This window comes from Micropterus salmoides, unplaced genomic scaffold, assembly GCF_014851395.1.
Source record: "Micropterus salmoides isolate LMB-PRFRI ecotype aquatic unplaced genomic scaffold, ASM1485139v1 Ms_hic_scaffold_23, whole genome shotgun sequence".
Classification (NCBI taxonomy): Eukaryota; Metazoa; Chordata; class Actinopteri; order Centrarchiformes; family Centrarchidae; genus Micropterus; species Micropterus salmoides.
In genome coordinates, this window is record NW_024041484.1 from 6,293,517 (window position 1) to 6,437,062 (window position 143,546).

General features: G+C 40.1%; 3 protein-coding genes and 2 long non-coding RNA genes across 7 annotated transcripts; 2 read left to right on the forward strand and 3 right to left on the reverse strand.

The window, feature by feature from the left end:
* Positions 1–3,160: 3,160 nt before the first annotated feature.
* On the reverse strand, positions 3,161–37,959 carry LOC119918292 (NXPE family member 3-like). Of its 2 annotated transcripts, none has more exons than XM_038738938.1 (7): positions 37,736–37,959; positions 15,702–15,862; positions 11,374–11,826; positions 10,143–10,438; positions 7,415–7,485; positions 5,965–6,171; positions 3,161–5,883 (listed from the first exon to the last, which is right to left on the reverse strand). In XM_038738938.1, exons 1-7 carry the CDS (start codon positions 37,824–37,826, stop codon positions 5,330–5,332), a joined length of 1,833 nt encoding a protein of 610 aa, XP_038594866.1. In that variant the 5' UTR covers positions 37,827–37,959; the 3' UTR covers positions 3,161–5,329. The 2 variants fall into 2 exon arrangements, with proteins under 2 accessions (XP_038594866.1, XP_038594867.1); XM_038738939.1 differs by lacking the exon at positions 37,736–37,959 and adding an exon at positions 20,376–20,531.
* Positions 23,975–92,791, forward strand: LOC119918291 (anoctamin-4-like). Its single transcript, XM_038738937.1, has 30 exons — positions 23,975–25,248; positions 32,228–32,703; positions 34,842–34,916; positions 46,808–47,032; positions 54,576–54,776; positions 55,293–55,441; positions 55,660–55,809; positions 57,845–57,945; positions 58,218–58,262; positions 58,350–58,481; positions 58,637–58,743; positions 60,207–60,262; positions 60,425–60,546; positions 60,836–60,970; positions 61,598–61,694; positions 61,984–62,044; positions 77,234–77,316; positions 79,157–79,297; positions 79,511–79,675; positions 79,791–79,827; positions 79,920–80,031; positions 83,060–83,117; positions 84,244–84,341; positions 86,517–86,659; positions 87,457–87,609; positions 87,696–87,843; positions 87,985–88,104; positions 88,670–88,775; positions 90,646–90,849; positions 92,289–92,791. Exons 2-29 carry the CDS (start codon positions 32,487–32,489, stop codon positions 90,835–90,837), a joined length of 3,429 nt encoding a protein of 1,142 aa, XP_038594865.1. The 5' UTR covers positions 23,975–25,248; positions 32,228–32,486; the 3' UTR covers positions 90,838–90,849; positions 92,289–92,791.
* Positions 61,398–67,068, reverse strand: LOC119918293. The gene is made up of 4 exons (XR_005447416.1): positions 66,635–67,068; positions 65,388–65,515; positions 64,538–64,678; positions 61,398–63,739 (listed from the first exon to the last, which is right to left on the reverse strand). It is a non-coding gene; the product is annotated as an uncharacterized LOC119918293 (long non-coding RNA).
* Positions 92,792–106,277: 13,486 nt separating the features above from the next.
* LOC119918455 (amphoterin-induced protein 2-like) lies at positions 106,278–129,195 on the reverse strand. Of its 2 annotated transcripts, XM_038739207.1 has the most exons (3): positions 128,681–129,195; positions 114,188–114,265; positions 106,278–110,763 (listed from the first exon to the last, which is right to left on the reverse strand). In XM_038739207.1, the coding sequence occupies exon 3, from the start codon at positions 110,666–110,668 to the stop codon at positions 109,151–109,153; it is 1,518 nt and encodes a 505-aa protein (XP_038595135.1). In that variant the 5' UTR covers positions 110,669–110,763; positions 114,188–114,265; positions 128,681–129,195; the 3' UTR covers positions 106,278–109,150. The 2 variants fall into 2 exon arrangements, with proteins under 2 accessions (XP_038595135.1, XP_038595136.1); XM_038739208.1 differs by lacking the exons at positions 114,188–114,265; positions 128,681–129,195 and adding an exon at positions 112,074–112,328.
* LOC119918456 lies at positions 115,288–122,764 on the forward strand. Its single transcript, XR_005447448.1, has 2 exons — positions 115,288–115,776; positions 122,353–122,764. It is a non-coding gene; the product is annotated as an uncharacterized LOC119918456 (long non-coding RNA).
* Positions 129,196–143,546: the final 14,351 nt, after the last annotated feature.

Consider the following 143,546-nt stretch of genomic DNA (forward strand, 5'->3'; position numbering starts at 1 on the left):
CCAAGAACCGCTGCTCATAATTACTAGCAGGAAAAAATAAAGAAATTCAGCAAAAGAATGCAAGCAGAGGCAAGAGCAAGCAGCAAAGCGTCTGCACAGTAAGAAAACATATGTACAGGTAAAGTTTATTATTACAGTAATTTGAGATCGCCAAAACTTTTTAAACACCCACATCACTGCTGTTAGAAATGACAGGGTTAGATGTGTAGTCTGGGATGACTTGAAGCTAAACACCAAAGATGACACGCTGTTTGAATAGCAGGCAGCAGATTAGACTTTGCTCAGTCTGCTCTACACTGTATTTGTAAACGTGGAACAGTATAAAGGATCTCTGCAGCGTGGTGGCAGAAAATGATCTGTCTTATATTCATGCTGATAAATATATATCTACCATTGTGTACTTATAGTCACCTTCTCTGGTGTTATACTGTCCACTTGGATATGCTGGGGTTAGTGTGTAGGTATGAACATCTGTGAAATTGTTATGTTTCATGCCTCTCTTTTCCCATTGGAAGTAGAGCTTTCAAGGCCACTGTGTGAGGGAGCAGTCTCCCTGCTTCATATGTCATGGTTGTCCTCTGCTTCGTGTAATTTATTTGGGTTAGTAATAGTCAGATGTAGACATGTCTAGTCAGACGTGATCTCATGATAGACTGAACTAACGTGAATAAATGAAATAATGTCTTGCAGCCTTGTGCTGCATAATGACTAATAAACAACCTTGTATATTACCATTAGCTAGTCATACGTCAGAGAAAATAATTGCATTCATTGTATGGAATAATTCACTCCTAAAGAGGAAAGTCATTATTATTAATTCCTTTTCCTGTAACAGGGCCATTAAATCTTTAAGTAAGAAGCATGCACTTCACTTCATGGTGATTATATGATTATTCCAGGCAGCAGCCTTTAATCCAAGAAGAGGTCTCAAACACAAAAGTAGTTAGGTGTAAACTTTTACACATGTAACTATCATAAAAGTCCCTATTTTTCTCCCACAGGTTAATCTACGAGACATTATAGATAGTAATTATTACTGGCAACTCATTCCCACACCCAAAGTTGGAGTATGAATATGTTATGACTAAGAGTGGTGATGTTTTTCAAGATGAATCTAGCTGCCAGTGTGTCTGATAGTAGTAGACGTCTGACCCAGCTGCAGCTTTGTTTTATGTACTTCCTTGTTTTTCTCCTTTAATAAATCAACCAAAAGACAATGGTTTGTTGTAATCCATTCACTTGTTCAATTCTGCACCGGGAAATAATTTTATACTGTACTATTTCCATGACAGCTGAGTTATTACTCAACAGATCTGGGCTATTTCCCTTGAGCCAAAGGGCCTTCTTCAAAGACTTCTCAGTAGTTGACTGCCAAGGCTGGATGCCAGAGATCATACACTGTCTTTCAAATCAGCATTGAAAAGTTAAATGCTGATTCGAAAGACAGTTGACACTTGCTTTTTCAGATTGTGCACTTGCAATGTTTTGTGCCTTTGATGATATACATTGCGGTAAGAAATCAGTAAATCAACTGATGCAGCAACTTCAACTGGTAAAGAACTGTTGTATGTGTGATTTTACAAACTCATTTGTTGTCCTGGAAGGAGAGGTGGATGTAGTGTTGTTCTCATGTGGACGACGTCTCGGGCATTGTGCACTCTGCTCCACGTTGAGCTCGGCTCACCTCAAGGGTACAGGCATCAGGCCTCTATTTTTAGATGTGTGTGTGAACTGTGCCACTGTGAGTGAAATAGAGTTTTGTAACTCCCTTCTGGTACATAGCAGGCAACATATATTAATACAGAATAAATTGGTAATAAAAATAGCAAACAGAAATAAACTATAATCAATGCAGCAGTGCCGATGATGAATTTGAATAAGGCTACATTAACACATGGACACCAACAGTGACTGAAATAGGAAAATAACAGAGTAATACAAAACTTTAAGTGTTAAAAATAGCACAATTATGTTGTTGAATTTATTGATGAAGTGATTGGAAGTACCTTATGCCAGATGAGAATGTATATTTATGTCATGCACCAGGACTTTGCCCACCCTTGATTTCCACCAGTCACATTAAGGCTAGTCTATATTTGAGACCTGGCCTTTATTTTAACACTGGCTTATTTGAGAAATTGATAATTATTATTCCATTCTGCTAATTGCTGCTGATACTGTCACTGATTACTGTAAAGTGATTTCATGTTCATTGCATTGTGCTAATTGCTAAATTTTCATTGCATCCATTGTTATATCATTCAAGCTGGTTCCTGCTTATTGCTGACATTATCAAGTCAGTTAGTCATGTTCATTGCTGACCTCATTCAAGCAAGATCCGTGACATTTGATTAGTGCCAGAAAAAAATAGATGTAATCAGATTACAGGTACATTTTGTAAAATCGGAGATTACTCATAGGGATTACTTTAATAATAAGTTTTCCATGAAACAGAAAATGCAGTTCTATTTGCTTCTGTATATGTTTTTTTATATACAGTTTATGTACGTGTTTCTGTAAAAATACAAAGCTAGCGAGGGACGTGACGCAGACATTGATCAGCGTTTACAGACGCTAATCTGTCCGCCAGGTTGCTCCGAGCTCCCAGTACGGGGAGAGCTAATCTGAGCAGTGGCTGCACAGCCAACTGAGCTAGTTAGTTGTTAACTAACTTCAGCAACAAGTAAAGCTGTGTACCCATCAGGAAACTCTGAATCACAGAATTGAGGCAGATCTGCTGGGGGACATGAGAGAAAAGTAGAATATATTTTCTCCATATATCTAATATTTCTCCATCAAATATGATCCAGTTTCACCAAAATCAGTGAAGAAAATGTGTTTTTGTACAGTAATCAGTGGGGCCCAGTCCCAGAAACACTATACTTCAGCAACATTATATTGAGAAATCTTTTCATTAAGTACAGAATGAGAACATTTTAAAATTCTCTTTCCAAATGACAAACTCTTAAATATCATCAAGAATACCAAAACACATTTTTTTGTCATTGATGGGCCAGAAACTGCCATGGTGTTGGCATAGTGCAAAGCATATCATATAAAAACATTTAAGCATGGATTTTGATTTCATGGGAATGGAAGATTTTGTATATTTCTCTAAAAATACACTGAGCAGACAACGCATCAAGTAATCCGAAAGTAATCATGTTACATTACTTTTATTGGTACTTGGATTACATTATTTATTACATTTTAACAATTCGTAATTGTTCCGGATTACATTTTTAAAGAATCCTCCCAACCCTGAGTACAGTATAAAATACACATTTATTAATTTTTTACACAACCAGTTTTATCAATAGCCATAAATTTGTTAACAGTATTATGTTACATGTAATTTAATTATGTTGCATTAATATTCTGATAACCATTTAATGTTGACTTGTAAATATATGTTACATCATGAAACTTAAAGGCAAACCTAGCACTCTGAGCATGAGTACTACACTCTGCAACTGGATATATGGCTTCCTCACAAACAAACTACATACAGTTTGGACTGACGGTCACTTTTCCATCACTCTAGTACTCAGCCCCCATCTGTACACTGACCCCTGACTGCAACACCCGACATTGAGAGAACTCTGTTGTGAAGTTAGCGGACAACACCACCATTATCGGCAGGAATTTAAACCAATGACGAGACTTCATATTGGGAGGAAATAAACAATCTTGTAGAGTTTTGCACAGAGAACAGCTTACTGCTTAACATCAGCAAAACCAAGGAGCAGATGATTTAGGAAAAAGGAGGTGAAGACAAACGCCCCTGTCGACATCAGTGGAACTGAGGTGGACATGGTTCACGGTTTCAGATTCCTGGGAATCAGCCCCCTGATGACTGTATTTCCTATAGAAATGTAAGAAGAGCATAGCAAAATTCTTGTGGCTTCTTGTTAACTTTTACAGAGGAACAACTGAAAGCATCCTGACTGGAAACATCACAAATTGACATGGAATCTGCACAGCCCAGGACAGCTCTGCAGAGGGTGATAAAAACCACCAGAACCAATGATTTCTGGGCAGTTTGCAGAGCATCAGTGAATTCAGTGAGGTGCCCGACTACTAAAAGATAGTATAGACTATAGAATGTAAGAAACGCCCATCCTGTGGGATAACAATAGTATCTGGTGCATACACCATCCCAGCAATCATTTTGAGACAGATTTTCATGGTCCTAGATCACGTAAAATATTTACCAGTGATTGATGACCACCAAATACCATTTAAATACATAGTCAAGTGTCATTTTACAACTTAATGAATTGCTAAGGATCACCTAAAAATCTCTGTTAAACAGCTGCATGGTACATAGGGGATTGTGGGATAGCACATAGGGCTGCAAATGGTACATCATACTCCAGAATCTGCAGGATCTAGACCCTGAATTGAGGCACAGCCTGTTTTTCAAGTTTCTGGAGATTTTACCTTTTTACCAGCCAAAGTTAGGGGAGGAACATAAATGTTGAGTTTTAAAGAGTTATAAACTTTAACTGAACTATTATTTTTAATACATTTATTCAATTAGAATTGTGTAAACATAATTAATGGTTGTTGTATCATAATCCACAATTTCTTCATCAAGTCTTAAATTATACATTTTGATTCACAATCATCTGGTCATCCGTTTGTATTAATTTATTCTTGTGTTTTTCTTTGTTAAATCTGCAGTCAGGAAAGGTTTAGAGGTGCCGGTAGATTCTGTTTCCTTCTAACAGAGCCATGCTAGCAGTTTCCCCTGTCTTTATGCTAAGCTAAGCTAACTGGTTAAAACTTCTTATTGAATGGACAAATATGAGAGTGGCATCAATCTTCTCATCTGGCGCATTGCCAAGTGTCAAACTATTTAAAGTAGTCTGTTGGTACTTTTCTCCCAAAGTAAATAGTTCAAGTTCATTAAACTATCAAACTATTCAAACTATGGTGAACATTGACCACATTTTACCTTGGAGTCAAAGTAGCAGAGCACAGGTTCTGTCTTAAAGGTAGATCGTTAGCTGCTGGATGAAATCCCAGCATAGATAGGATAACTATCTACAGGGCTTCTGTATGTGTGTTTATGGCAACAGTATATTTTCTAATGTAAGAGACATTTTTTAACACAAAAAGAGAAAAATGTTACAGTTTAATGTTTTTGTTTATCTTGGTGATCTTGTTTTAGCTGTATGTGCTGTATGTCTATTTTTGTGTAAGTACATTGAGAGAGGAACAAAAACAGTCAAATTCCTTGTATGTGTACAAATACCTGGCCAATAAATCTGAATGTGATTTTTAGTCTGCTTCATTTGATTCTGCTACAGTTAGTGAGCAACATCTAACCGCCCTTTTGAGGGCATATGTAGGACAAGAGAACATTAATCATATTCTTAATAATGGGAGAAGGTGGGTGGACGTCGTGCGGCAGGTGGTGGGCGAGGCACATCTCCCAGGCATCCACCAGATGAACATTCAGACCTTTGAACACAGCTCTGAGCACTTTGTCACCGTTCACCGCATACCAGTCGCTGTAGCCTAGTGCTATAGTAGAAGTCAAAGCTCTGGGGTTCCCGGTCCGGATGACGACCAGTGTGCCTGGAGCCCTGTCCAGTAGCCGCACCACCGCCCTGCGGATGCTCTGCAGCCGCCGGATGTAGACCTCGATGGGGAAAGGGGTGAAATGAGCCCAGATGCTGAGAGCTACGACAGTGTCGATGCCTCCAGTTAAGCCATCTAGTTCATTGGCAACGTAACGCAGCTCGGCGGTTGGAACAATGGTATAACTGAGAGGAGGACCGTGGCAGCGATATGTCACCAAGATGTTGTTCGCATAGTCCAAGGCCATGAAAGGTCCAACTTGCATCGGGCCGCGCAGGTTAAACTCCTTAAGATCTAAAAGTATTAAAGAGAACAGATGAAGCTGCAGTGTGAACAAAATCAAACTGTTGGCAGAAATCCCTGTGGATCACTTACCTGGCAGTGCTGCTTTGAAGTACTGAAACCACTGCCTGATGGTGGAGTCTCCGTACAGGTGGACCTTCTTGCCTTTCAGACACTGACTGATGTCAGAGGAGGTGCTGAATTGTTGAACACTGGTACCAATTATTGCTTGCCATGCACCCTGGTAGTAATAGCCAGAAGGTCCAGACTTCACAATGCTGCTCTTCACCTCCGGTTGACCTGCAAAGAAGTTAAAGGATAAGGATGGGCGTATTTTATACTGTCAAAATATCCCATAAAACAAAAAAAAGAAAAGAAACAATGTCTCTCCCCAACCTGTTTGTGGAACTCCAGTCAATTTGTTACTACTGAAGACATAAATCCTTGGAAATATGTCACAACTTTATTTTATTTATTTTTATATATATATTTTTTTTTAAAGGTTCAGTTCATTATTCAACGTATGCATTTGTTGGACTATTTTCAGCAGTGTATAAATACGTATTTGGTGCACTACTGTTCAGCAGGACAGTGGGTTTGGAACTGTATTGACACAAACTACAGTGCCCACATTCATTGCGATAAAAGAATGTCACTTGCAACAGTGTGGTCTGTTGTGTGGCCCCGTTTTGTCCAGACCTTAAAGTCTGGACAAAACGGGGCTCAAGTTGTCCAAGCAATGGAAGTCAGAGACCGTTGTGCCCACATCTTTACAGAGACCTGCCCCATCAACATCCCAGATCAAGCACTCGTCATGCAGACCTTGTTTGGCAAGATGAGAGGAAGTGGACTCTTCTGTGATTCTTGGCGCTTAAACGCAATTGAGATGGTCAGACTTTTATATGAAGATGAAAACCATATTACCATCTTGTTGCTGTGGTTTACATTCACCCCAGATGCAAATTCCAAATAATGCACTGCGGAATGTTGGGTGGGTGTATACGCCCATGTTGCCTCTTTAGCCCAGTGTTTATTTTATTTAGTTAAAATATTACCATGTTTTAATACACATTTAATCATCTGTTAAGTTCTGTGTGTGTAGCATGAAGGGTGAAAAATAAACAACCTTGTACTTTGAAAATTAGCCATTCACAGTCTTGTGAAATGTTTTGAGGCTCAAATTCACTATCTAGAGATGTAAATGGTCTAATTATTTTGTAGTTTACTGGGATTACAATCTTATTGGACTTCATATACCTCACAAGAAGTATGAATGTACAAAACTGGTCTTCAAAACTGGAAGAAACTATGTTGATGCCAACGAGAACAAACAGGCATCTGTTTTAACTTCTAAAAGTGGCTAATGTACCTGCTAGCTGCTAATAAAATCAACTAAAGCTAATATGGGGGATGGTAAGTGATTAGTTGTTTACAAATGTCATCTTTTCTACCCGTTTCATTGTTTGAAGCATATTTTGTTTTGAACAAGAGTAATTGTATTATTATTATTATTCAGTAATGGTGGCAGTAAAAAATGCTTTACCTTTCTTTTTTGGCATCACAGTGACACTGGCAGCTCCCGAAGCCCGAACAGAGACTTTCATGTTGACACCACTGAAGAAGAGCACATATTATAGAATATTTCTTACACATACACACCACAACATAAATACAAGAAACGAGGACATGAATGAGAAATAAAAACCTTTTAATTAAAGTTAAAACAAAAACACAAAAATGGGAAACAACTGCTTGAAAATTTCCTTCAACATTACATTTATTCATTTAGCTGACGCTTTTATCCAAAGCGACTTACAATTGCTATACATGTCAGATGTCGCACGCAACTAGGGGTTAAGTGTCTTGCTCAGGGACACAACGGTGGATGTCTTACAGTGGGAATCGCACATTATATAAAGTTAGATAAAGTTGCACTACTTAATATTTTCATATAAACAATGGGTCAGATGACTGTGTATACTGCGCAAGGCGTTGCTTGCAGTGACAAACCCAATATTGTGGTTTCCTTCAGCTCTACAGATTGTAGTAACATCTTACAGCTTGTTTTATAGCCTGCCATTCTGGTTGAGTCGAGACATAGAAGGCAGTGTTTTCATCAAAGATGTAAACTGTACTGGATGTAAACTGTAGATTAAAGCCTGCCATTCGCTGTGTATTACACACAGTATACCCCTTTTCAAAATTCCTTTAGCTACTTGAAACAGCAACAACCTCAGTGTTATGATCTGGCTGTGCATACCTCCTAGTTCCTAGTGTTTCTTGCATATTTGCCTCCCAGTGTTACTGTCTGCTGTCTGTCTCCTGTTCGCGTGTGTGTGTGCGCGTGCGCGTGCGCCATATGACAAATCTATGCATTTTCTTGGTACTTTTGACCATTTGATAAACATGTCTATCATCCTTGAATAAAACCGTTAAAAAAATAGACACATTGAAAGGGAGAAGGGGAGTGAGTTTGAGGGAATGGGGAATTCATTTGAAACTTACATCATAGTAGGGCTGGTTATCGTTTAAGGTTACTGGTTTTGATACACGTCTCATACATTTTTAAAGTGATTCCGACACCAACAGAGCACTTCATTCAATACCTTGCATAAAATGCCACCTGTTGAAGCCAAAATGTTAAATAGTTAGTGACCACTGTGAGTTGTGGAAAAGGAATATAAGTTAGTTTTTGATATGTTTGAGAATCATTTTGTTTACTTTGGATCACTAAATCTTGAAGAACTGAGTTGGAAGATCTCCACAAGTAATTCTCTTTAGTGTTGAGTTGCACACCTCCAATGCGACAATAAGAAGCAGAAAATGAGTAAGGAGTCAGCTTAAACAAGTCACTAAACTACACTAAAGACTGAAGAAGCAAGCAAAGGAAAAGAAAGCCTGCGCATCCAGCCGATCACACAGATTATCGTTTTGTGCTTGCTTAAATCTTTTTGGGGGGCACCAAAAATTCCTCTATGCAGGAAAAACCCTGGGCACACTTCTCTGCAGGCACCAATCTGTAAGATCACCTGGAGCTTCCTGGCGCACCTTAAGTTTTCACAATCAACCTCTGCAGACTTAAACTCCAGCCCTTCACCTCAGAATTCACCTGATCACCGGCCAGTTTAGTGGCAATTCGCACGCTATGGCCTCTGCGTCTAGTCTCTCAGTCTAGTGTCTTTTTCCACTTGTCTTGTGCCTCGACAGTTTTTTTGTCTCAGCACATGGAAGCGCAGTCTTCTTTTTTGGAACTTGTATGGCTTCTCTCCGCCACTGCCCTACAGGATTTTAACGTTCACCGTCCTGTTTATTGTTCAAGAAATCTTCTATGTAAAATCTAACCCCTGCTACCGTGTCTGCTCTTGGATCTTTTGTGCTCAGTTTACCACTCAGGCAAGCAACCTACATTCTGAAAATAGTTACCCTAACCTGGTCGCTAACAGCTCAAACATAAACAAGCCAGTGGCTGTAACCTTTTCTTTTGCTGGGATATAGATTTAAACAACAAGTTGTGCAAATGAAACAAGCTCCTCCAGACACTATTTTGCAGGGGCATCGTCGCTGCATTCAGGGCTTAGCACCAAAGACGATTGTAATTGGTTTAAAAGATTTACAAACAAGCCAGAGCATTTTTCCCCTACTGTAGAATGATAATGGGTACAGCCAGACCTTTCTCCAGAGTTGACACAGCGCTGTGGAGATATGTCTAGCTATGTGAGATTACATCAAAGAAAGCTGTGATTAACCAAATTATTCACTACATCTCACTAAAAAGCAGACAAAGCTATCAACTATAGCTGGTTAACATAGCGGAGCCAGATATTTCCCTGGAGACAGAAGCTAAAACGCCTTACTTTTGCCATTAACACAACTCCAAATGAATGCTAATGTTGCTCCATGTCTACTGGATGGGTAAATAGGCCACTGTTTGCTAACACTTTAGCATTATCAACTTTATAAGGAGATAATATGTAGCATGTTTATACTTTGTTACACTGTCCCAAAGTAGAAAATATAAATGTAAGTGTGCAAGACTTATCTAAGATAAAATGTATAAATTTACAATAAAAACAAATGAATTACAGTAAATTCCTATCCAGTGTTCTTATTGTCTACTCATATTATTCTGATGGATTCATTTGATTTGGATTATCTTAGAGAGTAAATCTTCAGTCAGTGTTTATTGCCTGTAGTTGAACTTTGGGAAACTTCCCATCAAAGAAATACATGTTTATTAGAAGTCACACACACTTGTTTCTCTGCTTCCTCACCTTTGAAAGAGTTTCTCTTCCCCTGCCTTGAGGTTTTCTTTAAAAACTCCCCTGGAGTGGCTGATCCTGGTATCACAGCTCAGATTCTTTGGCTTGTAGCAGAACCAAGGCTCTCCTGTACGGAGGTCAGTGTAATTGCACAGCGGCTGCTGGGTTGGACGTAGGCAGACGTTACAGGTAGTGGTTTCAGAAAGAGAGCCAGAACGGAAGAGGCTGTGGAAATAAACCCTGTCTGGCTGTTCACTGTTCAGCCTGCGCAGCACTGTGACAGCCTCACTAGGGTGAACCAGCGTCACCTGATGGGACAGAGAACCAGAATTTTCACTGTCCAGTCCTGGTCAGTCATGTCAATAAAGACAAATCAAGTACTAGTGTTTTAAGCTGCACACCTTGTCTCAGGTGTAGTTACCTGGAACTCCAGTTCTATGAATACATGAATAGCCCTCGGGCTTCGCTATTGGTTTACCCTAACAAGGTTCTGCCTCAGCACCTGAGACAGAAGTTTTGCACTGGCTGATGGGGGTAGCACCCTTCCCCTATTATGGATTTATTGCTCGTCTCCCTTTGAAACTCAACAACAACCACCACAACCACCTGGGCTTGTGGTTAGAGAGCTACGAACTGGGGGCTATTTCAACATCATCTTCCCCTTACTCACGTTATGAGTTAGGGCCCATGTCTCAGTGGGTTGCTTCTAGACAACGTGACATGTTTCTGAAACAGCCTGTGTTTCAGTGTAGCAATATGGAAGTGTTTAGATGTTCCACTGGCAAAATGAGGGATGGAAACCAGAGGTGTGGCGCTTCGCTTGTGACACAGCCTGAGCGGTACTAGCCCAGTTAGCAGAAGTGTGCTGTGGAAACAGAATTAAGGTTTATCACGTTGTGGCCATCCTTTTCCAGGAGATGAGCTTCCTTTATCAGTTGTGTTCATTAAGATGCAAAGTTTCCCAGAAGAATTTAGTGCTCTTCTTTTAAATCACACCATTTAACAGTAGAGCTGTGAGACAAATGTAATTTCCATTCTATGTAGAGACCACTGACTAGACATTGAAAAGCATACTTGAACCTTCTTGTGAGCTGAGTTTCACAATTACTAAGGAATTCAAGTGGTGCGAGAAGTGAAAGTTAACAGGGGTATCAACAGTAACTCAGGGGTGTGGGGCTTTTGTGAATGATCAATTGGACACCTACAGTACAACTAAAGTCAACATGATAGTGTTCAGGCTCACCTCAACCTGTGCGCCTCCTTCCCAGAGTAAAGAGAACACAGCAGAGTAGGAGCCATTGAGATGATCCACCACTTGTCCAGCCACACCTGCACCAAGCTTCAGGTTGTGCAGCCTGGAGAATAACAGATCTCCCCCAGACGTTTTTGGGCGACCCTTAAAGTCATACATTTGGATCATAACGTCCAGCTGGTCCCCTACGTGCCACTCTCCTCCTCCCCTCCCTGGTGGGAGAATGGTGAAGCTGCTGTGGGCAGGATCACTGGTCTGCTCCAGGGAAAGAGGATCTGGTAGAACTGAAGTTTCAGGCCAAGCAATGGAGTCTAGTAGGAGGCGTTCCTCCAGAGCGTACTTAGGGGACGGTGGCTGGAAGGTGCAGAAGCCGTCATGCATGTTACGGTGAGTGGAAACCTTTGGGTAGATGATGGTGAAGTTCCCTTTATGCTGAAACTGAAACTGGCATGGGGAGGGGGGGTGTAACAAAGATGCATCAACCAAGTGTACTAAAAGTAAATTAACTACATAAAATAAAAAGGGCCAATATGGAAGTTTTTCATGCCCCAAAGTCCAAAATGATGAATATTGATAAGGGGTTGAAGAGCAGTTCAGTTTTTAGCTGTGGGAAATTCTGCCACTCCCAATTTCCCCTGTGGCCTTCTCTGTGATCTTAAAACTGACCCATGGGGAAGATACTGAATCTGCTTTGCACAAGGCAAGAACCTTAAAAGATTTTGTTGGTGTGAACCACACTTAATGGACAAATAATAAGGGACTTCACTTAAGTTACAGCTATTATACCTACTGATTTCACCTAATGAACCTTTATAGATCATAGTGGAAATGACAGAGGTAAAGTGAAGTGTTGTGGAAACTGTATATTGCTGGTGAGGGATTAAGCAAATAATTGAGTGACAACCAACCGTTGTCTTTGAAGAATTTATTAATAAAAGAGAATAAACAGAGAAGTACTATAAGACATATACAGCTGGTCCAGAGATCTGTTGCCTAGGGCATCTTTGGGCGTCTGGCCCCAAGCAAAGGGATGCATAATCATACACACACACACACACGTCTAGGTTTCTATGTTTTGGGGAACAGAGATCCTCTCCCAGCCTTGAATGAACATTCAAGGAGAGGAGAGGAACAACAAGAGGGGGAAAACACTAAACAATCTCACAGCTCTGACCTAAACCCTAGTAAATGTGGACAGACTAACAAAAGGGTATAGAAGAAGGAAAGGTTAATGATAAAAACCATACTACCACAATGCGCATCTCTCTCTCTCTCTCATAATAGTAATACTAATAATAAAATATCATACATAAGATTAAATGTAAGAGGACACAATGTTCTGCCATAACATGAAGCAGGTGGTTAAGGAGGAATTTTAATGTGGGCATATGCTAATTTTCAGGTTCATAATTGTGTTTAGGGGTTGGACAAGAACAGATTTACATGGTTTAATTTTCTAAAGACGCTCTTTTTGTCATACAGCACATTGCTGCAGCACCTCTTTTCACCCTGTGTGTTGACTGCTCCGTTTAGCTACAGAGTGAAGCATCTCACTTCATGCGTAGTATCTAGTTAAGGACTAGTAACCCATCAGAAGCAGAATGAGCTGGACGGTAACCACGGCTTTGATTCAGCTGTACATGTTCCCAAAGCGGCTGTGCAACCTAGATTGGTTGTAAGTTATTAATCTGTAACAAATTTATCTTTCATCAACTGCACACTGTCTCTACATCACAGTAACTACTTTGTCCATTGACTGCCTAACGTTCCATAGGGAGAGCCGTCTTGTCACTGTGTGCTGTAGCTCAATGTGTTTCTCCGCTAGTGTTTTTGAGGGCCACATTAGATGCTAGGCGAGCGTGACCCAAATCCGATTCTGCGCTAGACAGAGCGACAGTGAAACGAAAAAGTTCCACAAAAGCCATTATTAAACACGTGGCTCTCTTCTTTACCTTGCTATCATCTGCTCACAAATTCCCTTTTTTTCCTACCCAACTGAGTTACGTGCGTGCTAGATGTCTGAGCGGAAACAGTAGAGAGCGCCAGAGAGTTGTGGGGCATGTGTGTTGTGCAGCACCAAAAACGGTAATAAATGTCATGGAAAGGACAGAAAGTTACTGTAGTGGATGAGTCTTCCTTTGTGTTGCTCTCCTTCTGTTTTGTTAAAGTATTGTATATTATTTGGGTCACCTAAGTTACAGTGACTGAGACGGTGGAGAAGAAGAAGACAATAAATCTAAATTGATCGTTACAAAGCAAACAGCGTCAGGTCCGAGCTAATGTAATTTTATCTGGCTGCCCTCCCTTACATCAGCTAGTATCAGAGGTGGAAAGAAACAAATTACAATAACTCACATTACTATAATTGAGTAGTTTGTGTAGTTGTACTTTTTAAAGTATTTTTACTCTGTAATTTTACTTTAGTATGTTTTGTTAAAAGTATTGTAGGCTACTTCGCTACATTTTCAATCCCATCTGTTACTGAGTAAAAAAAAAAAAAGTGTACTTTGGCTTCAAGTGCAAGAGAACAATAGCTTTATCTTGCAGTGTAAGTTGTGAAAAAAATGCTGGATTAAATTACTGCTAATGCCCATGCATTTCCTGCTGCTTATTTTGAAGTAGTAACACGAAATGCAATCTGTAAGTGAGATCAGCGATGACCGCTTTCAATTATCAAAAATTCGTCTACACAACAAGACAATCGTCATTTAACAGTTTTCTGACAGCAGACCAGTTTGAAATATTGCAGTGAGTAATGCAACAGTCAGGAGCAGACACAGTGAGCTGTTAGATAAAGAGCTGCAAGCGACAAGCTGCACAGCTCCACCTTCTCAGCTAGGTTACCAACTCTTAACTTTCGCTGTTTGCAGACTCATGACATAGGCTGTATTAAAGAAGTTGACATAGTTTAGCCAGACAGGGCCCCGCCATGTTGATTTTTTGCAACCAGGAAGTCCCCGGAAGTGACAATATTTGGACAAGACGGTGGAGCTAACGGCCGTGTGTGGAGCTAGTTAGCTCGCTTTGCTAGGCTATCTGTAATTCACCTTAACTGTCATTTTAACAGGGCAGACAACAGTCTTAAAACTAAATGTACTCATATATCATGCTAATCAGAGTTACATTTACAATTACAGATTTTAATCATCACTCCTCAGTAAACTCATCAGCAGGGGTCTGAGAGCATTTTATATTTAAGCAGGCCTCTGTAGTAGCCTATGTAGATTTATCATTATGGATTTAGGCCTATGATGTTTTTTTATTTTTAAGGAGTCTGTTCACATTGACGTAAGCTAATAAAAAGGTTCATTTTGCTGAAGTTGAAAATATTAAAACAGTAATATGGCATTTATTTTTTAGTCTGGCCCACACAGTGTCTGCTTAGAACAAATGTAGTTGAGGAGCCCTGATAGATGTAATTTAAGCCAGTAGCCTACTTCCATTTGTGGTTGAAAAAAAAAAAAAGGTTTTCATAGTTTGGCAAGATGCTTTGCTCCAAATAGCCAGAAAGACATCAGTGCTTGACAATGTTGTTTGGCATCAGCAACTTGCAGGTAACTAGTTATTTATTATATGCTTAGGATATCACCATTAAAATGACCACCTTTATTGTTGTTATTATCCTTACATGGAGTGTATGTCAAAGTCTGTGTTGTGCCGGGAGCCGCTTGTTTTGTTGTGTTAGTGGACTGCATTTCATTAGCTGCGGTGTTGTTGCTATAGTCGTAGAGAGGCTCAGGAGCGCACACAGGGCTACATCCGGACACAGTATCTTCACGTAAATAGCAAAATAGTGGCTGATGCAGGCAACAGAGAAAACAGGCATGTGAGGTTACAGCCTATTGACAAAAAGGATATACAATTAATAATAAAAACTACATATAGCCCCTTTAAGGCCTGCGTGCAAACATTGCCTATGACGCGTGGGCTGGACTACAAATTAGCTGTTTCAGGCAGTTCAGGAACAGTGTTTTCTGTGGGAGATGGAAACTCTTTGGGGTGGACTTTAGGCTTTTTCACTTGCAAACCTATTACCTGCACAAAAAAGGAAAGGGAAGAAGTCAAGTTGGAACACATCGATGGTTTTGGTCTCATCATGAGATGGAAAGTATAGAATAATGCCAGCTGTTTCCTCTAATTAGAAGAGTGGCTGCTGGAAATCAGCAAAAAAAATACCATTTAACTCAAATTGCATTTATTTGCAATGAAGAATTGTATTGGTATAATGAGACAACATTTTCCTGTTTTCTGACTAATATTACAAACATTTTGAACAAGGTCTATCCTTCAAGTGGTCCCAGTAAAACATAAGTTCTCACCTTCAGGAAGACCATGTTACGTAGCACAAAAATTAACCCAAACACAGCCGGAAAGAGGAAGATGATGCTGTACTTCGGAAGGCATATGCTGACCCCCCCTCTTGTAGAAGGTCTGACCTTCATGATCAGTGATGAGTCTTCATCTCTGCATAGCACTGTGACTGGATTAAAAAAAATAAAACAAAAAGGGAACACTTGTTATGCTAAAGAATATTTCTAGCTAAAATCCTCTCAATCATTAGTACTACACTTAATCTAGTCACCCAGGAAATTCCTTTGATTAACCAACCACAGAGAAACCTGTATCATTCTTGTGATTCCAGAGGTTCACTATTGTTCAAATGTATATTCTTTCAAGACTGCAAAAGAAGTGGATATAAGACAAATCAGACAATATGATCTATTGTACTCCAGAATAAAGTTGTGTTACATTTTCTGGAGACTCACAGCAAATACAAACATAAATTTGAAATTCATTTGATGAACTCTTGAGGGTTTACATTGAAATATCCAAATTAACTGTTACTACAGAAATGTGCCAGTAATAATCAAGGAACAAACTAACAGACTAAGCTCAGTTTTATTCATCTTTAGTTTGCAAGTAATGACGCTGCAGTGTTCACTTAGGGAATAAAGCTAAAGCTGAGAAACACAGGAATTTCTAAATGACTTATTGTTCAGTAACAAACTAAATATGAGGCAACATATACAGTATAGAGGTATGGTGTTTCAGGTGCAGAAGATTTACTGTGGACCACCATTCCCAAAAACTGAGCTTAAATGACCTGCTGGCAAACAGTTTGAAGGAAATATCAACTTGTATCAAGTAAAAGTATTAGCTACAAAACTAGTAAGAAGTAAGTATTGGCAGCAAAGTGTGCTTAACCTCACCTTCCACATTTTAAAACAGCCAGTGTTGAAAATAGTGTCCAGGTTTAAAAATACCGAAATCCTTTAACACTGTTACTTTAAACATTATTTCTCAACCCTGGAACTCAAACTATTTACTGATGCCCTAAAAATATATCTTTAAGTCATTTAATAATAAAATTTAATCATAAAAGTGCAACAACTAGTTGACTAATGACTTGAACCAACGACTAGTCAACTAGTGTGGTGTATAACATATGTGCATTTGACCATTACAGTTTAAAATAACACTCTAGCAGCTGGACAGAGGCTCAGTGAACTCTTAAGGGGGAGTAATGATTGATGGGTGTGTAAAGAGTGAACCCTCCTATGGAATTTGACCTCTGACCCAGTGATAGGGGGAGTAGTGATTAGTGTTTATGAAGGGACTGGACCCTTATATGGTATCTAACATACTTAAACATGTCCTATATAAGCTGTGTTTGACGTACAGAGAGACAGAGTGGCCATCGGGCTGGGTCACTCTCCAAGCTGCTGCAGAGCTTGTAATTGATGCTGAACTCCTTGATGTAATAAACTTTTATGATCAAAAACAGTGTCAAGCGGATTTCTTCTCAACACATCATCGCAGCATTATTGTTCGGACACCACACTAGCAAAATCTTTAGTTGGGGGTAGCCCTAAAGAGGTCATATTATGCTGATTTTATTTAGGGGTTGTACCAGAACAGGTTTACATTTTCAAAAGACACCATATTTTTGTCGTACTGCTCATTGCTGCAGCTCCTCTTTTCACCCTGTGTGTTAAATGCTTTGTTTTAGCTATGGATTGATACATCTTAACTCTACAAGATCTTTGTTGGGAGTTGGACATGCGCAGTTCCTAGTTAAGGACTAAGCCAATCAGAAGTAGAGAAGGGCGGGTCCTGAAGAGCCGGTAAACACAGCTTGGTTCAGCTGTGGAGCAAGAGTTTCAGTGTGGTGAGTTATTAATCTGTAACAAATGTATCTTTCATCCATGAAGTTTTAACAGAGCTCTGTCTCTACATCACAGTAACAACTTTATGTCCATTGACTGTCTGGAGGGTGGCTAATGTTTGGAAGGGAGAGGAGAGGCAGCAGGCGAACGTCTTGTCACTGTGTGCTGCAGCTCAGTGTGTTTTTCCACTGCAGTTTTTGAGGGCGTGTCGGACTAGCTGCTTGGCGAGCATTATGACGCGCATTTTGCTTTCATCCATGTGTTGTCAAAGGGATGAAAGGGAAACGGCTGGACTAAAAACGAGCTGTTTTCATGCAGTTCAGAGCAGAGTTTTCTGTGGGAAATGGGATCTCCCTTGGGCTTTTTCACTTTGCAAACCTATTACATGCACAAAAGGTATATAACTCAATAAAGAAGAGGGAAAAGGCCAAAACAGGACAGGGTGAGTGCCGATGTGGTGGCTAGTAGCTCCTTGTAACCTCGTTACATTTGACCTTTTGGATTACCTATGACAGAAATACACTTATCAGCATTGGAAAAGAACAGACAGGGATGGCAGACCTTGGAATGATCCCTGCCCACAGCAGCTTGACAACCCAGCCAGATTCCAGCTGAACCAAGTACTGACAGAACACGGGCCATTCAAGTGAGTTTTCATGCCCCGTTTCAGAAAGCAGGCTTAACAAACTCCCTTATCCCTGAGCTCTGGGTTGATTGAGCCTGAGGTGGGAAACCGTTTTTGGTTCCAGAACAGCTGATCAGAATTAGTTCAATCAACTCTGAGTATGTTGAGCCTGATAGAAGCCCATGCTTGGGGATGAATAAAAGCCATCATCAATGGAGCTCCAATACTACGATTCACCATGGCAACAGGTAAATAAAGGCAGATCCACAGGTGGAGCTATAAATATGAATGCTGCCAACACGGACCCTGATAGGCTCTAAAACGCAGGAGTGGAGGGAGGAGTCAGTACGCTAACATTAGCACTTTTTATACAGCGTTGCACAATCATTTACCAGACTGGACTTTCCTTAATAAATGATAAAGTGCTTGAATTCTCCCACATTACATTCATTTTAAATAGGAAGGCTATATTTAATAGGCTGCAACCTGCCAGGACTAGATGCCAGTGGCAATTTGCTACCTGATTATGAAAATAGGTATAGATCAGATATAAAACAGTTAACTCATGAAACTGTCAAAACACATTCAGAATATATGCAGCTAATAATAAAAACCTCACTTAAAACTACTGTGGGGTCTGAACAATAATGCTGCGATGATGTGTTGAGAGGAAACCCGCTTGATACTGTTCTTGATCATAAAATGTTTATTAAATCAAAGAGTTCAGCATCAATTACAAGCTCTGAAGCAGCTTGGAGAGTGACCCAGCCCGATGGCCACTCTGTCTCTCTGTACGTCAAACAAAGCTTATATAGGACATGTTTAGGTATCTGTTAGGTACCATAGCAGGGTTTGAGTCTGCAAAATAAAAGGTCAAACCCATAGAGGGGTACAGTACTATTGAGGTAACAAAACAAGGGGTTAGAGGTCAAGTTTTATAGAAGGGTTCAGTCCCTACATAACCACCAATCACTGCTCTTCCCGTAGAAGGTCACTGACCCTCTGTCTTGCTGCTACAGTGCCATTTGGAACTGTTATCAGTCAAATGCATAAGTATTGGATACTACACTACATTTAAGCCTATTTGTTTCAGCTGCACCACAGTCATCCTCACGCCAAAATATTCACGTTATCTCCAGTATGATAAGATAGGAATGTTCCAATCAGTGAGACTACAATGAAAGATTTGTTCATTGATCAGTTTTCTAGGTTACAGATTAGTTTAAACAGTGATTACTGCAGTAATGTTTTTAGCGCAACTGTCACAATGTTATACCTAAAGACGGACATAGATTTTATTCTGTGCTGAGGATAAATCCACGATGTGCAGAGATCTGTCCTTACATCGAGGAGAGATTGATCATAAAAGCTGTCATGTTTAAGTTTGGATGAAAAAACCAATAGGCTAGCCTTTCCAACCGGGATTTCAAAGTTTTTAAAGAGGTGCTTTGATATCGACAGCATGAATGAGGAAAGGAAATAGTGTGTCAGACAACAGCATCAGTTGCCAGAGTTACTGATCTAGAGTTTATCTGATCTCGCTCTCTGAAACAGAAAACCCAGAGTTTCCCTCTCATCTCAAGCTTAACATACTCAGAATTTGCACTAATGCCGCTTTCTGAAACGGGGCCCTGGTCCGTTTGTCTGCCCTGCAGCTCCTGTCAGTCCCAGGACTTCAGTGATAAGTGCATTTTTACAACTTCCCATGAAGTATCTCTATGTTGGACAATTCAAAATTAGGTTCAGGTGTATAGAGATGGGGCCCTTTGTCAAATATGTTGTGTTATGCTTTGGGTTGAAGGTGGCTCAGAGAGGTGAGCCTTACAGTTGTTAATCTGAAAGCATTAGGCTAGTGTATATGAGAAATACAGCATGGTAAGTCCACACTTACTTTCAACACTGTCTTTTTTATTACAGAAAGCTACTTTATTATTACTCAGCAAACAAGAAAAAAAAAAAAGGGGGGGGGGGGGGGGGGGGGGACATTTGTTCACCCTTAATATCAAAAGCTGCATCAGTTACTGCTTTGGAAACCCGTGTCATATAGTAAGCCTCTAACAATCAACATCAAATAAATACATCATTTCTTTTACATTTAGCTTCAAAGCTGACAGACAAAAAACATTGTATTTGCACCCACCCAGGCACAAACACCAGGCAGAGCAGATTTACAAAGTTTACCGACACATGGTTGAACTTACAACTGAGGTGAGGCAGGCAGTCTAAGATGAAGCAACATAAATCCAGAAACACAGGTGATAAATCAACAGAAACAGTCGAAATCCAAAAGACACTGGGGAACACAAGGAACAGTGCTGACCTCTAAACATAAACTGAGAAGCAGTATGAAACGGCACGGTGGGAGGGGAACAGACCACATAAACAGCTTAGAGAGGAGGAGACAATGAGGCGCAGGTGAACTTAATCAGACAATCAGGAAGCACACAGACAAGAAGCAAAACAAGACAGTGACACCAGGCGCAGAGCAACTAAAACAGGAAACACAGTAAACAAGAAACACAAACACCAATATCCCAGAACTGGGAAAATTTTGCTGTACTGCCGGTTCAAATTACAAAATGGAGCAGAAGTTATTTTGTAAAATTCAGTTTAATTCCTGTTAATCCATTTCATTATTTTTGTTTTGTCTCTTTCAGAACTGGATTAGAAACTACAAAAGGTCCTTTTAAGCCTCTGCTGAGCCCTCGGCCCTCTAAACTGAAACTTCACACATGAGAGCTGTCATCATACAATTTTCTATCCCGGTACTGTTAGGCAGAATTCCGGTATAAAATTTATATCGGTATTTTCTGCTAAGCGGGCTCGGGAGGAGGGGGGGGGGGGGGGCGTTTTAGCGGGCATGTTTTTACTATTTTTTCTAACTTAGTTTGTTTCTTATTTCACTGTTTTAATTATAGAGTCGAGGCGAGGTGAGCTGGTACCGTGCAGTGGAAAAGGGGCTTTACTGTCTCTCTCTCCCTGTATGTCCTATCAGTAGTAGGACTTTTTCTCCCGTGATTCCCTTCACAGCAGCAACTGAGCTGCTTGTTGAGGAGGCGTATTGATGACATAGCCTATCAAAACAAAACCAACGTGGTAGCTAACGAATAACATCTAACTGGTGTGTTCACTGTCGCTTTACCTTTTTCGCTCTTGTAAAATATCCAATTTGTTGCGACTTGTAACATAATCACCTTGTTTCTCTGATAAATGCTACAATGTGTCCCCTAATGTGGGCGGACTGCCGAAGTAAAGTGTATGTGTGGGAAATACTGAATGAACCGTTGCTTTTCTTTTTACAAGCCAGGTATCTTGTCCATCTTGTCAGAGACTTTGTGAGTAGACGGCTGCGTGCAGACGCAGAGGGAGGGGCTGGGCTGCACGGTGAGGGAGAGAGAGGAGCAAATGCCGGCAGGACTTTACGGAAACATTAATTAACTCAATATAATTCAATCAAACTATATCGGTATAAACGGTATTGTCTAATTTCATATGTCTTTTGAAATTATATTGGTATACTTCATATACCGATATACTGCCCAGCCCTAATTTGTATGTATGTATTAAGGGCAGGTGGTCCACATTAGGAGAAATACTTTTAAACAGGCAGGCAGAAGACCTCCTGAAATAAAGTGAAGTATCTGAAGCAGCTGAAGTTAGAGGTTTGGAAAGAAGCTTAATTTGCTAGGCTTTAATGGTACAGTCTAACTTTTTATTTAGAGGTTGAAAACAATTTACAGGTCTGGTGTCCAGAGATTAAAAGGATTTTACAGCTATTGCTGAGGTACTTGGTGCATCTCCTCTTCCCTCCACCTATGTTGAACTTATGATGCAGTATATAAAAATGACAGAGATGTAAAGATTATAATCAAATGGAATTGTAGACAACGCTGGATATTATTGCTCTCAGCCATGATGTTTCAATAGTCACAGCGTTCCTGTGTTTCAGAGTTCAGTTCTTTTATGGCACACAGAGAAAAAACTGTTAAGGACCTATAGCGTCTCCTAGAGGGCAGCAGAGTAAAAAGGTTACCTGGGTGGGATGAGTCCTTGATTATGTTTGTTTCCCAGCGGAGACATCAGGTTCTATATATGTCAGTGAGAGAGGGCAGTTGTGTGTTGGTGATGTTCTGAGCTGAGTTAATAACTCTCTGTAGTGCCTTTTTGTCTGCCTCAGTGCAGCTTGTCAACCACACTAGGATGTCATGAAAAAGGACACTTTTTACAATTACTTTCAAAATAACTCCTTAACGTTGCGATTCAACATCGCCATTTTGAAACACCACGTTGTTAAAGTTGTGAAACATTGCAATTTGGTTAGGTTTAGGCAACAAAAGTACTTGGTTAGGGTAAGATCATGGAAAAGATCATGTTTTGGGTTATAATAAGTTCGTACGTCAGTAAACACCACCTTACTCAGGCTTTTCTGTTAAATATCATATACCTACCTTTACCGTCCAGAAGTGATGCTACAGGGATTTACCCACTGTGTTGAATTATGATGCTACAGGGATCCCCAGTGAACTACAAACTGTTGCATCCTTGTGATGACTTGGGAGTGAGAACAGGTTGATCCTCCAGTCAATCAAACTAAAGTTGTCACTGTGAGTTAAAACGTTACGTATGAAAGATACATTTGTTAAAAATGAATAACTTACCATTCTGAAACTCTTGCTGCAGACTAGGTTGTAAAGCTGGTTTGGGAACATTTACAGCTGAACTGAAGCTGTGGTTACGGGCTTGTTAGGACCCGCCCTACTCGGTTTCTGATTGGCTAGTAGTTACGAGTAGTTACTCTGTATGCGCATCTCCCAACAAAGATCTTGTAGAAGTGAGATGCTTCACTCCGTAACTAAAATGGAGCATTCAACGCACAAGTTGAAAAGAGGAGCTGCAACAATGTGCAGTATAACTTCATTCATTTACTTTTTTCTATGTAACTTTTCGATTACACATTTTTGCAATAATTAAACTTTTCTAACTTTAAACTTGTTGCTGCATTTTGAACTTTAAATCTTACATTTATGTTCTTTTTTTAAAAATCTATCCCATTATATTAATTTTTTTGGTTTTTATTTATTTCAGTGGTTGTTGAAATGTAATGATGTTGTCAATAATATGTGGAGCTGTACAGATTTCACTCTAAACACGTAACAAAATGTCTTATTTTACTCATAATATGAATCCTACGCCTACAGAAGAATTTTGTCTCTCTGGATGGTTCAAAACTTTTTTTTTTATGACATGTTGTACTGTGTATTCAAGCTCAAATATTTAAAACTGACAATAAAACACATATTTTAGGAACAAATAGTGGAAAAACACTCAAAGTGGTATGTATAGCTGTAGTTACATGTATGCGAAAACCCAGTAATATTTTATCTTGAGCTAACTTCATATTGAATCGTCTCAGTTTTAACATTTCAACTTTCCAAATTAACGGATCACATATTTCTAGTTAAAACTGATATCTTTCCAGTACGTGAGTATAATACTTATTTATTTCATGTGAAAACCTGCAAGGCAGTCAAAAGTTGCCATTTCATGCAATATGCTCTTTTGCATTCTTATTCATGTATAGATATTTATTAAATGTCTGTTGTATTATAATATAATTCAATTCATCACATCTTTGAAAAAGTAGAATAGATAAACTAGCAGGTTACAGAAAAGTTGGTTATTGGTGTCTAAAAACTACATTTTACTCTAAATTTTAATTTATAAAGCATAAACACGTTAATCATACTTTACTGTACGTACTATTATATATATATATATATATATATATATATATTTTTTTTTTTTTTTTTTTTTTACCTCGATTGACCTAGAATAAAAGTTTAGACAGATATGCCTAATGCGTTTAGCACATGGCCATCACAATCGGCCATCATGGATTGCTGGAGTCATCAAGCAATGAATATTTGGAAAACAAGAGAGTAACCACTGTTACAATGCTGCTATCAATTAACTGACACCATAATCAAATGGCTTGGAGAACATAACCATGATACATTAACCCAAAATGGAGTTAAAATAACTGTCCACAAATGTGGACACCATGCATGAAAGGTTTTAATAAAGATAATATTTTACTGAGACAGAAATCAATCAAATGGTATTTAGTAACATTCAGAAACATATTATTCACACATGGTGACAGGGTTCATCTTAGCTGCAAGACGAAGTGAGTCCCCAATAATTGATGCCAGTCTTACACAGAAAGCAAAATGCATCAAAACTGAAGAAATCACTGTGTCTCATCTCATGATCATCCGACCCATTACTCATCTGCTGACCTTGGGTTTGCTCTGCACCTTCCACAGATGTTTACACATGTTGTTTACTTAAGTGGACTGTTAAACAAACCCCCTTCACATGAACTCTATGAAAACACTCAAACCGGCTGAATTGTAACACACTTGTTTTCACTTAACTCCCAAGCACATACTCTATATATGAAATGGAATATCATGGATATATTTATGCCACACATGTAAATATGGATTAATTCTATACATGTTGCCACCATAGTCATAATATTTCTCAGTCTGAGCTTGATGACACTCACCATACTCACCTCAGTTCCTGGATAAGGACGCCTTGACATCTTCTGACAATAACTTTGTTCTAAGCTGTTTTGTCTCCTGCCATTCACTGGTAAAATTTGTCAGTTCTTTGTTTCCATGAACTGTAATGCGCGCTCTCCAATTTTCTCATGGCCTGTTCATATTGATTAATCATTCTTTTTCTCTGGCTTCCACCATTTTCCTCCATACTTTTGGCAATAACCGCATCTCTGGCCTCACCAGAGATGCCAAGTCTGAAGTCTCTGAAACCTCTCTGTGATCTATATTAACCTTATATAATTTTATATACATAATCTGTATATCTGATTTATGTACTATATTATAACTGTTTTAACTACATTTTCTAAGCTGTCCTGTCCTATTTTTAGCACCTGGAGGTTGGTCTGGAGGCCGGAAACAAAGTTGGAACCCTTCAGAGGTCAGGCTGATTGTTGCAGCTCAGGAGGAACAGGCAGCATGGGAACAGCAGATTGCTGCAGTACAGGTACTTAGGTAATTAGATTAACAACCTTCTTGTGTTAACTGCGATAGCAATCAGAGGACACAGGACAATAAACCTCAAAGACAGCCAAAAATGGAACCCACTAAATGGAGAAACCATGGAACCAAGATTGTTTTACCATTTTAATCAAATTGTAAACTTGATAAGCCTTTGAATAGTCGCATGAAGGATGTATTCTTGATATTGCTAGTCCACTTACTCTTTAAAATGACTGATTTAGGAATTACAGTATCTCACAAAAGTGAGTACACCCCTCACATTTTTTAATATAATTTACTTTACTTTCCATGTGACGACACTGAAGAAATGACACTTTGCTACAATGTAAAGTAGTGAGTGGACAGCTTGTATAACAGTGTAAATTTGCTGCAAAAAGTTTGCTGAAGAGAAGTTGACTAAGGATGATGAGACCAAGATAAACTTATTTGGTTCAGATGGTGGTGGTCATGGTCTGGAGCTGCAGCTCTAGCTTGATGAGCTCATATGACCGCTTTTCTGGAATTTGGGCTGGTATATGTCAATTTTAGGTGTGTAAATATTAATTATCCCACATGTTACGTCACATGAGAGTTTGTTTCGTATTTGCCTGTTTTTTCCCAGGGGCCTTTTGCATGCACGTGATTTACACATGAAGAAGGTTAGGTCTGCAGGATAAGTTGAAGTTAAAACCGTCAGTTTCTCTCTGACTCCTCCCTTCCTGCAGAGCCTGAGCTCTCTGACACCACCGTTTCATTTCCTCATTCATGCTGTCGATATCAAAGCACATATCGGAACGCATTTACATCTTTAAAAACTGTCATCGATGTAAGGACAGATTTATCCTCAGACACTTGCCCATTCTGAGTCAACGAGCTAACGTTAGCTTGTTAGTACCACATCAGAGATGTTTTGTCAGAGCTTGTGCACAGCAAACAGTAAACAGTAACGTTACCTGTACTGCCGTATGACATCCAAGTCACACCAAGCAGATTAAATTGTACACACACAAAAAGTTTTTTTATTTAACCCTATGAAACGATTAAATAAATTCTGAAAGTTAATTAAATTAAAAGGCCTTTGTAAACGAAATGTAACACTTTTAAGGCCTTATTTTTAGGATATTAAATTTAAGACTTTAAGACTTTTTTTTTGTTTGTTTTTTTTAAAAACCTGTCCTGCAGCCTGGTATGGAGTATAATGATAACAAGAGAGTATTAAAATACTCCTTTGTCTGTTTTATTATTTATTTAATTATGTATTGATTTGTCACCGGGCCGGACAGGGGGGCAGACACGGAGATGGGGGGGCACAAACAGACAGCACAGAGAAAGGACAACACCTGTAAGAGAAGGGGGAAAGGGGGATGGAAGGTGGGGACAACAGGGAAAAGCTGTGGGAAACACCAATTGCAGAAAGCAACGAAACCTGCAATAGAACAGAGAGGGGGGAGGAGGAGAAAAACACAACAAACAAACACAAACAAAAACAAACAATAAAAATAATAATAATAGTAAAAGACAACCAGACAAACAGCAGCAATGAACAGCTGACATAGTAAGACAACTAAGAGAAAAATGAAAACAAGAAACAGTCACACACACTAAATAAGCAACACAGCACAGCCACGAGAGCTGGAATAATAATTAATTGAAATAAGTGACTGAAAGAAAAGCATCAGGAATAATTCTACCAGGGACAACCTAAATTTGTTTGTGTCTATGTGTGAGACTGATTGTGTCTGTGTGCGATGTGTGTGTGTGTACATGTGTGTGCGCATATGCCTGTTAAAGAATGTAGTTGTTAGTGAGAGTGGGGCGCCACGACTGTGCCACACCTACCCCAGCAACAGGCAGGCAAGAACCCTGGTCGCCAATAGGGTGGGAGAAAGAAAAAGAATAAATCAATCAAAAAAAAAAAACAAAGACTCCCAGATGCACCGCGATGAAAACGCAGAAGACCCCGACCCAAATGCCAGTTGACAACGTAATGCCGACGGAACGAAAAAAGCGTAACCCGCGGAAGAGCAGCGCCTGGACCGACACGACAGCGAAAGCCAGCGGAGAGAAACACCAGCAGCAAGTCCCAGCCCGGCAGCAAACGCGCCGCACAGGTCACCGTGCACCCGCCAATAAAAGTCCGCCGTCCCCCCAACCGCCGGAAAAAACTAAGGCCGCCGGCGCCAGCCAACATCCCCCATGCCCGGCCGCCGTGCAACACCAGCCAAACCAGCAATGAGGCAAAATCAACGAGCTCAGCTGCATGCCTCCAACAACCCACCCACCCGTCAAGGGCCGAGAACTCCAGGCACAAACCCAGAACAAACCGGAGCACAGCCCTGACCCACACTGCACATCCCGAAAACTAACTATATACCTCAGTATCCAGAGGGGTCCAACAACTGGCCGCAAAACAGGGACGCAAACAGGTCCCTTCAAGCCAATGAGGAAATGCCTCCCCCGGACTCCAATGCACAAACTAAACGCCCAGCAGCCATTCAGAGACCCTGCCCACCGCCCCACAATCCCACCGCAGCCCACCAAACCGCAATCGGATCAACCCGCGCAGAGACCCCCACCCCCAGAAGCCAGGGCACCCTGCGACCCCCCAAAAGCGCAAAGGACCCCAGACCGCATGTCCCGGGGGAAGCTGTACCCCGCCCCAAGGAAGAACAGCAGAAAGCCGTGCCGGGAAGCTCCCTGCCGCCAGGGAGCGATAACGCGGGAGAACCAGGCCAACACTCTCCCAGCCCAGCCAGAGGCATCCCTCCCTACAGTGAAGGCAGTGACAGCAGCCCCCGAGGCTGATCTCATCCCCGGACAGGGGCCCAACACCCCAGTCAAGCACCCCCAAGGAGGAGCACCAAAACCTTCCCCGACAACACCGGCCATGCGCCCCAGAGACTCCCGAATGCCCCAACTGTGAGAGAGCTGGCAGGGGGAAGCAGCGGGAGCCTCACCTCTGCCGAAGAGGGCCCAGGCGAGGAGACAACGGGCCCCCAGGCCCAGGGACACACCACCCGCCCAGAAATGAGCAAAGGCCACAAGCCCGAGTCCCCAGAACCCTAGGTCAAGGGCGGGCCCCCACGCCAGGGGAGCCCCGACCCTCCCCAGCCCACCGCAGATAAGGCAAGGCCGTCACCAACCCCACAGCACCCCTGACGCCCAGGGCTCCAGGGGTAGGACACGAGGCCAATGAGAATCTCCCCCCACTCCTTCAACCCCTCTGCCTGCCTCTGTAAATGTATTGTTTTGTGTTGGATGCATGTCATGGATTGTGAAGTGTTGTATGGTGGAGTAAAGATAAGGTGTGTGGTAACTAAGGTGCAACTAAAATTGGAGGGTAGTTGTCAGGTAGTGGAGCCTCCCATCGTGCCCCTCCCACCCCCCCAAGCCCTCTGTGTCTAATGTGTAATTTAAATTGAGGGGCGGGCAGTGGGGGAAGAAGAAGTGCGAGGCCGCAATAAAGCAGCCCCACCCCCCAAACGCCCTGCAGGCTGCCCGCCCCCCAGGGTCCTAAGGGTGTATGTTGTGAGACATGACCAAAGGGGGAAAGGTGAGGGAGGTCATAGGGAGGCTAGAAGACCAGATTCCTGATTGGCCCCATCATTCATTCAGTCCCATCCCCCACCCCCCTAAGCAGGAGGACGCCAGGTCCTTCCAGCCCAGGGCTTATAGCAAGAGCCCCTCTAGCACCGGCAGCACCCCAGAGTCCGGACAACCCCGCCCATCCCCAGGACAGGTCCAGGGGGGCCCAGCCCCCCCAGCGCGCAGACCCGCTCCAGACCCAGAGGCTCCAAAGCCCCGAACCTCAGACCCCCACACACCCCCGAGGCAGGTCAGTGCAGTCAGTGTAGGAGTCTATAATGAGAAGTGTCATTTCATTGTTTAAAAAAACATTTTCTCACCCTGTTTTGGTGACTGCTGAACTAGTAGCGTGTTTACTACCAAAATGTTGACTAGCAGGGGACAAACCTGGGCTCACAATGAAGTGAGACGCCTCCTGAAAATTTGGGTTGAAGAAAACTTTTCTTACTTACTAGCAAAGGTCATATTTAGTGATAAAGGCAATGGATTTCAGTGAACTCTAGAGCAATGTCGTGGGAAAGTGAAAAAACGGTGTCAACAGTACATCAGAGTACTGTAGTATGTAAATGTGGATGGATTTGCTGTTATTACCAATAATTGAACGCCATTTCAACCACAGGGCATTTGTTTTCAATTTATGGACCGTTTGAGTTTTTCCTTTGTGATCATGGACCAGCTGGAAATTTGACAATGTATCAACCCCTCAATGGTTTGATTCAGGAACCAAAAATTTAGGTGTTAACCCGCCCTTGGCCTGCAGTCAGAGCTGATGTATTGGATTGTACAGAATCTATAGGTAGTCTACAGTAATTTCTTCAATTATAGCCAGTACTGCTGTTGATGTAAAGACGGAAGACCTTGGCAAACCCTGTAAAAAAGAAGATGTAGCCATGGGAAAATTCACAGGTATCACATTAACTGAGTGTAACTCGTCTACCTCATGTAATGTCCGTATATCATGTAATGGGTTGGATACAATGTTCAGAAGATTTTAAATACATCTCTTCAAACAGGCATCATCCTAGATGCACAACAGCTGTTGTAAAACCCTTACTAGAGAAACATAAAACCTTCTCTCTCTCTCTCTCTCACACACACACACACACACACACACACACACACACACACACACACACACACACACACACACACACACACAATACCCCTACTGAAACACCCACATCCCGGCTGTTAGAGATGGCAAGGTTAGATGTACCTTCTCTGGGAACTCTGGGATTACTCAAAGCTTAATAAACTAAGGATGCCACACTGTTTGAATAACAGGTGGCTAATTAGATTTAGCTCAGTCTGGTCTACACCCTGCTTGTAAATATGGAACAGTAAAAAGGATCTCTGCAGTAGCTGAGTTATTACTCGACAGATCTGGGCTATTTCCCCCGAGCCAAAGGGCCTTCCTCAAATGAAATGGCTCGTGGAGTACTCAGTAGTGTACAGCCAAGACTGGAAGCCAGAGATTACACACCGTTTCTTCTAATCAGTATTTTAGCTTTTACGAGCTTTAATTTGGCTCAGATTTTGCACTTTGCAATGTTTCGTGCCTTTGACATTGCGGTAAGGAATCAGTAAATGTACTTGATACAGCAACTTCATCGGTTTGCAACTGGTAAAGAACTGTTGTATGTCTGATTTTACAAACTTGTAATAAAGTTTGATTTCATACTTCTCCTATACAGCTCCATTGCACTGTGCCATCTTTGTTTTGGTGGCTCCCTTGGCCCAGGCAGTGTGAGAAGGGTCTGTACAACCTAATCCATGCACGCCATTATTATTCCAGCAGAAAAACAGGAAACCTCAAATGCAGTTTTACCTCCCCAAACAGTTCAGCTAGCTATAATATATGTAGCTAGCTGAAAACTGGATTTGAACATTTGGGCTCTACTATGTAGCTATAACATTGATATTTCTTAATGAACTTACTTGCTAAAACATGTTTGTTTTCTAGCCAATTTATTATTTAGTAGTTATTTATTGTAGTAATTGGTTTATGTTGGCTGGGTTTTTGTCGAGCTAGTTCACGGTAACCTGGATAAAACATACGTACTTGTTTACTTGATTTTTATATTTTAGGTGTATTCTGAAAGTTTATGGCTGCCAATAATGAAATGTTGCATCTTTAGTCTATTTAATATATATGAAATGTTCCATTTGTGTGTGCATTAACTTTGATAATTGTTAAATATGTTGTTGGGAAATTCCTATATATGATAGTTTCCATGTTTAAAAATGGCACTTTTGCACATGATAGGTAGTCTAGATTGATAACTGGAGAAATCTTACCATATTAGTCCAAAGATAAGACAAGTTTTTTGCCCCTAGAAATATGTCTGAAAAAGTGGGGTCTAAACCAAATACACCCACAACAACAGACGGGATAACAGTGTATACCCTCCTGACTGAAGCAAGTCACTTTCCCTCTGACTGGCTCACACTGCAGGGGCCAAGTGTGTGGTCCCATGGACCCAATCTGCCTGACTGAACATGTATTTATTCTAGTTTAGGTGAATATGATGAGTATGGTTTATTTTTGTGTCGAATCCGAACCTGGGCCGCTTGCTGCATGTCATTCCCTCTCTCTCCTGCATTTCCTGTCTGTCTTCGGCTGTACTATCTAAAATAAAGACCAAAAAATTATTTAAAAGTTTCTGACAGCAACCCCACAGTAATAAGCCTAGAATCATTAGAGTATGTCCTGTGTCTACATCATTACTCTAAACAAGCATGACTAGAGGTCCTCACCCCCTCTGCATTGTGCCAACAGCTCCCGGCCTGCTTTGGGCACATGCTGCCTGTGTTTGTGTGTATTCATCACTGCCAGATAGATAGAAGTGCTAGTGCTTCCTCCCATATTATTTATATCATTAGAATTTGTCATGGCTTTGTTTGTTAAATTCCTCTACACTGTAGTTTTAGGGGCTTAAGCCTAAGGAGGTCAAACAAACCAGATGACACATAATATAAAACAGACCTTTAGCGCCTGCATGCCAGCAAAATGATATTGGATGTTTTTTATGGTCCATCTACCTTATTTCACTTGCAAGGGTGAATTCTTCTCTGCCTGACTTTTGTTTTTACAGTCTACTGGATGCGACTTGAAATACTGCTAAGTACAATAATTGAGATACAAAATCACACAGTTTAAAAATAAAAATACCCAAGTGCTAGTAATACTACATTAAGTACACAAAATCCGACTTTGTTACAGTTGCAAGAGTAAATGTGGTCCAGCGAAATTTTAGCGACTCAAAACTACCTTGAGGTATTTCATTAAATTTGTTTTACAGGCTCATAATCCTTTAGGGACAGCCATAGTCTCTGTGGAACCTAACAGAGACGTTACTTTATGACTTCCTTATCTTGGTGCCACTATATTTCTACAGGAATTTGACACTGCGACCTCACCAACCACGTGAAGCTGCCACGCCTGCAGCCGCTGTGCGTAAAGACCGCAACATCAGCCGTTACACGAGAGCAGAGAGAGGATGCAGGAACCGAGGTGAGCCTGTGCGGGGGAGCCGCTTTGACTAAACAGCCTAGAATCTAAGTAGAGTGGGTGGAGTTAATGATGCTGTAAGTACAGGAGAAGGTGTTGCCTTCACACACCAAAGCCATGCGTAAGAAGTGTGACCGGTGAGGAGGATGCTGGAGCATGAGGCAGGAGCAGACATGCGACTGGTCCGTCAGATCAATACAGGTATGAAGATCCAGGCCGGCAGCGAGCACATGGGCTGCAGCAAGGTCGGAGAAAATCAGGAGAACCAGGTCATCTGTTTGCAATGTCAAGACGAGGTGGTGCGGGTTTCTCCGGGAAGTCCGCGTCGCTCCATCGCGACGCGCCTCTCATCCGGATCCGCAGGTAAAGGCATCCTATGCAGCATGGAGAGCTGGTAAAAGTGGTCGGTGAATTACGTAACAGTTACATGCATTTTTATATATGTAATCACTTGTGTGGTTGATATCGTATCATCGGTTTATTTCAGCAGTCACCTTCCTTTCGCTGTTTGGTGCGGGCTGAAATGAGGATGTATTGCTCCAGTCTACAAATGCTTAGGACAACCAAAAAATTCTAATAAATAGAATTACACCAGATAAATAAACTCCTATATGGGTTTATGATCACCAAGGTTCTGGTTTAATGGGTGGAACCTCAATGTGTGTGGAATATTTCTTGTGAGTTGATGTGGGCAGATGTTACTTGATTGAAAATTATCCTTAATTATACATGCCAATCTCTAACTTCTTCAGTGTGTGGTCCCACCCCACACACACACACCCACACACCCATCACAACTGCCTATAGGCAAAAGATAATCTAGAGACACAGTTGCTGCATCAGAGTAGTCTTATCTGCTGCTCACCATAAAAGAGTGGTGTATTGTCATTTAAAGTTTTTCCCTCCTGGATGCTACAGAAAATGTTGCAGGTATAATCCATATATAATCCATAAAGCAGATTCTGTCCTAATTGTTAATAAAATGAGCAATTAAAGTAGCATCTGATAATACTTTAGCGATGTCAGTGGAAGCTGCTCAGAGACTGATGGGGTGTGCTAAGGCCACATGCTGACTTCCCATAACTTTGGTAACAAATAATAGCTGAAGCTTTATCTCCAAACTTGGAAGCGAATGCAAGTGCTTCTGATGAAAAGGCTCCCAGTCAGTGATGAATGTCTAAGCTGTGCTGCGGTTGCTCTTCTTTGATGCGGCTGTAGGTGTTAGATTAGAGAATAAGGAAATGAGAGATTTCTACAAGCATTCTCTAAATTGCTAAATGAGCAGAAGCGTTTGGATTCAGTTCTCAGTCTGATGCAACAATGTTAGGTGGTCGCTTCAAGTAGTGACTGCAGTGCCATCAAAAGTTACTTCCTCTGCTGGGACAGGGTAATGATTTAACCTCTATTTCCCTTGATAACTTGGAGTTCAGAATAAGCCACGGTTGTTTTATTAAATGACCATCGCACCTCTGTGATAGAAAGCAGTGTTTCTCATTAGTCATCCAAAAAATTCAGTACAGTTTTTTTGAGATGAGATTTTCCATGATGGCAATGAGCATGATACACAAGCCTGTTTATATGTAGCTTGGTTGACAGTACCACACTGACATAACAGCCATCAGAGTGTACTTGCTCTGAGATACAATTGTTTCATTATAGCCCATTAATTACAGGGTTCTGGGCCTTTACCTGCACTTCAAATTTGCAGACTAGGACAGTTCCAGATCAGTAAGCGACAAACAATCTCTTGCAGGGTTTGAGACATCATTCCCTAATCACTTTCAGGTTAGTGAAGGGTTTTCTTCCTGTATGTCTTCCAGGGTTATGGGTTCATTGTTATAACACTGCTAGTGATGATGATTTCATTCGCTTTCTGTATAAATTGATAGGCAAAGGCACTGAAGTTGCCAGACTCATGGATTTTATTCCCTAAACTCTGCCAAGGTCAAGGCTTTTTCCCCTTGTGTAGCTCGATGTGTAGAGCAGGGCACTAACATTGCAGGATTAGGGGTTTCATTCCTGTAACGCTGCAGGGTCATGGCTTTTCTCATGCCCCTAGGAACAGCACTAGGCTTAGAGTTTCTTTTGGTATGTGGTAATATTTCACCACTCTTACTACAAAAAAACACAACATATCATCAAAAAATACCCCCCCCCCCACTCCCCCCAATCAATGGTTGGGTGCTGAGAGATGTTTGCAATCCAAATGAATATGCTATGGCTAGTTTAGAATGAAAGACTGGCTTTTTCTCAAGTGTGATGAGTTGTGAAATTTTACCACAGACTTTGATGATAGATCCAAAGCGAACAACAAAAACTGTAGTGGACACATTTTGAACTGCAGGATACATGATACTCTGGCAATAGCTGCAAAAGTAACTAAAACTATAACGATCACCTGCTACAAATCAATGCCTTTGTTGCACTATAAATTGCTTTGGATAAAAGAGTCTACCTGATGCCATACTGTACCTCACCAGTTATCTCTCCACCTGTCATAGACCGTGAGCCCAGCAGTAGCAGCTATAATGTCTCTTCAGGAACCTTCTACAGCTGTGTCAGTCAGATCACCATCGGTAAGTGCACTTTGTTCAAGACTGACTGAGATGTTTTTCTAATGGAAGAAAAATGCTTTGCACGTTTAACTATTGTCTTATATGTGGACTGTATACTTTTGTACTTAATATAAAACTAAAGCCCTGTATGATGACATTATTTACATTCCTTATATCATATGGTGACAGTTTCATAATTATTGTAGCAAATAATTTATTATTATTACCATTGGAGTTCAACACAGGTGACACATAATATTTTCCACACTCTCCACACTGTTGGTGTGAAAACAGAATGTCTCAGAAGGTTATGCATGATTATGTCATTCAGCAGAGACAGCTATTTAATTTTCTAAACCAAAGTGGCCTTGCAGAAGTGGGCATGGCCTCTCATCGAAGGACATATCACTTTCAAACAGATTTACATAACATCATTGAACTTTGTGTGCCTGTCAGCACACAGAAAAAGAGAAAAGCACGCCATTATCAGGTCAAACAAGAGTGTTTGTTTCCAGTTCAGGCAGATGCAGAGATATAAGGCTGAATAATAAATACCTATACTGTTTTGATTTATGTATATATTTTTGTTGATTTGCAGCAACTTGCGACACCATTGCATTTGTCCAAATCAACAATGGTGTTAGAACAGTCAAATCTTATATTGCATGTCAGGTTCAGTCATAAAAATATGTTGGCACCACTGCTAGCGCTACAGAGCAATGTATTAATGAAAGGAACCCCATTTTGTTTTGCCTCAAGTGATGTCACTTCATGTTGGATTTGCTAAGCAGTAAGAAAATGAAAGATTTCCCCTGACATGTAATGTTCTATGTCAGAGGTTGCTGACAGGAGTTTTGTTGGCAAAGCTGTCTGACATAACTTTCCCGTCTGTCACAAAACTGCAATCTCCTGCCATTTGCGATATATTCAGATGTTGGCTTTTGACATTTTTTCGATGAATATTACAGCCTGGTTAGTGGAAGAAGTTGTAGATGAAGCTGGATGCTGTGACAGTTAAGACTTTGGGTTCAGCTCAGGCCGTGCTGCTGCTGCATGCAGCTGTTCCTCTCCTCTCAATGTGCTAAATAAAATTAAAAAAAAACTAATGAAGTGCTGAGGGAGTGCTTTGGACCGTTGAGGTTTTACAAAGGGAAAGATCTATAGTCTTGCCCCACACTCTGCCATCAAAAAGAGTTAGTGTCGCCTGTGATTTAAAAGCCCTGGCATTTGGTTGAGAGGAAAATACTAGTCAGCATCACTGTAGGTTCTTTAAACTTCTAATCGATTATAATCTTCCATTAATTCCACCCTCCTTCATTGTTGTAGGAATTTACTGCAGTTGTGCAGCTGATAGACAGCTAATCTTCACCCCGAGGCAGAGAGTCTATAAATACATACATACATAGAAAAAAATCAAATGCACTAAGATTGGGTAAAATTACCAACATAGCATAAGCCACTATATTCTGAACACACATTAACACACTACTCGGCCCAGCACAAGGCATGATAGGAAATGTCACTACAATACTCTGTACTGTCTGCAGCACATGTAGCTTAATCGTATATTTTCCTCTAAATGGAACCATAATTTACAAAATGACCATCATGCTTCATTAAAGAAGACTTGAAACTAACAATTGAGACCATAAACTCATTAGGAAAGTGTTTACTGAAGTAATAAATCAAGTGAGAGGTAGGGTCATTTTGCCATAGACTCCAATGCAATCAGATTTCTTTTTGTAACCAGTGGAGTTGCCCCATGCTGGTCGTTAGAAAGAATGCAGGTTTAAGGCACTTCTTCATTGGCTTCACTTTTCAGACCCGGAGGATGCCTCACGTATTGTGGAAAACTCATTCATGGACTCTCATTATGTAACACTCAGGAGCGGTTGAGTCACATGCAAGACCTAGTGGCAACATTTGCTATACCAGTCCAGTATTTGGCTTAATATCAAACTGGTTTGAAAAAATTATACATTGGCCCAACCCTAAATGTAACATGCTGAAAATTCTACAGCATTGACTGATCACTGCTATACACATTCACAGAACTGAGAACTCTATTTAGATCATTTTTTGTCTGTAATATAACTGAACTGAATATCGAAGGGATACGACACATGCCTTTGATGTGAGAGACCCGGGTTCAATCCCCCACTGTGACCCATCCACCATTCTGTCCCTGAGCAAGACACTTAACCCCTAATTGCTCCAGAGAAGTGCGACCTCTGACATGTACAGCAATTGTAAGTCGCTTTGGATAAAAGCTTTGGATATCAGTTCAGATTGCGTATAAAACAGAAGTTGATTGTCAGTTTTACTACCAGCTTAAGCATCTTGGTTTCCAAAGCATCTTGGCTAAACCATCTTTTTTCATTCTTCACACAACTGCTTCTGTCATTTTTCATGTGAACAAACAGTACAATGCCTTTAAGAAGAGACTGTCCAAATGTGTGATAAATGTCCTTTATCCCCATTTGTAAGATTGATCGTGTCTTATCCCTCTCTGTGACTAGACTGCTGGACTAATTTATATGACAAAGTTGGAGTGCATCAATATAATGAAGTATATCAGTGCAACTCAAATATTTAAATATGGCATTGTTTAAAGAACATTTATATATACTCATTGATAAGATTCACATTTTACTGCATGTATAAACACCGTGGAAATATTCAACACTCTAAAGTTCTTTCCCCACCACACCAGCACTTCATCAACCTAAAGGACTTCCACCACAAGTCTTTCTATGTTCACTGTAGACACTCATCTCAAACTGGTCTTTGCGTAGTGCAGCTTGTGGCCCAGATACCTGCACCTGCATTTGTTTTCTTACCTCTGAGGGTGTCAGGAAGTGGAAGTACATATCTGGGTCTCACTCTCCTCAGAGAGCCACGCGGGCACTTTTTTTCTGATGACTGCGACATAGATATTGCTTAGAACACACTATGTCCAAAAAGGCTTCGTGCACCGTGAGTTTTGGAGGTCGTTCGGATACATGCCAGGTGTGGATTACCACCTCCGCCCCTCCCTCCGTTTCAGGTGACTTTCATAGGATGTTGAGGATTGTTGGCTCAATGCAGTTCTTTCTGTTTAAAAAGCAAAAGCCACCGTTTTACTGGTTGTTTTGAAGTATGTTCCTAGACCATGTTCCTATACAAAACATCAGTAATTGAGTTCAAAAATCATTCTGGTATTGTTTAGTGTTGTATCTTAGTTCTGTTTGCCATTTCTGAAAGTTCTCAAAGTCTTTCTGGTGTTCACCACGACGCAAATCATTTGATTACTTTCATTCACAGGGGGGTGGTGATGGAACAGTGGATAAGACACATACCTTTGGTGTGAGAGACCCAGGTTCAACTCCCCACTATCACATGTCCACCAATGTGTCCCTGATCAAGACGCTTATCCCCTCATTGCTCCAGAGGGTGTGCGACCTCTGACAGATATAGCAATTGTTAGTCGCTTTGGATAAACTGTGTTTGGGCATTTATCCACCACTGAAGAAGAAATCTCTCCTCGTGGGCATTGTACAATAAATGAATTAGCTGTTATGGGATGTGTTTTTAATTTAATCAAATTTAATTAATTTGGAAAATGAATGAGCAAAGTCGCTGTGTCTGATACTTTAGTTCCCCTGGATCTTGTTCAAGAGAGTAAATTGAACAAAAAAAACATTCAGTTAGTTAAATTCAAACTGTGCTGTTTTTACTTATTTTAATGCACAGATGTTTAGGTAAATTAGTGGGACGCACAAAGTAGTACCTGCAATGAAAATGATACCTTAAAGTATGTTTTACTACTATAATGTACTGTACTTCTTGACTAGTTTTGATTGCAAACTTTCACACACTAAAGAATATCCCCATTTCCAAGCAGCAGTCAGATTTTTATAGGCAAAAGGTGTTGTACTAGAAACATTTCCCACTGGGAAAATAAATACATTCTCTGTACTGTATTTGTTGCAGGTGCTGACTTGAGCAAAAACATTATTTTCAGGGACGCCCAGCCTAACGCAGTCGCACTCCATCGTGTGAAAACCCCTTTATTCTTTTTAGAGAATCTGAGGCTGTAAAATAGCTGAGATGAGATGTATAGCTTAGATTTACCTTGTTCCTCCTCCTCACATTTTATCCTCCAGCTGAATGTGCTGTGTGAGGACCGAGCTGGGAGGCTCAGAGACTGCCAGGCATTCTACTACTCTGCTATTGATTGGGCTGTGTTTGTTCATTGCTGATGTACCTTGGAAATATGCTGGGCTTCGTGTTTCACAAGAAACCAAGAGGTGGGGGGTGAGTGTGTTCCCTTGTCCTACCTGCCACCAGTGTGTCACAAAACGGCAGTGTAGGGAAATCAGTTGAAGAATAATATCACAGTACACTGGGCTGTATTTCGGATAATGAATATCTCAAACAGGGGTAATGTAAGCAAATAAGACCTGTCCGTGTAAATCTCATTATTTGTACATACCGTATGATGTAAAACCACCTACAAAACTTAATTTTAACTTTACCACAAGATCCTGAAATGTTGACAGTTACCAAATAATGTATGTTAAGCTGAATTTCATTGAAAGGTGTATAAGAGATGTAGATTTCATATTCCATTTGAGGTTATGTGCAGTTAGAAAAAGTGTGGGACGTAATGCTTTAGTCTGAATAAGTATAATAATGCTTAAATTAATTAAAGAAACAGTTCAACAGTTTGGGAAATATGCTTTCTTGCCGAGAGTTACCGAGAAGGTTAATACCACTCTCATGTCTGTGTGTTAAGTATGGAGCTAGAACGAGAGGTGATTAGCTTAGCTTGGCATAAAGACTGGAAGCAGGGAAAAACTGCCTCAGTTTGTCCAAAGTTCTAAAATACACTGCTCAAAAAATTAATGGAACACTTAAATCACACATCAGATCTCAATGAAGGAAATAGTTAAAAATCTTTACTGTACATTGTAAAATTCATTGAGAACAAACCAACCAACCGATTGGGGGCTGGATTCAAAATCAAGTAAAAACGGTCTGACAGTGGCTCTGAAGATTTTATCACGTGTGTACCTAACGTTCACCACGGCGTCGCCAGACTCCTGTCACATGCGCTCTGTGTGAACCTGCTTTTTTCTGTGAAGAAAATGGGAAACCAGTGGCAGACCAATCAAGCTGCACGGTGCTGGGCTGTGAGCACAGATCCCACTAGAGGATGCCGAGCCCTCATGCACACCAGTAGCCCACTGGAGGTCATTTTGAAGGGCCTTTGCTGTGCTCCTCCTGTTTCTCCTTGCACAAAGGAGCAGATACCTGTCCTGCTGCTGGGTTGATGCTACGTCGACTAATCGTTGCAGCCCTAATTTATAATCACTTATGATTCCTAACTGGGCAGATTGATATCCCTGAAGTTTAATTGACTTGATTTTATACTGTGATGATTATATAATTTATTAAAATATAACAGAAATGTACAGTTTGTTGTCATTCATCCACATAAAGAGTGTACCAATGAACAAAATGCTGTTTCTTGCGGTCCAAGGCAAAGACAAAGTCACACTACTGTGTAAACATTGACAGAGTGGAAAAAGTATGTGAACCCCTTGGCTAATGACTTCTCCAAAAGCTAATTGGAGTCAGGAGTCAGCCAACCTGGAATCCAGTCAATGAGATGAGATTGCCCTGCCCTATAAAAAACACATCAATTTTAATTTTGCTATTCTCGTGAATAATTTCTATAATAAAATAAAATCTAGAATTGGAGTAAGTTCAGCACTGTTGCTTCTCTCCCTAGGAGAGGCCATCCTGCAAAGATGAATGCACGAGCACAGCGCAGAATGCTAAATGAATAATATAATATAAATAAAGAGGCATCAAAATGTCATCCCAACTGTGAAGTATAGTGGAGGGGGAATAATGGTTTGGGGCTGCTTAGCTGCCTCAGAGCCTTGAAGGACTGCTATCATCGAGAGACCAAAAGAAAATAGTTTGAGGTGAAAAATCCACAGTGCTACTTTAACCTGTGTTTGGAAGAAGAAACAGAAAATTTACAGTTGTGTTTGGCCCGTCAACCTGCCAGAGACACTGAGCTCAGACACCTGCCAGCCCATTGCTGAGCTGAGCTGGGTCACCAGTCTCAGAGGCCTTGTGAAACTGAGAGAGAAGCTTGAGAAGACAAAATCGAAGGCCGGAGGTGAGCCTAGCTGGTTCAGCAGTCTGCGGGTCCTCATGAAGCAGAGAGAGCTGCAGAGAGAAAGCTGCTCTTCTTCTTCAAGGCCTATCATCTTATAACTGCTCCCCATAATATCTGAGCACAACCACACCGTCCACCAAACCTCCACCTGAAACTGACTATTCATGAATCATTTTATTATAAATTCAATTTTATTTATTGGTTTATTTAACAGGGACAGTGCACATTAATACATATTGCTGTAAGTGTGCCAAATTTTGCCAAGAGGCTGTTTTTCAGCCGTAGTCGCTGTTACAAAGTCACTTTAAAAACAGAATATAAGCAGAACAATAATAAGAAAAGAGAATATTAATGTTAATGTAAAAACATAATTCAGGGCACCATTATGATACACCACCAGGTACCATTTAAAACAAGAGAAAATACAATACAGGCTTACAATACAAGACAGACAACACAATGAAACAAGTGACATTATAATAGAAAGATGGACTAAATAAGGCAGCAGTATGCTGCATTACCAGACACCAATTGAAACATTTTAGCCAGGTGTGGTTTTCACCTCTCATATAATCAAAAAAGACTTTTTCCATATAATATAATTCCATATGTTTTCTATAAGTACATCTGACATTGACTGAGTACAAGAAAAACATTTAGATAGATGTGTTTCACACGGAAATGCATGGTCTTCATATAAAGTACATGCATAATTTTAGATAAGATTTTCTTCTCTATTGTTAAAATACTGTTTACTATCACTATGCTCATTGATCCTAATTGATCATCACTGGAACATTTGCCAACTATACATGTATGTATTGTTGTTTCATTTGCCTGATATGTTCAGATACAAAACTTTAAAATCACTACCCTAAGGCGTGAGATTTTTTACTGCATATGACCTCAGTGGGATTCGTGAGCTTTGTTTGAGAGGTGTGGGGAAACGTGATGGAGGATAAGCCACAGACCAAGACAGCGGCAGCAACATCAAAGAGTGTCCAATTGTATCCGAGCGATAGTTGTAGACCATGTCAAAAATCATGGAATGACAATGACTGAGGCAGCTACTAGTGTTGTAGTACTAGACTGGTCTGGGTCTCGAGACCGGTCTTAAGACCATTTTTTGATGGTCTTTGTCTCGTCTCGGACTCGACCGCATTTGTACTCTCTTGATTCGGTATCAGACATGGAGGACTCGGGATTTTATTTCAAGACCAGTCAAGACCATAACTTTGGGAATATCAATAAATTGTTTTGCATTGTCTGATTTATTTGTTAACATTCTAACTTTGATTGGATGTAAAACATATTTCTTCAAATGCAGCCAATAACCCTAATTAAAAATGGGTTGTTATAGTTAACAACTCCCCCCTCCCCGTGATGGTAAGCATGGAAAAGGAGCTCTTAGTGTTTGTATGTGGGTGTTTTAATGGGAATGTGGATCTTTTAGATCAATTTGAGAAGTACCTATGATCTCGTTCCACATTTTATTGGGTGTCATATAATGTGGGAAACCGGTCTTGGTCTTGACTCGGTCTCGCCCTCCCTCGGCCTTGGTCTCGACTTGGTCACAGCCCCTAAAAGTCTTGGTCTTGTCTCTGTCTCGATAAACTCTGGTCTTGGTCTTGACTACAACACTAGCAACTACAATGATTCAGCCAAACCTCAGAAGATCGGCCGTGTCCTCAATCATCAGAGCCTTCCCCAGCAAGAACCGGTAGGTCTTCAGCATACACTAAACATTTGGCTACTCTCAATTGTCAAATCACAATTGCTTGCCGTTGTGTACCACAGAGTAGATGACAAAATGTATTCTTACCGTGATTTTCCTCTGCCATATGGGGGATGTAGAGGCAAAATTCTGACTGACCAACAAGAGTCAATTTAGTTCGGGCCAGAAATTATATATCGCCTTACAGACATTCAGCAGCACAACTTGGACAATGATGACATGTTCAACAATGTGGAAGCCAAAGGTTTGCAGACTATTGCACACATGCTGAAAAGGCACCAGGTGCCTCTAAAACAGCTATACCATGTGCTTTTTGAAAGCAATGCAAACAGAGTGGAGTAGAATTTCATTAGGAGGCAGGCAACCATCCAAGTACTGGACAACTTGGGGCCATCATCACAATGTGTGCTATATCAAAAGATGGTGTGGGGAGACGCAGACCATATGGATCATGTAATGCTGGTGTCTTTGTAACCATCCTTGATGAGGTAAATCAGGACTGTAGTGCTGATGGCGTGACCTGTGTCATTGTGTGGGATAATGTCAGGTTGCACCATGCTCAAATGGTGCAAGCAGTGTTTCAGGCCAGACCACACTTTACCAACCTGTACTCACCCCCAGTATCTTTTAATTGTGACCCGATTGAGGAATTTTTCTGCAAATGGAGGTGGAAGTCACCCTTCTTCAGGACATGGATGGTGGACGCAGTGACATCACGGCAGACCAGTGTCAGGCCTGGATTCCCCATGCCCGAAGATTCTTCCCAAGATGTTTGGCTAATGAAAACATTCATTGTGAAGTGAATGACAATGTGTTGCCAAATCTACAAGATAGGGTTAATGGAAATTGTATTTCTTTAATAAGTGTCACATTTTGTTCACTGTTCCACTGTGCCTGTACTATGTTCTCTACTAGTTCTTTTACAGTGACATATTTATATGTAGTAACAAAATTAAACATGTATGGTATATTTTGTTGTACAATATTTGCAGTTTTTTTCTGATTGCTTCAGCACATTTTTGAAACTATTGGCTACAACTCTACCACAAAACCTTACACCAAAAAAACAAAACATCATACATCTCTTGCAAAAGCAAACAATTCTTGCAAACCTCTTCAAACTCTTAAAAATTGTGTTTTTGCATCAATACAGTACACATAAACGTCTTTGGGTAAGCACATGAAGCAGCAACTACGCACTGATAGTAAAACTGAAAACCACTTGTGGCTTTTCCATTTTCTATGTGCAGGGCAGAGCAGTTTGCACTAAAGTTTTGTCATGCATGTAGTAAAGTAAAACTCACATACAAACAGGTGCCCAGATGTGTAAAGAATGGATGTGTGTTCCTCACTTGTTTTACATTAATTGAGTTTATTTTGAAAGGGACACTGTACAGCGGCTTCCCCCAATGCAGAGAGACTCTCTTGATGTTTTGGAATATTGTGCTATCTGCCAGTATGTAGTCTGAGTGTGATGTAGTTATTTGTAATGAGCATATTTACAATGTGGATCTCCGTCTCTGGCGTGAACAATCAAGCTGTTCCACCAGATACTAGTTTTCTTGCAATTCTATTTAACATTTGATTGGTTTTACAGCCATGACACATCCCTGTCATTGTGCATATTACTGAACCACTAACATTGCTGTACAGCACTTACTTACTGCTTCTCATTTCAATATAACCAGATGATACCTGCAACAGTATAGCGGCTAGGATTTGGTGGAATCTATTGCCCAGCCTCCGTCAAGTTCATCCCATGATGGACAACCACAGTCGCTCTGATTTCATCAGTTATGTTCTTGACTCCTGTTCCTCTTCCTCTTTCTGGTCCTCTCCTTCTCCCCCATTCTAGTTGATCCTGCCCTCTTCCTCCTCTAATTCTAAGCCTCCATTTCAATCCAAAGCAAATGTTTACCTGTGGCCTATTTACGTAAGTTTACGAAAGTGTTTTCGTGTCATGTGAAATGGCAAAATAGTGTAGCAAAATATAGTAATGTTTACATATTTGATACAAGTGTGTTAATGAATGGCAAAATAAGTGTAAGGAAGTGAGTTGTGTTGTGTAAAATTACAATCTGAGTGTGAAGCAGAGAATGAATGTTCCTATGGTTTTTCATGATAAATTACTTATTTGAACCAATGAGTCTGCAAGTGCAAGGTTTCTTTGAAGATATAAATGCACAATGCAGTGTTTTGAACACTGGACAGCCTGTGTTACAAGTAATGACTGTTTTTAGTTTTGTGTCTAGACGTTTGAAAAATGAAATCAAGGTTCTGAAATTAGTGCCAAAGTGATTTAAAAATAACCTGTAATCAGGGTTTCCCAACTGCATTACTTAGATACAGTAGTTGATACCCTACTATCCATGTTCAATCAATCATCAGATCATCCCCTGTAACTTAATGTTACTTGTTCATTCCATATTGGTTGAGGATCAAAGAAGTCTCAAACTACGGTGGAGGCCTTTTGGATCTGGAACTGCTGCTTCTAGAACTGCGGGGGCTCTAAGTAAACCACTGCATAGGGTTATCAAAATATTAACATTAAAACTCAAATTAACTGACTGTTAGGTAGAACTGAGGGGGGATAACCCTGTTGACATATATGAAAAATGTGCCCTTTTGTATTGTCATTTATGAAATCTTGATGGTATAATGCAGTTACTGCATGATGAGCAATGATAACCACCAATGAGATCCGCTGAGATAGGTTTATTCTTCCGCAATTATTTTTGGTTGAGCACAATGTATATCAGAATCACTGCATTGATTACCTCCACCAACAAACCCTAACCCTCTCTTTTCATGGCTGTGGGTATACATCAACAACAGTCACCAACTATCATTTAAACTAAATTTGCACGTCTAAAACTGTGGTTCTAGAACTCCTGCGTCTAGAACTGCGGGGGTTCTCCGGCTAGGCAGGGCGATTCTAAGCTTCCTTGAGAACCCTTAACGTTAACACATTCAATTGAAATCTAAGAAGGTGGCACACGGTGAACGAAGCTGCCTATTTTTACCTGCAGGGTTGCATAATTCTTTAATGTGGAATGTACATTGAGGACATGTGTAATGTTCACATGCACCTAAGCTTTTTTTTATGTGAAAAGTTATTGGGTTTTTTTCTCCTCCTGCACATGGTGCTCACTGCAAAATCACAGTTAGGGTGTAAGGACATGTCATTCAGTGGTTGTCTTACAAAAATTAAAAAAAAACACACCCGTCTGCTTTTTTTTTTTTATTGTAGGCTTCAACAAAAGAGGCAGTGTCTTATCGGGATCTTATACAATAGAGATTTAATAAAAACACAAATAATAATTTGTTGTCCTTTAAGCTACTGCCATGTGTTTATTATTGACTGGTTGTATGAAACATTATAAAGTATATTTAATTTTATAAATTGTACAGTTTCTTTCACTTATCAATGATATCAGACCTACTATTTCTGCACTTAGACTGTGGCAGTGAAGGTCCAGTTAGGAGTGCTTTTCCCCCTATCATTCTCTATATTTTGTCATGCAAAACATCGTTATTGTTAGTTAGTAGAAGTTGTAACATGAGTGACAGTTGCTGACTTGTTTCTCCTGTCTGCAAACACATTTGCTTGCAACTGCAAGTCTCAATAAGAGGCTGGGTAATGCCTGATGACGGTTTATGTTTGATGGTTTAATGATGTTGACAGCTTCTACCACTAGAGGGCAACATTGCTGAGGAGATTACTGTGACACTTTGGACTGTCAGCATTACAAAGAGCCAGTTAAGAGATCAGAGGTCACAGAGTCCTGACAACAACAAAATCCTCCATGATCATATATGATAGAAAAGAAAGAAAAAATTTCAATGACTTCTTTCATTGTGACACTTACAAGTCGTTGTATGGTGGGAGGTTGGAGTAAGTTTGTTGTGGCATAAAACAGTATAAACAAATCCATGTAAAAGTTTAATATACATTTCTGCTCATATCTCTTTGCTCTGATTGCGGTCTGACTCCTTTGGCAGGATTTGACCTCGGGGGTCAAGTGGCCATCGGGTTCTCCCACTGGAAGAGTCCTTTCCCAGCGAGCGGCCAGAATCTCCCCAGTCCAGACTGCGTTCACTCTGAGGCCTCCGCCGTCCCACCCATCAGCGAGCATCTCGAACCGGTGTCCTGCCCAGCGTCGCTGTCAATCACCCCACTGCCCACCTTCAGTGCCAGTCAGGAGACGCTCTGCGACAGTAGCACGAGTATGTAGAGTGTGGGACATGTCAGTGAAGCTGAAGTTAATATGAGGTCTGTGTTAGACAAATGAACTGTATTTCAAAGTTTGTGTTTTGCCACTGAATTTGTGTGTGACAGACTGCTGAAGCCTCATATCAGCTTTTGCTGAACTACAGAATGCATTTTTGGTAGATTTTGTACCTCATCACTAATATTGAAATTGATTTCTGGAGGAATCTCTTCTGGGCCAGTATGGACAGTATGGACAGAATAATTATAGTGACCAATAAATATTTTAAATTACATATTGGCATTTTAGAATTGGCTGGAAAAAAGGCAAACCTATGCTTTAATATGTGATTGTCAGTTGCAGTGGTGTGTGTCTGTGTGTGTGCCCTTGAGTGTCCATCAGCAGTAGACACTGACAGTGTCATCAGTGCCAACTATCATTGTTGTGGGCTACAGCAACACTGACACAACCAGCCCTTTTTTCTGATTGGCTGCTTCCCGAACAGCTTGACCTCTGATTGGCTGCCAGGGACAACTGATTAAGAATGCCGATGAGCGGCATGCACCTCCTCTCTCCCACTCTCTCTCTCTTTCTCTCACTGTAAACATCCTGCTCACGCTGGTGGGTTTTTTTTTTCTCCAGAGAAGATCTTTGACAGCTCCTGTGAGCTTTCCTGCTGCCTGGTCTTAGCATCTACATCATGACAGATCCGTCTGTGTGAGTGTGTGCGTGTGTGTGTGTTTACATGTAGAGTGATGTTGGATGACCCGTGATGAGGAGTAAGGAGTAAAAAGTGGGGATGCTGGTTTCCCTCGTGGGACGTCGTGTTGGTTCGTTTCCCTCAGCGAGGTCATTTGAACGCTGGGGCTGGGGAGGGAGGAGGGGTGATCGCTGTGTGTGTGCATGTGAGTGTGTGCATGGGGAAGAGTCTTCTGGCTGTGTTGGCGTCTGCTGCGGCTCGGCTGGGAAGCCCCCAGCCCCCCTCCTCTTCCCCTCTGAGGGGTGAAGCTGCCTCTCTACCTCTCTCCACCTTCACCCGGTGAGTGTTGTCAAGTTGTCTTGAAGCAAAGGCAGCTTGTGCTCCAGAGTGGATTTTTTTTTTTTTTTGCTGCAGTGCTCTCTCTCATGTGTTTCCTCTTTAGCTGCTTTATCTCTTTCATGCAGTTCCCTTTGACCATGCAAGCATTTGACCTTCACACACACTCACTCTCATTGTCTCTCCGAGCTGTCGACCCTTCTCTTGATTGTCATACATCTCTTCAACCTCCATATTGCATCAGTTGTAAGACACAGAAAGTGTGTGTGTGTGTGTGTGTGTGTGTGTGTGTCAGAAGCAGGTTGGCAGGTGCAAAATCCCTGTTGCTTGCTGTGAGGGAGAACATGCAAACCCCTGTCCACCCTAGGGCATGATGGGTGCATCCCATTCTTCTTCCCTTTGCCCCCAGCAATCTTATATTCTCTTCTCAGTGTGAGCTTTCATCTCCAGGCTGGCTTGTGTAATGCAAGTAACCACATTATAACTAAGAAGGTTGTTTTTTGGTCTCAATAACTACAAGGGTATAGATAACAATTCAGATAAGCAAATGATAAAATACAGACGCCTTGTGATGGACTGGCGACCTGTCCAGGGTGTACCCCGCCTTTCGCCCGATGTAAGATGGGATTGGCTCCAGACCCCCGCGACCCTGTACGCAGGATAAGCGGTTGACGATGGATGGATGGATGGATAAAATACAGACTTGAGTAGAGACCCACAAATATGTAGTTCTTCATAAAACCCACTTTGATGTGGCAGTGGTCTTACTTCAACTATAAATTTAACATGTCCTGCAGCTTATATTGTGGTATTGCGGGCTACTGCGGGTAAGAAGTTGATAGCCAAAGCAAATACATTCTAAAGGGATGCTCTTGTGATTGAGTTTTGCACAGGTCCTTGTTAGATTTTACAAAAATGGTCAAACAACAGAGGCTAAATCCCAACTTTAAGTCACTAGTATACTGTAGGTCAAGCTTTAATAACCCTGGATCCTACACTTCCCATGTTGCAACTCTGTCACGTCTTTTGTCAGATCAAGCAAGCAGCAATTCAGCCAAGGCAGTTTGAGCTTTATTGGAGGATTTGTCAACTGTGCATTTAGAAGGGAACAAGATCTCAGAAACTACATTTCTTTTTTTGGCATAACGGTGAGTGGTTTTTATACATGTAGGGTCTGATAGTACTGTATCACATTTAAACCCCCCCCCCCCACACACACACACACACACACACACACACATATTTGCAAGGAACAAAAGTTACCTAACACTACCTAACCCCACACTCAACAATGTAACTGAAATCTGTAATCACCTTTTGTTGAGTTTGAAGGCAGAAACACTCGCTAAAACCTGAATATGAGATGAGCAGCATAAGATATGAAATGCTGGTTAATTATGTATCTGACACACTGAAATAACAGGCATAGCCTACTTACGTCTGTGCACATGAATTTTCATTAGCTACTTGCTCCAAATACTGGAGGCCCTGATTCAAAACTATTGAGTTGATGAGTTAAAATTTCTGATACCATATACTGTACATTAAAAGAGAGGGTTAACCCCCCCAAAAAAGAGAAGAAATAAAAATCAAGTCATGCTGCTTTAATATGCATTTGTGCGTGTTTTCCCTTTTTGTTGTCAGTCCAGCCGTCTCCCCATATACTACAGTCCTTGTGCTGCTAAATCCCACTGTTGGTCTTGGGAAAGCATACTTATACATTTCTGATGTCAGGATTTCTAGTGAGTAGAGCTAGTCACAAAATTAAAAGGACAACGTCATATCAAATAACTAATGAAATGCTGCCAGAGCTTCAGTACCATGTGACCTCAGTTGTGGCTTGGGTTACAGACGTACCATAGGGCCATTAAAGATTGATAGATACAATGTTTGAGTGGCCACTGTCTCGGCACAGCAGCATGATTTAGGCTAAGATGTAGTGTTTCAGTCCTCTGAGAGCCAATATTTATAGTAAGCAATTCTCTTTCCCTTTAATGAGACCGGCATTGAAGTGCTGGGGTGCTGAGGAGGGGGTGTTAACAAGCTATTGCTGTTGATCCACATAGTCACTACATACATGTACGGGTAGGAAGTGCAAAATGAACACTCCGAATATAAGATTCAGAACATTTCTTGTCTCAAGTCTTTTAATTACCACTCTCTGTTACAGTAGTATACAGTACACTAATTGAACCATGAGGCTCTATTCAACTTTTGGAAAAAATATGTAATTCCACTGCAGTGTCATCAACTTCATTTCTCGATAAATTCCGATTCATGGGGATATTTTCTCAGCCCACCCTCTCTGGCCACTCTAGCTCCTGTTCTGGTAGATAAACTCCAGCGTAGCGAAAGTACCACTGAGCACTGATTTCTCGCTAGTATGAAATTTATGGCGTTTCTATTAGCTGCATCTATAGGCTCCAATGTTCCAAAGCATCAACCGCTGATTAAGAGCCGAGACGCTTCCCCAATCTCTATCTCCGTCCCCGGTACTGCAGCTCAGCAGAATTTTTTTTAGCTGAGTCACCTTTCATCTCACAAACAAAAATTCAGCAGCAGACCTCTAAGACAGGCACCCACCTCTCCTGAAGTCTGAAACTGAAAAGAGAGATACAAATTTATTTAAATAGAGTTTGTTTAAGCTGTTTTGAATAATTTCTCACTGCCTAAAGACACAGTCTGGATGACAAATAGACCCACTTAGATGTGTGTTCCCATGGAGAGTTTCCTAGTTTTCAAGGTTTTTTAAGGTTAAGCCTTATTAAGGAGATAAAAGTTCCTGAGCTGTCATTTTCTAATTCTTTCTTTATGTGTGGGTCTTCCCTCTTTGACTTTCTTTCACACATGATCTGTTATACTCTCTCTATGCCTGCTGGTACTTCTTCATTCCGCCTTTTCTAATTTTGCTTTTACAAGGCAAAAAGTTTGTGATAGGGTGATTGATTTGATTAGTTCTCTGAGCCTGTTTTGGCTTTTAATGCTAAAATAGACTTTGACCCTAGCTATCAAAGCGTCAGACTTCCACTGTCTAAGTTCATTGGTTGCACAAAGCTTTCTAGTTCTGTCCTGTCTTCAGTAGAATTAATTCAATATAGTAAAAGCTATGAAAAGCATTCATTTGTGGTGATGAATATTTACTCATTGTGAATATATTTAAGTGCTTTAATCAATATTTTTATATGAACAATTTTTCAAATAACAGTGGTATCAGGTCATATACAGGTATCACTCATAGTGTCGATCCAGTGGAGCATTTTAAAGTCTTTCAGCTCATTGTTTTGGTCTTTCGGATCTCAACTTTACTGTTTTGTATTTCCAGACACAGCAGGCAGCTATGACAATGCTATGTTAAACCCTCTGTCTACCTGTCCAGCAAGACAGCCACAGTTAGCGACTATCTAATTAACATATTAAAGCTTTAAGAGTGTCTACAACCTCCCATAAAACCTGCTCATGCTGACCCATGCGGGTACCCTGGTTGGCTAGAGCCTGGCAGAGATCTTCTGTGGTTTGTTGGAAGTTGTTGAATCTACTTGGTCCATATTAGCCAGATTGTTTTATTACGATTATCAGATTTTGGATCCAGAAGCAGACTACAGCAGGTTGTAAAGTGTAAAAAAAAAAGTTTATTAGGGAGCAGGGAATGGAGAGGGGATGAGCTGGTGATAGTGCTGGAGTGGTGTGGAGAGTGGCGGGCAATAGCTGGAGCGAACAGAGATAGCTGGTTCTGTGTTGTGGTTAACTGGTGTCAAAACTGCACCGCAGGGTTTCATTGAGGCAGGTGAGTGTGGTCTTGGTGTACAAGAGAGCAGGTGTTAGTCACAGGAAGCATCCAACAGGACAATGATGAGAGGTAGCGGTAGCTGACTGAACAATCTGACAATGAGTGACTGAAGAGACGGGGTATATATACTGCAGCTGGATGATCTTGATGAGGAGCAGGTTTGTGTGATCAGCAGGTGGCTAGGAGCCAGGAGAGAGAGGAACATTGCCATGTCCACATACACATATGAAATCCGACAGGCTGTATTCAGTACCAGTTACTATAATAGCAGTACATAGTGATTTTGAAAAAATCTCCAGTATGCATCAAACCAGTCTACCTCAAGGACTGTGTCCCATAATGCAACATAATGCATTGTTGAAATGGCGAAACATGGCGAAACAGAAACATGGCGAACAGGAGTGTAACGTCTCTGTCTCTGATAACATAAAATTATAACTTAGTGTTAGATTTAAGTTATGCATGTTGTGTTGTTTTTCTTATTGACAACTCACTAAGGTCAATGTGACATCAAATGTTAGCTTAGAAGGCTTCATTAGCTTTATGGCTTTGTTATGGGCAGCAGGACAAATGCAGCTAGCTATAACGTTACGTTCGTTAAGATAAGGCTAAGCTAAGTTGACCAGATTTCTGAAATGAAAACTGGGGACATTTTTGGTTTGGTGGTCAGTATGTCATTAAAAAATATAATGTTATTAAATCTGAAATAAAAAAGGGGAACAATTTCGGTGTTATAATCTGTCAAATATAACTCTTTGGAATAAAATCAAGTCATTTTGAGGCAGAAACTACCTTTCAGTCAGTCAGGCTGCAATCACTTTCTGGCAAGTACAAAATTGCATTTTATGTCTTTTATTGGCCATTTAAAAGTATTTTAACAGGTAAAAAGTACTGGATTGGTTGATACACAGCAAGTTAAATAATGCAGATTCATAATGATAATTGCAAAAGAGATCATGTCTTTATTTTATATATATAACTCAGCAGTAAGTCATGTTAATTATAAGCTTCATTCCGTGTTTCAGATATAAACAAGGATATTAGACATAGGCCTACCAAACACATAATCTACGGCAACAACAGGCTTCTATTATTGCCTATCACGTAAATGTCATGCCTGGTTATGCTATAAACTGTAAACACTTATTTGACCACAATTGTGATTATTCTGTTAAAAGAAACGTTAAAGTATCACAAAGACATACCTTTGCTATTACCACGGACATAAAGTGATGTTAATTTGCACGTTATGTCTGTATGACCCAGATAAAAGCAGCTGTAGACGTAAAGAGACTGGGCGATACAGCTTTGACATGCTGCGCGTGCTCCCATGGACGTCAATCAGTTTTCTGCTGATAATCAGTTTTTGGCACGACACCTTTCTGCTCTGCTGTCCAGTCTTTCTGGCATGTATGATTTCAGGTCTAACACCTTGAACAGTCTATGATTAACACACAGTTAAAAACGGGGACATTTCTGGGGACAGCTCCAGACAGGGACAGGCCACCAAAACCGGGGACTGTCCCCGGATAACAGGGACGTTTGGTCACCCTAGGCTAAGCCTGACCTAGCATACTACAAATTAAATTGATTTAATGATTTCACACTGTATACTACTATAAAACACAGTATGCAGCATGTACTACATAGTGCATACTGCATACTGCGTAGGAGGGTTCCAAATACAGCCACAGACCGGACAGACTAAAAGGAAACTGGGGAGTGGAAATACACAAAGAACACCCGAATGACAGCTGTGATCGTGATACCCAGGATATAATGCAGGTCTAACACAGACTTTGGTATTATATTTGTGGGTGAAATTTGGTCCTCTAAGTCAAAGATTCTGCTGTAGTCAAGTAGAATTTCTTATCTACTTTTAGATCGGACGTTATTGCTTTAAAGGTCCAGTGTGTAACAATTGTGGGGGATCTATTGACAGAATATGGCAGAAATGGAATATAATACCATATGTATGTTTTCATTAGTGTATAGTCACCTGAAAATAAGAATCAATGTGTTTTTGTTACCTTAGAATGTGCCATTCATATCTACAGAAAGAGCGGGTCCCCCTCCTAGGAGTCCGCCATGTTTCTACAGTAGCCCAGAATGGACAAACCAAACACTGGCTCTCGATAGGCCTTTCCGTGTTTTTCTCAGCTAGTTCAGGATGACACGAACGTTATTCAGTTGGTTGCAGTCGGCTGCCTCTCCTCTAGATGCCGCTAAATACTACACAATGGACCTTTAAAGAAGAAATCTTACGAGACAGTAGGTTGCCTAAAATATGGAACTACAGGTTTAGGAAAAAGTCTTGTGTGAATGGTGATAAAGTTGAACATACCCATGACCAATGATCTGCTTTGAGTAGCTGAGTAGTGTGTGTGTGTGTGTGTGTGTGTGTGTGTGTGTGAAAGGGGCTTGAAAATACATTTTTACTGCTCCACTTATACAACTATATGACCATAATATTTTAGCGGTAGTTGATAGGTTAGTTGATCAAGACTGACTCAGCCAATACATTGCTAGTTGCTGACGTTAGCTTTCAGATCTTACTCTGAGCTCCTTGTCACTCTGTCACCCTCAATAAGTCCTTATTTTTATAGTGTACTTTGCGTGTTTACAGTGAGCTCAAGAAACAGATCACAAAAGGTACCTGTGGGTTACTTAAGTTAGAATGGCTTCAAAACATGAAGTTACAAAGCGTACTAAAAAAAAGTGCTCTGTGTCCTGTAGGTGTGAGTTTATCTCTACATGGGTCTGAGCCCCAGCGGCAGAGCCCCCACCGACGCAGAGTCCCGCTGCGGCCCTCGGCCTCAGGCTACCAGGCAGCGGACAGGCCTCTCGCCTTCTCCTCCCGTGGGAAGGCAGACATCATGGAGGAATCCTCGGTTGAAGCCCTGGACTCCAGCACTCAAGACGATGTGCCCCCCCTGGGTGAGACCCAGCACCACTAGAGCTTTGACATTTCATATTCCTACATTTGTTCAAATTTAACAATGGCCTATAAGTGAGAGAAGTCAGTCATCTTCTTCTGGTGCTGAGGAGCTTACACTTGTGTGTGTAACAGGGCAGTGTGTAATGTGAATGCAGCACTAGTACACTCAAGCTCTAGAGCTGTGGATGCAGTAAGTCTGGCTGCAACACGTAGGTGGTTGGGTCAAATTACTTTGTGTAACGTGCAAGTCTGCTATTCCCCTCAGCTCATAATGAGAAAGAAAGCAAGTTAGCGACCTGTAATTTTTGTTTTATGGCTTCTTTGTTTTGGTCTGTAGACAGCGGATTAGCTGATGGAAAAAGTGGAGGTTAAGCAGTTAAAGAGACAGATATTTTTCTAAGAGGTTAGTTGAGGCCAAAAGAGCTAAAGCGAGAGTGAACATTGATGTTATATTCATCAGGTGGCCAAAATGATGCGAATGTTGCTTTTATACACTCTGCTCATCTTCCCTCCAGCTGTGAAGGGTGTTAATGTGCTGCTTGAGAGAGAACGGTCCGAAGGCATCAGCAGCCCGTCCAGAGATGACGACTCCACCATGCTGAACGCGGGAACCCACAGCAGCATCCTGGACGACAACACTAAGTCCGATTCTGGCCTCCCAGAGGTCAGTGGTGAAACTACATCTCTTGGCTCCCAGGACTCCTTTCATCCTGACATCCCGACTGAAGATATAAGCCAGTTTTGGACAGGAGTAGTTTATAGAGTGATGTGTGTAAAGGTTAACAGCGGCTTATTCGTGATGAGAAGTAATTTAAAACAACGTAACAGACTCTTCCCCCCAATGGCCAGATACTATACTTCTGATTCTCTGTGACTTCTCAGGGGAGGAGTAAGTCCAGCGGCCTTTGCTTCAGCGATGGAAAGTGCCGCATTGACTACATCCTGGTTTACAGGAAATCCAGCTCACAATCAGAGAAGAGGGAGATATTTGAGCGGAATATCCGTGCAGAGGGCTTACAGATGGAAAAGGAGGTAAAGAACATTTCAACTCTTGCTGCTTATTTCATTATGTTGACCAGGGTTCAGGTAAATGATCATGTCAGTTCTAGCCTGACATTAAAATACAGATAACATAGATACATAGCAGTTACGTGTCATCAAGAATTATACACATTACACAGACAAGTGTCAAGTAAGACCAGAAAATAAAGATAAACTGCAGAAACTGTTTAATTTCACTGCCATTCTTCATTCATCAGCTTTCAGAGCCCTTGTGTGGTTTTAGGAAATACCAGAGTTACAGGCTATCAACTTACTTTTGCAAATAATTTGATGTACCTTAACTCCACTTACACTTGCACTGATAAGTAACTAATGATTTAGTGTTATTTAATCTTCCAGTTAGTTTTGGATTGAACCATTATATTATTTAGTATTTAATATGTCAAAATTTAAGTCTCAAGAGCATAAAATTAAATCTTAAACCTGCAGTCATTGATTTTATGGCAGCACAACAACAAATTTTGTTTCGACCTGACTTCTTCTCTCCGTGAGATGGAAGAATTTAGAAAGTTGTGTGGCGCTGCAGAGAGCCCCCAGCTGCAGTAGTGCACGGATCACACGTAAAATTCATCCAGCCAGAGGAAACGATCAGAAACTGTTCACAGCACGCCGGTTTAATAGCGACACAATCCATTGTAGATATCGGAGAGGGAAGCATACAGGGCCAAGGACAGGAGATCGCGGAGCGACCGGGCACACTGTGGACAGCGATTGTTCCCTCTGGCTGGATGAAGCACGATCTGCTGGCATTTCCTTGCGTCTGCAGGAGGGGAAGGTACATACGATTTCCACATACTGGGGACGCATTGAATGAAACAAACCAAGGTGTTTACGCACATTTGTACTCTTTATTCAGGGTGTTAGTAAATCCAGCCCTAAGTGTCTTACTGAGCACCTCAGCAGGTCAGAGGCTCTAATCAGGGGGCTCCACCTGAAGAATGACCTTTCTAATCACCTCAGGTCTCCATCTCTGTGTTGACTAAAAACATTTTTGTTATCTCTGCTAAGTAAATTGATTTTTCACTTCCTGGCCAAGCAAAAATAGTCACTTTTTTCAAATAAACAAGAAGCGTGGTAGGTTCCTGTACTGATGGAGAATTAGCTTTGCTGTGATTACTTCAGCAAACCTGCAGCTGCACTCACAGCATGCAACATGAACAACATCAATACCAATTTCTGTGAAGAAGTAATTTAATGCTCAGTCCTATAATGCATGTAATCTCAATGGCCAGTTTGCTGAATTTTAAAATGTTCAGTGCCTTTGCGCCCAGTCTTACAAGGTCTGACAGCTGAGTGCTGGCGTTCATTGGTGAGCCTCCACTCATAGAGCAAAAACAAATGTGCTGATGGCAATTTTCTCCCCTGCTGCTCCTTATTTAGCAAAAGGATCACTTGAAAGAGTGGGAACTGTGGATGTTGTTATCTGTGTGTGTGTGTGTGTGTGTGTGTGTATTACTCATGTTGTGGGGACATAAATCTGTTTACACAATTGTGGGGACTCGCCTTCCTAATGGATACAAAACACAAGTTGTCATAACGTAAACTGTTACGTTTTTGTAGGTTGAAGACTTAGTTTATAGTTTATGGATCCTCTGAAGCGATGGAAACACAACTGTGTGTGTGTGTGTAGGTGCGTGTGTGTATCTTGTGTAACTTTTGCACTGCATCTGCAGTAGCATCAAGGTCATCATTATCTAGAACATGCAGGGGAAGAAAATGGTTCTAGTCTCCTTCAGCAGCCCACTTGTGTGTGTTTCTTGTGTGGAGTCATTTTGTTATTTTTAGGTCTCTTTCCAGTTAGCTCCTGATTCATGTACCTTTAGACTGACCTCTACTCTGTCAGGTGGTAAAAACAGATGAGGAAAAGAGCAGAACCTAGCAAACATATGGATGTGGATGCAGATGTTGCTGCCTGCACCGAGATGACACGTTGTAATCATCCCTATTTTAACTATCTTATCATCTTTGCTGAAATTACATTTATTTGTGTTTGGTTTCTTTACAGGCCTCTTTAACAAACAGTGACGTGATTTTTCTGAAGCTTCATGCACCATGGGATGTTCTCTGTCGCTATGCAGAGCTCATGAACATTCGCATGCCTTTTAGGTGAGACAACAGACACTCCTAAAATAGCCTTATAAAAAAGAAAAAAAAGACTTAAAGGTATCATTTGGAATTTTCTAGTAAGTTAAAGAAAAGTTATGTCAACACTCAATTTGTCTAACCAACGGTCTAAAAAACTTGTAGCAGCAACTGAAGCAGTAATAGTAATGGTAGTGTCAGTAGTAAAAGAACCATAAATGTGTTATTATCTTCATTCCTGAACTACTACTGTACTGAAATACTGAGTTAATTATCTAACGTCCCACATATTCCAGGAGGAAAATCTTTTACATGCACCGACGGCACAAGTTCATGAGCAGGTGAGTGTTCACTGAAAAAAGCAGCATTAGATCAGCTGCAGCAGCAAAAGACTGCTCTGGTGGCTTTAACAGGATCTTCCCTTGCAGGATGGAGAAGCGTATCAACAAATTTCGTGGCTGGCTTCCCCGCAAGCCCATGAAGTTTGACAACAACACTCTGCCCGATCTGGAGGAGAACGAGAGCTTTACTGCCCCCTTCAGTCGATCAAGGATACATCAGTGAGTTTTTATGGAACTGCCCTCTAAAAGCTCCTCCCTGATGTTTGTACTTTTCCCACTTAATATTCTCTCTGTTGCCTTCACACACACACATACACACAAAAAACATCATTCACAGCAGATAGATTTGTCATAACTGGTGTGTTTCACTGCAGTTTCATCATCCACAACAAAGACACTTTTTTCAACAACGCCACCAGAAGTCGCATTGTCCACCACATCCTGCAGAGGGTCAAATATGAGGAGGGTAAAAATAAAATGGGTGAGTTTCCCCCTGGGCATTATTACAAATTCTGGAAATATTTGAAATGAAAGTGAATGAAAATGGAAGCTAACTTGGGAAGGAGTGCAGACGGGAAAAAAGTAAAACAAATATAGAACCTTACATTCAGGCTTCACTGGATTTTCTATTCCATCTTTGTCCTACAGCATCTCTAATTTTTGCAGTTAGTACAAATGTTACCTTTCTCCTAATATTCTATTTCATTTTATTTATCATTTTTTTTATCCTTTTATTTATCCGGAGGCATTTGTCCATGCCCCCCAAACAGCAATTTCAAACTCAGTTTCCCGACTGGAACTACTACGGAAATCACGTGACCTACGTCACATGACGTAAACATGTGGAGACCGTAGCAACACAGGAGGTGAACTCCATCTGCTTGATGTGCTGCAGCTGTTGGGTTCACTGGTCAACGTGAATACAATCACTGACTTAGGTTAGGGCACACACCTCTGTGAAGGTTAGGGTAAGGGTTAGGGTCGAAGGGGGGATGTCAATGCCTTTAAGACTAACATCACGTCACATCACATCAGTCAGCTAGCTAACATAGCTAGCTAAAGCTACGAAGCTAACTTAGCTAATGTGGCTGATGCTACTACGCAACTTACGAAAGTTACACAACCTACTTAACTTCATTAAAAACACAAATTACGCAAATTCATTTAAAAAACAAAACAATCTTGTTTCACACAGGAACCAAGCGCCTGTCTCCTGGGTGAAAAGCGGCTAACTTTCCCTAATTTTGCCTTTTTTTGTTATCAGTTCTCTAACCCTTTGTTTTTCTTGAGGGCAACACGTGTTTCAAGATTGAGTGTATGTTGATTGAAGAAATGGTTTAATTATTATGGTTATGAATACATGATTTGCTCAGAAGCAAATGTTATGTAAACAAGGGGTTAAATTGCATATAGTTAAATTGATTTACAGAGTGATATTTATATTACTATTACATTATTGTCATTAGTGTCACTAGCGGGACTTGCTGGCATCCAAAAACAAGGAGGCGTCAAAGTAATGAGTTAGCCAATCACAGCAATGACTTGCCACAAAAAAGGTGGGGGAGAAATGACACTGCCTCCACTGCCTCACTTTAGTGATAAGTTTGAACAGTCTTATAGTACATTTATACATGATTTTAACTATTTTGAATTAAAATTGGTTCCTCATGGTAAGTCTCATATTGTTTGGTGTCATGATGATCCATTCAGCACCGCTCACTAGTTTTCTCCAATTTCTGTTAGCAAAAAGAATAATACAATACAATACATACAGTGCCTCGGATTGTGCTTTTTACAAACGCCCTCCGCTGGAGCACAAGGATTTCTGTTGGGCTTATACGATGAGAATTTAGAATTTGTACAAATCATGTTCGAACTGAGGTTTGCATTTTGAATGAATGCATCGGTTGCTCTTCTTTCATGACTCTCTGTTTTTGATTCCAGGGATTAATCGTCTTCTGAGCAATAATTCATATGAGGCTGCTTTCCCTCTTCATGAGGTAATTTGGCTGATCTCTGTAAAGCCATTAAATAAATTCTGTCACTTGTTAAGTCATAACTGCTTTGGGTGTCATATATGTGGTCGTGGATTCCATGTTACACCAATACATACATAGATTATGTTTCTCCATGTCTGTGTGTGTGTGTATCTGGACTAACAGGGGAGGTACCACAGCAAAAACTCCATCAGAACACACGGAGCAGAGAACCACCGGCACCTGCTGTACGAGTGTTGGGCCTGGTGGGGAGTTTGGTACAAGTACCAACCACTTGACCTCATCAGGTAACTACATTCAGATATTTAAAGGGCTTTAAATGTCACATTTACTTTACTAGTAGCAGTTACACACTCTTACCTTCCTTAGAATATTTTTTGTATCACAACCCAGTCACAACAAGCTGACTTTGAATAGATGTGACAGGCTGCAGTTGTCCACAGGTTCTCTCTGAACTGTTTTAAGACGTCAGGATATAAGTCTGCTGTTTTACCAGATACAGTATATTTAAGTATTTTGAAGGATACTTAAACTAAAGAATACCTCAGACTCACTCTTTCTCTGCTGTTGTTTCAGGAGGTATTTTGGGGAGAAGATCGGTCTGTACTTTGCCTGGCTCGGCTGGTACACGGGGATGCTTTTTCCTGCAGCTCTGGTTGGCCTTTTGGTATTCCTGTATGGCATCTTTACTCTGGAGCACTGCCAGGTCAGGTAAACACATCTCCTCTCTTTTCTGCTAAATATATGTGTCCCTAGAGCTGGTAGTTGTATTCAAAGTTATTTTTTTTAAACGTTGAGTTTCTAAAGATAAAGAAGCTTTACTGCTTCAAATTGTTGTTTGTTTTTGCTGCTCAAATCTTCTACAGAGTACAAGTACAGATTAGTGACTTATAGTGAATATTTATTTAGGGGAAAAGTCACTTTTCTTAATGCAAAACTAATTTAGTATTACAGATAAGGCAACAGAGTGTGAAATTGACTCTTGTAAGTAACTTAATGCTTTGGATGCATGTTAAATGAAATATAAGAAAGCAAACATATGCAGGAATGTCTGGTAAAAATTAATGCTTTATGTGTAAATACAAAAGAGCTTTAGAAGACCGAAACATTGTGCAGGGCTGTAGAACAGGAAATAATATTTTTTTCAGAAGAACATAACTTTATTAACAACTTACATAAAAAAAACAGTGCAGTGGTGTTCTTACTAGCATTTTTTCAGAAACTTCAAAGTTGCATCACTTTGGGCTTTTACTATGTTACCCAAATGCACCTTTACTTTAGCGGAACATTGTAGTACCAACTCTATCGGATTTTGATGAGCTAAATGTTGTTCTCCAGTAAGGAAATCTGCCAGGCCACTGACATCATCATGTGCCCCATCTGTGACCAGTACTGCCCCTACCTAAGACTGTCAGACAGCTGCATCTATGCCAAGGTACTGTCACCACAGCAAGGGGACAAAATGTTCCCTACAGCTGTTGTGCACTTTGTTACTGTACTCATGGAAAGTGTGTTATGAGACAACGAAGCGTATTGATCTTTTAGCTCAATTAAGGCCAGCTCTGCTGTCAGAATGTGTTTGACTCAGGAATTCAGTGGTCACTGATTGAAGCTAAACTGCATTTGTTGGTAATGACAAACATTAATATTAGCTGTGAACTTTAGATACATTAGATTAATTTCAGATCATTTTTTTAGCATCATGTTCATGTGCTTCTTCTCAGGTCACCCATCTTTTCGACAATGGGGCAACTGTTTTCTTTGCTGTATTCATGGCTGTTTGGGGTAAGTACAGTTAACATTTTACGTGTTTCAGTGTTTCACCTCCTACAAAAATACTTGCAATGTAGCCTGCATTAAAGAGGTCATATTATGCTAATTTCCAGGTTCATAATTAGATTTAGTAGTTGTACCAGAATGTGGTTTAATTAAAAAAAACTTGTCATACTGCACATAGCTTAAATGTTCAGTGTAAAATAATTCTGATGTATTGGCAGAAATGCAATATAAGATCCATTACTATGTTTTCACTGGTGTGTAAAGCCCTTATATAATAAACCGTTATGTTTTTATTACCTTAGAAATGAGCCATTCCTATCTACATAACCACAGGTCCCCCCTTTCATGGACGTCGCCACATTGCATCGTCATGCTTGTACAGTAGCTGAAAACGGACAAACAGTGCTACAGAACGTGCTTTGTCACTACGTTCTTGTTCTACTTCTGGTAGAATTCAGGCAGGGCAGACGCTCATCACAATGTTGAGCACGTACATTTGAAAAAGAAGAAGAAGAAGTAATAATATACAGCAGACCCCTGCTGTATATTATTATTCTATACTGCTGTAAGTTTTGCATCAGAGCAGTATTTTCAACCATTAAATGGTGGTTGAGAATATGAAACATAATATATAATAGAATATGAGACAGAATGAGACATTCTGCAGCGACTATTTCTCACATAAGGGGATGTGCTGCAGTGTTTGTGTTTCGGTGTTTGATCCACATCCATCAACTTATGGACACTTTTTCATTTCCGCATCTCTAGGCAGAGGACATTAAGGGGAATTACATTTTCTGATGACTCTTTCAGAGGTGTGTCAAGAAGGCAGCAGACTCTTAATGTTGTTCAAGTAAAAGCTCAGTTCAACTCCAAGTACTGCATTACAGTAAGCAAGCTTCTCGCGCTTTTATTTTGTAGGCAAAACCACCAAAGAGGAAGTGATTATGTGAGTAACTGTTGCTGCTTTAGAAAGGCTATGGCTAACATGTTCACAAAAGGTTGCCTATTTACACACATAGCAAATACATAGCAACAAAAACATTATTATTGTTCCCTCTTCTTTTAGCTCTGTTTTGGTCTTGCTAATTTTGTCTGCTGTTTGGTGCTAGACAGGTATCTTACTGTAAGTTTATTGGAGCTTTATAACTGAAAGCTGCTGCGTTCTGCTGCTGGAGGAGACACTGATGAGAGTGGTGAAATAAAAACAATGAGCTGAAACACAATCTAGAGCTGAGAGGATTTGCTAAGTTGGATGATAATTCTCTGTGGGTTCCTCACTATGATCAACACCTTTCACATTACACATTTGACCCGTTGTTCATAAAAGATTAGTGCGGCTTTAAATTACTTTTTATGGTATTGAAATTATTTTAAAGAAAATTAAAAAATACTACTGTATTACCATTAAAGTAAAAAGAGACACATTTTATTGCGTTGCATATAGATTGCACAATGTTAAAATAGATGCATTCACTATATTAATCATGAAGTTAACCTTGAATGTCCACATTTTCATTTACTTTTGGTAAATGCCAGGAGGATCAGGAGCCTGTCAGCGCTGAACAAGGTCCCAGGGTATGGAAGGTGCAAACAGAGAGTTTGTGACGGGTTCATATTCTTCAACTGCTACAGACACGGCAGGTGATGAAGCAGCAGCATCATGATCACATAGCTGATAGCTCGTCTGTTTATAAATGTCTAGGAGGAAGGGGTTGAGGAATACAAAAGAAAGGACAATAAACCAAAAGTCAGTCTGCTGAAGGAAAATATATTCAGCACAGAATTTGTCCTGTACAAACCACTTGACTAATATGCTGTTTGGCACAGTTAACAAGGGGACTGACAAGGCAATTTTCAAACCGTGGCAGGTGAGAAAGCTCTCACAACATTCTCAGTTCACACGGTTTCTCTGACTTTATTCTATGTCATTTTAACATATTTAAGGGTAGGCAATTTATTTTAGAAGTATTTTTTGTCATATTTTTTTGAAATCCTACATTTTACATCCCAACAGCAATTGAATGCTCGGTCTAAATAAATTTGGAGAGAGGCCTGAAGGGTTGGGTACTTTCAAAATCTAGCTGTCTCTTGCTAGTTTTCCAACATTACCTACCCCAGCTTTAATCTGAACAAATGGGTACAAAATATGCTACAAAATCAGTTCCGGAGATATGTTTTAGGTCATTTGTTGCAGTTACCTTTTACAGGAAAGTTTTAAGTATAGAAACAGATGTACTATCTTTCATTCCTACTCCAGCATAAGGATCTTTTCGTATCAGTCAGTTCACATTGATATTAAATATTGGCTGCGCCCTGCTTCTTAATTTGTGAATAGTTTCTCAAAGACAACTTACACCACTTTACATTACATTGTTTCCACTGTTTTGATAAAATGATGGACGTTCAGTCATCTGTGACCAACATTGTTGATTCCACAAAATTCAAGTATGAGCCTAAAACTAGAACAAAAGCTACTGCAGCAAACTAAATGCTCACCAATGAGTTTAACAGGCCCCGGGTGTTTGAGAGCCTTTCGTACTCTGTTGTCAAATCTCCAACATCTCAGCATGAAGAACAGAGATAAACACAGCTGGAGGGCAAAGGTCAATGCACCCAGCAGGATTATGGTGTTGTTAACTGTTGAGGGTAAAGAGGGGAGAAGAGATAAAAGATTTAATGTTGTTTTATAGCTTAGTGGAGAGGTATGACGTTTGTTTATTCCATATTTATGTATTTCTACATTTATTTATGTCAACTGTATTATATCACCAAAGCAAATTCCTCGTATGTGTAAAACACTACTTGGCAATAAAGCTCCTTGTGATTCTGATTCTGACTCTGAAACTGCTGGGACATTTGTACTTTAACTAAAGGTGTATGCAGTCATTGATCTATAAAGTACTTTGTGCTTTTTAAGTACAAGGAATTGAATCCCAGTGCCATCAGCCACCTTTAAACCTGTGTGGGAGCTTAACTGTAATTTGCTTGATTCATAGACAGAAAGGGCTCAGGCTGTCACACTACAGTATACATACTAATGAAAGCAGTGCAGGCCCTGTTGCATTAGTGGGTGTAAGTAATTCAGAGACTCAGACATATTCCGACAATGTCCTCATCACAGTGGAAACTCGATCAGTTTCACAGTTAGTGGGACTAATATTAAAATTAAGGCAAAGTAAAGAAAAAACCCACAAACAAATTGGATTATTTAAATGTGTTACTTGTAAAGGTTTCTAAAATCTTTATTAGATAAAAATAATACCAGTCTGACAGACTAGATCCCCTATAAGCTACAGAATCGTGAACCTTTACCAGTTTGACTTTTTCATTGGGAATGGTACAGTACCAGCTGATGATAGGTGTTGTGTTGACTCCCAGTGGATGACCTCTGGCTGAGAGATGCTCAGAGTCATGTTTTGGTTCTGGAGAAATCCCATCAGTCAGATCCCTCACTGCTCCAGGGGCGTTCCTGTGCTGAGAGACAGATGGCATTTGCTTGTGTTTACTTACTTCCTTGCAAAGATGAATGTTTTCTTCTGCAAACTAAAAGGATCATTCTGTTTTACATTTTGTTTCAATTTAGCTAATTTAGTTAATGTTCCAGGGCGTACAAACACCAAAAACCTTCAAAGTATAATTTGCTGATGTTTTTGTGCTGCCATATAAAGGCCAAAAGATGACTTTAAAGGGTATTTTAAACTGTTTAAATAAAAAAGAATCACATAAATTACTAGTACCTGACAAAACCCAAGAAATATAGATTAAAAACAAGCTGGAGCTGATTAACTGAAACACTGAAGTAAATGAACGATGAAAACAACAAACTATTCATGTTAAGAAACAAGACCACGTGAGAAGGGGGAAAAACAGCAGTGAGCAAATGAAAATTAATGTTTCATATTGTGTATACTGAATGATTATATAAAAGCAACCTGTCATGCTAGATCGGATAATATTTTCTTTCATTGCAGTTCTTATATAATGGATTATTATTTCTAGCTCTGCTTCACTTGTTTTGGTCTTCTTCTGTTGTCCGTCTGCTTGTCTGTGTGTAAAGGTTCTAAACAGACTACATTTGAAATACCAAGGATATTGTGTAAGGGCTGGGAAATTTATTTAACTCTAAATTTATAAATTAAGCATTTGATGTGTATAGCAAATAAAGACAAATATTCAGGTCACAATTACATTACAAGATTGTAACTTTAGTTATGTATGTCTCCCTCTTATCTTGTCTACAAACTTTAATAAGTAACAGACCTCAAGTCATCAAGTACAAGGGCATAATAAAGGAAATATTAAATGTTGTTCAAATAAAGTGCATTCTGCTGATTAAAATGTAAAACAAGATAAATGCATACATTACACATGTAGGGATAATCACACAAATTAATTATTTGACTAAAAACATGCCAAACTGATATTCAACTTACAAGGAACCAGTAAACCTGTGAAGAAAATTAAACTCTGTGAAGAGCAATGTGGAGCATTGAGCTGTTTTCACAGCTGCACAGATATGTCTGATGTCTGGAAAAAAAACTCCAGTTCAACGTTTTTATCCAAGTCTAATAGAAATCACAGTAACGTACTGACCTTGCAGACACTGCTTCTCTGTGTTGGAATTTGCTGTTTCTGCTGCTGTCCAAATGAATATACTTTTTGGTTCAACTGCAGCAGAGAATCAGCTTAAATCCCTTCATTAATGTTCCTCAGAAGTTTGCTCCCCTGCTGACTCCACATGGGAAGTGGTGCCTGTCTCACAGCTGAGCCTTCACATTCAAAACACTGTTCATTCAATAGGGCTGTGGACACAACAGAGAAAATAAGCTACAAGCACTTGTTTGAAATTCTGAAGGTTAAAAGCTTCTGATTCGAGTGAAGACTCTGCAGAAATATTGCTTCAGTTGTCAGTAGAAAGGCAGGTAAACATTTGCAATAAGTAAGCTATGCATAGGACTTTGTTCCACCCTCCGTGCCTGAACGTTGTCTCTGGTAGCGACCTCTCTGTAATAGCAAGTGAGTATTATACTGTACACCCAGGAGTCAAAAACGTTTCAGTGAGACTTTGCCCGGTGACGATTTCAACACAGTCCGATTATCTTGGCATGAAACCTTGTGTCACTAGTTATCATTAAGATATTCAGGATAGAGCAAATCACATGAGAACAGATCCAGAGGGATTCACTTAACTTTTGGTTCTGGTAAAGGTCGTATGGGAAAATTGGGGTGTAAAATGACTGATGTCAAACATGAATAATAATAATAATAACATATATATATACACACACATATATACAATTGCAGAGACAGAGCAATAAAAACTCGTTCAGGGTTGAATGCCTTTGTGAAGAGGTGGGTTTTTAGGAGTTTTTTGAAGGTGTCATGTGAGGGAGCATTTCGGATCTCTGTGGGGATGGAGTTCCAGAATGTGGGGGCTGCTACGCTGAAGGCTCTGTCCCCAAAAGTCCACAGTCTGGTGTGGGGGACAGAGAGCAGGCCCTTGTCGGTGGACCGCAGGCTCCGTGAGTGGGAGTATGGGTGGAGAAGGTCCATGAGCATTGATTCTGACTGGTTTTTGCTCTTTGGGGTTTGCCTACATTTAACATAAGGCACTTCAGTGATGCACTTCAGTGATGCCCACTGTTATCTATAGTGTACAGGATAGTAGTATAAGGCACAGTGTATTTAATATATATTGACCTTTTGTCCAGATGGCTACTTTTGTACCAGGATTATGCTGGTTTACCTTTACTGTTGTGCTTCATTATCACTGCTCCTATTAACCGCAATCCCAGCAACAGCAGGCAGATGTTGTTTTTAATGATTTTTTGCAACAGAAGCTGGTGACTGTGTGGTCCTTGTGCTTCTGGATTTAACAGCTGCCTTTGACACTGTGGACCATGAAATTCTGGTCTCTCGTTTAGATCGATGGTTGTGCATTACAGGCATAGCCCTAAAATGGTTTCGATCCTACTTGAAAGGTCGGATATTCAGTGTCAACTGTGGTGACTGTGTGTCTACCACGGCCCATCTCTCCTGTGGCATCCCGCAAGGCTCAATTCTAGGCCCTCTTCTCTTTTCCCTTTATCTCCTCCTGCTTGGCTCAATACTCAGGAAACAGGGCATCTCTTTCCATTGTTATGCAGATGACAGCCAGAGCTATGTACCTTTGAGCAAGAATGACACTCTCAGACCATTGTTTGCATGTCTAGAGGACATAAAGGCTTGAATGGCTCTCAACTTCTGAAGTTTTAATGAAAACAAGACAGAGGTGATGGTTTTCAATGGCACCCGGGGGACACACTCCCCTCCTCACCTCGATCCAGGCCTCCTAGCTCAGTATGTCACGCCAACCATCACTGACATAGGAGTCCAAATGGATGCTGATATGAAACTGGATAAACACGTTGGGTTAGTGGTTAAATGTAGTTTCTTTCAATTAAGACAGCTGGCTAAGTTGAAACCAATTCTTTCTAAGCAGAATTTTGAGACGGTTATACACGCCGTTGTGACTACTAGATTACTGCAATGCACTTTTTGTTGGGATGAATGGATCATCACTCGCCCGTCTCCAGATGGTGCAAAACGCTGCAGTTTGTCTTCTAACGGGAACACGTAAATATGAACACATATCCCCAGTTCTATGTTCACTCCATTGGCTACCCATTCAATTTAATATCGAATTTAAACTTCTTTTACTGACTTTTAAATCCCTGAATGGCCTTGCCCCCATGCTCTTTCGTCCTTATACACCTACCCGTTCGCTCAGGTCAGTTCTCCTGAGAGTGCCACAAACTTGTTGCAAACTTAAAGGGGACCATGCTTTTGTGGTGGCAGTTCCGAAACTGTGGAATGCCCTTCCTCTTACCATCAGACGCGCTTCCTTACCATCTTATTTTAAAACTTGTCTTAAAACCCATCTCTTCTGGCTTTTGACCCGGAGGATGACATTTGGAGGAACTCATTTGTTAGTGTTTTTAACTCTAAACATTAGATGTTTAGATGTATGTGATAACCTGTAAATTGGTGTTTGCTTTTAATCTTTGTACAGCACTGCACTACAGTGCAACTTCATGATTGCTGTTAAAGTGCTCTATAAAAAAATTTTGATTGATTGAGCTGTTTTCAACAAACAAGCTCTAATAAACCCACTGCACACTGCCTCTCCTTCCTAAAATGACAGACAAAGTTACACCAAAGGGAATAGTTTGGCTGCTTAAAAACCAGATAATTCCCTCAGTGGTTGGTGGAGATATAGTTATAAACCCCAAAATTAACATATGCAAGGATAAATATAATGTGGCTCCCTTTAATACTCTGAAAGTCTTACTAGACATTTAAAAGGACAGTGTCAGATCTTACGAGGAGCCTGTGATCAATACTGTTGTTGGGTGTGTGTTATAACCTGGCTCAAACGGCCACAACAAAAGGGAAACACACCATGGTAAACGGTTAACATGTTTATTGAACAAAAATAAGCCAAATTAATAGTTATATTTTATTAACATAATTAAAGTATGAGGTATGTAGTCTGTCATTTCAGTAGTGTCTGTGCAGGATGATGGTTGCATGAATGTATGTGTGAAGGTGTTGTAATATGCAAAAACAAGATAAATAAAGAGTGCGAGTGAGAGAGAGCGCGCGAGAGACCACACCCACTCATGACCACCCTGGGCATCACATCCCCCCAACAAGGGGTAACCCAAACCCACTATAACCTACTGGACAACAAACAAAACAATACATCCCTCTGGCTGCACACTTGGTGGCCAGTGGCAACAACAAACTACAACATCATACTGTCAACATCTAATCTTGCTTCAAAGGAACAAAGTCTGAAATTACAGAATCATTCCATGAGTAGCACCCACCTTCAGAGAGACAGAATTGAACACTTCACCCAAGTCACAACCTTTGTGTGTTTTAAGCAAATTAACATGACACAACTGAGTAGGTGTCCTCTGATTAGGAATAGAAACTAAATAGTTTTGATCTGAAACTTCTCAATAGTGTATGGGCCAGCACACCTTCCCTGAAATAGTGAAACCTGAAGTGGTACTAAAGCAAACACCTGGCCCCCTGGGCTAAACCCACAGCACACTGCTCTAGGACCATATAGTCCGTTCACCTTAGTTTGAGCACCAGCCAAATTTTTCCTTGACATTCACACAGCTACATAAAGGCGGCGGCGAAAACCATTCACGTAGTCCACTAAGTTTTTAGGTGGCTCCTTCTCAACAAACCCATCCCAAAGGGCAGATAAGGGACCCCACACTGAATGCCCAAACTCCAAATCGTCAGGGTTGAAACCCGTATACTCCTGGACCTCCTCTCTAGCTGCCAGCAAGAACCAGGGCAGTCCCTCCTCCCAGTCCTTCCCATCTCCATGCCATAGGCACGCAGCATAGACTTCAATGTTTGATGGAATCGTTCAACCGTCCCCTGGTTTTGTGCATGGTACGCTGCTTTACGGTTATACTTAACACCCAACTCCTGCTGGATCTGTTTGAACATATGGGAAGTCAGGTTAGAACAGTGGCCAGTCAGAATTACATGTGGGGTCCCAAAAGTAGAGAAACTATTAACTGAGTTAAAGCCTTGACTACTTGCTTCACTGAAATAGAACATAGTGGAATTGTAACAGGATAACCTTTAGCATGACACATTATAGTTAACATGAAGGCACAACCGGACTTGGACGGAGCCAAAGGCCCCACACAATCTTTGATTACCTGATGAAACGGTTGGCTAATGGCTGGGACTGGACTCAGTAGGCATGATCACCTGATTGAGTTTGCCATTAAGTTGACATATGTGGCACGATTCAACATACCTCGCAACATCACATTTCAGGCGAGGCCAAAAGAAATCACGTAAGACTCAATGGTACGTTTTCCTTATTCCCAGATATCCACAACTAGAGTTGAGCCGGATACTCGGCTGAAACGAGTATCTGGTATGGATAAAGCACTTTTGCCGAGTACGAGTTATATGAGTAATACGAGTCAATATCTGTGCTCAGATTGAATAAAAATCCTCATTGGGTAGCTGACTGTGTCTGCGTTCTGTGATAGTAGTCACAGCGCCCCTCCCCTACACACATACAGATTTATTGTGTTGCTGTGTCCCGCTCTGCTCACGAATGAGGATTAAACTTTAACACTTCAGAAATACGACATTAGCATGACATATGCAGGGAGACAGAAAGTCGCTGACAGTGTGAATGTCTAAATGAACAGGCGTAGCCTATAATAATGCGTTGATAGAAAGTGTTCTCATGAGCTGTATGAAAATATCGGCCTTATTCTTTCAGCTCGGCTGTGTGTCGGCGTTTCCAGATTAAAAGACTCGGGCCGGGGGTTGTAGCCAATTCTGTGGTCTGGTCGCTGCCACACAGACCACTGGTCTCTGCCACACAGACCACTGGTCTCTGCCACACAGACCACTGGTCGCTACCACTAGGGGCGCTAAAGATACTGGTCTCTGCCACACAGACCACTGGTCGCTACCACTAGGGGCGCTAAAGATACTGGTGCGCTACGCTGCGCACTGCATGACTGGCAGGATGGCTGCACTTCTCCACCGTCAGCCACTATCGTGCTCACAGTTTTTAACAAACAGGTTAAGGCCGCAACCAGCAAACATGAAACTAGAATTAGACTCTGTATTGACTGCTGCTTATTTGTTTAGTATTATTGGCTTTTTGATGCATCCTCCAATTAGTAGCACTACATATGATAATATGCTTGCTACTGTGTGCCGGCGGCCATCAGTGTGTAAAATAATAACACTTAAATATTATACCTACCATAAAGGGCGAAATTGCGTCTCTCCTTGAGCAATAGTCTTTGGTGGCATTTTTCACGCTATTGAAATCAAACTTTGATGCAATATCACAGACATCTGGGGCAAGTAGTGGACTGCTGCGAGTATGTTTGTGCATGTGGGTATGAGATGAGGCTCCACACTGCTGCCACACTGGTCGGTGCGGTCGCTGCCACACTGACCACTGGTCGCAGTTGGTTATATCTACTGTAATACATCTATCATAATTCTTTGTTTAAATATTATGGATTATACCTATTCTGATTGTTGCACTATATATTTCAGTTTGTGGTTATACCTACAGTAATAGCCTACATCTATCTATCTTTAGTCCTTGACTATAACAAGGCTGTGTTATCACCTGTGAATGAAAGTGTGTACATCTTTCTATATCAGAATACTTAGTAAAATATACTCTATTATGTCTTATTGATGCACTGTAGGCATACAGTATATTGCAGTTTGTGTGGTTGTAGCCAGTCTACAGTAGGCTAATACATCTATCTAGATCACAATACTTTGATAAATATAGCCTACAATATTATCGACACCGACCAGTGTGGCAGCGACCACAACAACCAGTGTGGCAGCAGTGGTCGGTGTGGCAGCGAGGAGTGGTATGTGTGGCAGCAACCCAAGACTGTGGAGCCTCGTCTCATGCCCTCTATCGCCAAATTAAAAGATTAAGTTTTCTTCATACTTTGGTGTTTTTGAATTGAATAATGGCAACCATGCGAATAAAATACTATTTATTCATTTCCAGGCCATTTTATCAACTTAGTTAGCCATTTAACTTTGGAAAGTATTGTTTAAGGTTTCAAAACTTTACCTCAATTTTTTTATGTTGCATAGGGTATCTTTCCCTAAATAATGACATTTGTTCCTCCAAATGAAATTAAATAAGATCTTATCTAATTCTTTGCATATTTCAGTAGGCATTTCCAGTGATAAGGATACATAGATCTGGATATTCCCTCAGTATTAGAACTCTGTTATTCAGTGAAATATCCCTCATCCACCACATGTTGAACCTTTTTCATTATTTGTTTAATCATAGGGCTGAAGTTTAGGTTATTGCACAGTTTTTCATTCTTATCACACCCAGATATGTAACTGGGTTCTTCACAGGGATACCATTAACTTCTGAGGTAGCCTAATAAACAGATTTGTTCAAGTTCATTCTTAAGCCTGATACAGTAGAAAATTTCTCAACACATCTAATTGCTTTGATCCATTCCTCTCTATTAGACAAAAAAAAATAAAAAAAAATTGTATCATCTGCCAGTTATTGATCATTTTAATGATCTAAGGTCACTTTAGGTCTACTTTGGAACCATAGACTGTATAAAAACTTGAAACTGACATTTTAATACAGCCACAGTTTGTGTGACAAGGAACAGAAAGGAGCCTTCCCTTAGATACTGTGGTAGCGACCAGTGGTCGGTGTGGCAGAGACCAGTATCTTTAGCGCACCTAGGAGTAGCAAACAGTGGTTTGTGTGGCAGCGACCAGACCACATAATTGGCTACAACCCTGCTGCAAACTGCTCATAATATTCAGCCACATAAGAAAAATAAAACCCTGCTGCGTCAGGGTGTGTGAAACGGACTGGGAGCAATTAAAAAATATTAAACACATTTAAAGGCAGTAAGTAGGCTGATCCTGCTGTACTGTAAAAATCTGTAGGCAACATTAGCCTAAGGCTTTTAATCTTAATCAAAATTTAGTCTCTGTAGGATCGCCATAGTCAAGAGTTTCTCCACATCACCACTGCAAACATAAAGCAGCCTATTGGCTAAAACAATCTGTAGGATTTCCTACAGATGGTGATGTCATTTTCCAAGAGAGCTGATTGGTCAGTAGGCGGCGTTTTCACAGAGTTAATCCCTTTTCTGGAACATAACCTACTCCGGAGTAGGTTAGCCTTCAGCGTAAGTTACCATGGAGACCTACCCCGCTAAGAAGTGAACCACTCATGGTAATGAAAACCCAGGGTTAACCCCGAAGTTACCTGGATAAGCTCAAATCCTGCTTCGTGGTACAGGCCTCTGGTGTGGAAATAAACTAAAAAAAGAACCAAAACAAAAATCACACTCATAAAAAAAAACACACAACTAAAAGTTAAAAACAGAAAGTTCTGTTGAGTATGAAAACTCTTGTTCATTACATTTTACTTCATAATTGCAACCGCATGTGTTGTATTCATTGTTGCAAAACTTGTTCTGTATATAGTTCGTTTGTTATCGTGAAAACCATTGATCTGAAGCTCAATGCTGATGCTGTCATGTAAATAGTTTTCTAATAAGCAATAAATATAATTTCTGATCAACCCATATCAATTGCATGTTTAAAATGACATACCGGTTAAAGCCCCGCCCATTTCAAGACAACCCGACCGACTTCCGGGTTAAATCCCGCCCAGTCCAAGTACAGATAATTCATATGGTTAACAATGATACAGATAATGCTGTACTCGCTCATCCCTATCCACAACTCTCATGTGCATTTTTCACAAAACCCACTTGGCACCACTACCTGAAAAATTGTCTCAGTCATCAAAAGAGGGCGTCCACTTACGCACATGCAAGTCGTCCTCAACAAAATAACCCTGGGCTACATCAGCAGACAAAACCTCATCCCAAAGAACAGAAAGATGAATTGGCCCTCTGGCTATTCACCCAATCCTCCCTTGAAACAGAAGGAAGTTCAGGTAATAAACCAGTAAACCACTTTCATCTCGCACCCCACATTCTACTGGATGAGAAACAACTAAAGGTGATGGCACGCTTGCCCACAACACACCGCCAGCTAGGTTGTTGCCCAAAATCATATGTACATCATCAATTGGCAACGCGGGACACACCTTGACAGCCACAACTTCTTGCACCAGATTACAGTTCAGCACTATTTTATGACGCGGCAACAGAATCAAACCCATTTCCATCCCAGTCATCAGGACAAGGTCCCCCATCTCCGTGGAAAAAGGCAGCACCGACTCAACAATAAAGGAATATTTAGCTGCTGTATCACGCAACATCTTAATTGGACTCCCGACTAATGACACCATAGCATCAGTGATGAAAGGTTTAAACCCGGAACCGATAGTTAACACAAGCTCCTTGAATGGTGCAACACCTCGGCATACACTCAGGTCGCCAACTGACAGTGTACTCACGGCAACAGTAGAACACCACATTACTGGAGCATGAAAGGACAAATTATGTTTCTCTGTTGATTTTAACAAGGGGCACTGGTCCTTCCAGTGACCTTCCCCGTGGCAGCAGTTACACAACCCAGCTCGCCCAGCCCCTGCAGGGGCGAGCTGCAGATTTTACAATACTTACACCGCTGTAAAAATTAACAGGGTAGTTGGCACCTTTCCACCCCACTCCAGAACACGCATTCCCAATATTCCCTTTATGCGTCAGCACAGAGTCAGCCAATTCAGCTGCTTTAACTGCTGTGGAGAGCGAGATATAGGGCAATCCGTTGTGGGAGAGTATTTTTAAACTGCTCTAATATAATCAGTTCACAAAGATCAACATTAACAACTTTCTCTGCTGCGCACCAACGCTGAAAATGAGAGGTTAAATCGCGTACAAATTCCACGTTTGTCTGTTCCGCACCCTTGACCCAGTTTCGGAACTTTAGACGATATGCCTTGGGCACCAACTCATATGACTTCAATATGACAGATTTTACCCTTTCTTGTCCAAATTAACCTCACAACAAATGGCTGAATAAGCCTCCTGCGCCCTCCCAGTGAGGACACACTGAAGCACAAGCACCTTGCCTCCGCCACGCGTTCAAATAAAAAAAATTTTCAGGGTCATGCTTTAAATTTCAGTACCGGACGCAAATCCGAAATAACACTACCCGACCTAGGGCTAACAGGATCTAACTCCCGAGAAGAAAGCCTGCCTTCCCTAATCAGTTGTAATTTGGACTGTTCTGAATTTTTTCTAATTCAAGGAGCTTCTCAACCTCAAGCTGCCTTTCCCTCTCTATCCTGCTGACGAAGTTTTTCCATTTCCAATTGTATCACAAAAATCTCCTTTTGCTGTTCGAATGACAAACCTGGCATTTCAACCATCTCTGGTGGTAACACCAGCACAGACATAGGCTCCTCTGCAGCCAGACCCCCTGCTCAAACAAAGATTACAGTATTACCTTTTTAATGTCACCCTTACAACAACGCCGTAATGATCTGCCATCTTCACCAATTGCTCCTTCTTACAACCATTGATGAACGCCACCGTAGGCGCACCAAAAAATGAAGTCAAAGAAGCCATAAATGCAACTTACCAATCAGACAGTAATGTTAACTACAGACACAACACCACCAACAGGAACACATCCACCTGACTGCCTAAAAAACTACCTACTACTCACCCCTAGTCTTCATGCTGCTTGTGGTGGATATTTACGCACGCAAAACCAGTGGATTTGCGGTGTGACCTTCATGCAGGCATGGACAGCTTGTCCGAAAACAGCTGACACTAACCACGTCACCACAACTGTATGAAAACAACAAACTGACGCAACCCAAAGGGGAAACGCCACTTATACCTAACGGGGAATGCCTGTACAGAGCATACCAAAAACACAGTTACACTTACCCTCTGATCAGCACACAAAAACCTTATCCCAATCAGGCACTAAGGCTCCCTGAAAACTCAATACACATGATGCATCTCCCAAGACAAAGCACAAAACCAGCACACAGCTGGACCAAATGACTAATCAGCAGTGCAGTGACACCACACAACCTGATGCACCAACAAGTTTTACTGCACTAAGCTTTAGATGAGCCCCTATTTGTTATGACCTGGCTCAAAAGGCCACAACAGAAGGGAGACACCATGGTAAACGGTTAACATATGTTTAACAATAAAAAGCCAAATTAATAGTTATTTCAAATTAACATAATTAAAGTATGAAGTATGTAGTCTGTGGTTTTAGTAGTGTCTGTGCAGGATGATGGTTGCATGAATGTATGTGTGAAGGTGTTGTATATGCAAAAACAAGATAAATACCACAAAGCAATAGTCCTACCAAAGAAAACCAAACTAAAGGGGAAACCAGTGAGCCAGCCCGCAGGGAGGTCTGACCTGGCCTCGACAGCAGCCTCCTGCAAAATGAGACAACAGGTTACAAATAGCCTACACTCAAAGACACTGGGCCCAGGTGCTTTCAGTTATCACAATCATCTCTTGAGCCACGAGAGAGAGAGAGAGAGAGAGAGAGAGAGAGAGAGAGAGAGAGAGAGAGAGACCACACCCACACCCACTCATGACCCCACAGGGCATCACAGTGTGACAGAAATCACATGCAAACACCTGAAGCTGTTTTATTCATGTCTTCCAGCAACAGTCTTCCTGGAGTTCTGGAAAAGACGCAGAGCTGTCCTCGCATACGATTGGGACCTCATTGACTGGGAGGAAGAGGAGGTGAAGTACTTACTTCCTGTGGTCATTTCAGTTTTGGTATTTCTGTATCTGCAGCTAAATATAATAAATATAATAGAAGAATTTGCTGCCATACTGTATTCTATTTAGGGTCCTTTCATTGTAGTTTAACTTTCTAACTTGTTGCTCTTCGGCTTCGCCCAAAGAGATGTCACCTCAAACAATGCCAGTGTTTCCGCCTTCACAGCATTTTTACAGGGACAACTCAACTTGCAAACCCTACACAGCTGTCATACTGCAATTTGGTTTTGTGAGAAATCTTGGTGGATTTATCATACAGACAGTTGTCTGTCAATCATACTCTAAGTGAGACACAGACTTCTGTTTGTGGGTGTGAAACTGACTCAGTTGCAACTGTTACTTAGATAAATTGTGGTCCTTAAGATGCAATGCTAATCTTCAATGAGACAATAACTCCAGTAAAGTTCGAGTTAACTCAAGTGTAGTGATAATTTCAAGCAAAAAAAACCCCACATACACATGTTTCCGAGCTGGTCCCAGGAGCAGACACTTCAAACTCTGTATTACACTGATTGATATATGATAGACCCACCTCCACACATATTCAATAGTAAAACAACAGTGTATTCTATCCTTCAACACTTCTAAAGTAATAAGACTGAAATGTGACACTGATCAATAAGACGTCATTTGATTAGCATAAAACAACCACACAGTTGGTTAACATCAACACATCCATTCCAAGTTTGTGTGCTGTTTGTGTGCTTCCATGATGACCTTCACTGCCTTCAGAGTCGCAATCCACTTGCAAAGGCCCATTGTATTCATGTGTCTAGTCTTGTATTTTACTAGGCCTGAGTGCAGGTGCTAGCAACAATTTGTTATAATCCATAAAGGCCCCATTGTCCCTCAGACCAATAAACATCTGAAACATTATCTTCAACATTACCCTAGTATTTAGTAGTTATCAAGCTAGGCATATGGAATATTCAAACATCATGGCTAAATGCTAAATAAAATTTCTTCAACAGCATGCATATACAATACATTTCGGGCACATCACTGCCACATAAACTGAAAAGAAATGTTATTTCACTGTAGAAATTAATGATTAGACACTTTTCTTTTTATTCTTTTTCAGAAGTCTGTTTATCACAGTGGCATTTTCCAATGACTGATGGTTTATTTCACTTTATTACTTTTCATAATGTGACTTTTTATTTCATGTCTTCGTTTCATGACATCTTAGTTGTCACCAATCACTGCCCATTCATCCAACACAACCTTTTTTTAAAATTTTAATTTTATGTGAATTTAGCTTGTATTAGCTAGGCTAACAATGAATGACACCAAAGTAATTCAGAATCAACCAACGAGAACCTGATGCAAAGAAGTACATAACCAATAGCCTGAGCCTCACACACAAAATCATAATTTTAAATAGTCAGTACAGGTCAGGTGGGACCAAAGCTTAACATAGTACCACAGTATCTAAGGTAGAGCTCCTTTGAAGACACAAAAAATGGTAGTGGTATAACTACAATTAGAAAAATAATATTACATCCAGCACTACACACACTAAAAAATGAGAAAGCTGTGACCCGTCATTTCAGAGTGTTTAGGTTAATAAGCTTAAAACAATGGTATGATTTGTTAAAACTGCCAGTTATCACCTAGCAACTGCCTACAATAGCTGCTAACTGGATTAGACCCTGGAACTATTAGACCCTTCGCAAGTGGATCATTTCCTCCACACTGTCTGTACAGAAATACTGTATAGCCTAGTAAGAATTCTTTTTGAAGCAATTCACATTTACTGCTAGATTTTATTTGCTCACATGTCTTGTCCTTTTTCTTTCAGGATGAAATACGCCCCCAGTTTGAGGCCAAATACTCTAAGAAGGAGAGGATGAACCCCATATCTGGAAAACCAGAACCTTACCAGGCCTTCACTGACAAATACAGTCGCCTCATCGTCTCAGCATCCGGGATCTTCTTCATGGTGAGTTTCTGGAGTAAATAAAGGTCAAGTTGCAGGTGTGCCACTCTCACCTTCTTCTCACATCATTTGTATGTGCAGTGAGGTACTATTTCCTATTTTCATTCTTAATGTAAATCACTTGATAACATATCTACTGTGTTAAGTGCAATGTGACGTTGATATTTATTATCATTGCTAGTAATGGTATTTTTGCATGTCACTATGATGCCACAGATACTGGTCGTGATTGCTGCTGTGTTTGGCATCGTCATTTACCGTGTGATCACCGTCAGCACCTTCGCCGCCTTCGGCTGGGCTCTCATCAGGAACAACTCTCAGGTGGCAACCACAGGAACGGCAGTCTGCATCAACTTCTGTGTCATCATGCTCCTCAACGTGGTGAGTTTCTGCTGTCCATCAACAGCAGTAGTGCAAAGATGGAGTGTAGCATGAGAAGTTCCAGATGTACATGTAAAGACTCACTAATGGTCTCAACACTGTATCTTTTTTATAGCTCTATGAAAAAGTTGCTCTTCTTCTTACTAATTTGGGTAAGTTGACAGTACCAGCAAATCAAATATTTCATTTCTCTCATTTTATCAGTTTAGCTCACTGTTCCTCCTTTCTCTCCGTGCCACCACAGAACAGCCAAGAACAGAGTCAGAGTGGGAGAACAGCTTTACCCTCAAGATGTTCCTTTTTCAGTTTGTCAATCTCAACAGTTCAACTTTCTACATTGCCTTCTTTTTGGGAAGGTGAGAAAGTCATGCAGAGCTCACAGATTGAATATGTACATCATGTGTCACTGCAGAAGTGACATTCAGTTCAGTGGAGCTTTGTTGGTTTGGGAAACAAACATTTAAATTGCAAAAGCAAGTATGAAATAAAAACATAATTACAAAAGTGAGTACACCCCTCACATTTTTGTAAATATTTGATTATATTTTTTCATGTGACAACACTGAACAAATGACACTTTCCTACAATGTAAAGTAGTGAGTGTACAGCTTGGATAACAGTGTAAATTTGCTGTCCCCTCAAAATAACACATCACACAGCCATTAATGTCTAAACCGCTGGCAAGAAAAGTGAGTACCCCCCAAGTGAAAATGTCCAAATTGGGCCCAGTTAACCATTTTCCATCCCCGGTGTCATGTGACTCGTTAGTGTTATAAGGTCTCCGGTGTGAATCGGGAGCAGGTGTGTTAAATTTGGTGTTATCGCTCCCATACTGGTCTCTGGAAGCTCAACACAGCACCTCATGGCAAAGAATTCTCTGAGGATCTGAAAAACGAATGGTTGCTCTACATAAAGATGGCCGAGGCTATAAGAAACTGAGCTGCAACCCGGTGGCCAAGACCATACAGCGGTTAAACAGGACAGGTTCCACTCAGAACAGGCCTCGCCATGGACGACCAAAGAAGTTGAGTGTACGTGCTCAGCATCATATCCCGAGGTTGTCTTTGGGAAATAGTTGTATGAGTGCTGCCAGCATTGCTTCAAAAGGAGTGGGGGGGGGTCCAGTGGCAACCTTTGAAGCTCTGGTGAACATGGTTGACATTTTTACATCCAGTAAAGTTAGGTCGAACTACTTGCAACAAATGTATCATAGCAACCAAAGCAGGCGGAAAAAACGCTGTGCCTCAAAAACGTCCGCTAGCGCTCCCTACTGGGAGTAGCTGGCGTTTTCAGCTGGCAGAAAAATGCTTTGGTGGACACGGGGGGATGTAAACTAAATGTTGTTAAACTTAATGTTCCTGATTTCATTGAATGTTTTACATTATGAGGAAGTGCATCTCTGTCTCAGCCTCACCTGTCCAACAGTGACCACATATCAGTTACTGTACTTAGAAAGTAGAGACAGATCCTTACCATCTCTGACAGTATAGAGATATTCTGCCAGTTCATAATCTCTTTATAGGACCAGATACCATTCTAATCTACTCTGGCTTTTAGTTTCTTCTTTCCAATCTCCCAAATAGGTTTCTTTGTGTTTATATTTGGTTTAGAATATGTTTTAGAATATGTTATCTCGTTTGTTATTAATCGAAGTGTTAAGAGTATATACATGGTCAGTGGTGCTGTTTTTTGGGAGGAAGCCAATTTGATTTTTATTCAAGATGGAGTGTTCGTAAATCTAGTATTCTTTTATGTAGAATACAACAGAATAATTTACCCAGACTACTGCTGACACAGATGCCACGGTAGATACTAGGGTCTGATTTGTCCCCACTCTTATGAATGGGGGAAATGAGTTCTTTCCAATAGATGTCAGGAAAATATCCAGACTGTAATACAATATTGAACAACTTCAACAGTCCACCTTGCATCTCTGTGGAGCTGCTCTTGAGCATTACATTTTTTATTTTCTTTCTTTGGCCAGAGAGATTTTCTCTGTGTGGTCAATTCTTCCCAAGTAATTGAGAAACTGGGGGCTTTGTTGTCTTTATTGTTTCTTTAATTGTTTGGAGTGTTTCTTTTGTAGTGCATTAATCTGAATTAATTAGATGTATTGGTATGTTTTGTACAGATTTTCAGAATGTGCTTTCCAGATGTCACCAATGCTTGCAGTGCTTGTAGTTGCTTTGTGTCCACATATCCCAGAATAATTTTGATTAATGGCGTTCTCAATATCGTCTAGTTTCATGTGGGTATTTTAGTTTTTTGTTCCTAATTGAACGTTTATATTTGTTTAAAATTCCATTGTACCTAAGGCTGGTTTGTGTGGTTGGCGATGTTTTTCACTTGCTCTTTTTCTCAGGTCTTTTATGATTGTTTGATTTCTTGGTCAAACCATTTGGTCTTTTAACAGGATCCCATTTTTATTTTATAAAGTCGGCTTTATTAGCTTCCTTATGAAATATTAAATTGAGATTATCACTGGCCTTTTTTTACACCATCTCTGGCAGGGACATTTTGATTTTGGTCATATTCGGATCTGTCATTCGTTAGAACAGGTGAGTTCAAGGCCATGATGAATTTGTCTCCACTGTCTGGGGCCCCTCTGTAAGTAGGATTTCATTTATATAGCTTACTGAATTCCTTTTTTGTGTCACTCATTTGACCTGAGAGTTTAAAATACACATTTATTTGGTTGTGGGCTGAAAGAGGGGATTACTGTCTGACAATGAAGGCACTGATAGTGGAGGGTTCCATGTCAGTGATTGCATAGTCTTCTACACTAAACCCAAGAGCTGAGGAGTATAGTCCCTTTTGAACCTACTATGTACAGGCCTAAGGTCTGACAGAGATGCACTACCTCCCAGCCAACCTCAAGGTTGCTCCAATGGGAGATGGGTGGTGTGGTAAACCAGGGAGACTGACCAAACACATGGCTGTTGCCCTGTGGGTCAGTGACTTCAGGTTCACTTCCTGTTCATCCATTCAGATCTCCAGTTAGAAACACGTTTCCCTGGGCCTGGAAATAGGTGATTTCTGGGTGGAGAGTGTCAAAAATGTCTTCTACAAAATAAGGAAAATCTATGGGGGGTATAAATAGCACACAGATATAGATCTCTATCAGTTATGCCTATAGTAGGTCAATTATGGATGGTTAACAACAGTAATCCTAATACATTTACAACTTCGAGCAGAACTGATCTGGGCTATGTTTGGCATGGAAGCCAGATGTGTGGCAAGTTTTTCTACTCTTTAAATGAGTTTGGCGCTGTATCTCCATTTATCAACAGGTTTGGTTTGTCAGTATAATATGAGTAAAACATATTAAACACATATAATAGTAGAGCTTTATTTTAAAAATTATTGTTTTCTCTTGGTTGACAGATTTACAGGCCGGCCTGGTGCATATCTACGCCTCATCAATCGCTGGAAACTGGAAGAAGTGAGTCATTACTTTGCTTTCCCATGGGAGGATACCAGCAAAGCATTATGGATCTCAGTATTTCTTAATTAGACATCAAGCTATTACTGTATGCCCAACCACCAGGCATTTAACCAGCAGCAAGTGTTGGTGCCAGCAGTACTTATGGGAACATGCGGGGAAATAAGACACAGTGAAACGGTCCAAGGGGACAAAAGGCCTGAGCTGGCGCTTTTAGGTGCTGAGCTGCTCCCATTGTTTCCACGGCTGCTGAAATTGAAATGGAAAAATCTCTGTAATGTGTAGTGCAGGTTTTGAGTATGTAGTGTGTTCACACCAGGTTTTGTTGATGCACAGTATTGTCCCGCAATGCAATGCACAAAGGAAATGCTGCTCACATCTGCAAAACATACTATACATGCCCCACACAATGTCATACTTTATATTAACAGTGAACATACTGAATATAATGTGTTATGGGTTTGGGACTCAGCTAGAGAATGTGAAATGTGGTCATTTGCCCAAAATACTGAATCTTAGTGATCCACTTCTCTGAAGACTGTTTTATACTTTATAAACACCAATAGGTCAAGCCCACTAGTTGTGTAAAGACTGAGCTTGATTGACAGCTCCCTCACTTACCCTGTTATCGTTCCCACTGGTACATGGGGTCGTGTGACATCATAGCTCAACCCAGCTTCGACGAGATTAGAGGTAACCACAGTAAAATAAACTGTAGGGACTCTCATACTTTGAAATGTTTATGTGCATGTCAATTTTTTTAAAATTAATTTTATAAATGACATAAGTGCAGTATAATTCCTGAATGCGTAGTAATCATGTTTAGTGTCTGTCCTCTGTTGTGTTTATGGTGTTTACATAGAACTCATCCCTGTCTTCTAATGTGGCCCAGTGCTGCTGTAGCTTTAGTCAATACATTACGTGTTCATTGCTAAAATAACTTTGGTCTGTGTGACATTCCACTAGACTGAGTAGACTGAAACATTTGTTGTTTTCCAGTGAGTGATTCTTACAGGACTGATGAGACTTTCTACAGCAATGCAGAGTGCCCCAATTTTGCTCACATTTGAAAAGGGCCATTGTAGGTGTGATTTGACTCTCTCTCTCACTCTCTCTGTTGCTGCAGTGTCACCCCAGTGGATGTCTCATTGACCTCTGTATGCAGATGGGGATCATCATGGTGCTAAAACAGACCTGGAACAATTTCATGGAGCTCGGCTACCCGTGGGTCCAATGGTTTCTTTCATAGCCTTCAAATGTCAGCCATACCAGCATATTTCTGAACCAAATAATTCTCTTTAAATGATCAGCAATTAGCTTATTAGGTGTTCCAGTAAATATGCTCAGTCAAATATAATAATAATAATAATCATCTTTATTTGTGGAGCACTTCTCAAAAACAAGTAACAAAGTGCTTTAACAAGTATAAATACAATAATACCCAAAAGACAATAATACAAAAACAATACAAGATAAAAGCAAGAAAACATTGAAAAGACTAAAATACACGTTTAAGATAAATATAAAATAAGTAAAATAGAATAAAATAAAAGGGATAAAATAAAGTCAGATAAGGTTGGGAAAGGCTCTCCTATAAAAGTATGTTTAAAGAAGGGACTTAAAAGAGTTCACTGACTGAGCCGACCTGATTTCCTCGGGCAGGCTGTTCCAGAGCCTCGGGGCCCTGACAGCAAACGCTCTCTCTGCTTTAGTTTTCAGTCGAGACACTGGAACAGAGAACAGACCTCTGTCCGAGGATCTCAAGGTACGTGCTGGTGTTATGGGACTAAAAGGTCAGAAATATAACAAGGCGAGAGGCCATGAAGAGCTTTAAAAGTGATCAATAGAATTTTAAAGTCAATTCTAAAACATACTGGGAGCTAGTGTAATGAAGCTAAAATAGGGGTGATGTGGTCATATTTCTTTGTTCTGGTTAAAAGCCTGGCAGCTGAGTTCTGGACAGTCTGGAGTCGATCAGTAGATTTTTGGGTTAAACAGGTGAAAAGGCTGTTGCAATAATCCAGGCGTGATAAGATGAAGGCGTGTAAAATCGTCTCGGTGTCCTTAAAAGTTAACATAGATCGAATTTTTGCTATATTTCTAAGTTGATAAAAACATGATTGAACAAGCTTTGTGGTGTGCTGCTCAAAATTTAAATTACTATCAAACCAGACACCAAGGTTCTTTGCAACAGGCTTAATGTGATTTACTAGGGAACCAGCAGATGGCAGTATTTGTTTTGCCATCTGCTGGGACCCGATGACTAGGATTTCTGTTTTGTCTGAGTTCAGCTGGAGGAAATTATTTGACATCCATTTTTTAACTTCACAAAGGCAGTTGTTAAGTGAACTCAGCATTCCAGGGTCTGTGGATCTGACGGGCAAGTATATTTGTGTGTCATCAGCGTAAATATGAAAAGAAATACCATGTTTATGGATAATATGTCCAAGGGGAAGCAGATACAAGGAAAACAAAATGGGTCCCAAGACCGACCCCTGAGGCACACCATATTTAACTGGACAGAACGAAGAGACATAGTTGTTTACAAACAAGCAAAACTTCCTATTTGACAGGTAGGATGAAAACCATTCTAAGGCAGTACCAGAGATCCCCACCCAGTGCCTCAGTCTGTCTAACATGATGTTGTGATCAATGGTGTCAAAAGCAGCGCTAAGGTCCAGGAGTACAAGGACTGAGCACATACCTTCATCAGCAGACATTAAAAGGTCATTGGTGACTTTAAGCAGGGCAGTCTCAGTGCTGTGGTACTTCCTGAAAACGGACTGGAACTTTTCAAATAATTTGTTATTTTCCAGTACAGTGAGCAGCTGTTTGGACACAATTCTTTCTAGAATCTTTGCAATAAAAGGCAGTTTTGAAATTGGGAGGGATCTAAACCAGGTTTCTTTAAAAGTGGGTTCACACAAGCAGTTTTAAAATAATCAGGGACACAACCAGTAGACAGGGAGCTGTTAAAAATAGAGATCAAATGGGGCCCAACAGAATCCATTACTTTCAGTAAAACCTTGTAGGTATTACATCAAGTGGGCTGGAGGACACTCTCATTTGCGATACTGTTTTTAAAAGCTCAGACAAATCGATGGGATAAAACTGGATAAAACTCTCTTGCTGCTGGTGAGGGACCTCTGAGTAAGAGGCCGTGGGGGTAATAGAGGCTCTGATTGACACCACCTTATTGGTAAAATAAGAAAAACAATTCCGACAGGTAGCTACAGACGCCAACGCAGAGTATAGATTACGTCAACTATTGCATTTCTTCTGCGTATAATAACAGTAGACTGGATCCCTGACTGCAGAGTTACTCACAGATGAAATTAGATCCACTTGTTTCTATACTAAAGCAATTGTTTCTCCTATAATCTGTTGTTGTTGTGCTAGGTTGGTCCAAAACTGGTGGACACGGCGGAGGCTGAGGAGAGAGCACGGACAGAAAGCCAAGGCCAGCTTCCCACAGTGGGAGAGAGATTACAACCTACAGCCAATGAATGCCTATGGACTTTTTGATGAATACTTAGAAATGAGTATGTTACAACTGCAAGTGCCACGCATAGGTTTTCTTATATGTTGAGCACAGATAGCTCCAGTAATAGTAAAAACCTTAAACCTTTTTCATTTGATGACCTCAGCAGCTGCAGTGCATGTTATGTAACAGTGACACTGATTTGCTGTGGATTGAATTTGGGCTGGGAGCTTTTCCAAATGTTCACATCTTTATTGTTGCCCTCCACTGTCATATCTAATATATCAGATATTTAAATGCGAAAAGGACGTGCAGTACAACAAATGTAACAATAGTTGTTCATTCACATTTGTGACTGAGTGGATAAAAACAAACCTAAAGCTGCACTAATTAATATTGTTTTTAACAATGGAAAATGTGAAAGGGGTCACTTGTAGAGAATTATATCTCAACTACTTGTTTTGGTTTTCCAGCTGACAGCTTTATTGTTTTTGTTCATTCTCAATGCTGTCATCAGAGTTGTTTTCATATGCAGCAGGCAGCTATTTTCAGCAAAAAGCCTTTGCCAAATCCACTGTTCACTACCGACCCAGCACCAAAAGGTTAATAGACAAAGCAACTAGCTTGTTGGGATAGTGGAGCATTTAGCAGCTAAAAAAGCTAAATATATCCTGCAGGAATTGGAGACCAAAACAGAGCTGAAAAGGGAGTGAATATTGGTGGACAGAAACATGACTAAATGTTGCTCCATATTTGCTGGATGTATAAATATGTAGCTGTTAGCTAAAATGTTAGCCAAAATCAACATCTGCAGGTACTATGGGACCTGACGGCTTGTGGCTTTTGTGTTTGTTTCAGTTTTGCAGTTTGGCTTCACCACCATTTTTGTGGCAGCTTTCCCCCTGGCCCCTCTGTTAGCGCTGCTCAACAACGTCATTGAGATTCGCTTAGACGCCTACAAGTTTGTCACACAGTGGCGGCGACCTCTGCCCTCACAAGCCAAAGACATAGGTAAATTAAATATGTTACATATACAGGCACAGGACTTGTTTCCCTTTAGGTGAAATTTCATGTCTAATTGTGTGAGTTTGTGGCAGGGATCTGGTATGGCATTCTGGAGGGCATCGGCATCTTGTCTGTCATCACCAACGCCTTTGTCATCGCTGTTACCTCAGATTTCATCCCTCGCCTTGTTTATGCCTACAAATATGGCCCTTGTGCTGGTCAGGGACGAGCAGGGGAGGGGTAAGTGCTGACTGAACAGTTAAATTGTTTCAGTTAAAATAATATTAGTTAGTAATAAGCTGGACACTTGATCTTGCAAGTTCCTTTGTTTCTTGGACTTGAATAACTTTGTGTAGTAGTGATTTCTCATTTGTTCCTCAGGTGTATGATGGGTTATGTCAACGCCAGTCTTTCAGTATTCCGAGTGTCTGACTTTGAGAAGAGATCACAGCCCAAAACATCTGGCACCGAGCTGTTTGGAGAATCTGTGAAGTATTGCAGGTGTGCCTGCGTGTCTGCACCCACATTATTGTATGAGATGGTTTTTCTGTGACCAAAAAAAGATTTAGGTTAGGTATCCATTGCACTAAAAAAGAAACACCTGTCAGAAGCTTATTCATTTTTAACAGGATTTGGCTGCAAGCATTTGTGCAACCCCAGGATGGATTGCATAACCTATTTTGTGTGTGTTCATTCATCACTTTATTAATGAGGCCTATTAGCCAACACACAGGATCTAACTGAGCTCCACATAAAATATAAATCACAAAATAAATAATTCAAACAGGAGTGTAGATATAACCCAGAAGGCAGCTTCAACAGGAATAAATAAACACATAAAGGTCATTTAAAGCATAAGTGTTCTCAATTTAAAAAAAAACTGTATTTTACACAGTAAGACAACCTAAAGCCAAATACATATTTTGCACACAAGTTATCTTGAATCTTAATATAACATTTAACAACTCCAAAAGATTTCTGTTAGTTGTTGAATCACTGACATGTCATTGGCTGTCATTTGTGCCACTTTGTGATGACCTTTGAACGCCTCTGTGGGACCCACCAGGTATCGTGACTACAGGGAGCCTCCAGACTCTGCTGAGCCCTACTCATACACTCTGCAGTTCTGGCACGTCCTGGCAGCCCGGCTGGCATTCATCATTGTATTTGAGGTCAGTGTTTTTTATTGTTGACAAATGACACCAGGCAGGAAGCTGGGTTTGGAATGGATTCCTTCAATTTGTTTTGTCGATGCTTTTTACTTTTCTGTCTCCACCCATGAGTGCTCCTCTACATCTTCTTTAACATTTTTCTCTAATATGTTCAGAGAAAATAAAGAAAACTAGTCATTTAAAATGAACTCATTTGGATCTCTTAGAAAATTGTTTAGAAATGCTTTAGATTCATCTTAGTCTTGAATTACCTGGACTGACTTCCTGATTTCAAGCATGACTAAACTTTTTTTTCCTGTGTTGACAGGTTTAACTTTAAATTCATGTTGTTAGATATTTCAGTGAATAGCAGCTGATAGCCACCGCAAGACAAATACATAGGTAGGAGCAGCTCAACAAAATTCCATCACAATTAACCATTTTGATGTAATCAGTTTGTGAGACTAATGAGTTTCACATGTCTTGTCTGTTTTTACTCCTCTGATTGCAACTACATGATTTCTGTACTTGTTCCATCTTTCATAAGCAGCCTCAGTCTAGTGCTGTGTACATACACTGCCACTAACAAGGACTTACACCACCACTTAAGGTGGTTCAAACTAATCTTGTTTAGCTTCGTCTACACCTTAAAACAATTAAAGCCTAGCGGTTTTGTGTCTTGCCCAGGGATACGTTGGTGGATGTATTGCAGTAGGGAGTTGAACCCGGGTCTCTCACATCAAAGGCATGCCTCGTATCCACTGCGCCATCACCATGCAGTAAAACAATGAATTAAATGGCTATGTGTAATGTTAAACCCACAGAAAAGCACTACTCTCTGCAGTTCCCTTGATCTCTACACAGTGTTTTAGTATCTTTCAGTTCATTGTTTCATGGTTGTCCAGCCTGCAAGTTCACCATTTTGGTTCACTGTCACCGCTCTCGTCCACTTTGTCTCCAGCTGCTGTGTCAGTGAAAAAGCTCTGCTAAACCCACTACCTGTGCACTACCTGCCTACAAGCATTAAACAAGGGACAGACAATGTTAGCGACTAGCTAATGGAGCATTTAGCAGCTAAAAGCCAGATATTTCCCTCAGGAGTCGGTGGAAAACATAGCTGAAAGGAGTGTGAACTTGGGCTGAAACACGACTCTGAATGAATGACAAAGTTGCTCCAGGTCTGCTACAGTAGATGTATAATTAAGCAACTGTTTGCTAACATCTTGGTCATATCAGCTTTATAAAATCATTTCATCAATAATTGCAGGTTAAGGTATTATTAACCTTGTATATTGTACCTCGTAACTGGACTGAGGCCTACACCAGGCTTTATTTATGACCTCCCAGGATAACAGACCCAGTGTCATCACTGTCCTGCATTGTACTTTAATTATATAACCAGTGTCATCCTGTACTTCTCCCTTACCAACATGATTATGTGCTGCTGTTATGGTATTTTAAAGCCTAACATTATTTTATTATTATTTCTGTAATATTCTGACAAATAATTTGCTCCATTATAAAGCTACTAACACCTTGCTGCAGCTGTCCTAGACTGTTCAAACGGGCCAGTTGACTACAAAAAAAACACATTTTCATATTCTGACACTCAATACAAATTGTGATATTTTGTGTGTGTATTTTTATTTTTAATGTGACATTACAGTTAGGGACACAGTACAATTAGGGACACAGTGTAACAACAAAAAGGCATTTCCCCTTTCATCGATCATTTCAAAAGATTTAATTGCACAATAGATGTCAAACTATGTTTAAACAAATCAAACTTCCTTTTAAAGCTAGTTGACAAACGAAGTTTCTATGAATCTCAAGGTTTGGTTTTATTGTAAAGGCATAGTTCTGGCATTGATGACTTACCCTGTTTTTGCAGCATATGGTCTTTGCCATCAAGACCCTGATCGCATACTTGATCCCCGACCTTCCCAAAGACCTGCGGGACAGAATGCGCAGGGAGAAATACCTGATCCAGGAGATGATGTATGAGGCAGAGTTGGAGAGACTGCAAAAGGAGAAAAACGAGAAGAACAAGAAAGACAGGGCCCATCACAAGGAATGGCCCTGAATGCACCAATTGGTACAGCAAGAGATTCAGAAACAGCTTGTACTTGTTTATTCAGCTCTGTTTATATCTTGTGTCGGGGTTTTGTTTTTTGGAATGAACGAGGACTGCCCAAACATAGCTCGCAACTATAACTAGGCATGGCAGGCACGTCAACCTTTTCGATTAGTAATGTTGAAGTGGTGTACATTAAGCTGCAGTGAGAGCAGTGGGAGCCATTTAAAGAGTTTGGACGATGATGCACTTCTTTCTGGCCAAAAAATTAAATCAAAAGTGTGAGGAATCGATTCAACTGTGTGTTTATCTGCTCTAATGTAAGCTGCAGTCATTAGCATGTCTAGCTAACTAGTTGAACACCATTATCTAACTACATTAGTACGGGTTGGGGGTTATAGGGGTCATAGCCCAGTTCACGACTAGTACATCTACTTTGTAGTATTTCCCCACTGTGTGAAAACCAGTCCTGGATGCTATCAGAGTTTAGGCTAACGTTAGCATTTCTGTCCTCCTCTTTATTGTATTTGGGGTAGTTACACTCCAGAAACCCCAGCCACTCTTACCAAAGGTAGGCTTGTTATATTTGCCAAACACCTCAATTAATCCTCACTCAAAGCCCTTTCTCTTGTAACATTAAAAATGAAAAAGTACTGTTTTAAAATATGAATGAGCAAACTATGAAACTAAACAGGTTATTTTAGATTGAAATAAAGGACTGTTCTCATTTGTTTTAAGTCTTATTAGGGCTGACTATTTTTACAGTAATACAAGAACAATGCAGTTTATTTGGTGCTGAATCCATCTACATGACTCACTGATTTCTTTTCTTGGGACATGCTCAGTATCATGAATGTCGCTATCTATGTAGCTATCAAGTGCAAATTTAAGATTCTAGCTGGGAACATCAAATAGTCAGTCGGAGACAGCGTTTTCAACCAATTCATGGTGATAACATTAGCTTAATTCGCTATACTCCACTCATCACAGTCCAGCCAACAAAATCTGCTTTTGTTAACCTCTGCCTGAAATCAATGAACAGTACTTTCAAAATATTACCACAAATTTGTGTAAAATCTGTGTTAAATCTGTCAGGGTTCTCATTGTAAACAGATGTAGCAGCTAGTAACTAAGCTAATGGTCAATTAAGACTGTATAAGTGTATAGATCTGGACCAGGTTATTTGGAATCAATTAAATAGTAGTTCTGCATTCTGTTTTAACTATTTTAACTGAGATAGTTGAAATGTGTTAAATAAAGGAATTTTAAATTGTATAACAAAGCACAGCTATGCTATAATTGTTAACAACGATTTAAAGCAGATGAGGTTACAGAGTTGTGCATATCAGGGTTGCTGCATCCCAGATCTTAGCTGTGTAGAAAGAGAAACTATTTTCAGCATAACACTGTATGTTTCCCACTGTTAACAGGCTTTACCATATAGATTCTCTTATTCCCAGGTTATGAGCTGGTGTTTGGTTTTCACTGCACAGTGGAGGAAGGAAAGGAGTGCTGGGTTTCCTGCATGATACTGGACTCTCATACCTTCCTCTTGCCATGTCAGACCAGCGCCTCATGGTGGACAATTGATGAACTGCACCCAGCAGAGCCGCAGTGACCACAGAGCCCATGTGTCGACAGACATAACGGATATGTCCTCTTGAGTATTTGCTAGAGGATTTTGCTACCTTTTTCTTCTGCAGATAGTTTCTACCACGTTGGACTCACAGCAGCGTATGTCTTCAGATCCTGAATGTAGATTTCAAGCAAGACTAAACTTTTACAGATTTCTTGTCTTAGTTGAGAGAGATTACTCTCCCAAACTTACTGAATGACAAACCCTGTTTACATTTCTTCTTGTTTGAGGAGTTCACATTTTCTTTGTTGTAAATAAGCATATTTAAATGAATGTCAGGCCATCTGCTCTGCTAAACTGTAGTGCAATAAAAACTAGAGAATGCAATTTCTGTAGATATTGTGGTGGGATTGCTGGCTGCTGAAAAGCTGAGGCTGAGCTGTATTGCTCCATGTGTAGCTGGGGGCTAAACTGCATTGCTTGAAAAGCTGGAAGCTGGACTGCATCGCTTTATGCACAGCTAGTATAAGGACTTAAATGAGCTTAAGTGTACAGAGAAGGAGCTGAGGTGTCATTCAAGTGTCTCAGTCGGAATAAGGGTGAACTACCAGCTGAGGTCTGAGCCCTACAAGCACTGAAATGAGCTGCCGTGTATTAGAAGTTCAGTTGCTTGTTTGTGTGTGTGTGTGTGTGTGTGTGTGTGTGTTTTTCTGTTTGTTGCTGCCTTAAAGCCTTCTGTGAGATACAGTATGTAGCAGCAGTTTCACACAAATGTCAAGTCAATTGTTTTTTATACATTTAAACATGTATGCATGCATGTCTACAGTCTCCTGTATATCTGGACATATATGTGTGAGTTTGTAAAATGAGTTCCTTGTTTGAAAGGACACGACTGGCTTGTGTGTGTGTGTGTGTTTCACGTCACTTAAGAATCCACCAACTGCTGTTAACGGCTGAGGCACTCCTAGGTCATATTGGTCACTTACTAGAGTCACATGAGAGGAAGTAATGGAAGTAGTAAAAATAGCAGTTGAAAAGTTTCAAATGTTTGTATGTAAGACCTGTTTTGGTCTTACTGGGTCGTAGAGATTAAGCTGACAGGCACAAAGTGGTATTCATGATTTTTACATCATGAGAGAGAGAGTGGACTCTGCTGACTGGTTTTCTGTAAAATATGTTGTCATGGTGTCAGAAAAGTGGGAAATACAGCAAATTTAAAAAAAAGTCCCTGTTTCTGTTTTGCTCCTGACATTTTTTATCTGAGTTAACATTGGAGTCAATGGGGCAGTCCGGTGGCACTCACTTTGAGGTTCATTGCTCATCAAAATGTAAAAGTCTGTTTGCCCAGATACACTTAACAAAAAACTGAACGCTTTTCTTTTTGCCCCCATTCATCATGAGCTGAACTCAAAGATCTAAGACTTTCTCTATGTACACAAAAGGCCTATTTCTCTCAAATATTGTTCACAAATCTGTCAAAATCTGTGTTAGTGAGCACTTCTCCTTTGCCGAGATAATCCATCCACCTCACAGGTGAGGCATATCAAGATGCTGATCAGACAGCGTGGGTATTGCACAGGTGTGTGGAATGTGAAGTTCCACTGTATTGGGGGGATCCGGGGGGGCAGAAAACAGTCAGTACCTGGTGTGACCACTATTTGCCTCACGCAGTGCAACACATCTCCTTTGCATAGAGTTGATCAGGTTGTTGATTGTGGCCTGTGGAATGTTGGTCCACTCCTCTTCAATGGCTGTTCGAAGTTGCAGTCAGGTCGAAACCCCAATGAGGACGACGAGCATGCAGATAAGCTTCCCTGAGACGGTTCCCGACAGTTTGTGCAGAACTTCTTTGGTTATGCAAACCGATTGTTGCAGCACCTGTCTGGGTGGCTGGTCTCAGACGATCTTGGAGGTGAAGATGCTGGATGTGGAGGTCCTGGGCTGGTGAGGTTACACGTGGTCTGCGGTTGTGAAGCTGGTTGGATGTTCTGCCAAATTCTCTGAACCGCCTTTGGAGACCGCTTATGGTAGAGAAAGGAACATTCAGTTCACGGGCAACAGCTCTGGTGGACATTCCTGCAGTCAGCATGCCAACTGCACGCTCCCTCAAAACTTGCGACATCTGTGACATTGTGCTGTGTGATGGAACTGCACATTTTATTGTGGCCAGCCTAAGGCACATCTGCACAATACCCATGCTGTCTGATCAGCATCTTGATATGCCACACCTGTGAGGTGGATGGATTATCTCGGCAAAGGAGAAGTGCTCACTAACACAGATTTTGACAGATTTGTGAACAATATTTGAGAGAAATAGGTCTTTTGTGTACATAGAGAAGTACATAGAGAGTTCAGTGTAGTTACATTGTTTGAAAGAATTTCTCAATGTTTTGATGAAAGAATAATTCATGAAGAGTGAAAACTGTGGGAATAATTTGAAGAGAAATTTTTAAGAAGAGAGTAACAGCCCTCTGCGTCAAATCATCCACTCTGATCCTGAACATTCTGCCGAATCATTTGAATTGGAGAAAAGCATGAATGATACAAACACCAAAAGTGATTGTGATCCTCAATGAGCTGAATATATTCAAGTTGAACAGTCTGAACAAGGAAGAATAAGGATAATAAAGACAAACCAAGGAGACTATAGACGGGATTGCAGCTGTTGCCCAGCAATCCCACCAATAAAGAGAAACAGAGAAGAACATAGGTGGGCTTGCTTGCTCAGTAATCCCACCTATTAAAGTTAATTATAGATCTGGTACACTCTAGGCTTAAATTGGAAATGCAGTAATAAACATTAATTATTGTAAATACATTTGACTTGACTTTGTGTGTCTTTTTTTAGCATCGTCAACAAGTTTATGGAGTCAAGTGGAGGTGGTATTTAGGAACAACCCTGCCAACCTTCTTACAGACAAACAGGAGTCTGGTCATTTTGGGCATTTCTGTCAGATAAAAAAAACACACAGCCCAAAGAAGGAAGGAATGAGGAAAATATACAGTAACTGAAATGGTAACTTTTTATTTTATGGGTTTGTCTTTTTCCAGTATGTTTCCTTCAGAAAAATTACATAATTTTGTTGTCATTACAGGGAAATAGACAAAGTGTTCAATTGGCACACTTCCAATTAATGAATTCCAACTAATTGCTTGTGTAACATAGAGAATATTTTAGCACACAGCAGATCAGGATACTTCTTGGAAATTACAATGGAAAACTAATCTAGGAAACCTTAATATCTGTACGGTTTTCTGGTTAGGATAAATATTAAATACAAAAGAAATCATATTAACTATGTTTTAGTTTTTTCATGTATTTTATATATTTATAAACTAAAGCTTATATTATTGTTGTTATATATGACCTAATATGTGATGTTTTTGGAGTATGAATTAAACAGCTGGAGAGTGGTCTCAACAATTACACATTGTACCTTTAAATATTCCTCAGATAGGTGTGAGTGTGTTTTCCATATCATGATAATTTCGAAACAATAATATGTTTTGTCTTCTTTTCCTGAGAGTAATGTTGCACTGATAGATGGCAGATTTCTTTTTATTTAAATTCACAATATTTAAAGTCTAGATAAAAACAGGTTATCGAGATTCTGTGGTCATTATTCGCCCCTAATGTAAGTTTGACGAGACATGTTTCATATTTTTTATTTATTTATACTAGGGACATGACCTCAGTGTCATCAGCAGTAGTTTCGGCCCTGGGTAAAAGATGAAGGTTGATGACCCAAACCAGTAATTCTCTTTCACACCGCCAGAGGGGGACAGAGTGCTTAGTTACACTTCAGCAGTAGGTGAATTTAACATAGATTTATTGACATACTTCTCATTATCGTATTATTAATGATAATAATATTAATAATAATATCACTTTAAATATCACTTAAAATCATTTTATAATTATAGAATAATACAAACTGCAGTGTTTTTTTTTAATGTTTGAGTGAATTCAGTAATTGAGCAACATACAGTATATCTATTCTGAACACACTGTATATTGTTGAATTAAACTAAACTATTTCCAAATTTACATCACTTTCTTTTAGTAATGTGTTGTGTTGACTGTGTTAAACCTTCACACATGTTTGTCTGAATAAAACAAAGATTGCACCCTGTGCAGCTGGCCTCGTGGCTAACCAGCTTGTTATCCCTCTCAGTGCAGATAAGTGGGCTTTTACAATCATCCTTATCACTCTGTAATTTACGATGAAACACACCACTGCCTTCACGACTATGCAATTTTATGAGCTAATCCACTGGAAAGCAAGACAAATCAAAGATGCTTTTAAATATCAGCCTGTGTAATATTTCATTGTGTGAACGAATTTGCCTCACCTTACCTCATTTTGTTTGACAACACAATGCCACTGGTATTAGCTTTGTGTTGGACATCCCTGCAGATGCATTTTAATACCCAAACACATCTGTTTATCCAATGTCGATCACTATCTGTTCATTTGAACCTACAAGTAGTAATACATTAGAGAGCAGAGGCTTGTCCTCCAGCATGGATTACTCTGGTGAGGTGGCCTTCGCACAAAGTCCATTTTGATTATTAAAAGCAGGGGACAGAGGAGGCAAACTGTGTTTTGTTTCCTATTAAGGCGACTCTTCTCCTCTCTAAGAGGATTATCCCTGACACACGCTCAGGAGTTACGTAAGGCTGTCAGAGGATAATATCTGACATTTTCTCATATCCCGTATTTTGGCAGCTCAGCACTTTGTGAAATCAGTGTAGTTGAACTGAGGCGTGGCAGAACGGTGAGTATGGAGCATGGAATGGACAGACCGCTCATCTTATTGCTGTATATTTTGTATAAAAAGCATGACATTAGTTTTATGACATCAATAAACTACATTTCTGTTTCTTCCTGTTTGACGTTGGTGTAGATGTTGATGAGGATCAGCTATTGCGAGGTTTGTTCTTTGTTTGATTTGTTTCTTTTTCTTTGCAGTTTTCCACAAGTGGGCAAGTACAATTTTTCAGTCGAACTGCCTTGTTGCCTTTCTGAACACAAATCTTAATAGCTCTGACTTGCACTAAACGTGTTTTATGATAAAGCGACCACAGAAAACCTAATTTGATTTGAAGTTTCTCTCATAAAAAGAGAAATATCACAGCAGGTTCATTATTGTTTCCTGTGTTTAAAACTCTTCAGCTATTATAAAGTAATAATGATCTTATCAGCATCCACCACTAAGATGTTCTGCAACATAGAAGATCTCATCACCCATATTGTTTGTAGGAAAGGAAATTGCGGTGACTGGAAGGGACACGTCAACATTGTGAAGCAACCAAGATAAGAAAGACCTAGCTCAATATCTTTTCTCACCGCTATGATAGGATTTCTGTGTACTGAAGTTGAAAATATTCAAGTACCTCATGTTGCCATTTTGGCCTCTTTATCTGGTTGCCATATTGCAGCAAATTGAGAAACATGTAGCGACCCATCACATGATTTTATTTACATTTGACTTAGTTTCATCACATTTGTGTATTTAATTTACATTTAAAGCTGCACTAAATGTTGTATAAACAATGCATCAGATTTCTTTGTGTAGTGTGAAAGGTGTTTCTATGAGGTTTCATACCCCCAGGGATTCTATGTCCTTCTCCTCAGGACTGTTAGGATGTACATCTCACACTGTACATCAACACTGGGGGTTTAGCCAAGGCTTTCAGGCTTTCCTGTGTTGCTTTCAAAGATGGATTCTCCTGTTCTCAACTTTTCTCATTTAATATTCTCCCTGCTGAGTCAGCACACGTAGGCATGACTGACTGAAGCAACGTCTTTAAACGTGCTTGTTCACCTCAACAATAAATGAACTGATTTTGATTCATTTAGAAACCCCTGCACTTTAATAGCTCCAGTCTTTCAGAAAGTTTACTGCTCATGTTCAAAACTTTCTGCACATTTAGAATCGATCCCAAATATCTGTGTTTCCGACATTTCAATAACAAAGGGGTAATATATTTTTAAGGAAGAAAAGTTGTATTATTATGAGAAAATAGTCTAATAAGAGTAAAGTTACAATATCTACCTACAAAATCTACAAAATGCACTGCCATGAAGTTTCAAAAAAATCAATAAATGCAGGTTTAATAAAGTCTTTAGTTTCATCAGCTGGGATTAATACCACTCTAGTGTCCACTGTCCAGTGCCATTCAGCTGTGTTAGCTGTTAGTCTAAATTACTTTAACCATTCATTTTCTCCCATATTTGTGACCCCATGTACCTGGCTGAGTAGGTTGCCTTTACAACTTACAGAAGCATCCCCAGTCTTTGTTTTAGAATGATCAGATTTAATACTCTCTTCAAAGGCCAAAATTAGAGCAAAACTTTCTAATTCATTCATCAGTGTGACACATCCCCAGACTCTGTGTGAGAGGCTTAATCAGCATTGTGCTTCCACTAGAATGGACAATTTTATTCTTCTTCATGCAGCTGATAGACTTGCACACATGTTTTCCTTTCATGATTTAAGAGGATAGGCAGCCACACCCGTTAATTGCTCCTGTAGTGCTTCACGTTCCACTCTGCCCCCTAGCTCATGTTATTCTCAGTCTCATTTTATTCAATGTTTCGTGTTTTATTTTGTGATTCTCACGTCTCCTCTCCTGTGTCGAATTCTCTTCCTGTGTTTGTGTGTTTTCCGCCAATTTTGATTGTCTGCCTTGCCCTGATTAGTCACTTCAATTTCAACAGCCACACAGGCCATTAACCCGTTGGTTGGCTAACATTGTTAGCTGCTGCTTAGTCCTTTCCATCATTAAGGCCCCCACGTCACTCTTTGATTTCTATGTTACTTTGAGCACTAGATAACCCCCTTCCTTTGTATAATGCGGGAGGAATACAACACTGAGTATGTGAGCACTACTGATGATTTAGAAGGTGTTGAAAAAACATGAAAACGGACAGATACTTAAACTGTATATAATCAATGCAATGTGGAATAGTTGAAAATGAGGTATGAACATTTTAGGATATACATTAGTGTACCAGTCCGTAGCGCACCACAGAAGTTCAAATCTCAGCCACTGCCATCCATGGGAAACACCTACTTGGATGTTTAAAGCTTAGACGCTACACACTAGTTTATATTTGAGTGAGGAGAATTAAAATTACAATTCAAAAAAGTAAAAAAAAAAATTAAATCAGCCACTTGGGGTCGCCAACTTTGTCTACTGATTCTGTATGTCTTTTGCTTGTGGTCAGTTTTTATGCTTTGTCACTGAAAGCAGCTGCCTGCTGCAGCCAAAACATTACTATGAACCAAAACAGTTCATTTGCAGGCTGTAAAACAATGAGCTAAAAGACGCTCATACACAAATCTGTAGGTTCTTCACTACACTTCACTGCTAGATGTCATTTCATCCATTGGAAATAAATATATGGATTATAACCATTTAAACATTCCCACGAAACCTAGACCTTTAATCTTTGTCTTAACCTTTTAAACTGTGCTTAATCCGAATACTGAATCAACTCCTCACTTTGAATAGAAACAATGGAAAAGTCCTTCAAAAGACCTTATCTCATTTACTCTAGATTTGTGAGGACATTAAGCTGTCCTAATTTTGGTAATACACACACACATGTTATTGTGCACACACATTCCCAGTGTGTGCACAATAACATGTTGAGGACAGGGGTAGCAGCTCACATCCTGCCCAGACTGTGACCCTACATCCGCACTGAAATATTTGATCAGACAATTTTAAGGCCAAAGCTGTCATCGCCTGCCTCAGACACAGAGGAAATTACTTTGCAGATAACACTCTCCTTTCACCTTCTTTCCCATGGAATCTGGGTCAGCTTCAGCTGCGGTATCTGTGGCCGGCATATTTCTTCCATTTGTCTCTTTGGTATTAAGGCTCTACTCTCCCATCACAGTGACAGAGGGGGTTGGATGCTGTGGCTGCTATATGTGGCTTTTTTACATTCCGTATTACATGAAAATAAGTGAGTGGTTGGAACCACCACTGACCACCAATGTAGAAGTTGTAGAAATAATAATAATAATAATAATAATAATAATAACAATAATACTTCAATATAAAATCATGTTTTTATAGGAAGTGATGCATTTAACATTTCCTGTTTGGAATTAACATGTTTTTGGTTAGGTTTAAGCAACAAAACTTCTTGGTTAGTTTTGGAAAAATTCTTGTTTTGGGTAAAAATAAGTTAGTAAGTAAGTAATGTAAGTCATGTGACTTAACCCATGAAACTTTACTTTTAACTGACTTAAATTGAAATAAGTCAACTCTGACTTTCTTTCACTTGTAACTGGAACTTTGTCCTACTTGAAAGTTTACTTGGCACACCCATCCACGCCCACCACCTCCTTAAACAGACTTGTCTGCTAATTTCAGACAGCCACTAGAGGTCACTGCCTAACAAAATAAGTTGTTGCATAATTGACCTATGACCTATGACCTATTGTAGTGGTGTTGGAGGTCCCTAGCTGAATGTCCAAAATTATCTTAGCTCCGTTTTGATCTCTACCAACTCCTGAGAGAAATAGCTGCTAAATGCTCCACTATCTATCCAGCTAGTCATTAACTTTGTCTACTGTCTGGTGCTGGGCAGGTAGCATTCAGCGGGTTAATAAAAGCTTTTTCACTGAAAGCAGGTGCCTGAGCCTGAAAAAGATGCTAATAACTACAGTTACAGGGAACCAAAACAGTAAATTGTGAGGTAGAAAAGCCAAAACACTGAGCTGGAAAATGCTAACATGCCCATTTATCCCATTGTTGATGTAAAAATATTGATGTGTAGATTTAACTCAGGTTTAGTTGTTTTTTCAATGTCAAAAGAATTTATACACTTAAACTGCTTACAACGTAAAGAATAATCTTTCCTTTATAAAAGACAAACAAAAGTATCAAAAATTGCCCTCATACACAATAATAAGAGTAAATGTGTTATGTAAATGTAAATGTATTACTTCAAAACTTAAATATTTCTTCAGCTTTTTTCAATAATTTCAATAAGTCCCTCAAGTAAATAGAAGAACTTTAAAACAAACTCTATTCAGCATCTTGCTCAAGGACAAGACATCTTAGTTATCCAACATCTGCTCAGTTGACTGGAGTTGACTGGAAATGAAAGCTGTGTCTGAAGTTTAAGTGGGAGTAATGAAATAGCTATAACTAACCAAAAGTTTTGGATCATGAAAATATAGAGCAACTGATTGCATTTCTGTTTTTGTACATTGACAGGTGGTAGTATGCAAGAATATACATTTGGCCTTTTCTTTTCACTGCTGAACAACCAGACACTTCTGCTTGGCCTAGATAGTGTTTTGGTATAAATTTGACATTGACACCATCCGTCACTTGGACAAACATTGCCATGCAATCTCCTGCAATAACACTCCGCCTTCCCAGACATGGTGAATTATGGGGGGAAGGTACCTGCAGTGGTCAAAACCAGGTAGCCTGGACTGAAATGAATCTGAATTAATTGTGTTCTTGCTAACTTCCTGTGCTAAAGTTCCTTTCCATACTTCATTACGCTGCTGTCATTAGCATTTAATATCAAATTATCTCACTGATGAAATTAATGATAGGTTCATATTAGCTTGATTATTGGAAAACACACATAGAACTGGGCTTTCTGTGTGAGGTCCTCAAATTATCAATGAAATACCAGGTTTAAAAATCAATCTGCAGTCCTTCATTTTAGGAGTTAAAAGTTCCACATATAAAAGGCATCATTTTAAGCTTTCAGAAGTGGCAGGGTGGGTACCGTTTTCTGTTTGTTCCTTCAACTCATTCTTAAGAGCAATTTCACTGCTAATGTGCTGTGTATGCAGTGAATCCCAGTGAAGTCACTGCCTGCTGCACACAGCTTCAAAATGACACCAAGTACAATCTGTAAAATTTAGAATTGGCTATTACAAATATTACGAAGTGTGACATGAGCTCATTATCACGCCACCTAGTTCCAACTCCTCCCTTTTGTGGCCTAGCTTTTAGCCAAGCTTACCCTACATGTGTATCTACAACATCAGGTTTGTCTGGCTCTAATCTACAGTCATAACATTACAATTCCTCCCTATCTTACTGTGGGCTGAACACTCACCCCTTCAACAAAAAGCTCACATCACTCTCTCAGCACTGAATCACATTCCCTCCTCTGTCTGCCTCCTCCACTCTCGCTGATACGCTCCCTAAACTAAAGCATATTAGTTGATGAAACACCACACAATCACTTATTGTTGTATAGTGTGGTGCAAATTCTGCTATAATAATGTATTAATACAGTCATATTACAATGTTATACACAAGGTTGTTTTATTAATTTCACCACCCAGTGCTGTTTAGTTTGCTAACTGTGATTATTTTGTGATTCTCTTGGTTCTCTTCAGTCCAGCTCATCTCTGTTTCCATACATCTCTGACACCATTTCAGCTGTGTATGTAGCACCAATGTCAGCGCTACATAAAGAAATACAATACAAGAGAACGGCACAGCAATATATACGACTTGAAAATACCAAACAGTATGCCATCTAAGTCATCTAAATCAAAAAATATGTTTGTTAAAGGTATAACTATCATCAAATTTTTAAACTAGAAAATATTACAATAAGAGTCTATCTCTAAGGGCCGGGTTATTCTTGAAAAGAACTGGTTTGTACATCGTGTCATCTGATGTCATCCGAAATCACTACGTTCTTAGCTGCACGGTAGAGTGAGACTGGGAGGGGGGAGATTGTAAAATTGTTTAAATACAGTTTCACCTGAAAGACATTCATGGTGGTACACTTGTTCATAAACATGAAAAGCTAGCCAATGACGGCGTGTAGTAGGAGTGAATGTCAGTTTGTCAGTTTCAGAAAGTAAACAGGAATTGTAAAAACACAGCTCCCCCTAATCTGGAGAGGTGCTGCACCAAGTAATTATTATACAAGCTCTGCAGAGCCTGACGATACATAAGAAACTAGGTATGCCATTTACCTCTCAAAAACCTCCTTGTTTCAATTATTTATCTGTTGAATTTTTTATGTTATCAGTTCCTCCAAATGGATTTATTTGTTAGGAAAATGAAACGTGTGCAAATACAAATCTTGCTATTTTTATGGATATTATTTAATGCATGTCACCAGCATTACTCTCATTACATTGTTGCAGTGTAGAGCATGTGTAAGGTATGGCACACGTGCTACCAGCCGGGGTTGCACATGTTCCAAATGTGTACACATCCCTCTCCTGTAGATTTCTGCTTTCTCGTCTCTCTCTCCTCTCTCTCTCCTTCTGTCGCTTTCTGCAGGGATTTCTGCCTCCGGAGTTGTAGAGTCTGGATCTATGTTTGCCAACTCGCTACTGTCCCTAGTCCTTCTCAACAACCACTGCTACAATAATTATTTGTAGTTTTGTTATTATTTATCATTATGATTACTAATATATTTATTGATATTTGTATTATTTCCACTACTGTTACTATCTTTTACATCTCTATGTGGAACTTGCATTGGGCTGTGAGTGAAGTGAAGAGTTTTTCCTCTTCCTCCCTTTTCCTCCTGAATGGAAAATTAAATTGAAATGAAGTGTATAACTGCATTACAGTACTGTAATGTCCTGTAAATACAGAAAGTTTCCATCAAATGGCATTCATTTTTCGTGCATGTTGTAAGAATATTTGACATCATTTTTACAGTATCTGCTGAAATTTGAGTTTTAGTTTCAAGAAGATAATAAGCTAATACAATAGACAAAAGACTGAAGACTGAAGGTATTAGTTACCTTCTTCTCCTTATGAAACAGTAGGTCTGCGGGAGGCATGCTCACTAGTATTTTGGAAAGATCACAGTAATACTTCTCCATTAACTTATGTCTTTTTACACTACCCAGTTTTGGGTCCAGCTGTCAGAACATAGTGGATGGACCGTGCAGTTTAGAGGCCAACGTTAATAGAATCATGTTAATTAAACAATTTGCTAAATGGTTCCATTGTCTTGAATGTGTTCACATTAAGGTTCTTATTTCAGCTGCAACCCACAGATCCATTACCCCAAGCATTTGAATTATGGATAGTCAGGAAATTACTACCTTTATATTCGGCACAGAGGAGATTAAACGCCTCTGTGGTATCGGATTATATTTGTCCATTAAATCAGGTTTCAGGAGAATTTTACAACTTCTAACATTATATCAACTTAACTAGAATTCTATAAACTGTTATAATTGCTACTACTCTTCTCGTTCTATTAGTACACCCACTAGTGCTACAGCCATTCCTACAACAAATATTTCTACCGGTATGCTACTACTAAACTACAAAAACAGCTACAAAAATAATATACTAGATAGAATTTAACATCACTCCACACATAAGCTATTTCACTATGAACCAGTGCAAAGACCCCCCCAAAACCTCAGCTTCAGTGATGTGCTTCCATAACAAAGACTGTGTGTGTCCTTAAGGCCCTCTTTATTCAAGCACGCCTTATATGGAGAAAATTCGGTATTTACTGGTCATATTATCCCCATATTTACTGATTTTATATATTAACTGGATAGAATGTCATGTCATGTATGCTTATTTGAATTCACTTTATTACAGAAATACACACCCATGCACACATATATACAGTAGATGCATACATATATACACGTACATACATACATAAAAATAAACGTGCAAATACATGCTTAAAAAAAGGATTTAAATAAATGAAGAGGGATACTCCATCCACTTAATTATTGCACTTCCGCAAAGTTGGGTGACTCCCAAGAGACAATTAAAATTAAATATGTCAAGCTCAAACACTGCATCCTTTTCAATCAGTTCCAATAACGCAACTCAATAGCCGATTTCATGAAGCTGCCAGTATACTCCAGTGCTTCCCGGATAGATTCGGAAACTCCTTTCCCTACATTTATAATCATCATTGGCATCGCATCCAACAACTTTTCAAGCCACCTGCAAGTGTGGCCATTCGGAATAACTATAAACACTTGATGCACACACAAACATTTGATATCTGACATGTCTTACAAACTGGTTCTGTTCGATCCGACCCCGACTCCTAAACTCTCCCTGCCTGTCCCATGCCCTCATATTTTAACTTACACCTTCAGAAACAGGATTCCTGTCATAAATGTGTTGTATTCGAGGCCAATCTGAGATAATCCTGATGCTACTACTGACACTTTAAATAGCATTACTAACATGAGTGCTATGTTTTCTACAGATAATAATATAAATTATTGCGGCCATTATCATCATTAAAATTATATCATTCAGTTAAGTGACCACTTAACTGCTAGCTGTTAACTGGAATGGAAATTAGTTGCTCGGTTTCTCTACTGCAACACCTGCAACACTCTCCAGTATCACTGTACTGACGTGTGAAAACCACCTTGTCATGGTGAACGGCAAAATAAGTCCCAATGGGATCCATCACTACCTGCCTCTATTCAACACCTGCCATTGGCTAGTTGCCTGTGAAGCGTGAAGGCTCCTCTTGTCCTCACTGCCATTACAATACTCTTTAATTAGTGTACGTTGGCATCAGATGTCTTCCCACTTGGAAAAGTACTGAGCAACTAGTGCGCAAAAAAAATGTTTTTTAAAAGGGTTTTGCTTTTTTGCACTAGCCAGTGAAAAGGCTTGTAAGAGGATTTTTGAAAATGCGATTTGTTGACTCACTAAGAGGTTATCTGTCATCCTTAAATCCTTCTGATGTAACACTACTTTTCATTTTTCACCCATACAGCCTCTTTTCATTTTTTGGTCCAAAAAAGATTTGACCAGGACACACATAGAGGAACCAAACATGATGAAAACAGATACTAAACATGTCAGATATAAGTATTACTAAGGGATAAAAGAACACACTCATCCTCTAAAAACATTTTATTTCATACCTAAAAATAGCAGCTCATGAAGTCCTGACAAAGAGTTACCTTGACTGCTCTACTTAGAAATTTGTCCTATGTCTAATAGAACAGAAAGAAAGTATTTATATAAAAAGTTAATATTCAGACAGTGGTAGCCTGGATTTATACAGCCAAGGAAACTTTAACAAGCCTCTTGGCACCTTGGAACCAATTCCTCATACCTATAAAAATTACACAAAGGGAGGACAGAGGAATCTGGGTCACGGTGGGCTCGGGGCTAGCTGGCAAACCTTCTAATTTGTGTGACACTAACCTTGGCTGACTGGGGTTTCACTGCAAGCCCAAACTCCCCTCCTGTCTGAACTGATAAGGATCAATTCCTCCGTGAATCTGCTGTTTGTAAAGCTGTGGGTTGTTGTAACAAGGTGGAGGGTGAGCAGGGAAGTCCATTTTCAACAGGAGGAACAGGAATCAGGTTGACAAGTGTCCAGCCTGCAGTGTCAATCCAAATCAGCTCCAAAGGATCTGGACCAGTCCTGAACTCTGACACCCCTTCAGAGAACCATGGATTTTCTCTGTTAACAAATATTGCGCTCAAATTACAGCAGTTATACAGGATAAAGCCGCTGCCACATGAATACCTCCTACCTCATTTTAATTCTTACATTTGTAAAAAAAAAAAAAAAAAAAAAAGAAAATTCCAATATCATCTTAGACTTATCCATCAAATTAAATTATGAAAAAGCATATTTTCTCCCTTACCTGTAGTGGTCCCTAGCCCTGATCAAAGTTTTATTTGCCTTCACCCCATAATAAATGCCAACTGAATTTCGTAAGTGGTGTCATTTAGTTTTTGCATTTAAAAATGGCATTTAAGAAATTCAGCAACACATCTTCCTGATAATAATCCTATAATCCACCAAACGTACCATCAACAGTTTTTACAAGGACTATTCACTTTAATAGAATAAAGTCCAAATAAAACTGTTCACAGCAAGGTCTGTGGATTATGTGTTTAGCCAGACAATGCATTTTTTTGAAAGCAGTGTTAACAGATATTTAACCATTTGGGGTTTAGAAACAAGTTGTAAGTAACAGTACTGACATATTATCACTTAATAAAGTTAAAATGCTTTGCAATCTAAGCAAACTATTGCCTATTTACACATCCAGCAGACACAGAGAAACATTAGCATTCATTTAGAGTCACAGTTCAGACCAGGAACGGGCAGTATTTATGATGCATGTATTTAAAATACATACTTAAAATACAAAATAGGATTTTGTCATTTTTATTTGATAGGGTTAATGAAAATGGCTTCATATTTTGTATCATAATACTTTAGACTTTTGTTACTGTAAAATACTGAGTAGCAGCCCTCACAGTTATCGTTAACTTTCAGCCTATGTTAAGTTTTCATCAGTTGTGCACAAAAAAATACGGAAGTAATAATGAAAACTGCTGTTTTTTGAAGTTTATTTTAATACACTTAAATAAAAGTAAAATACATTTTGCCCATCCCTCGTTCTGGCCACCTAGTAAATGAAAGTCCAATATTGACTCTCCTTTTAGTACTGTTTTGCTTTCTACCAAATAGAAATATCTGTCTCTGTAGCTGCTAAATGTTCCAATGTGTTCACCAGCTACTGTGTCAGTCTGCTGTTTGGTGCTGGGCAGGTAGTGTACAGTGGGTTCTTAAGAACTGCCTACCCCACATCCAGGAGATAAGTGGCATTCATTTGTAATCAGGTTTCTCCCAACGTAACTCTATCAACCCCTGACAAAGATAGCTGGGTATTTAGCTACTAGATGTTTGACTTTCTTCACAAGCTAGAAAAAGAAAGATGCTAACATGCTCCAGGGGAGAACCATAGTATTAAAAATTTGTTCATCACTTTGACCCCTTTCACATTAAAGCAATTTGACCCATTGTTAATAAAAAACAAATGTGGATCAATGCAGCTTTAAATGCAATTTTCAGTGCTATCAACAGCATAAGAAAATTCCATTGGCATTCATTGTACTGGGGGTAGAAATCTCAATACAATATGGGTAAGCTACCCAAAAAGGTTCAAATCAAGGGCAGCAACTGGACTTGGCAGAAGATTTTCGCCTATCATCCAAGACATTTGAATTGAAGAAGCCTCTTGGATGGGAGGCAAAACGTTTTCAGCCAGGTCCAGTTGCACTTGATTTTGACCTTCCTTACATAACCGTGACCTGGATGACTGAGAATCTTCACAGACGATATGGGTAAGGGGAAAAGGGTTTGTAGGGTTGCTTTCACTGGGTTATATTTAATTAACATCATTTTTTTAAAAAAAGAGGGTGTGTAGCAGACACAATCTTATCTGGCAAAACATCAAAGTTCAGATAATTTCACACAAATGAAAACGGTACGCTCCACAGTACAGAGACAGATGGTTAAAAATAACAAGGGTCACTGTGATGGCAGTATTCACCATGCATATACTGTCTAACAACCACTAATGCCTCTAGCAGCTTATCAATTCAGGTGTGAATATTCCTCTCAATTTGAAACACCACCCACATTTAAATAATCTTTGTGATCTTTGCAGTAACAATTTCCCGCGTTAACAGTGAAATTTACATTTGAACTCATAATATTAAAAAAACAACAGACACCACTTACAGTCGAGACATAATTGAAATCCTGCCTACAAAACGACTGCATTTTCTGCTTCAGAGCAAACACCCAAAAGCTACAGTGCATATCTACTTCACAAGAATCACAGTACATTACATCAAATGTATTTTTTTCCTCTTGTACTGAAACAAGAAAGTGAAAAAAAAAAAAAACACTTGGGTTCAGACTGTAAGAATACCGGAATGTAAAAAAGGTAATTTTCTTGCTACGCCATGTGAGCGGCATCTGTGAGGGTCTGTCCCACTGTCCTACTTCCATTCTTGAGAATTCCCTCAGTGGTAACATGACCCAAGTTCATTGCTGGTGTTTTTAGACCACCAATATCAGAGTCATCTGCCTGCGGTTCTAAGAAAGCCACCCTCTTTCCATTTGACCGTCGCTCTCCTGACTCTACCTCCCTGGGGTCTGAACAGAGGATGATGGCTCGTCCGCCGCACCCTCTCGATCCCCCACCCCGGCTTTCCCTGCATCGACAGGGAGTGAGGTAGAGATAGAGCAGCACCAGTATGATGCTGACCACACAGGAAGCCAGGGTGGTGAACGCTGTGTTGAAATGCTCGGCACCACTGCGATGTGCCAAGCCACTGATGGAGGCAGTACCTAAGTTTCCAACCACCACATTGACCTCCAGAGACTTGTTGGGGTCATAGTGGCTCCTGCGGCCTGCCACGCACCCATACATACCGGAATCCTCCATCAGGGCTCCTCGGATTTCAAGGGTACCATTGGGGAAAACTATCAGGTGGGCACTTGGATCATTGGTTGATGAATTCACCACAGTCCTGGGGGTAACCCAGAACACCAACAGCTCCTCCTGGGCTGGAGAAGCCAACCCTGGACATGGCACGCTTAGCCATTTACCAGGTTCTACTTGGTAAGTCTGTGCCTCAAGGGACATATCTGACACTACCCGCTGGGTACATTCCGACCCCGGACCTGAATCGTCTCTACATGGGTATTCACCTCTGAACTCCACCAGTGGGCGATACTGTTTCCACATCCAGTACTCCAGCAAGGCGAGTAAAGCACAGTCGCAGACCAAAGGGTTTTCCTGCAAATAAATTCCACCTTGCTGCGTGAGAGACAGCAGGCTCTGGACCGGCACCTTGGACAGCCTGTTGTATGACAGATCGAGAAAGGACAGATTACGAGGACCTCCAGGTTCCCAGTAAAGCCCCAGAGGGAAAGCCATCAGTCTGTTCCCAGAGAGGTAGAGCCTCTGCAGACTCTGAAGATCGCTGAAGGCCCCTTGGTTAATCTGGATGATCTGGTTGCCAAACAGCAGCAGCTCTTTCAGTTCCTTCAACCCAGTGAAGATGGACGAGTTCAGCACTGTTAGTTGGTTGGAGGAGAGATCCAGGTGGAGGAGATGTGGTGTCACAGTGAAGGCTCTCACCTCAATTCGGTTTATGGAGTTTCGGCTGAGAACCAGTGAAGTAAGCCGGTTGAATGGTTGGGAAATCCAGTCCACAGGCAGGACAGTGAGGGCGTTGTGGCTCAGGTCCAACCGTGTGGCATAGCTTGGGAGATCAAAGGGCAGCGCAGACAGATTGCGGCCGCTGCAGGAAATTATATCGCTGGCACAAAGGCAGTATGGTGGGCAAGTGGCCACAGAGGGAGGGAAGCCAAGACACAGGGAAAGCAGCAAGGCTGCAGCAGCAGGGTTGCTGTGCCCACCTCCAACACTGATCTTGCCCAAAAGATGTAATGCAGTGGAAGGCATCCTGGTATTCCCTCAGGATGAGATCTCGGTTACTGTCTCACTGGGTGTGCACATGTCAGGTTTACCAGCATCTGATAGTGGACAGCTTTAATGAACTGAGGAGAGATACAGAAAGACAGGCAAAATGGAAATTAATCTCCTTATTTTTTATACTAGTTTTAGTAATAATCTACTAGCACTACTGGCACTAAACAAAGTGCAAACACCACATGAAGTAAAAGACACCATCATGAGCAAAAACAAGCAGTTAGATAACAGTAGGAATACACAGTAAGACTACATGGAAACATGTAATAGAGGTAAAGGCATTACAAAAATGTAGCTCTAAAATTTAATTGGAATCCAAATCTAAATACAAAAGTGATGGCTGCTGGCATCGTCTGCACACGACAACTGTTAGTATCTGCTGGAAGTGTAACTTAATCCAAACATGTCAGTAATCCATACTCCTCCCCTATATTTCTCACAGATACAAAACAAGTTAGTTGATTACTTTTTCCTTTAGCTCACCACCCCCTACTTTTGATATTTGTTTTCATTGTTTTATAGATAGATAGATAGATTTTGTATTTTACTGACACCACTACTGAAATCTAACAAATGCTGCATGTCCTTATAACAGCTGACATGAATTGATCTATCACCTGTGTTTAAGGTCTATATAAATGATAGCAAATTATAGCATTACAGTCTATAGAAGTCTTCAATATCTAACACCAAGAATATTATAAAAAATGTAAACTCCAACAATATTTAAAATATAATTTATAGCTCCATCAGCAGCTGATTTCGCTATTTAACTGTTCTCAAAAGATTAATTTAAAAAGTGCTGCAGTGTTTTAATGATTAGCCCATTAATCTATTGGTCCATCCATTAATCTGCAACTGTTTTGATAATCAACAAATCATCTAAGTCATTTCCCAAGTAGAAATACCAATCATTCTGCGGTTGCTGCTGCTTTATTGACAGCTTTTTGTAGGCTAAATGTAAACTGAATGTATTTGGGTTGTACACAGACAAAACAAGACTTTAGACAAGGTAATGGCATCTAGGAAAATTTGGATGAATGCATTTGGCCTTCTTCCCTATTTTCTGACTCTTTGTAGCCCAGTTCATGAATCAATTAATCAATTACATAATTAGTTGATTAAATGATGCTGAAAAGAATTGTTTGTTCTGGCCCCCGTGAAGTTTACATAAGTGAGAACATTAAAAAGTCATGATTGTGTTAAAGAATGAGCCAAATGTAGGAAACTGTTTGCGGGTGGAAGATGAATTCTGTATTATTATTATTGGTATTAGCCGAATCTGTCCTTTCCTTTTCTATTAGAATGATAAGAATTTAAAATGAACGACTTGTGGAACCAAAACAAACAAACAGAACAAACCCAGCCGACAGCTCACCTTTCCGCCCACACTGAAATCATCAGCAAGTCTGCTTTTCCGGACGAAATTGCGAGGACTACAATCCTAAAGGCAACTTCGCTCTTTCTGGAGTAAAGCGTTTTCGTCTCCCCTCAGCAAATACTCCGACTAGAATGTGAGCAGGGAGCCGGGAAGCTGCGGCTGAACTGCTCACCTGCAGGTCGGATTGCATTTTTGCCGTGGGAGGGGTCGTCCAGAGTGTAAACACGGAGCCCAACAGCAGCCCGTACGCCAATAACATGTGAGTGGATGCTGCCAAAAGGAGGAGAGGGCGGTGGAAGATGAGGAGAGGCAGAATGTGCGGTAGGAGAGGGTGCAGCATCAGCACGAGCTCGGATATTTGGTTAATTTGCTCCAGTATTTTGTGATTTAGTTGTTTACTTAGTTTCCTCACTGACTGTTTTGGTTAAATAAGTTATTGGTAGTGGGACAATAACTGTGAATATATGTGACAAGTCAGATAAAAATCAGACTACATGTTTGTGTCTCTCCTGTGAACATTTTTGCATATTATTAAGTTAATTAATTATTAAGTCGCACCTGTCTGGCAGATAGATCATAGAAAGGTGTTTATGACACTTTCAAACCTGCTGAACCAGACAATATCTTCCTTATAATGCCGTAGAAACACCTTTAATCTAACTTGTATAGGCCTATATTATAAGAAAAACATTTTACCTGCAAACTGACAACAAATGGCTAGCAGATAGCAGATTAAAGCTGCACTAATCACTATCAACAAAGGATCAAATGACTGCCTGTAAAGTGAAAGCTGTCAGAATTATCATCCTACTCTTCAGTTCATCCAGAGCTTTTTAGTATCTTATTTAGTATCTTTTAACCCCTGTGTTGATTAGATAACTGCCGCACTACTGTTCATTCTCACTACTCTCATCAACCCTGTTTCCAGCACAGGCAAGCAGCTGTTTTCATCAAAAAAAGTTATGCTACTTCACTTGTCTAGCACAAAGAGACAGACAGACAAAGTTAGCGACTAGCTGGTGAGCATGGAGGAACATTTAGCAGCTAAAGAGCCAGGTATTTCTTTCAAGAGTTGATGGAGAATATTGGACTGGCCAGAAACATGGTTTCTTGGTACACGGTAAAAGTGATTTTACAAATGGTGGTCAGTTTGTCAGGATATCTTTGCTTCTGCTGCCTAGATTTTGACCATATTTTTTGTGTTGCAAGTTGACCTGTTCTGGCTCACTGACAACATATCATTTTGCCTCCCGTCAATCACATGACAAATACAGAAATGAAAGTCTGAACCATATATATTCAGATCATATTAGCTTTAAATCCAGGAGATGGTGTTTGATTAAGATCTTTGGGTAATGTTTGAAACCTTGTAACCCCTTTGGTTGGTCCAGGATGTCTTAAAATCTGTGTTCATTAGTGTGTGTATACAATCTATGAGAAAGTTTAAAAGGTTTATATATTATTCTTGCAAGCTGAGGGCTCATAACCTCTCCAAAGAACGCCAAGCCTGCCTGTGGTAAACTACAGCATTTTAATGGTGGCTTGGCAGGGACAATTTGGTTTAATGTCGTTTAATTAGAGATAACATCACTGCAATTAAACATCTGTGACCTTGAACATGTTTTTTTCATGTTCTCTAACGAATCCACAGCGTCATCACTGCTGCGTTGCACTGTGCTGTTAAAAGTCTATATATTGAGTTGTGGAAATAGGTAAACACTTGCAGCTTACACCCCCCCACCCCCACCCCCTTTCTGTAAAAGAAGAGCAGCATTTTAGGATTTGCTTGTTGAGGCAGAATATTTTAGACAGCGTTAAGCTGTGCAAAGGGTTTACATAATCCCCCTCATTTTTCAAAATAGTGTCCATCCGTGTAGTGTTAGAATACAAAATGCAGATGCTGCCTTATTGATTCACGTAATGTGGCCACATGTTCTTCATTACAATCACATGAAACTTTATTTTCTAGAATGCTTTCTATCTGTGCTTCAGAATTCTGTTTACCACCGTGTGTGTCTGTGTGTGTGTGTGTGTGTGTAAATTTGCAACTAGCAGATGGTGTCTTTCATACCACAGTTTGTCAAGGTTGTACACGGTGAGTTTGAAGTCACCTTTTTTTCCCTTTTGCTTTCTTGTTCTGCCTTGTAGATCCACACATACACAGTTCATGTGGATTCGCAGTTCAATACCTGACAAAAAGAAGGGAGGAAAAAAATCAATTGTATTCTCATTTCAGAACATGAGTCAATTCAATTAAATTAGCTGAAAGAGAAGTGAGAATATTGCTTCCTGTTGCTTTATAATCCCGACTCCCACAATGCACCCCGTGTCACACTGTGACAGACAAATCGTTGTATGTTTCCATGGTGCCGACCATCAAAGGGGAAGGGCTCCAGGGATTTTGCCAGAGTGTCCATCTTCGCTCCAGGATCACACAGTCATGTTGTTGATATGCGAGGGATGGATGGATAACAATCTGTTCTTGTTCGCAGGAATGTGGCATAAGTAATGAACACCATGGAATGACAATGTGGCCTGGCAGTTAAATGCATGTAATTGCATGTCTTGGATCCCACGTGTAAAATAGTCACTGATTACATAGTAAGAATGATCGCCAAAAGGGTTGAAGAGCACTGGTCTGGATGGTTTTTAGTTTAGTTTAGACACTTATTACTTATTAGCGTGAAGAGGAGACCATTCTATCGTCCCAGTATGCATTGAGTGAAAGTCATGGAAACATCGTGAACATCAGAGAACAGGTTTACAGTTTCAGAAGCTTTGGAAGTTACTTGGTAGTTAGTGCTGGTTGCATAATTTACCTCCTTATACTTCCTGTCATGGATGAATTGCAACCATAGACAGTAGCCTATAGCCAGTAGCCAGTTTTGGACCAATAAAATACTACTAAAGGGCTACTTCCTGTTGGCACCAGCGTCTACTGCACATGATCGCGCAGCATAACCGTGGTTTAATGACGTAGAACAACGGCAGAAACATCGTAACAAAAAGTCTTAAGACTCAGTGTGTTTGTCTGACTCAGATCGTCACTGTTTCATCAGCCCACCTACGAGGCTCACCTGCCAAATAACAATGCAGCGTCACTGATCGCATGAGCTGAATAGTTTTTTTTAGATTGCAGAGAGTTTAGAAGCTAAGCAATACGGTTACATCTCGCATGTGCGACGGGGTGTCACAGGGTTTTGACGTCATTTTTGGGCCTACATGGATCCCTCCATGCAGGCTTTGGTCGGCTTCCCTGTCCGATCTCTGGCTTACCCCCTTGATTGCAACTAACCTGCGAAACTTCCTCAGGCCAGGCTCCCTTATAGGTTGTACTACCTGTTTTGTGCATCAGGGCTCCAGAGGACAAAATGTTAATTTAAGCTAACGGGAAGCAGAATCTCAGGCTTGAAGTACCCTGATTTCATGTTAGTGATAATCATGTCCTAACCTCTTCTGCCGTTCTGAACCAGCTGGCAGAGTTTGCAGATGAGGCTATTAGGTGCTCAGCTAGCTCATCCTGATGTGGTGATTGGGGCAGTGAATACCACACACACACATAGCAATAGCAGATGTGCTGTGGGAGTCTCAGGTCTCACTTTCACCCACAGGCATTTTAGATGAAGAAGAAGAAGAAGATATACTTTATCAATCCCGCAAGGGGAAATTCAGTGTTTGATGATCTGGAACACTGATGCAGGTTAGTTCTTAATGCATGTGAGTAGTGAACAAAGTCTCTAAAACTGCAGCCACCACAGATGTCTTTTTTTGTTTGTTTTTGTTTGCCTAGAACTCATCAGTCTTATTTACCAGAGATCTCGGGTTATACATCTAAAACCTTGCAAGCATAGCATGTATATTATTCACTGCCATAACTTTATTTAGGTTTGATTGTGATTTATCTCCACAATTCCTAAATCCAAACAGTTGAGCTCTAGTGAATTCAGATTTTCTGCCAACAACCGTCTCAATCTTGCGCAAACCCCCACTACATCCTCTTTTCCTGGATGGTATCCGTACCACCCCTTCTTTGCTTGGGTCTAGCTGAGGTCTCTGTAGAGGAGCAGGTTGTCTGAGACTCTTGGGATGCCCAGGCTATTACAATTTAATCAAAAGAAAAAAAAACGGATTCAAACTGGTTCAGTACACAATACTCTTTTTTAAGCTTCTACTTTTTCCACTTTATGTTGATTGAACAAACAAGATGTAATGGGTGAATTGATGAGCTTTAAAGGTGATGGATGCTGGATTTTCTCAACTGTAGCTAGAGTGAGGCTAGCTGTTTCGCCCCCGTTTCCAGTCTTTATACTAAAGTTAGCTAATGGGCTGCCTGCTGTAGCTTCATATTTTATGTAGTTATTAGGGTGATATCAATCTTCTCATTTAACTCTCAGAAAAAAAGCTAATACATATTTCCCAAAATGGAGAATTTTTTTAATTTAAAATAAAAAATAGAAAAGAAAATGACATATCTTTATCAGATATGACAAAACACAAGCAGTATCCCACAAAAGTGACCACCCTCACATATTTGTAAATATTTGATTATATCTTTTCATGTGACAACACTGAAGAAATGACACTTTGCTACAATGTAAAGTAGTGAGTGTACAACTTGTATGTATATATATATATATATATATATATATAGTAAATTTGCTGTCCCCTCAAAATAACACATCACACAGCCATTAATGTCTAAACCACTGGCAACAAAAGCTTCAGTGTTGTCACGTGAAAAGATACAATAAAATATTTACAAAAATTAGAGGGTGACTCATTTTTGTGAGATACTGTATCATTAACATTATTTTAAGATCCACTTTGGACCTTTATATACCATTAAGCACTTTAAAAACATTCAGAGCCTTAAAGTTTACATTAGAAAAAAATCTGTGCTACTGCAGAGGTCAGATTGAGTTCTTGAAAGAGGCAGCAACCTTTGAGTGCTACACACTTAATGGTTTAGTGGTGCAATTTTATTTTCCACACTTATCAACACACATAGTATTTGAGTAAATATTGCATTTAGAGCAGCTGCTTTTCAAAAACATCAGTGTTCCCCAACTATTCACGGATAAAACCATCAAGTGTGCATCTCCCAGCATTAACTGTCTCCATTTGGAGCACTTGAACATCAAGGACTGAGTTTCCAAAACTGAACTGCCATTTAAAACACAAGCTGAGAACGAATAAACCCACTGATAGAGGGAAATCCATCCATCCACTGTCTAAGTGCAAACACTCAGTTTGGATTTTACTAGAAACCTTTAAGCATGTCAACCCTTTAAAAGCAGACATGAAATGATGCAAACTGTGCTCCACTGCTGTTAAACCCTAGAGGGGTATAATTAGTGTCTTTAGTAAAGGAACATTGCCCTTGGTCCCAATTGTGCAGTGCTGACCCAGATCATACTTGGAACGGGAAAATAAAGAGAAAAGGTTGCACTGCAGTGGCGACTCCAGTCCGCACAGTGCTTTATCTTACTCTTCTCCATCCAGCTCCTGTTGATGACGACCTTTTAAACACTGGAAGCTGTGACAAGACTTAGGAGCTACAAGTGTGGTTTTAATGGAAGAAATGTAATCCTACACTTCCCATTATCTTCTCATTAGATCCCCGTTGCTGGTTAATGACTATGTCTTTCAAACTCCACATTACCAGTTTATGATGTTGACTTTCCATTAGAAAATCTTTGTCTCGAAGCCCAAACTACAATTTGAGTAATTTTCCTAAACAAGCTCCTCCAGAACTAAAGAACATCATACAGCTCGTTTCAAAAGCTCAGTAATACTCCCTGTAACTTGCAAACTGACAATGACATGTCCAGTATAAGCTGTACAGTGCCCCTTCAAAGGATAAGTCTGGCAGAATTCTATATTTTTATTTTCACAAATCTTACAAGACCACAAGTATTGTCTGCGTAGCCAATGCCTGTGTCACAGTCACTCATTCAACAGTTTGACCGGTTGCCAATCAACCATCAGGAGGGCGGGTCTTATCTAATGTGAACCTATCAGACAGCATATGCCAGAGCATACCTGTCAACTTTGGGATTTAAAATAAGGGAAATTTTCTGGCACACCGCCCTGGGCCGTCTTACCAACCCCTACTACTGTCAGAATATGATATGGCTATATGGTTGAAATTGAAATGCTGTGAACTTCCCTGCATTACAGAAATTAAAACACAAAGGGGCATAGAAATTCAGCACATACAAGTTTATTTATGTATTACTTGAATGAGGATACATCACTTACACATTATGTAAGCCTCCTCCCATTTGCTGAGATACTCGCGCAGAATTTGTGCCTTTTTGGCAGGTACTCCATTCCTCTCACGTTCACCCAACTTTGAATCCTCGCGTTCTTCTTCTCCTTCTTGTTTTATTTGCAAGTACCGTTTGAGTGACATCCTGTCACTAGATGTTAATGTTCTACATACTGCCCCGTTTTATCGTTGGTGAATGTAGCAAACATATCAAATGCGTGATTTTTAAATTTTGTTTTAGAAAGGTTAAAAATACGAGAGATTTACGGGAAAGTATTTAAATGGGTATCAGAGAATGGTTAAATACGGGAGAATCACAAATGACATGTAGGTGCCAGAGCAAAAGTATGAACTCTTATGCTGGAACCGTGATGGACAACTCTCATCTCGTATTGTTGATTAGCTTTGAACATCTGTTTATTTGCTAAACTAAATGAACTGCAACCAACAAGTCTAGTTTATGGTTGTTGACATGAGTGGAGGACCAGAGTGGGCTGGACCCAACAGCAGCCAGTGAGTGAACTGCAGTCAGGTAAACGTGTTCTGTCCACTCAAAGTCAGATGTCAGCAAATAATGAAACTGGAAAGCATTGGATTGACATTAACTATTGATTATAAAAATGTTGATTAGCCGAGCAGACGGGGCAATATGGATGGACATCTCCCAGTAAATAGGCTAATATGCATCACATATTTAGTCAAGTCATAAATAGCATTTTACCTTTGAAAATGTATTTGCCTGATGCAGCTGATAGCCTATACTTGTTTGTCAGTAGTTGATGCTGGATCATCAGCCAGTATAAGCACAGTTCATCCACATACAGCCTCAGCCAGTAGGAGCACATCCAGAGATATAACGTCAGCATCAGCTACAAGCAGCTAAGACCCTAATGGAAAAGTTGCTGCTCCACCAAATGACCCAGCAGAATGGCCCCCAGTCATTACAGACTTTATCAGGACTGAGTTAGTAGCTGCAGAGGTCCATTCTAAGAGAGCTCCGATCGATCGGTCACCGATCGTAATCGGCCGATAATGGCTTTGATCGGCGGTGTCTAAAAAGGCAAATGAGAAAAGCCGATCAGAAGATGCAATACTCGTCAGATAAATTTTCAACGGCTGGTAAAATGGTGTCACTACGCATCTGAGCAGTTTTCAAAGCTAGCTAGCACCAAAGTCCTTTTCAGACAGGAAGCGATTAATGCGCCCAGTTAATCATTTACAATGAGAGCTGAGCAGCAATCAGACAAGCGGAGCAACAAGCAGGACTCAAGAGCGATGGTGTGTGTCATCTCACACACCCCTGCCCGCTACTAGAGTTTAATTGTCTTGACCCACAGGCAGAGAGAGAGACAATCCTTCAGAGTTTCCTCATGCAAAGAAAGGCGCCACTCAATCAGCTGACTGCCTCTCTTGGCAAAAACGGAGGACTTTATAAAACAATGACACACACTTACATTTGGCTTTCTGATTCGGTCAAGCAAAAACACGATGCTACTGACCAGAGTTTTAGTTTGTGTATTTTTCTTAAAATGTTTTGTCCTGTGTAAATAACACTTAGGCTAACAGTTAGCCTACTGTGTATGTCGCCGTATTTACTTTGCAACGACTCCTAGTCTGTTTTTCGCCATCACAGTCTCTTTGTACTCCCGTGTTACTTTCAGTTCTACTTTGGTGTGGTTCTACGTCTGTATTACTTTCTTCTTTCGGAAAATCGTCTGCAACTGCAGAGTAGACCATCTACTTCATGTTTACACCGGCACATGCATGCCCAATGTATGTGAACGGCCACTAGACGTGTGTTTTCAGTCCTTTTAATATACACAGAGATCAACTCTGATACGCAGCTGCAACGCTGCTGTGGACGGAGAAGATCGTATTCATTATAAAAAACTGTTTTAAAAAACTTAGTAGTGTGGATGTAGCCTCGCATTAACCCATTCCTCTCTCTACTCCTCTCATTTCAGCCCTCCTGTTTTCCCTGTGATTCTCCCATATTTTTCCATTCTCACCTGGTACCCTTCCTTTAAATGTTTCTCCGGAAATCTCCCATATCTTTAACCTTTATAAAATCAAATAAAAACCTGCTGGCCGTATTGAAAGTGTTGGCTACTCTCTCCTCTTGTAAAGCTGGTGGCAGTAGACCTATGTAAAATATGTAGACTGTGCTTCTTGCACAAGGATTAAATAAATGAAAACAACCTACTGAAATAATGTTAGACCTACACTAGTGGTAAACTAAATGAAATTATAATGAATATAGTAACTATAAGTAATATTAACAATGTACTAACATATGGAATTAACATTGTACTTTTATTTATTTAAATGTCACTTATTTTCAAATCTCACTGACAGTTTAGACTCCTCTCTCCCCCTGAAGCCCACAGAACCTGCCTGAGCTTTCCAGAACAAAAAGCGGCTGCTTCAGAGTTTATCAATGACTCAGGATGCCTGTGCTCCTTTATCTCCTAAATATTTTGGCTACAGCCTTTTTTGGTTTAGTTTTTTTTGTTGTTGTTGAAGTAAATGTATAAAGATGCTGTTGTTCTGTATTTGTAATTTATTCCACAGGAAAGTTGTATTTGTTAAGCTTTAAGATGTTCGCAGTGACCAGACAAAGGCTGCTATGGTTTAAGTCTCTAAGACTCTAAGACTTAAACCATACCATACGAGGGATTGCAATTTGTTGCCCAATTTGTTTCCTGGCAATTAAATAAACAGTTGCCATTCCATGATACTTTATCATCTGTTAATTTTAATACTTAATACATTGTTTTAGGACCAATAAAATAATTATACAATATACTGTATAATGCTACATGATAAATAAAAGGCTTCATATAGACCCAGTGATCAGTGATCAGTATTGGCCAATACTGCTTTCAGCAGTCAGTGATTGGCCCAAAAAATGGAATGTAGTGAGAGCACTGCACTGTCAGCTGTGACTGTGTAGCAATGACAAATTCTTTACATGGCTGACGATTCAGGTTGAAGGGCCCCATAGCAGAATTTTGCTGAGGGCCCCGGGAGGACAGGCTCTGGCAAATACCGTGCCCAGTTGTATATGACTGAGCCTTTTTTAAATGAAAGTTTATATATTTGACTTGTTTTTAAATATTAACATTTTCAGTAGGAGCCCATGGGTTTGTGTCTGAGGGGTATAGACAGGCTGGGGAAGTTATAAATATTGAAAGACAGACTAGGCCTTCTGCACGGCTTGAAAGTGGACTAACAATGTTGGACTAACAATGGACAGTTAAAAAATTATACACATTCCACAATACCCACAATACAACTTGACCGCTGACAGTGCAAGTGGAGATTTGGGTGTGCGATGCTAGTAGCGACTAATGTAGCTTCAAGGATACCAGAGATGTTTTCCTACAGAGGTTCGGAAAGCTCACTTCTTTCTAACTCCACAACCCCAAATTGTTTTCATTTTCCAACTTGTACTCTTCAGTCCCAACTCCCAAACGACCCTGACTCCATTAGTTGGTTATCTTGTGGCTCACAGGTTTTCTATTGTGAATTTTATCATCTATGTTATGTCTGTGTTTGCACACAGTGTGTGCACACAGTGTGTGCAAACACCCCTGTTTTGCACTAGCAACACTGGTGTTATGACCTCCACATATTTCTCCTCAGTTCGATAGCTGCCTACCACCTCCTCTTTGCAAGTGTGGGTATAAGATAATGTGTGGGTTTGAATAATGCATGTAGCACCTTGCAGGACCCTTGTGACATTAAAAACTGCTTTAATTCCAAATTCCCTGTGAATAATAAAGAATAACTACAAATTCACTGCAGTACTGAGGATTTATTTTATTAGTAGATATTAGATTTAGTAATATAAAATTATTTTGAAATTAGAAATTGACTCCTGCATCTGACACCTGAGGTTGAGACTGAGTGTGAATGTTTTGAATGTTTTGATTAGTTTTTTTCCCTTTGGGTGAGTGATGCAAGCTTGGTGTGTTTTTTGTTTTCTCTCTTCCTTTTTCTCAGTTACTGAGTCCTGGGTGCGTCTGACTTCCTGGGTTGGCACCTGCTGGCAATCACAGACCTGTTCCTGATCAGCCATCCCCACCACTTCTTAAGGAGAGGCATCCATTCCCTGCAGGACTGCGGACTGGTGTGCCGTAGGTTAAGCCTACGTCTAGCTCAGCGCCTGTTTTTGTAAAGTAACCTGTTCGCCTTTACTAATTTCTGTCTCCAGATTGCCCGTTCAACCCGTTCAGCCTGCCTGCCAGTTCCAAACCCCTGGAGCCACTAGAAGATCCAATCCTTCTTGCCAATCTCCAGCCATCCACGCCAGCCCCAGCCCTCACTCCCCTACTGCTTAGAAGGAAACAACCTGTGACCTCACCCTGCCTTAGTTCACCCACTCCACCTTCATAAATAAACTGTTTAAACTTCTGCTTTGTCTCCTGGTCCGCATCTGGGTTCTAGCGTATTCCTGACAGAAATACCGTATTGTACATGTACCCTGACAATCATTATCCACAACTGCTGTAGTGGCATTGCAACCACTAGCAAGGTGGCTTTCATGAGACCTTTTTGGGTTCAAGGGGATGCATCATTTGAGCATAAATTTAAACCAGTGAGTTAAAAATTCATACACAGTGTCAATTACTAGAAGAGCCTGTGTTGACAGCGAAGAAAGACACATGTCACGTGAAAGCTCTGAGTGAGATGTAATGAGCTAACTCATCTCTGATTTCAGATGAGAACACAGCTAGATTTCATACGCTAAGTTTAACAATAGAAGTCAGGGAATGATGGTGTGCAAGATGTTGGTAATTTGTTTGTTGTTGATTTGTTTTTAAGAAATTATTAGAAATAATCAATACCACGTGTAGCTAGAGTACAACTTTCAGTTTCAAACTGTAAAATCCCAAATGGGAAGTACAATGGTTTTCCAAGTATTTATTAGTTCAGCTTTTATTTTATGGGTTGTCATTTTGCTTCCATCTTTTTTTCAGATGTTCTCCATGTGATGACTGGCATTGTTTGCCAACAGTATTAACAAAACTCAAAATTAAGCACTTTTTGGATGCAATGTTTATTTGCCACTTGTTTTTATTTAGAACAACAGAATAGAACATGTCAGAAAACCAGTGTACCCACATTTCTTACCATTAACTGCTATCCCAGCATGTACACATGTATACAAAACATATACAAATAAGTTCCATACCTTTCATCCCAACCAATCATCACAAAAAAGAAGCAAGGGGGAGAAATACTAGAACACACTCACAGTTAAACAAAACGGCCTACACTAGTGGTAAACTAAAAAAGGACACTCCGGTGATTTCGTATTGAACCTCCATAAAGTTGGTGGATCCTCAAGAGATCAACAGCAGCAGAGATATGGCTTGTAGCCTCTAGTACAGGTCAAGCTTCAAAAACACTGTATTCTACATATCCCATGATGCATGTGTCTTTAGACCCTCCCTCCGATTGTTTAAACTAAACCGATTTTAGGAGGCTGACTTAGCAGGCCTTCTCTTAAAAATTGTCTCAAGCCCACTATCACTATGTCATGTAGGTTATTTTCTCTGACTTTAAAGTAGATCCAGATCCACAGACGCCATCATTCAGCTGTTTACGTAGGCCGAGAAGTAATCCTTCTGACGGTAAACTGAACTTGATGTGTAAAATTGGTGGAGCGTACCAAACCAACTCCAATAAAGAATATTGCAGGCCAGTCAAAACTAGAATACCTGTCAAGGGACGTCTTTCTTTCTTTCTTAGATCATCTCTCTTTTTTAGCCAAGCTAGCAACATGGCTCTGTGGATGGCAATGTCAGTCAATCAGTCAGTCCGCTGCTTTGGCCGAAATGAAAGATTTCTCAAATGTGGTCAAAATGCATGCCCCCCTCAGGAAGAATTCTAAATGTCTTTTCCTCTAGAGCAGAGAGTGGGAGGCAGGCCTCCCCAGGGAGGCTCCAAACATTTGAGAGGATCAGTGAAAAATGAAAAATATTACATTATTTATTATATTAAAATCAAAAGATGATATAGAATAGCCTAAATGTGTGTGATTTGTTTAAAGAGATAATTCAGAGAAACAATAATTTGGGGGAAATTTACAGTTTTTCCCACATTCCAAGAGATTTATAAATGCCAATACAACTGTCCATTATGATGTATTTGGTATGGTTTGTGCTGTCAAACAGCAATAGTAGGTCTAAAATCTGTCTGTCTATGTGATCATATAACATGATCATCCTCTACTTGAGCAAAACTGACCAGGTAAACTAAAGGAGGGCACCTTTTTCCAAGCCTTGTCCCACTGTCTCAGACCTTGAAAACCCCTGCTCTGGAGCCATCATCAAAATGTGTTAGTGTTCAATACCTAATACTGTTTTTATGACCAAATACCTGCAAACCGAATGTTGTTATTGCTGGACATGACTCATTCAACTTCTAACACACTGAAGAATATAAATCATCAGGGAGTGAAGTACAGTTTTGCATCTTTTAGTGTCATTTATTTCACCAAAGTTCTGCTTTGTTTGAGATAAGCAGAAGAAGAGCTGGGTGGATTAGAATAAGCACTGATGCAACCACTGAACCTACGCAGAAACATCAGAAACTAAAGCTAACACTGAACAGAACATCAAAGAGACGCACCTCACATTTCAGTGTTTGATTAACAGGGGCTCACTGTAGCGTTCAGTGAAGAAACAGCAGATAGTAACATGGATGAAACTGAATAAAATGAAGACTGATAACTATTCATGTAGATTGTCTTTTTTGCCATTTAGCGTACATTCTCCTCCAGAGTGATTTACTGGAAGAATATAAAATCTCCAGTATACTGCAGTGAAAATTACAAACATTGCCTCTTATCATTTAGGCTAATGAATAAGAAAAGCAGTTAGAGGAACACGATGATTGGAAAATAAAATTACTTGTCTTTCCGTTAGCGCTGCCTACTCGTTTCTTTGGACAAAACTATCTTCCTGCTGCGGTATATGTTCATACATTAGACAGATTTAGGTCTTTGTGATGGCAGCTAACAATGATGGCTTTTTTTCTACATTCGATGCGTACAGTAGCCTATCTCAGAGTACAACATACAGCTCTGGTCCTCCAGTCCAGCTCCAATTAAAACACACACACACACACACACACACACACACACACACACACACACACACACACAAGAAAAAGCCAGTTTGTCTTGAGCCATAGTATTTTTTTTTTTTTTGTACAGCTGAAACAGTCAGGGGCTGAATACAGCTTTGTTTCCTCTGATAATGACAATGCATTTTGGCTTTATGCAGTGGGATTGGAAAGGATTTTAAATCCTTTTCAGTCTCACTGGATTCTGTAATAAGAGTGAACCCATTAAAAGCCCCCAAACTGTTTTCATGCAACAACATACAAGACTTAAAAGATGTTAAACATGAAAGTGTGAGTTAATGTATGCCATACTAATTAAACCAGTTTTCTTCTCTTTTTTGTCTTTAGACATTAAACCTCTGAAGATCACCTGTGGGACAAGCAACTGGTCAGTTAGTTATATTAAAGTCTGCCACAACTATTATTTTTGTGGAGAAACAGCGCTCTCAGGTGGACACCTGAGGTATTTCTGCTCCCTCAGCTTCATCATGAAATGTTAACAGTGATAGAATATAAGTACAAATTCGAGGTACTTGTACTTTACATGAGTATTTACTTTTTATGCAACTTTATACTTCACCAAATCTCAGAAGCAAATATTGTACTTTTTACTCCACTACATTGGTGTGATTTAGTTACTAGTTACTTTTCAGATTACAATTTGTGTGTCCTTCCTGTCCAGTGAACCACCTGTCTCCAAATTTGGTGTTTTTTAAGTGTTCCTTCATGTGTTGGAAATTATCTTATTTCTTAAGCTAAATGAACGCCTTGGATCAGCAGGAAAATGCAAGCTGAAAACAGGGCTGTTTCTCTGAGCTCATGAAATGTTGACTTTTTAGAGATACATGGTTCTCACAGGACAGCGACGCTACAAACATATGATGATGAATTACCCGACAGTAAAAACAGCGTTAAAAAACTACAGCAGTAAAATGCAACATACACATTAATGCAGCAGTAACGTTAATCCCAGAACATCATGTAGAAAACAGTAAAACACTGACAGGGACCATTTCACTGCATTATGAGTACTTTTACTTTTGATACTTTAAGTACATTTTGCTGATAATGACAGCATACTGATTCTTCAGTTAGGTTTTGAATGCAGGACTTTTTCTTGTAGTGGAGTATTTTCATAGTGTGGTATTATATTTACTTATTTTACTTTAAGTAAATCAGAATGCTTCTTCCACCACTGAATGTTGACTCCGTAAGTGGTAAGAAATGGCAGATTCAAATTACTTGAATGTGGATTGAGCAGAGATGCGTCTCGTTATCACAGAGACGTCCCTCCCTCTTATTTCGTACCTTCAACCCATGTCATGTGTGTTTTTTCACTAGATGAATAAGAACATCTGCACACCGTACTGTTTCCTTGATAATTATATTATATATTAAATATATTAATAGTTTGACATATTGGGAATCATATTCATTCCCTTTCTTGCCAAGAGAGTAGACCAGAGTGGTCTCAATCTTTTCATCTAACTCTCAAAATAAACATTATTAATAAGCTCAAACTATTACTATCACAACTCTGCTTATTTTAAGTCACTGCTTCAATTGTATTAACAAATAGGTGAATTTGTTGAATAGTTGAATATGGAAAAGAACTGGAGGTGTCATTGCAAGTCCGTAGTTTTGGATTACATAACAATGTACAAGTTCCAAATGGCAGCAAATATTGGGAAGCTCCAATACCCAGAAATGCTGTAATATGCACACAACGTGTTCACCAAGCCTAACTGGTTTTCTCAAAATGTGGTTGTTTTTTTTTTAAACAGTGTGTCCTTGTAATATACAACTGTAGACAGATGCCATGAATATGTATCTGATAGCATGAAGGCTCGGTACATTGGTACATTGAATCTCTTTGGTGGACCAGGTCGAACCTTTCATGTTCATCACATGACATTAGTGTCACTATGAGGTGAGGGTGTCCCGCACATTGTTTGGTAACAGTATGTGAGGCGTTGACAGACATGATTCAGAGATGAACACCTGAAAGGATGTCTGCATACAAGCCATGAGCATTGATGGCATATTGCTCAGTTAGTCAGTGTGAAGAATCTTTGTTCTGCCACATACTGTATCATACGGATCCAGGCGGGAACTTCTGTAGCATTGGAAATTTTTAATAACTCAGAGCACACGCACTGTTGACATTTATTTCAAAACACAAATGAATGAAATGACAGAAATCCTTGTTTGTCTCCTTCTTTTGTAGAAATTCAAAGACACCATGCTTCTATCTTCATAACATCTTTAAGTACATGGCTCTTGTCATCAAAAAAAAAACAGCATGGGAATAAGTGTTTGACTTTATTGTGTTGGATGGCCCCACTTATGTTACACACACACACACACACACACACACACACACACTGGATCAATCTCTTCTCTGGACACACAGGACACACCCATCTTATTATCATATAAGCATGAGGAAATATAAAATAAAAGTTTTTATTTATTTTATCAAATTAGTGATAAAAGAAAACAATCTTGCCTTTTTACCAACTGGTTGGAGGTTAAAGGAAAATAGTTTAGCATTTATTTTTAGATTTCAATTGAAAAATTTAGCTAAATGGATTATTGATTGACGTAGTCACTTATATTTTCGACTTGTGTGATAACCCTTTTCCTATATTTTTTCAGGTTCCAGGCACTGTATTTCTACACAGCGTAAGATGGAAATGGCCAGGTTTATCACAGGTTTTTTTAGAAGTGTATTTGACTTTTTCACAAACAACAGCATGGGCAGTCCTGGTCTTGTAATAATCTACAGTCACAGAATCACATTACAGCAGCTCCGCTACACCATCCAGGAGGCACTTGAGAGAGTAAAAGCCATTTGTGTGTAGTTCAGTAGGAAAAATGATGATTTGAATGACGAAATCTTAGTTGAGATGACTTTTTTTCTGCAAGACATATTCTATTTTTCAGTCAGTCAGTGTCCCAGCATTTTGTGTAGCTTCATTTTCTGTATGTATAGGTGTGTATTTTGAGCCTGTTTGTCAAGATGTGTGTGTGTGTGGCCCCACCAGTCAGGGATCCTTTTCCTTTGCCACCATGTTGACACACGTGTGCATGCAGGGACAAATGTGGGAGGTTAAAAAGGGCTGTGCGTGTCAGGTGTCATGCTCTCATCACTGCATGAATGTAAAGACAACCCACTTCGGCATATGCACACACTTACCTCTTTCAGCCTCTACAGAGAAGACAGGTGAAAGGTGTAGCTGAGTGGAGGTTAGAGAGTTCACATTCCAGGTAGAGAACATGAGGCCTGTCCTTGAGCGACACTCCAAGCTACAACCATTTCAGTTGTTTCACCAGCTTTGAGTTTGCGTTTCTGAATAACTGTTGTCCTACATGCAAAAATGCTGCTTTTTAGAGCCACAGATTTATTTGTCCACCACTTTCCTACTACGTCACTTGTGGTCGGTTTAAATGGTCAAGGGGTCAAATCCAAAAAAATTATGCAGGTGGCAGGCATTCAGACGAAGCGTTTGCTTCACGCTCAGCAGATCCTCCCTCTTTCTCTAAGAAGCGTGTCATCTGCAGCTCCGGAAACAATAACATTCTCCCTCAGGGACTTCTTTTGGTCCCCTCAACCCCCCTTTAACCGTCTGGACAAAAGCCCAAGGGGGGAAAAAGATTCCCCTTGATAGGGCACGGCCGCTTAGAAACTTCCAGAGGCCCTTTCCATTTGTTCAGCTGCCTGATGGAAAAGTACAGGGCTTACATGGCCCGCCACCCACCCACCCACCCACTTGTATGGTGGCATCTCCTCCTCCTGTGCTGCAGCTCTGTGTGTAGAATTAGTTCAACTCAATTTGTGAAAACAACTGGCGCATGACGTTCCATCAGACAAATCCCTGTTTGTGCAAACACTCCCACAAGGGGCAACTTCTCATCATGAGTGGTGACACAGCAGGAAAAAACAAGACAGGGAATCAGGATTTGATTCTGATGACTGGCTTTATTTGTTTGTTGCCATCTTGCTATCAATAAAATCTGATAAAAAAACACACCCACACAGTCCTCATAACGCAGATGAGCTTAATTGTTAGTGTTAAAAGGTAAATAATTTGGGTTCATTGATATTTAATCATACATATTGCTGTGTGTTCCAGAGAAAAGTTTTTTAGGTCATTTTTCATAGATGCTCAAGCCCAGTTTTAAAGCAGCTATAATCTTTTTTTTTTTTAATAGCAATGGATCAGGTGCCTGTATGTCATGTGAAAAGGCTCGCTAGAAAGTAGAAGAGAAATAACGTTAAATGAATGCTGATATTGCTCCAGGAAATGTTGGCTGTATTGTGATAGCATATCCAGACCCAGAATGGCCTTAAATGTTAATTTGATGTATTTTGGCATCATATTCAGACTGTAAGAACTGAAGCCCCCATTAGGATGCAATAATGAGGATAGATCATACATCAACTTTGAGCACGACATAGATACCCCACTGCAGGAGAGCTCCAGGAGAGCAGGGGGACGCTAAAGGGACAACTATGATTAGCTCATGTGACCAGTGAATTAACTACAGGCTACCTTTATCAGTCACATGGGGACAAAGATAGCTGATGGCTATTTTTGGATTTGAAAGAGAGGTCTGCTTGTTGGGTCTTGTGTCAGAGGCTTACACTAGAAGGTCCAAGTTCCACCAGATAATATTTATTTTCATATAGGAATGGTTATATTTAGATGCGATATTACAGATGGTGAACGCTGATGGTTATTGCAGATGGATATTATTAGGCATAAAGTTAGAAATAAACGGTTATGTGTAACTATTTGAGACTAGAAATATCAGTGTCAGGTTAGAAATAGACAGTATAGAATATAGACAGTAGGATAGTCAGTTGCTGCGACTTCAGCTACATGACACTGATTAGCCTACTTCTCTGGCTCTCGTTCAGCTGCACTTACCTCTAAAGGAGAAGGAAAAAATAAAACAAGTATTGCATTATTTATCACCATTTGGAAAAGGAGGCTAAATTTATTTTCCCAGAACTAGTCCTGGTATCAGGATTAGAAAAAGGTGTAGACACCTTAACCAGATTAGTTTATTTGATGTGAATTAAAGGTACACCAATGAATATTTTTATATTAACAATGGAATAAATGGCTATGGCCATTGAAAGGTGTCGCTTGCAATGAAAATACACAGAATATTGTCACTACTCTGCACTTCCCTTCAACTTCAACTTTCAGCTCAACCCTATGTCATTGTTCACCCTCACAGATCCATCACGCTGTTGCAGCAAAAGGAATTCTGATAAGCAACCTGCTAGTTATCACAACTAGCTAGTGAAGACAGGCAAGTAGAATCAGCCTGTGCTCGGCAGAAAAACAGCTGTATAGGCTGATTGTGCAGCAGCGTATTACAGCGATGAAATGTGTATGGGTCAAACATATTCAGGATTTCAATCCAGGAGACAGGGGTTCAAGTCCTGTGTGAAACCAAGTAATCATTGAGTTATTTAACATTAAATAACATTACGTAGTGACTAACGTTATGTGACTGACTTTACTTACTAATTTTTACTCAAACCACAATCTCTTCCTAAACCTAACCACATACTTTTGTTGCCTAAACCTAAAGAAGTTCTTTTGTTGCCTACGTTGACCACATGTTTAAAGTACTTCCAGTCCTTTTGGGGAACAAAATTAGGACATGTTGGATAAACTGGGGGGATCCCTATGATCCCATGTGTCTCTTGATATAAAGTAACATTGTAAGAGATTGGTATGGGTTAACTTTGCAGTTCAAACTGAAAAATATCTCAAGGTAGATGGACTTTTTTATAGCAGTTTGATGGTAAAATCCGTTCAACCATTGTGGAGTTACCAGGGTCCAAATTCAAGGTCTTGCCCTCAAATTTGAGGGCAGATTTCAATGAGTATAACATCAGTAGGCTGTATAAGCTGTAGATGGGTGATTTCAACATACTGGCCCAGGGAAACATACATTGAACATTTGATCTACGGAAAAAACATTGCTGGGATCATAACACTCTTTGAAAGGTCTGCTCATTATGTCATATTAAGAGGATAGTGAAATGGGTAACATAGTACATAGGATGTGCACAGCACCAAACAGTCAAGTTACCAACTAATGTTAGCTAGTGACGAATGTCAAACATCTAGCTAAAATTAGCTAAAGACACATATTTTCTTAGGAGTTGTTGGAGACCAAACAGAGCTGAAAGGAAAATGATTTTTAGGCATAGTCAGGTGGCTAGAAACACAACTCCAAATGAATGCTAATGTTTCTCCATGACTGTTTGCTAAAAGATTTGCCATTCAAAGGTTAAGGAGATAATATTGCCATGTTAGCTTGTGGCGGGTGCCTTCAAGTGATTAAAAAAATTATGCAGATTTTAAATGAGTGTAGCATCTTCTTTTCTGTTTTGATTCTGTACATCCAGCAGATATGAAGAATAACTAATCCAACTGACTTAAACCAAAGATTTCATGAATGCAACAAACAATAAACACAAAGTATGTCACTCCATTTTCCTTGTGGGTTACTGTGACACCATGCAGATCTTCTTAAACAGAAGGAGAAAACAAGAAGAGAGAATCCAGATTTGAAATGCGTCACACCAGATGGCCTGTAAATCATTCTTTTCTCTGCTGTGTTTCCAAAGATAATAATTCCGCTAATAACAAAGCAGAAAATATTGACAGGATGAGCCAAGCTGTGCAGTAACTGACAAACTGCACATGTCTCCTGTTTTCTCCAAACCTTTTGGGACACGTGTGCGTCGTGGCGGTGGTCCCATCAAACCAGCCGACCGTTGGACTGTTTGGCACCCCGACAGCAGGAGAGGAGCGGGGGGCTCCTTTCATGAGCATGTGAATGTCAATAGCAGCCTCAATCACCAAAAACCCACCCCCAGACCCATTAGCGTGTAGGGGCCGGAAAAATAGACTTTGGAAAAACACATTGCATAAGACCTTATGTAACAAGCTTCAGAAATTAATAGCTGGAGCAAATAAGCGGAAGAATTGGGAAATTATGTCGAGGCCTTGCAGTATTGTGTTGTGTCGTCCTGGTACAGGGGGCACACAGGAGGGCTCAGGGGAATCAGGAACAGGAATGCTAACTAACTTGTCATGGCTAGACACCCTGAGTAGGACAGTTTTAGAACAAGTGGTGAGTTTCTTTCAGACACAATATACTGTTAACATCCTGTTTAAAAAATAAATGGATCAAAATAGCTATCCACTGACAACAGCAACATTCCCTCCACATCAGCAATAATTTTTTCCGGATGTATAGTGGTATCTACTTTGTCTACTACTGTCACTCAAAAAAACAAAATGAAACAGTAAAATAATTGATGAAGTGAAGTAAGTCAGACTGTTGACCAAATTAATCAAAAGATCTTGGTAAGTTTGCAGCAAAAAATTATTTTCAGTATTTTACTGAATCACATCAGGACAATTACTGACAAAAACTGTGGTTTCCTGTAATTCTCTAAACTGTCACTCTTGCAGCAAACCCCACCCACGTGAGGTGTATCTGAGTTAAAACATGTCATAAATCTGTGTATAGTGTTTGCAAACACACTTAAACCCAAATCTGACTTCTTTGAGATAAGAAAGAACCTGTCAGTTTTCTCATCTTTCCTCACTGTTTCCACAGTGTAGAAGGGCAATGACATTTCAGCACACTGAGTTATTGAGTTAGTGATTATTCCTAATAGCCACAGGTTCATTTCCATGTGATGCAACACATGCATGCTCATATGATATGAATGTAATTATTTTTTAACTCCTTATGTCAGCTCTTGGAAATATTGCTACTGCTTTAGAAACCAAAAAAATGTTATAAGCTCTGAAGATTTGTTTTCTTTTTTCTTTTATCTGATAGTTCCAGTCAAAGACACACCTAAAAGGTTTTGGAACTTTCCATGAATTTCAGCTTTGTAAGTTTGGTATAGCATGTTCAAAAGAAAAAAAAAACTTTAAGTTTAGATACAGGACTGGACAGAATAGCTGGTAAATAACACAATCTACGTAAATGTATGCAAGTGTACATATATATATATGCATGTGTGTATGTATATGTTTGCATATATGTATATATGGGTGTGTAAGTATGTGTGTGGATATGTATTCATAGTTGTTTGTTGTTCTGTGTTTGTATTCATTAGAGTTCTCATGACATTTTATTACAATGTTCCAAAACTAATTGACATGGCCATTTGTAAATGAAATATTTGCATACTCTTTGTTGGTCGTAAATACAGTAAACTATAAGTCATTTAAAAAATAAATAAATCAACTCGAATGAACTTGTAGTAAAGGTCAGCTGACCCACTTGAGCCTATGTGTTTGATGCTCGTAACTTTAGGTACTCTTCTATAAACATTGTCGTGTAAATTACTTCTATATATTACTAAACCTTGACCTTGTGGTGACGCATGTAATTGTGACCTGGGTTATGTTAAGAGGAAGCTTGAGACCTGCATGTGGCTAGGTTTAGACAACAAAATTGCTTTGGTTTAAAGGTAGGGTTGACTTTTTCAATATTTAACCCCAGACCACAAACATTAACCAAGTGCTCTTAGTGCCTGAACGAAATCATAAAAACAGTGTTTTAGTTACTAAGAGAAGATTTTATATGAAAAAACAAATGAACACTTTGCTAATACTGCACAAACATTTTAGAAGTGGCATTACGTTCCTTTCAAAATGCTAATTAGTAGTGTATGAACATGTTAGCCAGAACTTTCCCTGAACTGTCAATGTTTCAAATGTATCCACGACATATTGTGAGACTGTGGCTGTAATGACAAACTGAATGTGTGTGAGAGTGTGAGGAGTAGTGTTATTGAAAAGGAGTATTCATGCTTGACAAACCCACTCTGGGAGGATTAAAGTTTGAAAAAAAGGCAGTTTACTGTGCGTTCCAATCATACATTTAGAACTAAATCACATATGCATAAATTAAGTGACCACCATGCACAGCTCTTATAACAGTTTTTCTCGATTGTTTAAACACATTTCTTGAAATTATGCCTCTTTTTCTCGAAACTCTAAACACAAATCCACAACTTCTCACCCAATTCCCCAAACATTCTATTTTCAGGTCAAAATGAAGCTCTCCACTCAAAACCATTTATATCTTGCTGAAAAATTAAACTTTGCCCTCAGACCGGACACACAAGCCCTCAAAATTAAATGAAACACTGCATTCAAACTGCCATAAACACATCCCAAATTGAAGCATTTGCATCAGATGGCAACACTTTTTAGTAAGATCCTTGATATACCATTTACACACTGTTGTTCTAAATCTAAAGCTCTTTTGTCTTTCATAGGCTTATGTGTACATTTCCATACAATGTACTAGAGTGAAAGTAATCTTCTAAGATGTGCTGAGAAGTACACTGTAAACACCAATACAATGTTGAAACAGAAAATATTTATTTGGCAAAACATTACAGTTGTAACAGTAGCACAGTGTTGTATCCAGCAGCATACAAGAAAAGGAAACCATAAACATGCAAACCAAAAGTATCAATTTTACTTTTATTGCCAAAAATGAATGTTTACAATACTGTACTGCAGAAACAACTGTTAGATTGTTGCAGCCTGTTCTAATTTCTAAAGGTTCAAATTATGGATGCCAATATAAAGCAACTCAAGTTGGGCTGGATTCTCAGTCCAGCTTCTCTCATTGTCATCCTGTGGTTAATCACGTGATCAAGTATGGCCCTGAACTCATCAGTGATGGCTCTCCTTCCTTCTCTTCTTTGTCCTCGTCCTCTTCCTCGTCTTCCAACTTTTCCTCCTTGAACTTGTCCTTCTCCCCTTGCTCTCTGTCCATTGTTGGCATCCATTGTTCAAAACACTCAGACTCTGGCACTTTTATCTATCTATCAAAGCATCTGATGAATTTTGACTTTTTGTGTTTCCACCTGGCTAGTTGTGTGTTAATTGAACTCACCCTGCACTGACTGAGTGAACAATATTGAATGTCAGTGTTTTCTCAATGACCACATGGTGTAGGCAATGAGAAATGAAGGGATTTGTGTGTAGATTTATGTGAAAAATGGAGTTATGATCGTGAAATTTTAGATCAATAATTATAGTGTTTGAGCAATGGAGAAAAACTGTAATCAAGCACATTATTTATGCACAGCAAAGTCTTCTCTAGGCCACCATAATGGAGTCAGAAATGCTTACTGGAAGATCTGTGACTCGGTTGACTCTGATATTAATGTTGGATTTATTGTTGAAACACTTCATCTTAACTTTATTTTGAGGTCAATTCAATTCGTTTTTTGGTGTAGTTATTAGTGTACAGACCTGAGTGATATTAATAGTCTGTCTTTGCTCTCATGGTCAAAACAACACCCATCTGGATAAACATCCATTTGGAAGAGGTGAAGGGTCTTTGTCAGGGTCTGCGCTCTCATCCCTCTAACAGATGAGAACTTCTTTTTACTCTAAATCAAGCAGACAGATGTTTGATGTAACATAAACACATACACTGGGTGTGAGCATTCGCCCTCATGTGCTGTTTGTCCATCAAACCACAGCAAAACACAGATGTGGTTATTATCCAGGAAACAGTGGGTGCCATGCTTTTCTCTCTGACCGTGAGCAAGACAGACGTTCCTGAGATTTCCTGTATGGAATAAAGTAAATAAAGTGCAATCAAGTTTCCCCAGTGATCATTCAAACAAGAGCAGAAATTTGTTCAGTACGTTTGTGTCACCAGTTACCTAACAAGAGCTTTTGTTTGACTGGTTTGCTCAATGACAGTTATCCCACAGTAACAGGGTACACTCCAGTTCAGAAGTTTATGTAAGCACTATTTGTCAGTAAAATGCTCAAGTCCAAGCTATCATGTTCAAAATTGTTTGAACAAAGTGGGCAGGACGGCTGCCGGCTGGTTGCATGTCACCGTGCAAATTTAACTCTCAAGTATCTCGGGAAACTACTGGGCAGAGTTACAGTCGTTCGCCGGAAGTTAAAACAACATGTTGCTTAGTTTGTGACGTGCTGATCTCATGTTGAAAACTGTGTGATTCTCTTCTTTATTAATCCAATTTGTCAACCAAGGACTAAATTAAGTTTTGTGGAGAGGAAAAGACTTCCTCCATTACACTCAGATATGCAGCTAAGCATCAAGTCAAATTAATTACAGCAACTCAAAGTTCCCAACACAAAGGCAAAAGTGACAAAAGAAAAGAAGGAGCGATATATTTCACATGGCTGGAAGCACCTTTGTTGCTTCTTTCATCATGCAGGTCAAGTGTAATTTCAGTAAAGAGCTAATGTGAGTTCACCCACTCCATTATCTTTATTGCAAGAGGTTAATGGGCCAAAGTGGAGCAACTCTCGGAGAAGCTCACGTTCATGCACGTGAGGGATTTTCAGGTTACTATCTTTAGGTAATTTCAGTGTGAACAGTGTAAACTCAGGATTTAACTAACATTACCAATATCTTCCATGTTTTCTGATACAATGGTTAATAATTGTGTTAACATTACTTGAAATTTCCAAAATTATACAACTTTGTTTTTCAGCATTATAAAAATGTTATTCATACTTCGCACCATCCCTTAACCACCTCCTACCTCATATCTTGCTGCATGCTGTAACACTGTAACGGTATGTAAATTTGCATGAAAGTTCTGTAACTGACAAGCTATTTTCCATTTCTACCACTCTACAGCTAATAAATAAAAATTTTTATTAAACTAAACTAACTTATTAGAAAATAACAATGAATCTTTGGTAACTGCAGACAGTCCAGTCTGACCAATCTTTTCAGAAAAATGTCAAAAAGGGAAATGTGTAGCAAAATTGTGTCTTGACTAATAACTGTCTTTAGTGCATAAATATGTTGTGAAATGCAGATGTAAACTTTAAGAATGACTCCATTCCACTTAGGCCCCATCCACACTACTCCAGTTTTGTTTAAAAACAGTTTTAAAACGAATACGATCTCCGTCCACACCAGCGTTTTAGCTGCGTTTCAGAGTTGATCTCTACATTAAAACGACTGAAAACGCACATCTAGCGGCCGTTCACGTACAATGGGCATGTGCATGCCGGTGTAAACATGAAGCAGATGGTCTCTTCTGTAGTTACAGAAGATTTGGTGAAAGAATATAGTAATGCAGACGATCAGACCAGATTTTTTTTTGCATGGACCAATAATGAGCTGGGACTGTGAATGTAACACGGTGTTACAGTAAAAGTGGCTGTGGCGGCAGAAAACAGACTGGGAGTCGTTGCAAAGTAAATACAGCAAGACACACAGTACAAAAGTAGGCTGTAAGTGTTATTTGCACGGTACAAAATATTTTAATACAAATACCAAATCAAAAACTCTGTCAGTAACATCGTGTTTCTACTTTGGTTGACTTATGAAAGTCCACTGTTTTTGCCAGTCCACACTAAAACACTACCCAGAGTTTTAAAACAAAAAACGGGGTCTGCAGCATTTTCAAATTTCTCTATTTTAGGTCTTGGTTTTGCCATATTAGTCCGGACAGGAGGTGCAAACATAGCTAAAGTTTTAAAACAAAAACGCAGTAGTGTGGAAGGGGTCTCAGTTGTCTCAGCAATATCTGACATAAAAGCATCCCACATTCTCAGCCTTATGGTTAAGTGTTAGCAATCACTTTCCTATTTACACATCCAGCAAACACAGAGCAACACGGGCAGTTATTTGGAGTCGTGTTTATAGCCCCTTTTCCACTGCACAGTACCAGCCTGACTCGGCTCGCCTTTGTTTGGTTTTCCATTGTGGAAAAGTTGTACCTGTACCTGCTTCCAGGTACTTTTTTCGTATCACCTCCATCGAGGTTCCAAGCGAGCTGAGGCAATACTAAAATGTGACGTGAAAACACAGCAGACTGCTGATTGGTCAGAGAGAATCGTCACTATTCACTGCATCATCATTGCGTGCGCCAACTGTGTACATTTCAAATATTGCTATTCAAGTTTTGCAAAAAGTGATGGCCAAAAATGCCCGCTCACAGCCCGCCGTCACACATGGGAGGAAAACACAGCTGGAAGGTTTTCATACCGCCAATCTCTCTTTACATTCTGAGGAATGTTGAAACATTTTAACTTAAATCAAGAGACAGCTGTATGTGGGTCGCCGGTGTGTGTCGCATTGAACATTACGTTGCGGCAGTTGTTGCGTCGCTATGACGGCCAGTAACATTGAGGGGTACTATCTCTGGGTACCATCTGCAATGGAAAATGGAGCACGGCCAAACCGAGTTGAGTAGAGCTGAGCTGGTACTGGTAATGGAAAAGCGGCTTATGTCTGCCAGGCAAATACTTGCAAACCCTCACGATTTTCATGGTAGACTCTTGTTTTTTAAAGCCCTCTCCCAGTGTCCTCCCGAGGTCACAATTCTCCCAATTTCTCGTATTTCTCCCAATATATGAAAAATATACCCAACTTTGTGTACTTTTTGTTGCCTTTCTTACTGTTTCTGGCACTGTACAGTATACAATATGTACAATATGTGGGCAGCCATGTTTAACACGAAATGATCAGATCCCATCATCATCATCCAAAAGAATGTATGCCCAAACTTCTTCTTAATATTCAGCTCACTTAACTTACTTAGTACATTTACTTGCAAAACATCATGAACAGCTTTATTCATAGTCACAGTATACTGTACTGAAAGAAAAATCAATGAAGGCGAGCAATGTGGCAGTGACATGTCATCCCGGCTTCAAGCCTCTCACCTCTCACCTCTCAAGCGAGAGGCATTTTCTATTTCAGCTAACTAGGTCAGCCGGCTTTGTGACCCAAGTTTCGCACGGTTCACACATGCAGTTCAGTATTTCAGCCTGCAAATGTTCAGTCTCAAATATGTGGCTGCTAGATCAGAACCTATCATGTCATTATAGTTGCTAAACAGAAACTGAAAGCAGCGCCACATGCTGAAGCTACAATGACAAAAAAAAAGGAAGAAGATGGTAAAGATGGCGGAACATATTGGCAACTCATGTGGTTACATACTGTCAAGCATATTGGAATGGATGACCAGTCAGTATTGGTGATGGATGCTGAAACTAAACCTGATTACAGTGTTGAAGTATTTAATCATTGTCAGCTGAAGGAGGCCTGTACTCATGTGAGATGCTTTACTGAGTTTCTGCGATGTGATTCAGATCATGAGACAACTCCCTTCAACATCCTACACGGGTATTTATGTTTTATGGACACTCATCAAAAGAGTGATGATGGGGCATCATCATTGAGCTGTAACTCAGTGGCAGCTTTAACAGTTTCAAGCATAATCTTCTTTTGTCTGTCTCCATCCGGAAACATCATCCAGTAATCTTTAGAAACACACATGTGATGAAAATTACAAGTGTATGGAAAGTTTTACTAAACTTTATCTCCCATAACGTAAGCAACAAACAATGTTATTTCTAGGTTAACTACAATATTTAGCGGGCTTTAGGGTAATGTTAGAGAAATAGGACTGCAACATCCACCCTGTGAGTGCCAACCTACTACTCTATTAGAGTTTGGAGGTAATAGTGGCTTTATTCTGCTCTTCATTTGGTTTGGTAAAGTTTAAACTCCAGCCAAACACGCATCAGGAATTCCTCATGGTCACATCCATTTCTCTTTCTCAATCACCGTCAACCACCTTTGTACAGGGTGGGCTGGAGCCAATCCCAGCTAGCATTGGGCGAGAGGCGGGGTACACCCTGGACAGGTTGCCAGTCCTTCGCAGGGCACACAGACACTAACAACCACTCACACTCACATTCGCGCCTGAAGGGCAATTTAGAGTCACCCATTAACCTAGCCTGCATGTCTTTGGACGGTGGGAGGAAGCCGGAGCACCCGGACTGAACCCATGCAGACACGGGGACAACATGTAAACTTTGCACAGAAAGGCCTCGGACGACCACAGATCGAAACACGGACGCATATTCTTTGAAAATACAAACATTAAAGAGGAACTTTACACATCAAAGTCTACTTAAAGGTCTTGAGGAGTACTACTGAATATGTGAAAAATAGTTGAATATAGTCTTTGTGGCCCCAGAGAGAGCTATGTGAAGTCTGATAAACTACATCAAGAGATGTCACTTCAAGTTGTCAAGTTGAAGGGTAATATAGGTACCAGGTTTTGACAAGGAAGAGGATAATAGATGAGAATACAGATGATATCTCTAGTTCTGCAGCATTGATATTTATCTTTTTTTTAAACGGTCTAACTTGAGTTGGACAGTGTTATAGGAGCGTAATGCTAAATCGGTGGAGTACTCTAAAAAGGTGTGGTATGCGATTCTAATCCAATACACGTCATTTTGTCAAATTCAGCAAATATCTCCACCTGATCCGTTAGCTGTCCTTTCTCTGTGTGTGCTGGGAAAAAATCTGGTGTTTATACACAGCCCTGGCTCTGTAAATGAGAAACAAAACCAAGCCACACATGACAATTCCAGCCATTCCAGTCATGATTTGTGTGTTAAAATGCTTGCCCACTGGACAATTCAGCTGTCTGGAGCTGGTGTGCTGGCTCTGAATCTGCCTCGTCCTCTCAGCATGTTAGCTTTGCAGCAGCAACAGTTTGCTAACCCACAACCTAGCTAATGTTACATACATTATTTGCTGTGTAGTTGTTTGCTCTATGTCATGATATTTGTCATGGTTTTGGATTTCATCAGAATTACATACCCTACGTTTAAAGCATAAATTTAACCACTGTGTTAGGTACACCTTGCTAGTACTGGGTTGGACCCCTTTTTCACCTTCAGAACTGCATAATTCTTCATGGCATCCTTTCAACTAGGTGTTGGAATTCCTCAGAGATTTTGGTCCATATTGACATCATAGCATCATGCAGTTGGTACTAAGGGGCCCAAAGTATGCCAAGAAAAGGTCTCCCACCAAATCTTGTTCAAATGAGAATTATCAGAACTCTCTCCAGGAGTGGTTGTACTGGATAGTCAGCACGGACAATGTTGTTTATAAATCATTTTTCTGTGAACAAATTTGTGCCCTTTTTATTGTCTCTTTTATATATGTTGCTCCAATTGCAAACTACAGTGAGGTGACCAATAAAGCTGAAACTGGTGGCAGAAAACTGCCCCTGAACCTCACACCCTTTTCTCAGAGTTGGAATGTACCCAGATATTATTTGTTTACCCAGACTGTCAACATATCTGTTGAGCTAAGTGATGTAGATGCCTTAAGCTCACTTCCTGCCTGTCGGCAATAAAGAAATGGATGAATAATAGACAGACAGCACAGACAGAAAGACTGTAAATTGGCAAATCCAAAAGGGAGCTGTTTAAAACACTTGGTAATCTGCCCCCTGGATCAAACCTGGGTGTTATTTTAGACTACGACAAAGAAGAGAGAACACATCAAGCCAGTGCACTGCTGGAGTGATGTGTTTTGGGATTTGATTTTAAAGTCCTTCTACTTGTGAACAAAGCTCTTAACGGCTTAGGACCGGCCTACATCACAGATTCCCTGTTGTTTTATGTTCCTTCATGAGCCCTAAGATCCTCTACTGCTGGTTTTTTAGTTACTAAAAAAAAAAATGGAGATGCAGCTTCTTTCAGGTAAGCTCTCAACTTATGGAATAGCCTAAGCAGAGCAGAGCAGAGCAGGCAGCAAATTCTAAAATGGCGCTTAAAAACATATTAAAATGTGCCTTTTTCTAGCACCACAACTTATGATGCGCACGCTTCACATGGAGTCACACATGCTGTTCTTAAATGCACTTTTATGCCTTTAAATCTTTCAAATGGCTTGCCTTCACTGCAGTGCTAAGCACCTTATCTTTACCTGCCTTCTTTTCAATTTAATTTGTTTACTGTTTTTATTCTTTTTTAAATGTAAAGCACTTTGAGCTGCATGGGCTGGAGCCAATCCCAGTTACTGGCAAAATGCAGGGTACACCCTAAACAGGTTGCCAGTCCATCACAGGGCCACACACTCACACCTAAGGACAATTTAGGGTCACCAATTAACCTAGTGCGCATGTCTTTGGATGGTGGGAGGAAGTTGGATCACCCAGACAGAACCCACGCAGACACGAGGAGAACATGCAAACTCCACACAGAAAGGCTGGGGTTGGAACCCACGCTCTTCTTGCTGTGAGGCAACAGTGCTAACCACTACACCACTGTGCCACCCTGTTTTACTATATAATTACATTTAATACAGTATTTTTTTATTATTATTGTTATTGTTGTTGTTGTTATGTCTCATGATAGATTGGTGACCCTGTCAAGGGTGTAGCCTACCTTACCTCTTGCCCAGTGCATGCTGGGATAGGCTCCAGCCCATGACCCTTCCCAGAATAAATGCATATTTATAATGGATGGCTAGCTGGAGAGTTTAAGTACACTGAGAGCCCAGTGAGCAGTGTCTTCATCCAAGCCTATGTAGGTAGGAAGGGGAGAGAATTGTCAATTGTATATTCGTATATCCTACAGGGCCCTGTGCACAGGATAAGAGGTTGACGATGGATGGATGGATGGATGGATGGATATCCTACAGGAAATGGTGTCTGTCACTGCCAAATGCCTGTTGGCACTGAGAGAGGTGAAAATTGTGGGTGGATGTTGTCAAGCTAACAGTAGCTTCCTCTTTCTTTCTTTGGGCCACTTGTTTGGCATGACAGGAATAAAAACTAATTATATAAATGCCTGTTTTGCGGATGGAGTCTAGCCATTCTTTCTTTGAAAAGATCATTCAGAACAAAGTGATGTGTAAAATGTAGGCAATAGTGTTTTATTATTATCATTAGTTAGCGATATTTTCAGTTATTAATACTGCTTAATAATGCTGCTGTCTATTATTTGCTTGATTCATTGATTAGAAGCTTATTTGTTCTATAAAATTTTCTGACCTCTAGTCAGTTTACAGTGAAACAAAACAGAGAAAAGCAGCAAACCCTCACACTGGAAAAGATGCAAATATGATTGGAATTCTTGCTTAAAACATGACCTAAATGACTGATTGATGATCAAAATAGTTTCCATTTCTTTTTCTCGCAATGGGCTAATCGATCTTTCTTTCTC

Bases quoted from the DNA above. Each gene is read 5' to 3' on its own strand.
- LOC119918292 (XM_038738938.1), bottom strand. From the start codon at position 37,826: ATGTCGCAGTCATCAGAAAAAAAGTGCCCGCGTGGCTCTCTGAGGAGA. The intron at 15,863-37,735 runs GTAAGAAAACAA...TTTTTAATCCAG, and splicing joins ACTTCCTGACACCCTCAGAG to TCACAGTGCTATGCAGAGAT. The intron at 10,439-11,373 runs GTGAGCCTGAAC...CTGTCCCATCAG, and splicing joins AAGGAGGCGCACAGGTTGAG to GTGACGCTGGTTCACCCTAG.
- LOC119918455 (XM_038739207.1), bottom strand. From the start codon at position 110,668: ATGCCTTCCACTGCATTACATCTTTTGGGCAAGATCAGTGTTGGAGGT.
- LOC119918291 (XM_038738937.1), top strand. From the start codon at position 32,487: ATGCTGGAGCATGAGGCAGGAGCAGACATGCGACTGGTCCGTCAGATC. The intron at 47,033-54,575 runs GTATGTAGAGTG...TGTGTCCTGTAG, and splicing joins GCTCTGCGACAGTAGCACGA to GTGTGAGTTTATCTCTACAT. The intron at 58,263-58,349 runs GTGAGTGTTCAC...CTTCCCTTGCAG, and splicing joins CGGCACAAGTTCATGAGCAG to GATGGAGAAGCGTATCAACA.